At 46.8% G+C, this 144,179-nt stretch overlaps 1 protein-coding gene and 1 pseudogene across 1 annotated transcript; both read left to right on the forward strand.

Annotated features, from left to right (window-relative positions):
- Nucleotides 1-24,702: 24,702 nt before the first annotated feature.
- CAPN8 (calpain 8) lies at nucleotides 24,703-97,162 on the forward strand. The gene is made up of 21 exons (XM_030812489.1): nucleotides 24,703-24,988; nucleotides 33,937-34,006; nucleotides 58,351-58,469; nucleotides 58,986-59,119; nucleotides 59,964-60,132; nucleotides 61,235-61,318; nucleotides 64,174-64,259; nucleotides 66,790-66,864; nucleotides 67,621-67,781; nucleotides 70,893-71,068; nucleotides 74,782-74,793; nucleotides 77,667-77,878; nucleotides 80,702-80,738; nucleotides 84,919-84,987; nucleotides 87,794-87,851; nucleotides 89,427-89,491; nucleotides 93,479-93,547; nucleotides 93,929-94,007; nucleotides 94,596-94,712; nucleotides 95,621-95,679; nucleotides 96,919-97,162. Exons 1-21 carry the CDS (start codon nucleotides 24,752-24,754, stop codon nucleotides 96,940-96,942), a joined length of 2,112 nt encoding a protein of 703 aa, XP_030668349.1. The 5' UTR covers nucleotides 24,703-24,751; the 3' UTR covers nucleotides 96,943-97,162.
- On the forward strand, nucleotides 39,388-44,235 carry LOC105739702 (annotated as a pseudogene).
- Nucleotides 97,163-144,179: the final 47,017 nt, after the last annotated feature.

The raw sequence follows: 144,179 nt of genomic DNA on the forward strand, positions 1-144,179 counted from the left end.
TCTAGGGGGCAGCAGAGACCACCAGTTGCTGGAGCCATCATTTGATACCTTTAACGTGCGTTACCTCTGACTGTTGTCGCTGCGCAGTTTAATTTCAGCTGGCTAGAGTCCCAGCTGCTCTGAGAGGCCATATTCCCTTGCTGGCTGCAGTGAGGAGCTGGGGTTGTCTCTGGTGCCTCCTGGTCCTTGTTACCTGCTGCTGGAAGGTGAGGGAGTATCTCACCTGGGACTAGCAGAGGAACCCAGCAGTCCTGTGTTGGGGCTAAGGGGGAGATGTGGAGGGGAGAGTGGACTCTGTCTGTGACAAGAATGCAGACTCCACCAGTTCAACTCCCTGGGTGCATTCTACATAAAGTGATCGTTTGTCACTTTAAACAGCGTCAATATGGTATCTTGGATAAACATGTGGGCTTTTAGCTAACTCACTTGGGTTCCAATCCTACTCCTGCTACTGAGGAACTGTGGATGAAGCTCAGCTTTCTCACCTGTAGAATGTGGCTGGTGATAGTTGCTATTGCACGGCATTGTTGCAGAAGCAGGAGACAATGTGTGTAAAGGGGTCGGCCGGGGACCTGATGAGCAGGCGTGTGTGTGCACCTGTGTGGTGTCGGAGCAGGGAGCCCCTCACTGTTCCCTGGTGAGGCTTGGCCCAGCTCCCAGGCTGATGGCTGTGTTCAATGCCCAGCAGTCTTTCGCCTCCAGATAAGTGTAGCTAGACAGGGTGCACGGGAGGGCTGGGCTCCGGGCTCCCATGCCCTCTGTGTCAGATAAGCAAAGGAAGACCCAGTGTTAAAGTGACTTCTCAGGGGGTGGAGCCAAGATGGCCGAATAGGAACAGCTCCGGTCTCCAGCTCCCAGCCCCAGCGACACAGAAGACGGGTGATTTCTGCATTTCTGCTTGAGGTACTGGTTTCATCTCACTAGGGAGTGCCTAACAGTGGGTGCAGGACAGTCGGTGAAGCGCACTGTGCGCGAGCCGAAGCAGGGCGAGGCATTGACTCACTCGGGAAGCGCAAGGGGTCAGGGAGTTCCCTTTCCTAGTCAAAGAAAGGGGAAGCAGACGGCACCTGGAATATCGGGTCAGTCCCACCCTAACTGCGCTTTTCCAACGGGCCTGGAAAACGGCACACTAGGAGATTGTGTCCCGCACCTGGCTCGGAGGGTCCTATGCCCACGGAGTCTCGCTAATTGCTAGCACAGCAGTCTGAGATCAAGCTGCGAGGCGGCAGCGAGGCTGGGGGAGGGGCGCCCGCCATTGCCCAGGCTTGCTTAGGTAAACAAAGCAGCCAGGAAGCTCGAACTGGGTGGAGCCCACCACAGCTCAAGGAGGCCTCCCTGCCTCTGTAGGCTCCACCTCTGGGGGCAGGGCACAGACAAACAAAAACTCTGCAAGAACTTCCACAGACTTAAATGTCCCTGTCTGACTGACAGCTTTGAAGAGAGTAGTGGTTCTCCCAGCACGCAGCTGGAGATCTGAGAACGGTCAGACTGCCTCCTAAAGTGGGTCCCTCACCCCTGAGCAGCCTAACTGGGAGGCACCCCCCCAGTAGGGACAGACTGACACCTCATTCAACCCGGTACTTCTCTGAGACAAAACTTTCAGAGGAACTATCAGACAGCTGAATTTGTGGTCTCACGAAAATCTGCTGTTCTGCAGCCACCGCTGCTGACACCCAGCCAAACAGGGTCTGGAGTGCACCTCTAGTAAACTCCAACAGACCTGCAGCTGAGGGTCCTGTCTGGTAGAAGGAAAACTAACAAACAGAAAGGACATCCACACCAAAAACCCATCTGTACATCACCATCATCAAAGACAAAAAGTAGATAAAACCACAAAGATGGGGAAAAAACAGACCAAAAAAACCGGAAACTCTAAAAAACAGAGCACCTCTCCTCCTCCAAAGGAACGCAGTTCCTCACCAGCAACGGAACAAAGCTGGATGGAGGATGACTTTGATGAGTTGAGAGAAGAAGGCTTCAGACGATCAAACTACTCTGAGCTACGAGAGGAAATTCAAAACAACAGCAAAGAAGTTAAAAACTTTGAAAAAAAATTAGAAGAATGGATAACTAGAATAACCAATGGAGAGAAGGGCTTCAAGGAGCCGATGGAGCTGAAAGCCAAGTTTCGAGAACTACGCGAAGATTGCAGAAGCCTCAGTAGCAGATGCGATCAACTGGAAGAAAGGGTATCGCTGATGGAAGATGAAATGAATGAAATGAAAAGAGAAGGGAAGTTTAGAGAAAAAAGGATAAAAAGAAATGAACAAAGCCTCCAAGAAATTTGGGACTATGTGAAAAGACCAAACCTACGTCTGATTGGTGTACCTGAAAATGATGGGGAGAATGGAACCAAGTTGGAAAACACTCTGCAAGATATTATCCAGGAGAACTTCCCCAATCTAGCAAGGCAGGCCAGCATTCAGATTCAGGAAATACAGAGAACGCCACAAAGATACTCCTCGAGAAGGGCAACTCCAAGACACATTATTGTCAGATTCACCAAAGTTGAAATGAAAGAAAAAATGTTAAGGGCAGCCAGAGAGAAAGGTCGGGTTACCCACAAAGGGAAGCCCATCAGACTAACAGCTGATCTCTCAGCAGAAACTCTACAAGCCAGAAGAGAGTGGGGGCCGATATTCAACATTCTTAAAGAAAAGAATTTTAAACCCAGAATCTCCTATTCCGCCAAACTAAGCTTCATAAGTGAAGGAGAAATAAAACACTTTACAGACAAGCAAACGCTGAGTGATTTTGTCACCACCAGGCCTGCCCTAAAAGAGCTCCTGAAGGAAGCACTAAACATGGAAAGGAACAACCGGTACCAGCCACTGCAAAAACATGCCAAATTGTAAAGACCATCGAGACTAGGAAGAAACTATAGCAACTAAAGAGCAAAATAACCAACTAACATCATAATGACAGGATCAGATTCACACATAACAATATTAACATTAAATGTAAATGGGCTAAATGCTCCATTCAAAAGACACAGACTGGCAAACTGGATAAGGAGTCAGGACCCATCAGTGTGCTGTATTCAGGAAACCCATCTCACATGCAGAGACACACATAGACTCAAAATAAAGGGATGGAGGAAGATCTATCAAGCAACTGGAAAACAAAAAAAGGCAGGGGTTGCAATCCTAGTCTCTGATAAAATAGACTTTAAACCAACAAAGATCAAAAGAGACAAAGAAGGCCATTACATAATGGTAAAGGGATCAATTCATCAAGAAGAGCTAACTATCCTAAATATATATGCACCCAACACAGGAGCACCCAGATTCATAAAGCAAGTCCTGAGTGACCTACTAAGGGACTTAAACTCCCACACAATAATAATGGGAGATTTTAACACCCCACTGTCAGCATTAGACAGATCAACGAGACAGAAAGTTAACAAGGATATCCAGGAATTGAACTCAGCTCTACATAAAGTGGACCTAATAGACATCTACAGAACTCTCCACCCCAAGTCAACAGAATATACATTTTTTTCAGCACCACACCACACCTATTCCAAAATTGACCACATAGTTGGAAGTAAAGCTCTCCTCAGCAAATGTAAAAGAACAGAAATTATAACAAACTGTCTCTCAGACCACAGTGCAATCAAACTAGAACTCAGGATTAAGAAACTCACTCAAAACCGCTCTACTACATGGAAACTGAACAACCTGCTCCTGAATGACTATTGGGTACATAATGAAATGAAGGCAGAAATAAAGATGTTCTTTGAAACCAACGAGAACAAAGACACAACATACCAGAATCTCTGGGACACATTCAAAGCAGTGTGTAGAGGGAAATTTATAGCACTAAATGCCCACAAGAGAAAGCAGGAAAGATCCAAAATTGACTCCCTAACATCACAATTAAAAGAACTAGAAAAGCAAGAGCAAACACATTCAAAAGCTAGCAGAAGGCTAGAAATAACTAAAATCAGAGCAGAACTGAAGGAAATAGAGACACAAAAAACCCTTCAAAAAATTAATGAATCCAGGAGCTGGTTTTTTGAAAAGATCAACAAAATTGATGGACCGCTAGCAAGACTAATAAAGAAGAAAAGAGAGAAGAATCAAATAGATGCAATAAAAAACGAAAAAGGGGATATCACCACCGATCCCACAGAAATACAATCTACCATCAGAGAATACTACAAACACCTCTATGCAAATAAACTAGAAAATCTAGAAGAAATGGATAAATTCCTCGACAAATACACCCTCCCAAGACTAAACCAGGAAGAATTGAATCTCTGAATAGACCAATAACAGGTTCTGAAATTGTGGCAATAATCAATAGCTTACCAACCAAAAAGAGTCCAGGACCTGATGGATTCACAGCCGAATTCTACCAGAGGTACAAGGAGGAACTGGTACCATTCCTTCTGAAACTATTCCAATCGATAGAAAAAGAGGGAATCCTCCCTAACACATTTTATGAAGCCAGCATCGTCCTGATACCAAAACCTGGCAGAGACATAACCAAAAAAGAGAATTTCAGACCAATATCCTTGATGAACATTGATGCAAAAATCCTCAATAAAATACTGGCAAACCGAATCCAGCAGCACATCAAAAAGCTTATCCACCATGATCAAGTGGGCTTCATCCCTGGGATGCAAGGCTGGTTCAACATACGCAAATCAATAAATGTAATCCAACATATAAACAGAACCAAAGACAAAAACCACATGATTATCTCAATAGATGCAGAAAAGGCCTTTGATAAAATTCAACAACCCTTCATGCTAAAAACTCTCAATAAATTAGGTATTGATGGGACGTATCTCAAAATAATAAGAGCTATCTACGACAAACCCACAGCCAATATCATGCTGAATGGGCAAAAACTGGAAGCATTCCCTCTGAAAACTGGCACAAGACAGGGATGCCCTCTCTCACCGCTCCTGTTCAACGTAGTGCTGGAAGTTCTGGCCAGAGCAATCAGGCAGGAGAAGGAAATAAAAGGTATTCAATTAGGAAAAGAGGAAGTCAAATTGTCCCTGTTTGCAGATGACATGATTGTATATCTAGAAAACCCCATTGTCTCAGCCCAAAATCTCCTTAAGCTGATTAGCAACTTCAGCGAAGTCTCAGGATACAAAATTAATGTACAAAAATCACAAGCATTCTTGTACACCAATAACAGACAAACAGAGAGCCAAATCATGAGTGAACTCCCATTCACAATTGCTTCAAAGAGAATAAAATACCTAGGAATCCAACTTACAAGGGATGTGAAGGACCTCTTCAAGGAGAACTACAAACCACTGCTCAATGAAATAAAAGAGGATACAAACAAATGGAAGAACATTCCATGCTCATGGGTTGGAAGAATCAATATCGTGAAAATGGCCATACTGCCCAAGGTAATTTATAGATTCAATGCCATCCCCATCAAGCTACCAATGACTTTCTTCACAGAATTGGAAAAAACTACTTTAAAGTTCATATGGAACCAAAAAAGAGCCCGCATCGCCAAGTCAATCCTAAGCCAAAAGAACAAAGCTGGAGGCATCACGCTACCTGACTTTAAACTATACTACAAGGCTACAGTAACCAAAACAGCATGGTACTGGTACCACAACAGAGACATAGATCAATGGAACAGAACAGAGCCCTCAGAAATGATGCGCATAGCTACAACTATCTGATCTTTGACAAACCTGACAAAAACAAGAAATGGGGAAAGGATTCCCTATTTAATAAATGGTGCTGGGAAAACTGGCTAGCCATATGTAGAAAGCTGCAACTGGATCCCTTCCTTACACCTTATACAAAAATTAATTCAAGATGGATTAAAGACTTAAATGTTAGACCTAAAACCATTAAAATCCTACAAGAAAACCTAGGCAATACCATTCAGGACATAGGCGTGGGCAAGGACTTCATGTCTAAAACACCAAAAGCAATGGCAACAAAAGCCAAAATCGACAAATGGGATCTCATTAAACTAAGAGCTTCTGCACAGCAAAAGAAACTATCATCAGAATGAACAGGCAACCTACAGAATGGGAGAAAATTTTTGCAACCTACTCATCTGACAAAGGGCTAATATCCAGAATCTATAATGAACTCAAACAAATTTACAAGAAAAAAACAAACAACCCCATCAAAAAGTGGGCAGAGGACATGAACAGACACTTCTCAAAAGAAGACATTTATGCAGCCAGAAAACACATGAAGAAATGCTCATCATCACTGGCCATCAGAGAAATGCAAATCAAAACCACAGTGAGATACCATCTCACACCAGTTAGAATGGCCATCATTAAAAAATCAGGAAACAACAGGTGCTGGAGAGGATGTGGAGAAATAGGAACACTTTTACACTGTTGGTGGGACTGTAAACTAGTTCAACCATTGTGGAAGTCAGTGTGGCGATTCCTCAGGGATCTCGAACTAGAAATACCATTTGACCCAGCCATCCCATTACTGGGTATATACCCAAAGGACTATAAATCATGCTGCTATAAAGACACATGCACACGTATGTTTATTGCGGCACTATTCACAATAGCAAAGAGTTGGAACCAACCCAAATGTCCAACAACGATAGACTGGATTAAGAAAATGTGGCACATATACACCATGGAATACTATGCAGCCATAAAAAATGATGAGTTCGTGTCCTTTGTAGGGACATGGATGAAACTGGAAAACATCATTCTCAGTAAACTATCGCAAGGACAAAAAACCAAACACCGCATGTTCTCACTCATAGGTGGGAATTGAACAATGAGAACTCATGGACACAGGAAGGTGAACATCACACTCTGGGGACTGTTGTGGGGTGGGGGGAGGGGGGAGGGACAGCATTAGGAGATACACCTAATGCTAAATGACGAGTTAATGGGTGCAGGAAATCAACATGGCACATGGATACATATGTAACAAACCTGCACATTGTGCACATGTACCCTAAAACCCTAAAGTATAATAAAAAAAAAAAAAAAATAAAGTGACTTCTCCAGGTCACTCAAGAATGTGGTAGAGCAAAGGCTGGAATCTAGATTTGCAGACTCTCAGTCTTGAGCTTGTATTGGCTGCATCTAAGTTACTGTTTTCTCTGGATACTTCTAGTGCTTCTCAAAATCCTTAGGTTGTTTTGGTTTAAGTTGTAGTTGCAAACATTTTCAGAGACTCACACGTGAAATGAGCCCTCAGTATACATGTGTACTTTAATTCATACAATTATACTCCTCACGGGCTTAACTATACTCTGTCTCTTACCAGTCCAACAGTGTGAAATACAAAGTTTGAATATGACATATATTTAGCTAACTATTAATTCATCAAGCATGTATTGAACTCATATTATGTGCCAGGTACTAAGTCACAGAAAGAAATTTGAGATAGGCTGGGTGCAGTGGCTCATGCCTATAATCCTAGCACTTTGGGAGGCCGAGGCGGGTGGATGACCTGAGGTCAGGAGTTTGAGACCAGCCTTGCCCACATGGTGAAAACCCATTTCTACTAAAAATATGAAAATTAGCTGAGTGTGGTGGTGTGCACTTGTAATCCCTACCCAGGAGGCTGAGGTAGGAGAATGGCTCGCACCCGGGAGGTGGAGGTTGCAGCGAGCCAAGATTGTGCCATGCCACTGCACTCTAACCTGGGAGATGGAGCGAGACTGCATCTCAAAAAAAAAAAAAGAAATTTGAGATAAAGGGAATAGAGACATAAGGATGAAAAATACAGTCCCTGCACGCAAGGAATTTCAACTTTAATCGGAGTAGTGGAGAAGATATGGAATGGAGAAGCCAACCATTGATTACAATTCAGTGAGATGCACAGGCTAGCTTTTACCTTGAGAGACGTTCTGGAGGAGTGATATTTGAACTTAATCTAGAAAGGCGAGTCATGCCTAAGCAGGGAGAGACCAGAGTGACTGTCCTTGCAGCCAGAAAGAGCATAGAGGTGTGAAAAGGCATTGCGAGTTTGGGGGGCATTTCCAATGTTAGTGCTGCATGGAGGAGATATGGGCAGATAGGGTTGTGATGGTGACAGGGCTGGGACAGCCAGATGCTGAGGGTCACAGTGCTGTACCAAGGAGTTGGGCTGTCATCTTTAAGGCAAGGTGAGGAGCATTGAAGTACCTTAAGTGACAGGATCAGACTGTGGAGATTGGAGGGATTTGAGAAATTTGGAAGGCTATTGCTGTGCTGCAGGCTAGAAGGAATAAAGAATTGTACTTAAGTCATGGCTGTGGGGATGGAGAGGAAAGAAATGACTCAAGGGATGGTTACGAGAAAGATTGGACAGGACATGTGTTTAAACAGTGACCATGGGAAGGATCTGCAGCAGTGTTTTGGAACGAACCTTGAGAAATTGCTACCATCTGCCCAAGTTCCCACCTGGCTATTACAGGTTCAGCTTGAGGCATTTCTCTAAAATTCCTTGTAAATTGAAAGTCTGACAAGAACCTGTACTAACAAGAACCTGTTAACGTTTTATCTTCCTTTGCCTTCCCTTTGAAAACCCAGTGGAGAACTCAGTGTTCTCTTTGGTCTAGTGACTGTGGAGCTGGGGATGGGAAATGAGGCTCTTTCCAAGTGCAGCCTAGACCCTAACTGCAAGGGAGAGTGACTGAGGGGCTGCGGATACCACCTTCCTAGCTGATTTCACTGCCAGGCCTGCTGTGGGAACAGGCTTGTTAGATTTGAGGCTCCGTGGGCAGGATTCTTAACTCGTAAATATCTCCCTCTCTACCTGTTGTGGGGATTTCTTTTTTTACTGTCCATGTTCAAGATTGGATTAATTGTAATCCTTGATTCATAATACTCTCATTATTATTAGTCAACACATGGCTTTCTTTACTTTTATTTTTTTTTTTTTTTGAGACAGAGTCTCATTCTGTCACCAGGCTGGAGTGCAGTGGTGCGATCTCAGTTCACTGCAACCTCCGCCTCCCAGGTTCAAGCGATTCTCCTGCTTCAGCCTCCCGAGTAGCTGGGATTACAGGCATGCACCACCACGTCCGGTTAATTTTGTATTTTTAGTAGAGATGGGCTTTCACCATGTTAGCCAGGATGGTCTCGATCTCTTGACCTTATGATCTGTCAACCTTGGACTCCCAAAGTACGGGGATTACAGGTGTGAGCCACTGTGCCTGGCCAACACATGGCTTTCTTTAATTTCTTGAAGTTATTATTAGTAGTATGACGAACTGGGCACAATAGCTCATGCCTGTAGTTCCAGCTCTTTGGGAGGCCAAGATGGGAGGATCGCTTGAGCCCAGGAGTTTGAGATAAGCTTGGGCAACGTAGGGAGAGCCCCATCTCTACAAAAAATACAAAAAATTAGCCAGGCATGGTGGTGTGTGCCTATGGTTCCAGCTACGTGGGAGGCTGAGATGGGAGGATCAGCTGAGCTCAAGAGGTCAAGGCTGCAGTGAGCCATGATCACACCACCGCACTCCAGCCTAGGCAACACTGTGAGACTGTCTCATAAACAAAACAAAAAGTATGATGAATTCCTACGTATTCACCACCCCACCCGATAATTAAAAAATTACCTAAAACTTACATCTCTCTGTATGCTCCTCTCTCACTTCGTTTCCCACTCTTCATGGTGAAAGAGACCACTATTCTGATCTTTGTGTATATATTTTCTTTTTTTCATGAGTTTTATTTCATATGTTTGTATGCATATGTTATATTTTCCACATTCAAAATTTCTCCACTAAAGAGGGAAAAGAGAAAGACCCTTTACATGGAGAAGAGCTAATATGTACTCCTTGAAACTAGAGCCTGGCAGCTTTCTATATATAATTCTTATTAAAAATATTAAAAATTGGCTGAGTGAAGTGGTTCACGCCTATAATCCCAGCACTTTGGGAGGCTGAGGCGAGTAGATCACTTGAGGTCAGGAGTTCATCAGCCTGACCGACACGGTGAACACTCCCAATCTCTACTAAAAGTACAAAAATTAGGCAGGCGTGGTGGTGGGTGCCTGTAATCCCACCTATTCGGGAGGCTGAGACAGGAGAATCACTTGAACTTGGGCAGTGGAGGATGCAGTGAGCCAGGATCACGCCACTACACTCCAGCCTGGGTGACAGAGTGAGACTCCATCTCAAAAAAAAAAAAGAAAAAAGAAAAAACAAAGTTAAAAATTCCTCTTTCAAAAAAACAAAAAACTTTGAATAAAGTGAATAGTCCAAGAAAACATGTCACGTTGATGCTCCGGCATGTTACCAAGCACCCCAGGGGGCATATGTCCCCAGTTAGAGAGCCACTTCTGGCAAGGTGGGTCTGATAGGCTGAGAGAGGTACAGCCCTCTGGCCAAGGAAGTCAGGGGCTAGCTGCTGGGGGTGCAAGCACACCAGAGCTTGTGAGTTTGCAAACATACAGGGCCCCGAGGGGTGTGGGCATTGATGTTATGTGCCACAGCAACCAGTCCCCTAGCTTGGTCAGTGACATGGGACCTGTGTGATCTGGCTTAAGAAGGTACCAGGGCCAATTAGATTTTCTCTTTTGGCAATTTAGACAGAGAAACACAAAGGGATGACTTGCTAGTAAGTTGTGAGAGCTGTATTAGGCAAGTCATAAGACAGAGTTGGAGCTGGAGAGGCTGTGATAGGCCATGGGGAAGTCCAAGTTGTGCCGGAGCAAAAACAATGAGTAATCAGCTGGATGCGGTGGTTCACGCCTGTGATCCCAGCACTTTGGAAGCCAGGTGGGCAGATCACTTGAGGTCAGGAGTTTGAGACCAGCCTGACCAACATTGTGAAACCTTGTCTCTACCAAAAATACAAAAATTAGCTGGACGTGATGGCGGGTGCCTATAATCCCAGCTACTTGGGAGGCTGAGGCAGGAGAATCAGATGAACCCTGGAGGTGGAGGTTGCAGTGAGCTAAGATCATGCCACTGCACTCCAGCCTGGGCGACAGAGTGAGACTTCAATTCAAAACAAACAAACAAAAAACAGTGAGTAGTCCAACGAGGCCAGTGGACAGCAGGACTGAATTAGACGGGTGATCAGAGCCAAAGCTTGCTAATGGGGGTGCAGCAGCGTAAAGACCCACCGTTCTGGTGCTGAGCCTGCTGGAGCCATGTGCAGCCGACATTCAGCAGAATTCACCTGCTGATTTTGGGAGGCCTGGCACCATCAAGGCTCTGGTTCTTAGATTTCTTGCTCTCACATATTCATGACCTTACTTAATCCAACTTTCCATCTACCCCATGCCTGACCTGCGCCTGTACAGCTCAGTGTGACTGGAGTAAAGCACACAATCAAGGTATGGTAGTTAAAAAAATGCCCATAAATTATTTGGTATTCCTTACTTTAAGAGGTGGAGGTAAATTCCTCTTTTGAGAGTGGGCTGGACATAGCAATTTGCTTCTAATGAGTAGAATAAACCTGAAGTGAGTAGACAACTTCAGAGGTGAGATTGTAAAAAGCAGTTCCCTCTCTGATTTTTGTATCATTTGTTCTGGAGGAAGTCAGCTGCGGTGTCATGATGACAATGAAACAGCCTAAGGAGAGACCTATGTAATGAAGAACCGAGGTCTCCTGCCCAAGGCCATGCGAGTGAGCCATCCTGATAGGAGATCCTTCCACCACAGCTGAGCCATCAGTTGACTATAGCTGCAGTCAGTATCTCATGAAAGTCTTAGAGGTCAGAACCACACAGCTAAATTCCCAAATTCCCTATGCACCGAAATTGTAAGATAATAAATATTCAGTGTTCTAGATTGAATTTGGGAAAATTTGTCATCTGCAAAAAATAAAAAATATAAGTGTTGATCTGTCTTACATTAAATTGATAGTCACTAACTCAACTGGCCCTTAATGCCACCTGGCAGCATCATGTCTCTTATCCAATTTTCAAGATCACTTATTTTATTTTATTTTAAAAATCTTTTAAGACAGAGTTTCGCTCTTGTTGCCCAGGCTGGAGTGCAATGGCGTGATCTTGGCTCACTGCAACCTCCACCTCTCATGTTCAAGTGATTCTCCTGCCTCAGCCTCCCAAGTAGCTGGGATTACAGGCGTGCACTATCATGCCTGGCTAATTTTGTATTTTTAGTAGAGATAGGGTTTCACCATGTTGGTCAGGCTGGTCTCAAACTCTTGACCTCAGGTTATCCACCTGCCTTGGCCTCTCAAAGTCCTGGGATTACAGGCGTGAGCCACCGTGCCCGGCCAGATCACTTACTTTATACTTCCTCTCTCTCTCTCAAATCTCCAACACATCTGCCCCATTCTCACTCTCAGCTAATGACCTTCACTCCTATTTCCATGAGAAAGGTCAAAGCGCTGAAAACAGAACTTCCCAAGGTCCAACTGTGACATCTATCCTCACACTGTATCTGCCATCTCTCTGTGACAAGGGATGAACTATCTGTGTCCTAAGGCCAACCTCTCCCCTTGGGCTCTAGATTTGATTTCCTCTTGGCCACTCAAAAACATCCCTCCTGAAATTCATCCCCCTCTCTATTTCTAGGTGGAAACAGCATTGACCTGAGTCCAATTAGCTACTTACAGGTCAACTAAGAAGAGGACTGAGAGTTAACCATTGGATTGAGCAACATCAAGACCACCTGGATATTGGCCAATGGTTTTACCCTGAACATCTGCCTAGAGGGATGGTAAGAGAGAAAGGTGGGACAGAAATGAAGAGACAGTGAGAATACACACCACTTTCATGAAATTTTGTTGTGAAAATAAAGGAAGAGGCCTGGCGTGGTGGCTGACACCTGTAATCCCAGCACAATAGGAGGCCAAGGCGGGTGGATCACCTGAGGTCAGGAGTTTGAGACCAGCCTGGCCAACATGGCAAAACCCCGTTTCTACTAAAAATACAAAAATTAGCCAGGCATGGTGGTGTGGGCCTGTAATCCCAGCTACTCAGGAGGCTGAGGCAGGAGAATGGCTGGAACCTGGGGGGCAGAGGCTGCAGTGAGCCGAGATCGTGCCACTGCACTCCAGCCTGGGTGATACAGCAAGACTCCATCTCAAGAAAAAAAAAAAAAAAAAGAAAAGAAGAAACAGGACAAGGGCATGGAGTCAAGAGAGATTAAACACTTTCTTTTTTTTTAAGGCAGAAGAAACTATAGCAAACTTGTATGGGAAAGAAAACGACCCAGTAGAGACAGAGAAAACTGATGATGCAGGTGTATCTGTGGCCGCTTGGCAGCAGGAACTGAGGTCAGGGAAGCATGTGATATATTGATCTGCCCAGCAAGAACAACCTCAAAGTACACTCGTAAGTCCCCATATTGCATGTGGAGCTCTGTGAAAGGTTGCATGATGAACTTGAGATAGACACAGTTCCTACCTTCATGGCCTTGTTTTCTAAGACTAGGTCAGAGGACTCTGCACCTTTATGCCCTCTCTTTTCTATTGTATTTATTTATTTGAGACAGGGTCTCACTCGGTTACCTAGGCTGGAATGCAGTGCCTATTTATGGGCATGATCATAGCTCACTATAGTCTTGACCTCCTGGGCTCAAGCAGTCCTCCCAAGTCAGCTTCGCAAGTAGCTGGGACTACAGGCGTGTACCACTACACCCAGTGAATTTCTTATGTTTTGTAGAGACAGCAGTTTTGCCATGTTGCCATGGCTGGTCTTGAACTCCTGGGCTGAAGCTATCGTCCCACCTTGGCCTCCCAAAGTGCTGGGATTATAGGCATGAGCCACTGTGCCCAGCCTGTCCCTTTTCTAGCCAGTAGTTTTCTTTTGGAGGAAATCAAAATATCTCCCTATTTATGCTGAATATGAGTCCTGAACTGTTTCAGCTTCTGGGTTAGGGGAGGTTAGGGTCTCTGTCAAATGCCAGCATTCAGAGGCATATAAGAAGCACTCACTGTTTTCCTCCATTCACAACACATTTCTCTTCTGACACCAGATGTGTGGGTTTTTCCCCCACACTGAACAATTTTCCACCACCAGCTGGGTGTCCTACAATTTAACTTGATTCTGACACTAATTGCCTGGAGTTAGAACAAGTTAATGGCTCAGTCCTACAAGACCATCCCCACTTCAGAGTCCAATCATAAGTGGTGGTCACCAGGTCACCCACAACTTCTGTCTGACTTGGTTACAAATTGGAGGTTCCCACGACCTCCTCCTCATGTTCACTAATTTGCTAGAATAGTTCACAGAAAGCAGAAAGAAAAGTTACTAAGTTACAGGTTTATCATAAAATGATGCAACTTAGGAACAGCCAGATGGGAGAGATGCATAGGGCAATGTCATGGCTTGGCTGTGTCCCCACTCAAATCTCATCTTGAATTGTGGCTCCCACAATTCCCACATGTTGTGGGAGGTAATTGAATCATAAGGGTGGGTCTTTCCCATGCTATCTTCTTAATAGTGAATAAGTCTCATGAGATCTGATGGTTTTATAACGAGGAGTTCCCCTGCACATGTCCTATTCTTGCCTGCCACCATGTAAGATGTTCCTTGCTCTTCTGCCATGATTGTGAGGCCTCCCCAGCCACGTAGAACTGTGAGTCCATTTAACCTCTTTCCTTTATAAATTATGCAGTCTCAGATATGCCTTTATTAGCAGCATGAGAACAGATGAATACAGGCAAGGTATGGGGAAAGGGGTGCAGAGCTTCCATGCCCTCTCTGGGCACACCACCCTCCCAGCACCTCCATGAGTTCAGCAACCTGGAAGCTCTCTGAATTCTGTAGCTCAGGGATTTTTTTTTTTTTTTTAGCTGTGACCTTGCCTTTCTCTCTCTCTCTCTCTCTCTCTCTCTCTGTCTCTCTCTGTGTGTGTGTGTGTAGATTTCTTTCTTTATTATTATTTTTTAAACTTTTATTTTAGGTTCAGGGGTACATGTGCAAGTGCTGTGGTTTGGAGTTGTGTCTCCACCCAAATCTCACGTTGAACTGGAATTGCCAGTGTTGGAGGAGGGGCCTGGTGGGAGGTGACTGGATCATACGAAGAGTTTAATGGTTTAGCACCATCCCTCTAGTGCTGTTTTAAAAGTGTGTGGCACCCCCCCCCTTCCTCTTCCTCCCACTATGTAAGATGTGCTTGCTTCCCCTTTGCCTTCTGCAGTGATTATAAGTTTCCTGAGGCCTTGACAGAAGCAGAAGCCTATACAGCCTGCAGAACTGTGAGCCAATGAAACATCCTTTCTTTAAACATTACCCAGTTCCAGGTACTTCTTTATAGCAGTGTGAGAATGGACTAATAAAAAAAATTGGTACCAGATAAGTGGAGCATTGCTATAAAGATACTTGAAAATGTGGAAGTGACTTTGAAACTGGGTAATAGGCAGAGGTTGGAAAAGTTTGGAGGGCTCAGAAGACAGGAAAATGAGGGAAACTTTGGAACTTCCTACAAACTTGTTGAATTGTTGTTACCAAAATGCTGATAGTGATATGGACAATGAAGTCCAGGTTGAGGAGGTCTCAGATGGCGACCTCTCAGATGGAACTTATTGGAAACTGGGGTAAGATTACTCTTGCTATGTGTTGGCAAAGAGGCTGGCAGCATTATGCCCCTGTTCTAGACATCTGTGGAACTTGAACTTGAGAGAGATGACTTAGGGTATCTGGTGGGAGAAATTTCTAAGCAGCAAAACATTCAAGATGTGACTTGGCTGCTTGTAAAAACCTACAGTCATATGCATAAGGAAATAAATGATCTAAAACTAGAACTTTTATTTAAGAGAGAAGCAAAGTATGAAAGTTTGGAGAATTTGCAGCCTGGCCATGTAGTAGAGAAAAAAACCATTTTCATTAGAGGAATTCAAACCAGCTGCAGAAATTTGCATAAGTAAAGAGGAACTGAATGTTAATAGCTGAGACAATGGGGAAAATGCCTGGAAGGCATTTCAGCAAGCTTCATGGCAGCCTCTCCCTTCACAGGCCCAGAGGCCTAGGATAGAAGAATGGTTTTGTGGTCTGGACCCAGAGCCCCACTGCCCTGCACAACCTCGGGACAGTGCTCCCTGTGTCCTGGCAGCTCAAGCTCCAGATACGCCTCAGGCAGCTGCTCCAGAGGGTGCAAGCTGCAAGTGTTGGTGGCCTCCACATGGCATTAAGCCTGTGGGTGTGCAGAGGACAAGAGTTAAGACTTGGGAGCCTCTGCCTAGATTTCAGAAAATGTATGGAAATGACTGAATGTCTAGGCAGAAGTCTGCTGCAGGAGGGAGGCCTCATGGAAAACCTCTACTAGGGTAGTGCAGAGGGGAAATGTGGGGTTGAAACCCCCATGCAGAGTTTCCAGTGGGGCACTGCCTAGTGGAGCTGTGAGACGAGGACTGCCATCCTCCAGACCCCAGAATGGTAGATCCACAAACAGATTGCACTGTGCACCTGGAAAAGCCACAGGCACTCAACGCCCTTGAGAACAGCCATGGGAGCTAAGCCCTGCAGTGCCACAGGGACAGAGCTGCCCAAGGCCTTGGGAGCCCAGCCCTTGCATCAGTGTGGCCTGGATGTGAGACACAGAGTCAAAGGAGATTATTTCAGAGCTTTAAGATTTAATGACTGCCCTGCTGGGTTTTGGACCTAAATGGGGCCTATAGCTCCTTTGTTTTGGCCAATTTCCCCCTTCTGGAAAGGGAGTAATTATCCAATGCCTCTATCCCTATTGTATTTTGGAAGTAACTAACTTATTTTTGATTTTACAGGCTCATGGGTGGAAGGGACTTGTCTTGTCTCAGATGAGACTTTGGACTGGACTTTTGAGTTAATGCTGAAATGAGTTAAAACTTGGGGGACTGTTGAGATGGGATAATTGTATTTTGCAATGTGAGAAGGACACGAAATTTGGGATGGGCCAAGGACAGAATATGGTTTGGATTTGTGTCTTCATCCAAATCTCACGTCAATTTGTAATCCCCAGTGTTGGAGAAGCGGCCTGATGGGAGGTGATCAGATCATGGGGGTGGTTTAATGGTTTGGCACCATCCCCCTAGTGCTATCTTAAAAGTGTGTAGCACCTCCCCTCCGCTTCCTCCTGCTTCCACCATGTAAGATGTGCTTGCTTCACCTCTGTCTTCCACCATGATTGTAAGTTTTCTGAGGCCTCCTTAGAAGCAGAAGCCTGTATAGCCTGCAGAACCATAAGCCAATTAAACAACGTTTCTTTATAAATTACTCAGTTTTAGGTATTTCTTTATAGCAGTGTGAGAATGGACTAATACAGCAAGTCTGTTATATAGCTAAGCTCCTGTCATGGGGATTTGTTGTACAGATTATTTCATCACCCAAGTACTAAGCCTAGAACCAAGTAGTTATTTTTTTTTGTTCCTTTCCCTCCTCCCACCCTCTACCTGCAAGTAGCTCCAGTGTCTGTTGTTCCCTTCTTTGTGTTCATGAGTTCTCATCCCTTAGCTCCCACTTACAAGTGAGAACATGTGGTATTTGGTATTTTTGCCTTAGTTTGCTAAGGACAATAGCCTCTAGCTCCATCCGTGTTTCAGTAAAAGACATAATCTTGTTCTTTTTTATGGCTGCATAGTATCTCAGGGTGTATATGCACCACGTTTTCTTTATCCAATCTGTCATTGATGGGCATTTTGGTTGATTCCATGTCTTTGCTATTGTGAATAGTGCTGCAAGAAACACTTGCATGCGTGTATCTTTATTGCAGAATGATTTATATTCCTCTGGGTATATACCCAGTCATGGGATTGCTGGGTCAAATGATAGCTCTGTTGTTAGCTCTTTGTAGCTCAGGAATTTTTATGGAGGCTTTATCTCACAGGCATGATGGATTATCAACCTACTCACCAGCTCCTCTCCCCTGCCTGGAGGATGGGGAGTAGGGCTGAAAGTTCCAAGTCCGTCCGTCTTTCTTTCTTTCTTTCTTTCTTTCTTTCTTTCTTTCTTTCTTTCTTTCTTTCCTTCCTTCCTTCCTTCCTTCCTTCCTTCCTTCCTTCCTTCCTTTCTTCCTCTTTCTTGTTTCTGAGACAGGGTCTCTCTCTGTTGCCTAGGCTGGAGTACAGTGGCATGAACATGGCCCACTACAGCCTCAATCTCCGGGGCCCAAGTGATCCTCTTGCCTTGGTTTCCTGAGTAGCTGGGACTACAGGTGTGTACCACTATGTCCAGCTAGTTTATTATTTTTTATTTTCAGTACAGATGTCATCTCACTATTTTGCCCGGGCTGGCCCTGAACTCCTGGGCTGAAGCGATCCTTTTGCCTTGGTCTCTCAAAGTTCTGGGATTACAGTTGTGAGGCACCTTGCCTGGCTTTTTCCAAGCTTCTAATCATGGCTTGGTCTTTCTGGTGACTAGACCCCATTCAGGAGCCCACAAGAGTCACCTTATTAGAACAAAAGACTCTTCTATTCCCAGAAAATTCCAGGGATTTAGGAGCTCTGTGTCAGGAACTGGAGTCAAAGACCAAATATTACAACAAAAGATGCTCCTAGCACATTTATCACCCAGGCAATTACAAAGATTTTAGAAGCTTTGTGCCAGGAACTGAGGACAAAGACAAAATACATATTTCTTATTATATCACAAGATCACAAGAGGTATCCTGGCTGTGTCTTCCCTTCCTCCACACTCATCCCCAGCCTCTGGGACTCACAGAGGAGGGAAACTCCTTATCTACCCAGCCCCAGTGCCACTACCTGAATTAAGCCATCATCGATTCTTGCCTGTTTCACAGCAACTGCACCCTAACTATAGAGAAGAAGTCCCTACCCATTTAGGACGGCATTCAAGGCCCCCAGTGTCTTTTCCTCTTGTTTTTTGCCTCTTGCCTAACTCCAGGAGTGAGTGATCTAGATCTCATTCTAGATAATTAATATTCTCTTGGCACTGTGTGCAGAGCTGTTCCTTCTTGCCATTTTCTTGCTGTTCCCCTTGCCTCCAATGCCCTTTTTACACTGCCTTCTTTCAAAATCCTCATCATCCTTCAAGCACCTTATCCTACAGATCTAACTGGAAGGCCACCTCCTCCATGAAGCCTTCCTTATCACTCATCATCCTCAGAATCAACCACTTTTTCTTTGAGCATTGCCTGGTCTTTCCATTGCATGGAAGTTCTTTGTGGGCAGGCATGGTGTCTGTTTGTCTTTCGGTTTTTTCTTTTCTTTTCTTTTTTATTTTTCTCGAGACAAGGTCTTGCTCTGTCACCTAGGCTGGAGTGCAGTGGCGCAATCTCAGCTCTCTGAAACCTCCACCTCCTGGGTTCAAGAGATTCTCCTGCCTCAGCCTCTTGAGTAGCTGGTATTACAGTTGCCTGCCACCAAGCCTGGCTCATTTTTTGAATTTTTTGTAGAGATGGGGTTTCACCACGTTGCTCAGGCTGGTCTGGAACTCCTGGGCTCAAGTCATCTGCCTGCCTTGTCCTCCCAAAGTGCTGGGATTACAGGCCTGAGCAAATGCATCTGGCCTCTATTTGTCCTTTTGTCCTCCTACCAGCATCGACCCCTGCCCAGTGGAGTGTTGGCACAGAGATGGCTTGCAGTTGGAGGGCTGAGTGAATCATTGGATTTCTTCCTTTTAGGCATCACGTCTCACAGCCTACTGCCCAGATCGGGTCTCCCTGTTGGTGTGTGTGGGTAGCGTGCCTTAAAAAGAGCATGGGAATTAAAATCAGAAGACTTGGGCTCAAGTTTGCTACTTGAATGACCTTGGGGTAGCCTGACAATATGATCTTTCTTACAGACTTGTCGTGAATCTCTAGGCAGCCATGGCAGGAAAGTGCTATGTAGACCTTACATTCTGTTCAAATGTGAATTTTTGCAGCATTACTTAGTCATACCAGGTCAACAGGATCTGTAGCCCTCTAGGGGGCAGTCTCAGCTGGCCTCCCAACTGGCCTTGACTGAGCCCTTTCCTGCCAGGATGAAGGCCTGAGGTGTGACCCCTAAGATGCCATGAGCGATCCTGCAGACCTGGAGAGAGAATGAGCCCACACATCTCAACTCATCCAGCCTTCTGGTTAGGTAGGGTTTGCTCTTACAGCTCTAGAACTGTTTGCATGTGCTGGGCACTTGATATCCTGGGCAGATGGGAAGCCAATCTCTTCCTTAGAGACCACCTACCAATGCTTGTATCGTAGCCAGCCTTCCCCTCTGTAATACCTTTTTTTCTCCTTTTCAATGTTAAAATTGAGATATAACTCACATAACATAAACATCGCCAAAGTGTACATTTAAAGTGTGATATTTATTTATTTATTTGAGACAGGTCTCACTTGCTCATCCAGATGAGATTACAGTGGTACAGTCATCGCTCACGGCAGCCTCAACCTCCTGGGCTCAAGCGATGCTCCCAGCTCAGCTTGACAAAGTGCTGGGATTGCAGGTGTAAGCCACTGTGCCTGGCCTAAAGTGTGATTTTTAGTTGTGCAACCATCACCACCATCTCATTCCATAATAGTTTCATCACCCCCAAAATGAAACCTTGTAACTTAGAGTCAGCCCCACTTCCCAATCCCTGGCAACCATGACTCTGCTTTCTTTCCCTGTGGCTTTGCAATTCTAGGCATTTCATAAAACTGGAATCATACAATGTATGGCCTTTTGTCATTAGCTTCTTTTACTTTGCATGTCTCTAAGGTCCATCTATGTTGTAGCATGTAACAGTATTTCGCTCCTTTTATGGACTCCTTTTATGGCTGAATAATATTCCATCATATGCATATACCACATTTTGTTTATCCATTTGTCCATTGATGGGCGTTTAGGTTGTTTCCACTTTTTGGCTATTATGAATAATGCTCCTATGGGCATTTATATACACTTTTTGTGTAGACATATGTTTTCAATTCTCTTTCAATCCTTAAAGTGGGATGTTACCCAGAGTTACTGTGTAATTCTATGCTTAGCATTTTGAGGAACTGCTGGACTGCTTTCCAAAACAGCTGCACCATTTTACATTCCCACCAGCCATGTATGAGAACTCTGTAATCCTCTTGACACTGGATTCAACCCCTGCTTGCCTTAGCATTCTGAAACTGTCAGGCCCAGGAGAGAGAATTCTGCGGTTAGCTCGTGCCCATCTTTTCCCTGAAGTTATAGTTATGCAAGACAACAAGCTTTGCAAACTTTAATCATCTGAAAAGAACACTTGGACCCCTGGGTGCAACCAGGGTGATTTATCTTCCTTTCTAAGGGGATAATACAGCCTTGATCCTTTTGACTGAGAGGAGCCCTGTATAGATACAGCTCAGCATCCCCACTTGGCTGGTGTGCACAGAGAAGAGGCAGCATTCACCTGAGCTGTTTGCCGAGAAGAGTTCTTATTAAGGAGGTGCTGCCAGGTGTGTGTCAGGTGTGTCTGCACACCCTCATCAGCCTCTTAGTGGATCCTCAGGCTGCCTGGCAAGGAGCTGGCACTGGTTCCTGTGGTGCCTGGGGTGTGAGGCTGGAGAGACATCTGTCCAGGTGGACAGAGACAGTGGGTGCAGGCTGCTTCCTCCTGGGTACCTGGCTGGAGAACACGTAGACATTTGCTGTCTGCTCATGAGGCACGGGGGAGCAGAGACTTCTCAACTCCACTTGTTCTTTTTGTGCCTGGATACACGAAGGCTCTATTTTCGGTGGCTCAGACCTGCCAGCCTCGATGAGGAAGGGCTTGTTTGCACAGCATCTGGATGTGGAAGCGAGGTAATTCAGGCAGGTGGGGTAGGAAGGAGATTGCTAACCTCAAAAGAGTTCCCTTGTGCAGAAGGAAAATTACCAGCTGTGCTTATTCTGCGATTGGATGGAGGAAGGGCTTGTTCATTTTAGTCAGTCTAAGAGGAATGTTTCTGGGAGGTGTAGGGGAGAAAGAGGCAAGAAAAACAATCCCATAAGATCCTTGTTAATGAACTAATGACCCTGCCGGAAGGTGTCAGGTCCATTATACTTGGTGCACATTTATCCACAGCACATCTCCTACCTGTAGGTGTATATTCATGCAACAAATATTTATTGAGTCCCTACTATGTTCCAGGAGCTTTCTAGGGTTCAGGAATACAACAATGAATAAAACAAACAGGGCTAATTGTCCTCGTGGAGATCAGAGCCTTGGGGTGGAGAGGCATTAATTAAATGATTGCAGGAATTGGTGCGGGGCAGGGTCTTGCAGGTTGCTATGAGAGCGTATAAGAGGGGAAAGTGGCTTAGTATGATTGTGGAGTTGTCCAGAAAACCTTTCCTGGGGCACCCAGGTCTACTGGATGAACAGGGCTGGGGTGGGGAGAAGAACATTTCAGGTGGAGGGCACAGCAGGTGTCAAGCCCTGAAGCGGGACAGAACACAACATTCCAGGAATGGAAAGAAAGCCAGGAGGGGAGGATGGAGCAGGAGGAAAGGTAGGCAGGGCCAGCTGCTCAAGGTCTAATGGGCTGTGCAAAACCCCCCTTACTCTTCTCCCAGGAGCGGTGGGCAGCCATTGGGGGTTTTAAGCTTGGCAGTGACACGGCCAAGATTTGCAATGACCATTCTGTGTTGACTGAATGGAGTTGTGGTTCTGTTTTTAGGGGTGGTTGGGGCCACCCAGGTGAGACAGGGTCAACTGTGTGGGCTGGTGAAAATGTAACTGTGAACACTAGATGAGCTTAATAGTGGGAAGATGTGGACTCAAGGGGAAAGTGATGGTGAGGGAAGGAAGACGGGGTCCCCAAAAGGGCATGGACCACAGTCTTTCTGAGGCTAGCTTTAGCCTCTGAAGGCCATTTTGGCCTTGAATTTCTTTTTCTTTCTTTCTTTCTTTTTTTTTTTTTTTCCAGACAGGGTTTCATCACTCTGTCACCCAGGCTGGAGTGAGTGACTCACTGCAGCCTTGACCTGACCTCCTGGGCTCAAGCAATCCTCCTACCTCAGCCTCTTGAGTAGCTGGGACTACAGGCATGCACCACCATGCCCAGCTAATTTTTTCTTTTTTTTTTTTTTTTTTTTAGAGACTGGGTCTTGTTATGTTGCCCAGGCTGGTCTTGAACTCCTGGGCTCAGGCGATCCTCCTGCCTCAGCCTCCCAAAGTGCTGAGATTACAGATCTGAGCCACCATGCTTGGCCTGGCCTTGAGTTTCTGATGAAACCTGGGAAACCACATGTTTTTCTGAACACCTGGGAGCAACCCTTCTTTCTACTTGCTCAGACCTACCCACCTAGCTAAGTGCTTAACACATGGACTATCACTGGCTTAGGTCAGAGTTGGAGGCCTCAGAGGTCGGCTGGTCCAGAGCTTCTCAGAGGGCATCCCTGGATCCTTGTATTAGCATCATCTCTGGGGTACTGGTTTAAAAACTGCAGATTCCTGGGTCTTACTTCAGATCTCCTGAATTAGAACTCTTTTTTGGGAGGGAAGGGGGTGGAGGATTTGTGGTAGCACCTATTAGGGAATCAGCATTTCGAGAGAGTGCTCCGGGGGATTCTTCTGCACACTGTATTTGTTTCCTGTGTCTTCTGTAACAAATGACCACAAATGTGGTGGCTTAGACCAACATACATGTATTCTCTCACTGTTCTGGAGGCCAGAAGTCCCAAGGCTGTGAAGTCGAGGTGTCGGCAGGCCCACACCCCTCCAGCAGCTCTAGGGGAGAATCCATTCTTGCCCCTTCCAGCTCCTGTGGCTGCTGGTGTTCCCTGGAGTGGGGCAGGATCTCGCTAATCTCTGCCTTCCTCATCTCATCACCTCTCCTTTTTGTCTATTGTCAAATCTTCCTCTTCCTCCCTCTTATGAGGACACTTGTGTATTTAGGGTCAGGATAATCTTCCCATCTCGAGATCCTTAACTTAGTCACAGCAGCAAAAACACTTTTCCCAGATAAGGGACTATTTACAGGTTCTCAAGATGAGGACCTGGTATCCTTGGGGGACCATTTTCTAGTGTGCCACAAACACTGAAATTCAAAAAGCACTGGTGTGGTTGACATCCTTTGGGTAGACCAGATGTAGGAAACTGGAGCCAAGAGAGAAGTGACTAATCCAATGTCAGCTTGTAACTCAGTTCTGGGATTAGAATCAAGGCTCCTGATTCCAAGGCCTTTCTGGGAATCCTGGCTTCAAGGAATAGTGATACCTGACATTCACTGAATGTTACTTCCATACTGTTCTAAGCAGATGACATGTACTATCTCATCACTCTTCCGAACAACCCTTTGAGGTAGGCTCTCCTATGACTTTCCAGTTTACAGATAAAAAAACTTAGGAGAAAAGAGATTAAATAACTTGCCCAACATGACAGAGCCAATTACTGGGGGAGCTGGGATAGAAACAGAGGCAGTCAGAGGCCAAAGCCTTCACTCACAGGTGGAACCTCCTCCAGTCAGGCTTATTCCAAATCTGGCCTGTGAATCACCACTTTCTGATATTTTTTGCCTTCCTAGGAAATATGCACCCAAACTTTTGTGGCAGGAAAGGAGGCCCCTGTAACTACTTGCCTTCTTCCTGCTCAGAGCATGCCTCCACTTCCTTGATGAATATTTGCTTCAAGCTGCACAATAAGCCTTCTCATCTCAGTCAATGGGCTTGATGCAAGGCAAGCAGGTCTGGCAAAGAGGTGTGTGGAGGGAATGCTGGGGTCGGGTCAAGATCCTAATGGATTTCTTAGGCTAATGGCCTGGGATGGGCCCTGGAAGGTTCCCAGACCCCAAATTATTTGCAAAAGGCAGAAGAAGAAGGTGGGGCAGATTGGCCTGGACCTTGGGTACATATTTGTCCCTGGCCATGACTCACTTCTTTCTGGAACAGGGCCTCAGGTGAAATGTTTGTCTGCTCCACCTCCCTTAGTGCCTTATAGCTCCCCTCCCAGTGGAGCAGGTGTCTGAGAGTACAGTGCAGCCCTGCCCTTCTGTCCACCTTACAGAGCCCACAGCCATGGCAGCCCAGGCAGCTCGTGTATCTAGGCAGCGGGCAGCCACTCAAGGTCTTGGCTCCAACCAAAATGCTTTGAAGTACTTGGGCCAGGATTTCAAGACCCTGAGGCAACAGTGCTTGGACTCAGGGGTCCTATTTAAGGACCCCGAGTTCCCAGCATGTCCATCAGCTTTGGGTTACAAGGATCTTGGACCAGGCTCTCCACAAACTCAAGGCATCATCTGGAAGCGGCCCATGGTAAGGAAGCCTCGGTTATCAGTTAACCTTTGCTTAGTTTTTCTCCTTTCTTTGAAATCCTTAGAGACTTTACCTCCTTAACCACATAGCCCGTTCTTCCCCAAACTGTGTCTTCACCTGTCCTCGTGGTCTGTGGAAATGTGGTAATCGTAGACTAGATGTGCTGATTTGTGGCTGTCAACGGAGGAAGTAAAATTCAGAGCATGAGGCAGTGGAACCTGAGTAATGTGGAAGGTGCAATTGAAGGACTCCTATTTGGAGTTTTCAAGTGCGTGTTGAGTAAATAAATGTGTGTCAGAATTTAACCTCTCCATCCGTAATCATCAGTGAAAAATTATCACACAGCTGCTTTTGGGCAGGCTCATGCTCACATACCACAAGGGTACATTAGAGAATGCAGACTCATCCTGTAAGATCTTACAGGTTATTGAATAGACTCCTGAATCAGTAAAGATTCTGATCCTATCTCTATGAGGAACATGCATTGAATGCTGAGAAAATTAGCCTGTTCCTAAATGCTTCATTATTATTTTTTCCTCCCAAGAGGCCTTTCAGGGATTTGCAAAGAGATCGGGGTACCCAGAAATGTGGTGCATTGTAAGTTCATTTGTTGCATTTACTCATTTATTTTTAAATTGTGGTATGATACACATAACATAAAATTTACCATCTTAACCACTTCTAAATGCACAGTTCAGTGGCATTAAGTACATTCCCATTGCTATGCAACCATCACCACCCTCCATCACCAGAATTTTTTTTATCTTGCAAAACAGAAACTAAATACACATTTAAAAACTCCCTGTTCATTATTCCCCCAATTTCTTTTCTTTTTTCTTTTTCTTTTCTTTTCTTTTTTTTTTTTTTGAGATGGAGTCTCTCTCTGTTGCCCAGGCTGGAGTGCCGTGGTGCGATCTCGGCTCCCTGCAACCTCTGCCTTCCGAGTTCAAGCAATTCTCCTGTCTCAGCCTCCCTAGTAGCTGGGATTACAGGCACCCGCCATCAAGCCTGGCTAATTTTTTGTATTTTTAGTAGAGATGGGGTGTTGCCATATTGGCCAGGATGGTCTGGAACTCCTGACCTCAAGTGATCTGCCCACTTCGGCCTCCCAAAGTGCTGGGATTACAGGTGTGAGCCACTGCGCCTGGCCCTTCCCCCCAATTTCTGACAGCCACTGTTCTACTTTCTGTCTCTTTGAATTTGACTATGCTGGGTACCTCATATAAGTGGAATTAAACAGTATTTGTCCTTTTGTGACTGGCATAACTCACTTAGCATAATATCCTGAAGATTCATCCATGTTGTGGCATACGTCAGAATTTCCTTCCTTTTGAAGGTTGAATAGTATTCTGTGGTGTGTATAGACCACATTTTGTTTATTCATTCATCCATTGTTGATCTTGGGTTGCTTCCACCTTTTGGTTATCGTGAATCATGCTGCTACAAACGTGGGTATACAAACTTCTCTTTGAGACCCTGCTTCCAATTCTTTTTGTTATATACCCAAAAGATATGACCTATGACTGGATCATGTGGTTCAAGTCTTTGAGGAACTGCTGTACTGTTTTATATAGTGGTTGCACCATTTTGCATTCCCACCAGCAGTGCACAGGGTTCCTATTTCTCCACATCCTTGCCAATGTTTTTTATTTTCTTTCTTTCTTTCTTTTTTTTTCTTTTGAGATGGAGTTTCACTCTTGTCACCCACGCCAGAGTACAATGGCACGATCTTGGCTCACTGCAACCTCTGCCCCTCGGGTTCAAGTGATTCTCCTGCCTCAGACTCCCGAGTAGCTGGGATTACAGGCACTCGTAACAATGCCCAACAAATTTTTATATTTTTAGTAGAGGCAGGGTTTTGCCATGTTGGCCAGGCTGGTCTTGAACTCCTGACCTCAGGTGATCTGCCCTCCTTGGCCTCCCAGTGCTAGGATTACAGGTGTGAGCCACTGCACCCAGCCATTTTCTGTTTTTTGATAGTAGCCATTCTAATGGGTGAGGTGACATCTCATTGTGGTTTTGATTTGCGTTTCCCCAAAGATCAGTGATGGTGAGCATCTTTTCATGTGCTTATTGACCATTTGTAGATCATCTTTGGAGAAACATCTATCCAAGTTCTTTGCCTTTTTTTATTTTTATTTTTATTATTTTTTTTAAAGACTGGGTCTCACTCTGTTGCCTAGGCTGGACTGCAGTGGTGTGATCTTGGCTCACTGCAACCTCTGTCTCCCAGATTCAAGTGATTCTCGTGTCCCAGCTTCCCAAGTAGCTGTGACCACAGGCTCCTGCCACCACGTCAGGCTAATTTTTTGTATTTTTAGTAGAGATTGGGTTTTGCCATGTTGGCCAGGCTGGTCTCAAACTCCTGGTCTCAAGTGATCCACCTGCCTTGGCCTCCCAAAGTGTTGGGATTACAGGTGTGAGCTACTGCGCCCAGCCCCTTTGCCCATTTTTAATTGTGTCGTTTGCTTTTTTATTTCATTGCTGCTTTTGAGGGTGATTTTGTACTTCTTGAGTGTTGGGGGCTTTAAGTCCGCTGCCTAAATGTGACTCATATGATCCTGGTTCCCACACAGACATTAATTTCTACCGGCCTTTGGGGGAAAGCAGATGAGATGGGCTGAACATAGATGTACACATATTTTTGTCTTCTCAATAATAAAATAAAGCTTGATACTTAGATGTTTTCTGAAATCATGCCATTTGACATCCTGCCCCTGCTGGGTGTTTCTGCCTATTCATAAGCAATTGAGCAAATATTTGCTTGGGCTCTTGTCCCAAGGGTTTCAGGACAAGTTTGCCCAGAGGAAGGGCTCAAGGTCAAGCATGGGTTCTCAGGATGAACTTTTGGTTATTCACAATCCTGAGACAATTTAGGGTTGGGCAAGAACAATCCTACCGCAAACAGCATGGTTGGCTATGCGAGATCGGAGGGGGGTGTTCTTAGCCGGTAGATTTTTACCTCCTTATTTTCTGGCTTCCCCTCTGTGCTTGGTCAATGCCCAGCCCAGGTCCTGTGGTTTGAGGGATGCCCAGCATGAGTGCGCCCTGGTGCAGCGCAGTCAATGATATTCTTCCCTGAAGTGTCCACTTTTTGGCAATTAAGTGGTTTATCGATTTTAAGGAGAAATACAGCAAGACAGCAATGAGGTGATGTCAGCTGCATAGTAAGGACCCAATTTAAGACAAATGTCAAGGGGATGAATTGTTGGGAGGTTAGGATAAGGATAAGGGTGACAGGCTTCAGCTTGGAGCTTCCACTCTTTCTTCAGCTGCTACATCTGGAGTGAATCTGGAGTTTTCAGTGTAGCCATGATTTATTGTGTGCTGGTTGTGTTCAGGTGCTGGAGAGGAGTCTTTGTGGAGATTTGGCTCATCAGGGAGAGACATACTGACAAGTGGACAGCTGGCAGGCCACAGAGTGGTTAAGAGCATGAGATCGTGCGTCAGGTAGATCAGGTTTCTGGTCCCCTCTGGCCATTTGCTAGCTGGGGAACCATGGAGAAGTTACTAACCACCCCAAGACTCAGTTTTCTCATCCATAAAATGGGGATAATAATGTTACCCACTTCATTGTTTTTTGGGAGGCTTGGGTTATTGGGAGGCTTGAGTGAGGAAATCTAGCTATTATTACAAGACAGAATGTCCAGAGGGTGAAATAAATAGAAGTATGAACACGATGTATGGGAGTTCAGGGGAAAAAGCAGTTAAATTTGACAGTGAAATTGGGGCAGGTTAATTACCGGAGACATTTGAGTTGGGATTGTTGGTGGAAGAGAATCGGGAGAGAGACTGAAGAGAAGGCGCAGGTGTGGGTAAAGGTACTGGGTTGTGGAAGTGCATTGGGAGCAAGTGTATTCAGAGGAAGTGGGAGTCCATTGTGATGGGAGGAGAGTGATAATCACTCACTGTGGGAAACTGACAGACAAAGCTGGAAACATCCAGTGGGGCCAGATCACAGAGGGACGGAGATGCTGGGTCAACCAGTGTGGCTATACTTGAAGATGATGATGACGAAGATGGCAGCATCTCTGGGGGTTCTAAAAACCAGAGCTCCTAAAGTGCAAACCAAAGCTGTCAGACATGGTTAACGCTGTAGGAGAGCAGTGTGGCCAAGCAGCCATCATCATTGAGACAGTGTGGGTTTCAGTCACTTTCTGCCTTGGATTCTTGACTGATACCTGTATTTCCTTAGGCCTGGTCATCAGAGCTGATCCTAGGTTAGAGTAATTGGTATTTATGGAGTGTTTTGAGATCCTCGCTTGAGTAATAGAAAACAGTGTTACTAAAAAGACACGATTGTTATTAGGAAAGATAAAAAAAGAGTTCTAAGTGTGGGTAGATGGGAGGCTGCCTCTTCACAGAATGCTGCCTCTTCACAGAATTCTGCCTCTTTAAAACCTCTCTGACTGCCAATTACTTTGTATCTCTGATCTGTGCTTCAACAGGAACTTAGTAATGGAGAGAAGACTTGGGGTAAGTTCTTTGGGCATCGTAGTGAGATGGAATCTCCTTGCAAAGCTGGGGACTTTCTTTTTCTTTTTCTTTTTTGAGACAGAATTTCACTCCATCACCCAGGCTGGAGTGCGGTGGCCCTATCTTGGCTCACTGCAACCTCCGCCTCTTGGTTTCAAACAATTCTTATGCCTCAGCCTCCTAGGTAGCTGGGATTACAGGTGCACACCACCATGCCTGGCTAGTTTTTGCATTTTTATTTGTAAAGTTGGGATTTCACCATGTTGGCCGGGCTGGTCTCAAACTCCTGACCTCAAGTGATCAGCCCACCTTGGCCTCCCTAAGTGCTGGGATTACAGACATGAGCCACCATGCCCAGCCCAAAGCTGGGGACTTTCTGTGGTCCCTGAAAGATTCATGCAACATATTAGTCACGGCATTTCTTGGTGTGTGTGTATGTGTTTTTCTGGGGTGGGGGCATTTTTGAATTATACTGAGCACCACGTAGTAAAATAGACATTCCATCTACCTACAAACTACTTAGCACCATTCTGTATATTTCACTTTCAATTGTCTGTAGCCTTTGCCAATGACTCTTTCTTCCAACCCAAACTCAACATTTTAGCAGAACTTGGGAGGCCTATTAGATATGAATCTAATGAAATTCTATCTCATGAGCAATGTGACACAAGTAATTGAAGATACAGCTCAGGGAGTTATTTTGGAAGCATCAGCATATTCTGCAGTTAATAGTTGAAGCCATGGGGTTGAATGATGTCACTGAGAGAGAATACTTAGGGGTGTTACTGCTATATGAAATGGGATAATCTCAGAGGGTTGAGGACCAAGAGCCAGGGGTTCCTTGATACTTAGGGTTAAGCACAGTAGAGGAATGCATGAAGGAGACTGAGGAGAAATGCTCAGAGAGGCAAGGAGAAAATCAAGCGTGAGTAAGGGCATGGAAGTCAAGGGGGCAGAGCTTTCCGAGAGGGAATACCAACGGTACCAAATGCAAAGAGAAGTTAGTTATTATTGGTGACATGGGTGAGAGGAGTTTTATGAAGCTATGGATGTAGAAGTCAGATTTCAGTAGATTGATGGATGAATGGAGGATGAAGAACAAGAATCTATTTATCTATTTATTTATTTTTTGAGACAGAGTCTCACTCTGTTGCCCAGGCTAAAGTGCAGTGGTGCAATCTTGGCTCACTGCAACCTCTGCCTCCTGGGTTCAAGTGATTCTCTTGCTTCAGCCTCCTGAGTAGCTGGGACTACAGGCACCCACAACCACGCCTGGCTGATTTTTGTATTTTTAGTAGAGACAGGGTTTTGCCCTGTTGGCCAGGCTGGTCTCGAACTCCTGACCTCAGGTGATTCACCCACTTTGGCCTCTCGAAATGCTGGGATTACAGGTGTGAGCCACCATGCCCAGCCAAGAACCTATTTTAAGAGAGTTTTTAAGAAAAGAGATTCTTCCAAACCCCTATTGAGTGTGCTGTCTTTTCTTTCCTCTTAACGATACAACCTTTTCCTTTTTTTTTAAACATTTAAATTAAAATTTTTTTTCTCTTTCTTTTTACTTATTACTCTTTCAGATCTCTCTGCCTTTTATTTGCCAAGAAATGACTGCCTGGAGACTGGGAGCTCTTGAGGACCCGGGGTGAACATTTGCAGCTGCACACTTTTAGAACACCCAGATTGGCTGGTGCCACTTTTCTCTTTAAGTTGCCGCCAGAGATTGCAAAAGGCTGAAAGCCAATGAATAAACAAAAAACTAAAGGTCCATCACTAGAGAACATTTATTTACAAATAGATAAATAGCAACAAAACAAACTAGCTAAATAACTTGTGGTACTTTTAATGAAGTTATAAAGCTCTCTATGTCCTAAGACATATGTACAAGGCATATGTGATAAAAATGTGTGTATGTGGCTGGCTGCGGTGGCTCACGCCTATAATCCCAGCACTTTGGGAGGCTGAGGCGGGTGGATCGCGAGGTCAGGAGATGGAGACCATCCTGGTTAACACGGTGAAACCCCGTCTCTACTAAAAATGCAAAAAATTAGCCGGGCGTGGTGGCGGGTGCCTGTGGTCCCAGCTACTCGGGAGGCTGAGGCAGGAGAATGGCATGAACCCGGGAGGCGGAGCTTGCAGTGAGCCGAGATTGCGGCACTGCACTCTGGCCTGAGCGAAAGAGTGAGACTCCGTCTCAAAAAAAATAAAAATAAAATAAAAATAAAAAAGTGTGTATGTATATAAATGTGCTTTTATATCAGAAGACAGTTTCTGGAGGGACACTTAAGAAATGTTACCAGTGCGGACTCTGAGGCGGAAGGGATTTTGTGTTTTACACCATTATTTACTGTTGGTTTTTTCTCATGTTCATGTATTAGTTTTTCAATGAAAAACAGGTAAATAAATTTTTGTTGTTGTTGTTGTTTTTGAGACGGAGTTTAGTTCTTGTTGCCCAAGCTGGAGTGCAATGGTGTGATCTTGGCTTACTGTAACCTCCGCCTCCTGGGTTCTCCTGCCTCAGCCTCCCGAGTAGCTGGGATTACTGGGGCGCACCACCATGCCTGGCTAATTTTTGTATTTTTAGTAGAGAGGGGGTTTCACCATGTTAGCTAGGATGGTTTCGAACTCCTGACCTCAGGTGATCAGCCTACCTCGGCCTCCCAAAGTGCTGGGATTACAGGCATGAGCCACTGCACCCAGCATAATTATTTTTAATATTTGAAAAAAAAAAAAAGTCAGCCCAGAGGAGCTGTTTCTGCCATTTCAGCAGAAGCCGGCACCTTATAGAGGCTATGGGGCTGCCACCTGGAAGGCTCCACCTCACACAACAGAATCCCAGAATCCCCATTGTCAGCTTCATCCAGACCCCATGCGTCTGCCCTCAGCCCACCCTCCTGCTTCCTGGTCCTTTCTGATCTGCCCTTTCTTCACCTCTATGAAATAAGAACGAAATGATTCTCTCTCTCTGGCCAGTCTTTGATGTAGTGCAGCCCAGGACGCCTCCAGTTAAATGTAGGCTGACTTCTGTTTTGTCCCTCGAGGTCCTGCCCTTTTTCCCTAGCAGTTTGCCTGGTGAACAGGTAGACTCATCTCTTCTTTAGGATCCAGTACATAGACTGCTCCTGCATCCTACCTTTCCAGTGGACAGGCATCACCTCCCACCCACTAAGTCTTGCAACCATCATCCCTATTGGGCCCTTCTCATTTTTCTCTCTTTGTGTTTTTTCTCCCTTTGTGGATATAGCCTACATTCTATTATTAGGCACTAGCCTTTTTTTCTCTGACTTTTTCATAATGTCAATCTTGGTTTGCTATATACACCAAAAGCATCTTGAGGCCAAGAACTATGTGGTTTATTTCTTTTCTTTCTTCATTTCACCTTGTTTCCCTCTTTCCCCTGCCTGCCATGGTTCAAAGGGTACTGGATACAGAAGGGGCACTCAAAAAATCCTTGCTGGGTAAACAAAGAAAGGATGACTAAAGCATGTGTCATTGTGCCCCAACAGAGTGCCAGGGCCATGAGATTGCTTGTAGGCAGATGCCAGTTGAGATAGGTGAGTGGAGGAAGTGCAGGTCAGATATGTGAATGTATCAGAGATGAGTTCTCGTCTCAGGATACATGGTACGTCTGACACCTCAGTGTGTCCATCAGCACATGGCATGGTCATTATCACTTAGTCAAGACTTTAACGAGTGCCCACAGGGTGCACAGCATTTTGCTAAATATTCTTCTAATCTTCTCTTTATGTAAATAGGGGTGTTGTCTGAATGGGTGAGACCATTTTTCATCACATATTATCTCAGCCTTTGCCTTTCTCCTACCTCCCTGCTCCTCACCACCTTTTCACACCCACACACCCACACCACACATATAGTATTAAAACACTAGTCCTGTCTGGGCGCTGTGGCTCATGCTTGTAATCCCAGCACTTTGGGAGGCCGAGGCAGATGGATCACTTGAGGTCAGGAGTTCGAGACCAGCCTGGCCAACATGGTGAAACCCCATCTCTACTAAAAATACAAAAAAAAAAAAAAATTAGCCAGGTGTGGTGGCACGCACCTGTAATCCCTGCTATGTGGTAGGCTGAGGCAGGAGAGTCACTTGAATCCAGGAGGCGGAGGTTGCAGTGAGCTGAGATCATGCCACTGCCCTCCAGGCTGGGCAACAAAGAGAGACACTATCTCAAAAAAATAAAATAAAATAAAATAAATAAAAAATAAATAAAAAATGAAAACGCTAGTCCTGGCAGGGGCTCTGGACTCCAGCTCCCGCTCTGTTCACCCCCGGCTGTGTGACTGTGGGCAGGGCTCATCCCCTCTCTGGGCTTCAGAGTCCTCAACAATAAAACCGTGTAATGGGCAGTAGACAATCCTGGGTTTCTTCCAGCTCTGTAACCTGGAACTCTGATGTTCCTTTCCCCAGGCTGCCACATCACTGAGCACCTTGTGATTTGTGTTTTGTTCCAAATTACTTTCAGGAGTTGTGTCCCAGCCCTCAGTTTATCGTTGGTGGAGCCACGTGCACAGACATTTGTCAGGGTGGTCTAGGTGAGTAACTGGGGAGAGTCTTATTTGTTTTGGGAGAGGGCGGGTGTGTATGTGTCATGAGTAAACATCAGATGAAGCTGTGAGACTTCACCGAGTGAATTAGGTACCTGATGTGTCCGTCTGGGTTTGTGTTTTTGAGACTGCATTCTTCACTGTGAGTCCAAATGCTGGAACTTCACTGTAGGTCCAAATGCTGGAACTACCTCTTGGCTCCCCCTAATGAGAGATTTTGTCAGTTCATTTAACCACTTTAATGCTAGAGCAAGGAGCCAGGATTACAGGTGTAGAGTAGATATCCGTGCTATACTGTGTTTTGGTTGTAGTTACCTTTAACTAGACATAATTTGTCCTTTGGAATGGCCTTATCTAAGTAATTATGGGCTGTCATAATAAGTGCTTTTATAATTAGTAAGAAAACAGGAATCTTATTTTTCTAGCCAGGCATTCTTTCATAGGCCTGGGATCCTGTAATCAAAACCTTCATTTCTGAACTTAACATATTCCTTTTAAATTAGGGGCAGTTGAGTTTAAGAAATGATTTCATTTGGTTTTGTAAGTTCTAGCCTCCATTGTCAGAAACTGAGGCGCTCCTTGGTAGCAGATGAGCTTTATCGATCTCATAAGCCCTCCTGATACCAAGGCCTCACAGATGGGAGCTTCTGCGTTGAATTGGACAACCCTTACATTTTATGGACAACATGGCTCTGAATTGAATTTGAGGGGCTTCCAAACCACCATCAAGTGACAGCTGCAAAATACAGAACTGGAAATGACGGCGAAAAAGAAACAAATCCTGCTTACTGAAAATCAGCAAAACAAACAGAAACCTCAGCATCACATGGACCCCATCACCCCCCAACCCTTTTTTTCAGGAGGTTTTCTCTTTGTCTCATTCTTTCTTATTGCAACCAAGAAAGCCCTTTCTCTTCAGCCTGCTGGAAATGTTCATGATTTTGAAAATCACAAGGCATTTTATTTTAAATGCTTCCAATGTTCTCTCCTTTAATGAATATAGCAAATGTACCTTAGAAAGAGCTCACAGAGCGTGACGATCAAGCAGCGGGAAGGATTCGGGGTGCCGCACACAAGGGCATGCCCCATTCCCTGAAAACCACAGCCTCCATTTCCCGAGCTTCCGTGTGAGAGCTCACAGAGGGGTAGTGTTCTGACCTTTTCTTGTTCTGGGTAAGTGTGGTGCCTTTTTACTTCCAGCTCCATGTTTAACCTAATTATGCATGCGTCTCAGGGACACACGACTTCGAAGGCGCCTCAAACAGCTCCTTGTTGGAGATGTTTTAACTTTGGGAAAGGTATTTAATAAGTACCTTTTCCTTGATGGGCTGGAATGGAGTTTTCTTTGAATAGTTTTAAGCAAGGAGAAGTGAGGGTTTCCAAAAATCGGCCTGAGCGTTACCATGGTGAGTGCGTGCTGCCAGTGGAGACGGAGGCTGGAAGCACAGGAAATGAACCAAACCAGCTCTCCGAATCCAGCTCACATCAGAACAAATGCGGAAGCCTCTGTGGTGGCTGCTCCGGGGAGCGCAGCCGCTGCGGTGGTGGTTTTTAATGAACACAGCGGAAAGGGGCTGGGGAGTCCAACCTCCTGAAAGGAGCCAGGTGCAGACTGAGCCTCTGTCAGTAGAAGAGGAGATTCACAGCGCCAAGGCTATAACCCAGAGAGTCAGGGTGGGGAGCTGGGGGCTGAGTTGCAACAGCTTCTGTGGCCTGAGGGATCTGAGTCAGGGCTGGTCCTGAACAGTGGGTGAATTGTGAGAGATTAAGAGGAGAGATTCCCCACTTGACATACCGTGTGTGTTCCCAAAGAACAAGAGAGCAGCACACAGCACTTGTTGAGCTGGGGCCTGATATGGATTAACGTTTGTTAAATGTTCTGTTGGCTTTTCAGGGTACAACACAGCACAGTGTGATCTGCTGTAAGGGTTTCTAAAAAAAGATGTTTATATATATATATACATATATATATATTTAGACAGGACCTGGCTGTGTCTCCCAGGCTGGAGTGCAGTGGCCCGATGTCGGCTCACTGCAACCTCCTTCTCCTGGGCTCAAGTGATCCTCCCTGCTCAACCTCCTGAGCAGCTGGGACAACAGGCGTGCACCACCACACCCAGCTAATTTTTTTGTATTTTTTGTAGAGACAGGGTTTTGCCATGTTGTCCAGGCTGGGATTTTTTAAAACAGTTGATTTGTATAATGAAAATGATGTCTTTTTCATAGAGTTCTGTGTTATTATTTCATCATTATTTTGAATACACACAATATAAAAATTAAAGCAACTGAAAGGCACCTGGTGAAGTCTGTTTCCCACTGTCTCCAGTTGACTCCACTGACTCCATTGCTCACTGCCTTGCAGCCATGCAAAAAATTCCCTCCGTGTTTCTTTATGCAAATTCAAGCAAATCTAAGTATATATTCTAAATATCCCTTCTTGTATTGAAGGCAGCACACTATCAACACTGTTTGGCACCTTGCCATTATTTGGTGTTATTTCGCTTAATAAAGTATTTGGGAGATCTTTCCATAACAGTCTATAAAGAACTTCGCTCTCTGTGAACCATTCCAAGTGTTGCACTCTGTCGTGTGTATGCACTATAGTGGATTGATCCTGCCTCCAAAGGATGGACATTTGAGTTATTTTCTCTCTTGCACTCGTATAAAACACATGGCAGTGGATCTCCTTGTTTGCACTTCATATTGGGTGTGTGAGGCTATTTGCCAGCAGATCCAAAGTCTGGCTGCTTCTGTCAGGGTGGGCTGTGTGTTGTCCCTTCCTCCCTACTGTCCTTGCTAAGCCAGATTTTCATCCTAAATGTATGAGTCTCTTGGCTAACATCAGAGCTTATGCTTACATAGAGCCCTGGAGCTGGCTTTCCTTGAAGACATATTTTAGGAAAATAAAGATTGAGGAAGCTGACTGCCAAGGATCCAATTGTTTCAAGTAATTTTTCCTGTAGAATATGACTTTTCTTTGGGCAGCTCAGTCCCTGAAGGAGGACAGTATGATTTTACCTCCATTTAAGTAATTAAATGAGTAAATCCCTTGTTGAAACAGCCCTCAAACGAAAGCCCTCCCACGACGCTCAGGCCTCCTGGCACACTGAGAAGGAGAGTTCTTCTTCAAAGTTGCTGTTCCTGGCAATTCCAGCCTTTCCTTGCTCTGTCTTCTCAGTGGAACCCGTTCTCACCAGGTCTAGCAAGGGCCACCCACACTCAGTGTCCTACTGGAGTGGAAGGCAGTCTCAGGGTCGCCCCATGTGGTGATGGAATAAGCTATAATGTGCGGTCCCCTGTGGGTGCTTTTTCCAGTGGACACTCAAGGGTGCACATCACTCAGGAAACTGCAGGGACTCAGCCAGTCCCTCCACTGCTTGTTCCAGTACAGTCTCTCTCCCTTGCATTTTGGCCTATGCACATCTCAGAGCATCTCGTGGTCTCTGTGGCCACTGAAATAGACTTTGTCCAATGAATACAGTACCCATTTCTGGCTTTGTGCACCCCCTTATAGTAAGTCATACCCATATATCAACCAGAACTCCTTTGGTAACTGGCTTTCAAAGTCCAACCCAACTATTAATAGCTTAAGGAAAAGGAGAATTTATTGGCTCATCCAACTAGATCATGGAAGGGGAACGGCATTGTTGGCCTCGGAGCCTGGTTCCAGGGATCTAAATGTTCCTGGCACACTCTCTGCCCATCTCTCTTCTCTGTTGGTATCTACAGGTTGGCTTCATTCTCTTCCATGGCAGACAGGATCCATCTGGCAGGAAACAGGACCATTAATGATTCCAGACTTTCCCTCAGTATAATTGTAAACCAGCTTTGGTTTTACAGATCTCAGAAAAGGACTGTGATGTTATGGTTTGGGTCTTCTCTCACTCCTTGAGCCAGTTACTGCAGCCAGAGCAGTGGGCCCAGCCTGGGTCAGGGGCCCACTCTTGCTGTTGGGAGCCTCTTGTGACTGGGAACCTCCTCTAAAACCACAGGGAGAACTATCCAAAGGAAGGGGGCATGGCCATGGCTCTGGGCAGAAAGAATAAGGCAGGTACACCCCAACATGTAAATGGAGGGGGATCCCAGGTCTGGTCCAGCCTGCACTCTCCCTCTCCAAGTCCACCTCTGCCCTCTGAGCCCTATGGCCCTGGCATCTTTCCCCGTCTTCTAAATCCATCACTCTGCAATGCTCCTGGAAATGCCTTTGCCAAGGGCTCCTCCTGTCTCTCTCGATCTACCACTAGCAGTGCCTAATTCAGCATGCACAGGTAGTCTTCTTGGTGCACCTCTGGCCTCTCCACCTCAGTTTTTACAGCTGTAAAGTGGGGATATAATCAAAGACAGCTGGTCAGGTGGTTGTGATGGGGAGAGAGTTGACACTTGGTTCCTTGTCCTCTAGGAAGTGGGGGCTACCATGGGTGGAGGGGGATGTTAATAACTCTGGGAGTCTTGACTGTGTGCTCCATGAGACTGTCTTACACATCGATATATCCACGGTGCCTGGTGCCTAGCAGGGCTCCATAAATGTTTGTTGCACTTTTGATCTGTTGGTGTAAACCCCTGCCTGTCATCGTTATTAAATCATTTGAAAACACAGCCTAAATCCAAGGCTTTTTGTATTTTTCATTTTCCTTTGCCAGTATCACTTTTGGCCATTAGGATGGATCAGGCATTTAGAGTAAAAATTCCATCCTGAGGTTGCCTATGTGTCTCTATTTTCAAAAGATTTCAGAGTTTCATGCAAACCAGCTTGTCTGCATGTCTGTTGCCAGCTTGCTGACACTGCTGGGTGGGTACATTAAGGGGGTTGGAGGTGCTAACTGATCCTTGACAGTGGAAGGATGTCCTGGGAACAGGTCATGAAGGAGACTGTCCCCAGCTCCTGCTGGTGGCTGTGAATAAAGGAACACAGTGCTCACTGCATCTTGGGGACCCCAGCAGGACTCTCAGAGTTAGCCGGTCTCTCACAGGCTCAGCAGTAACTGCTAACTCTACCTGCCATGCAAGTTCCATCCAGTTCTTACCTGAGTGCATCCACAGGCAGGGAAACACTAAGGTGTGGTATCATTTGTGCCTACGGTTGTGAAAATGCAACAGGACTTGAATCCTCTCTATGTGTTAATAGGCCCAGAGTCCACATGAGCGATGCTACTGTATAAAAGTAGAAGACCTTGGTCTCTAAAAAATGAAATTTGATGCTTGCTGCTTTCAGGAATGGGGAGCAAGAGACTTTCTTCTTTCCTAAATGAGGACCAGAGACTTCCAGAATGTAGAAAGAAATTAGAGTGCTTTTTGAATAACACATGCTACTAGGTTTATCCAAACTTTGAATCTAGTGGGTGGCTTATTTTCCATTGGGAGCAGGATTCATGAGTGAGATGAGCTTTGCCTTAAGGGTTTGGTAAGTGCTGGGGTTTCTTTCTCTGTCTCCTGCCTTCCCCATCTATTTTTCACTCTGTTTTATACTCCGTGTGTTTGTGCCTGTGTGTGCTTTTCTCTTCTAACCCCCTTTTCTCTATTGACCTGATTTTTCTCTTCACCTCTATGAAATGGATGTCTTTTTCATTTTTGTTGCATTTATTGAGTTTTATATTCTGTATTTCTGTTTTGTAAAGAGAATGACTGGACCTTTTCATATATCTCTAAAGGCAAACAAGGAACCAACAGCAACAACCTAAATCCAGTTGCCTTCTCTTCTGCAACCTGCACATTGATTTTCCTCTGTGAGTCCACGCTCCCCCACGGAACGAGGCCTGGACTCCTGGAACAGGGGCCTGGCATGCACACCGCTAGTCAGTAACTGGGTAGTGTCAGCATCTTTAAGATCACTTTCCTGGACACCTTTTGATCTGCAGCATCCTTCGAGGACTGTGGCAAAGTAAATCAATTCACTAGGACTGAGCAGATACTTTTAATGAGCAATCAGGGAAGCCTCAGGGAACGTAAAGGGCCAAATCCACTCATTGATTCTGGAGAGCACAGGGTCAGGCCTCCGGGAGGTGGGAAAAACTGCAGGTGACAGCTCCATGCGGCCCAGAGGGCTTAACTGTGATTCGGGGAAGTTCACTTTGCTACCCGTGGTGGCTCCTCTACTCCACGGCACATCGTTTCCCTCAATTTTGGGTCCTGGTGCTCATCGCCCTCTGGTTTTGTTCCACTAACACCACTCTCCTTTCTACTCTGAACAAAGGGTCCCCAGGGCAACCCCTTCCACTTTAACGAGAGTTTGAGGCCGTGGATTACAGGAGGATTTGCATATTGCGCATTATTTCAGGAGCACGAAAGAATTCTGCTTTGCGTGGAGAGTTCCACGAATCCTCACTAACTTAGCTCCTTTCCGTATGACTGCAGGAGATGAAGTACAGTCATGGAAATCAGGGGTGATTTTCATATCACATGACAGTTGCTACAAATATCCAAAACCCCACGTCGGCTCACTGCCATTTCATAATTGTGTTGTCTATCAGGCCCCTCTCCAAATCTTTTGTTCAAGACATTAGTAGAAAAGCACAGCATTATTATAATTTTTAAAAAACATTTTGATAACTTTCAGTATAACTGTTTTTTTATGGCGCTATTTTTCGTCTGAAGCATTTGCCAAAGGGGTCTTTCCTGTAAACCAAAAAGTGACCTCAGCAGGTCTCTATCAATTCGAGGTTTTATTTTGCTAGGGTTGAGGACACATCTGGGAAAAAGAAACACAAGTAGCAGTGGAATCTGTGACCTGTTCTTTTTCCAAAGAGGGTTTTGGGAACTTCAATATTTAAAGAGGAAAGAGCAAGCAGGAGGGAAGAAAAAAAAGGAGAGGGTAGGCAATAAGACAAGTGGTTACATTCTTGTGAGGCTCTGATTAGTGCTCAGTGAATCTACATTTTACATGTGAAAAGAAGTGGGTAGAGGAAAAATCATTTATGCATTTTTCTTGTGCTTAGTAAATCTGCATTTTACATAGGATAAAGCAAGCCTGTGAAATTACAACTATCTGTTTGGGAACAAAAGAAAGGTAGTTTTTGGGCGACTCAATTCCCAAGCTTAACTTTTCCTTTAGCATAATGAGTTTGGGGTCCCAAGATTCTACTTTTCTTTCACAATGCACAGGAAAGGTTAAGAATCCTGCCTTACAGGAATGCTGGGTTCCTTCTGCCAGGGGAGACTTCTTTTTGCCAGAAGAGAATTTTGTCAGTGTTCTCCAGTTTCACCTACTCAGAGCTGACCTGACCATTCCTCACTTTGTAAGAAAAGTGCAAAATTGCCGGTGAGCCTGAGTCCCCAGGAAGACACCCCCTGAACCTTGTGAGAGGTGGCAGGTGGTCCCAGGCCAGGGGGTGCTCTCTGAGCTCCAGCTTGGCTGAGCTGCCTGAGGTTTGGGTCTGAAGATCAAGTCCTAGAGTGTTGCTAATTCCTACTCAGAGGGTTGCTTGTTAAAATGAATCTGTTCTGCATTCTAGGGGATGATTATTTTAACACCTTTCACAGACCCCAGTGTTAGGACTTGACTTCACACCTACCAGCTCCGCTCTCTGCCTGTGGCTTCAGTTTTGCAGACATCATTCCAGGGCCTAAGCACAATTTCTCTATCACAGACTGGCCGTGAGTCTTGGGCTTCTTCAGCTCTCTCTGACTTACTAGGGGTACCCTGCTGTCCCGCCTCAGCCGTTAGTTCCAGCACATGTGGATGGTTCTTAAAGAGCATAACTAAAAGAGATCTGAAGACAATGCAGTTGATCAAGCATCAGTAATGCAATGTCCCAGTCCCCAAGGCTCTAGGGAGCCTATGCGTGCTCTCTCGGGGATGTGGTTGAAGAGAAAAAGGTGGAGGCAGGCTGGCGCAGAAGCAGGAAGGGTGAGGTTACAGGCTGTGTTAAGGCCTCCGTCACATTCAGGGCAGCTCTGGGCATTTACTGGAAGCCCTGGCAGCAGCATCTGGGACTGGCTGGGAGATGTACACCCTCAGTTCTTCAGTAGGCTGGCTCCCGCCATCCAGGGAATACAGCAGGATGCTCCCAGAAAAGGCTGGTCCTTCTGGAAGCAAATCCACACCACCTGCTCATGGGAGAAAGGACAGGTGACGCCCTTCTTCTAAGAGGCCATGAACCTGAGGAATGGAAACAAGTCCCATCTAACAAGTCCTTTGCAGACACTGTTCTCTCTCTAGTGCTTTCTCTCGGCCCTGTGGTTGCTGTGTCACCTCCCTCTTGTTGTCTCAGCTGTTCTTGCTGACTTCCGGCTGGGCAATCCCTCACCAGCTGGCAGAAGTGGATTGGATCTTCCCTGTACAGAGAGTGGTCTGTTTTCCCCACAGTGCTCCCTGTATCCCCATAGTCACCTCGTAAAGTTACAGGTGGCATTTCTTGCTGGCTTAGGGAATGGAATGAGGCCACTCCATACCTTGTCCCAAACCTGCTCCTTGAAAGTGGAGCAGTTTGGTTTACTCTCTCCCTTTACTTTGCACTTCAGTTTACCCTCTCCCTTCTGCTCCAGGAGGCCTCTTTGTGCCTCCCTCAGGGGTCCTGTAGGGTAGCTGAGCAGCCCTGGGATGTGTTCCCAGGCTTCATGACCCAGTACCTGGTTACTTTGGTCTGCATTCTTGCTCAACCTTGGTCCCTGATGCACTGCCACCTGGAACCCCCAGCCTTGTGCCCTATAGTGGGAGAGAGATCTGGGGATCGTTCCCCAGTTGCATCTGGAGCCCCTTCTGTACACGTATTCAGGACTCAAAAACTGTGTTTCTCCATCATTTAACAGGGCAGTGCCTAGAGTGTTCCCCCCACCCCCTTCAGACTTGGCTTAGGCTCGTATTTCCTCAAATCCCATTCGCTCTGACTTGTTTTGCGTGTCTGCTTGGGAGCAGTGTCTCCTTTCTCTGCTGGATCCTGGGTATCCGGAGTTGGAGGGCATGATGGTTAATATTGAGTGTCAACTTGATTGGATTGAAGGATACAAAATATTGTTCCTGGGTGTGTCTGTGAGGATGTTGCCAAAGGAGATTAACATTTGAGTCAGTGGGCTGGGAGAGGCAGACCCACGCTCAATCTGGGTGGGCACAATATAATCAGCTGCCAGCGTGGCCAGGATAAAAGCAGGCCGAGGAATATGGAAGGACTAGACTTGCCAAGTCTTCCGGCCTTCATCTTTCTCCTGCGCTGGATGCTTCCTGCCCTTGAACATCAGGCTCCAAGTTCTTCAGCTTTTGGACTCTTGGACTTACACCAGTGGTTTGCCAGGGGCTCTCAGACCTTCAGCCACAGACTGAAGGCTGCACTGTTGGCTTCCCTGCTTTTGGGGTTTTGGGACTCGGACTGGCTTCCTTGCTCCTCAGCTTGTAGATGGCTTATTGTGGAATTTCACCTTGTGACCATGTGAGTCAATACTCCTTAATAAACTCCCTTTCATATATACATCTATCCTATTAGTCCTGTCCCTCTAGAGAACCCTGACCGATACAGAGGGATCTAGGGAAGGATTAACTCTGGGGGCCACAACTCCGATGCCTACAGAGGCCACATAAATGAGTAAAGTAGGCCAGGAGGAGGTAACGAGAGAGTAGTGGGGACTGTGGCAAACCAGAGAGCCTGCCCTGTGTGAGGAGGAGGCCATCTAGCTCGAGCTGGATGCTGCCATGCAGGAGCCGGGAGACCTTCCCAGACTGCCTTGCGTTTCCTAGCGCTCCCCTAGAAACTCTCATTCCCCTCACCCTGCTCTGGTTTCTTTACAGGATTTACCACCACCTGTCACATGCGTTTATTTATTGTTTGTCTTTCTCACTAGCATGTATACTCCATAACATCAAGGATTTTATTTTTCCCCACTGTTGTATCCTTAGGGCCTGGAATACTTGGCACAGAGTGAATGCTCAGTAAATATTTGTAGAATAAGTAGAGAGAGAAATTTTGGCCAGATTTTGCAGTTTTTATAAGAAATCAGAATCTAGGAAATTCTGTCAGGGTGTACCGTGGTCAGGGCCAGAAAGTGCAGAAGGCTATGACGGAGCCCATCAACCTCATCTTCAGATTCTTACAAAATAGATCCCAGATTCACGTATGGCTCTATAAGCAGGGAATATGTGGATAGAAGGCTGTATCATTGGTTTTGATGAGTATGTGAACCTTGTATTAGTTGATGCAGAAGAGATTTATTCTAAAACAAAGTTAAAACAACTGGGTTGGATCATGCTAAAAGGAGATAATATTACTCAGCTACATAGTGTCTCCAACTAGAAATGATCAATGAAGTGAGAAATTGTTGAGAGGGATATAGTTTGTTTTTAGGTGTCCTTTGTCCAATATGAATATTTATTCATATTGTTTTGATTACCCTTATGTTATTACAAGATGACAATAAGTACTGTGGGATTGTTTGTATGAAAAAAATTTTTTTAAAAAGGAAATCAGAAGTCTAGATTTTCTAGAAATCTAAAAATCACTATGCTGGCCAGTACTGTATGCGCTGGACAGACTAGATCTGCAAGCAGGTTAGGACGGGTTTATCGCCTTCAGTCTACATCAAGCCCCCACCGGGCCTGAATGATGGTGCGGACCCTGGGGACTTTCTGCATTCCAGTTGGCTTTCACCTGTGATGTGCGTTGAGCTACTGCTAGCTGTCCTCACTTTGGTGTTTGGAGAAACTCTGTGCTTCTGTAGATGCGCTCCAGGCTTCTGTGCAGTCAGTGGCTTCTGATTGAAAGGCTTTCTCTGCAGTTGTCCTGCCCACCAGCCTGGCCAGGTTCCCCTCTACTATTCCCTTTAAGGGTTTTGCTTCCTTTCTATCTCCTTTCACGTATTTTTGCTCTTGGGCATTGTACTCAGCATATTTTCCTGGCCTCAAAGTATCTTGTTTTCTGCTCACAACATCCCACTGGGTTCCTTGGCATTTTAACATTTGAGTTCAGTTCACCTCATCTCAGTATATTTGAGCCTGGAAGACCACCCTCATCTTGCTAGGAGATGCCATCATCCTCTGTTTAATATTCGATGCACTTTAAAGATCTATGTATATTTGGAAACCTCAGGATACCTAGCCCAGAGTTGGAACTGCTGGGCCATTTAGGATCATTTTCGGAGGGGACACTTGACAGTGTGCCAGGGCTGTCCCTAGCAATAACGGCGATGTGCCATTTTTGTATCTCATCCCGTGTATTTCAGCCACGCCTGGAGCTAACAATTGCATCTCAGTGCTCATCTTTTCATTTCTTTCCCTGTTACACCTGGCTTCTAGCATTTTTGTCTTATTTTTGAAACCAAAGAGCATTATAATTAAACTCAGTAAGCAAGCTGCTTTCCCTTGAAACACACTCTGAGATGTGTTTACATAAGCCTCAAATATATTTACTCAGTGGGTTTTTTCCCCCTCTGGTGAATCAATTCCACTTTCATAATTTACTAAGAAAAATGTTTCCCTCTAGGTAGCATTAAAGGTCTGATTTAAAGCTGGAGGTGAGGCAGAAAGTCCTGAAGCTGTTTCATGCCATTGAGTCTTATTCCTTCCGCAATCACAGAAACGAGATGGATGAGAATTGGCCTGGTGGGCTTCATAAGCACCTAGGAGCAACTCTGAAATAATATGACCAAGTTTCTTCAACTGTGAAGAGTTTGCCTTTTTTTTCTTTTTCTTTTTCCTTTTCCTCTCCACTGAAAACTTAGAAGGTAAGGCAAAAATGGCTTCTGATTCAAAGATGACCTGCCAGCCTTTCCTGTTCTTTCCTCTGTTTTGAAGTACATTAACTCTCTGGGGTGCTCTGTAGCTCCTGGAAGCTGAAGACCCCCCTGGCCCAGAATTGTCCTTGGCCAAATGTAGTGATGTGTGATAGCTGCCCCTCCCTGAGGAGCTGCCCACACGCTGCTATCAGGTCTGAGAGGCCCCTTCTGGGTCGTCATGGGAACCAGGAGTGGAGGTGCCGGAAACCTACGGGGGGCAGCAGAAGTGGATTAGTGTGCCTTATGATATGCAGCATGACTCCAAAGAGTTATTTTGAGGCTATAAAAATTATAGTTGCCATAAATGAGTCACGTTACCATTGTTCAGAAAAACACCAGTGCTTGGAGCTAATCTTTGAAACTCTTTGTTTCAGAAAAATACCAGACTTGGGACTAATCTTTGAAACTCTTAATGACTTTTTTCCTTGGGTGACCCCAATACCCCACCGTCTGCTGAGAACACAGCACCTGGGGCCTTTTGAGTTTTCTGGGTATCTGTCATGCCCAGGATTGATGTTCTCTATAATCTTGCTTCTAGAACACTGGTCGCTTGCTATTATCCACTCTAAAAGGAGGACGATGTTCTAGTAAGGTGTGCCAGGTTCTTAATTTACAAGTACAGTAGGAGGTGGGCTCACGGTGATGAATGGTGGTGGATTGAAGTACCGTTGGTTGTGGATGCTTACAGGAGTGAGGGAACATGTGGCTTATCTAACATACTCATTTGTCAGAGTCAGGAAGAACTTTCACAGCCTATTTACTCATTTAAATATTTACCAAGTGTCTTCTTCATGCCAGGAAACAGCGGAAAACAAATAGGCACTCTTTCCTCTCCTGGGAAAGAAGGCGGGGAAGAGGGTTCCAGGCTGCAGGAAGGAGATGAATAAAGGTCCTTCGGCTAGGAAGTGCATAGCACTGGGGCGGGGGACTTGCAAAGTAGTGGTAGGACTGGTGCAAACATGGAGCAGTTAGTGCAAAGGCTGAGAGTGGAGAAGGAGGCAGTGGCCAGATCACGCAGGGCTCTGGCACTGTGTGAAGAATTCTGGACTTTATTCCTAAGGGCAATGGAGAATCATGTAAGATTTTAAAGCAGGGCTGTTTATAGCCAGATTCACTGCAGTGTGGAGAGTGCAGACACCAGGAAGAGACAATTGCAAGACAGGAAACCCTCATTATTTGCAGATAACTGATATTGGAAAGGGACCACTGAAAGTAAAATGGAGGTCCACATTTCTTAGTAAACATTTTTTTTTTTAAAAGGCTTTATTAGTATTTTACTTTGAAAGATAATACAAAAAATTATGAAAAAGTTTTCATGTGACTTTGTATTTCGTGATATTTATGTAATAATTGCAGTTTTGTGCTAGCTCTTAGAACAAGGAATCAATCAGTTGTTGACTTTTTGAGGGGAGAACTCACGCTGAAAAGAAGACAAGACAGCAGGATGCAACACTTTTTGCTTCCCGCTTGAGTTTTGAGGAAGAATCATGAAAACTTTCAAAGAGTTCATTAGTTTCTCCAAAGCCCTCCTTCAATACATTGACACTCAAACCATTACCTTTTCAAGGACCAATCCTGCCTTGAACCTCAGCAGTTTTCCTTCCTCAGCTGCAACTGCTTTAACTCTGCCAACTTCTTGGTCAGTGGCACCGAAGCAGATCTCCAGTATCACTTTCATCAACTTCATGAAATCCAGCAAATTGAGCTAAATGTTCAGTGTCACTTTGCAACCACCTTGCATTGTATCTGCATGTGAGGTTGGCATGGTTGGTAGTTTTAGTGTTTCTAGTGTTAGGTGGGGAGGGATGGTTGGGTGAAAACTCATGAATATTTTCACATCATGACAATTTTGCTTCTTTTTGCAACCTCCTAATTACTGCTCCTGAATGATGACTATTTGGAGAAAGAGGGTCCTTTATAGTCTTACTGGGAGTGGAGGCGATGGCAGTAATGTTAGGGAGGAGGATGGGATTTGAGACCTATTTAGGAATAAAATCAAAAGCACTTGGGAAGCAATTGGATATGAATGGAGTGAGGAAAAGGAATCAGAACGGCTCCTGGGCTTCAGCAACTGACAAACTAGTGGTTCTGATGCCTGAGATGGGAAACCTGGACAGGAAGGCAGGTGGTGGGAGATAGCAGTCCTGCATCCTATACCAAACATAGGGGTGGATAGGGAAGGACACAAGCAACTTCCTGGTATCATTTCAGTTTTTGTTTTCCTATAGGCAGTAGACACTCCATAAACATTTGTTGATTCACTTGTTTGGGTTCCCTGGTGTTTGGGTTAATTGTATGTTGGGAGATAACAGTGAATAATAAGGAGGTTTATTGAGGGTTTTCTATGTGGCAGGCACTAAGCTAGGCACCTTGTGTATCTTATCTCATTTTTATCTTTATAAGAACTCTAAGAAGTCAGGCTGTTTTATGTTATTGCAATGTAAGGAGATGCTATTTTATGAGGTAGGTCAGAGGGTGAACCAAATGCTAGCAAGGGGTGGGGAGAGAGGGTGGTTGGTGGCAATTGGAAAGTGAGGATGAAAAGGGGCTGATGAGAAGCTATGTGTAGGTTGACAGGAGGAGGGACTGTTCCTGAAGTTTCTTGCTTCCCTTGTACAGAGACCTAGGGCATTCATTTCAAATGATGTGAATGTATTTACTTCAGCTTCCATGTGGCACTGCAAGATTTGGGAAGTCAGAAAACTCATCGTCTTGCTAGAACTAGTCCTGGCTCTGACACTGTCTGGCCTTGGGGTTCACTTGAGCTCAGGGCCTCAGCTTTACTTGTCTGGCAGATGGGCATTAAATAGCCACTTTGTCTTGTGCAAAGCACAGGCAGATTCAAATACAGGAAGTGTTAAAGGAAAAACTTTAGACAAAATAAATGTGATGAAGTTTATTTGAGCAAAGAAGGATTCATGATTTGGGCAGCTCTCAAAACCAGAAGAGGTTCAGAGAGCTCTGCTGCAGCAGCGTGGGCTTTTAGAGGCTGAATGTGGAAGTAAGACAAATACAACACATTTGATTGATTACAGTGGAAAGACTGGTTTTAGAGGTTAGTTGGTGGTTTCTGATCATTAAAGTCTCTAGTTTCATTTTACTGTTTGCATCGGGCTTTGGCTTGCTTAGGTAAAACCTTAAAGTGGTGTAGCTGCCCCAGCCTAATGGCTTCCCAATTAAAATGATTCTAACAGAAGGCACTCTCCTTGTGCAGTACACTGATGAGGGTGTGGCTTATGTGATTTCAACTCTTGGAGGGTGAAGGGTTGAGCCTATAGTACATTTTTTTCTTATCTGCATTTTCTAAGAACTTACCCTGTCCAAAAGCCATCTTATTAATCTACTTTATTTTATATATTTTTTTATTTTTTGAGACAGAATCTTGCTCTGTGACCCAGGCTGGAGTCCAGGGGCACTATCTTGGCTCACTGCAACCTCTGCCTCTCAGGTTCAAGCAATTCTGTTGCCTCAGCCTCCCAAGTAGCTGAGACTACAGGTGCAGGCCACCATGTCCAGCTAATTTTTGTATTTTTAGTAGAGACAGGGTTTTACCATGTTGGCCAGGCTGGTCTCAAACTCCTGACCTCAGGTGATCCACCCGCCTTGGCCTCCCAAAGTGTTGGGATTACAGGCGTGAGCCACCTCACCTGGCCAGATTAACCTACTTTAATTCTACATTAGCAGGATTTATTGTGGGCAACTTCCAGATGTGCAAGATCCATTAGGCTGAAGTACATTTGCAGGTTCAAAGAAGGTGCAGAGAACGAGTGCTTTAAATCTGACTCAGAGCAGTCAGGCGGTAACTGGGTGAATGGATTAGGACAGAGCAGGGCCCCCGCATAGGGACTCATGTTTCTAATTGTGCATGTGAGCTTCTGCCCGAGATTATTCCCTTTGGTTCTATGTTGTTTGTTTGAGGAAGAGTAGGGACCACAGAGCCTGGGGTGTCAGCAGAAGCCCCTGCCTACGTTTCCCGGAGGCACTGAAGGTCCTGTTTTGTCCTGAATATGGAAAGGCCAGGGAATCATTCCTTATGAGCAAAGAAGCAGTTGCTTATTGGGAGAGATTATTCTCAGTCGGGGAGAGAGAAGCTGGCTTACCCATGGGGGAACATTAATCAAGATACTCCAGAGGCACTCTAAAAATATCATACCTGCTGCTACATATATACTCATGTGTATCTTTGATATCTTTTATGTCCTGATGTCCTCTCTAGCCAACTGGAGAGCACACACACACAAACACACACACACGCACACACCATACAGTCTTCCCTCGGTATCTGTGGGGTACTGGTTCCAGGATCCCCGTGAATACCAAAATCCCAGATGCTCAAGTCCCTGATATGAATGATGTAGTATTTGCATATAGCCCATGCATATCCTCCCATATACTTTAAATCACCTCTGGATTACTTATAATACTTAATACAGTGTAAATGTTATGTAAATAGTTGTTATATGGTATCATTTAGGGAATCATGATAAGAAAAAAGTCTGTACATGTTCAGTACAGAAAAAGCCATCCATTTTTTTCAAATATTTTCAACCTGCAGTTGGTTGAACCCATGTATATGGTACCCATGGATACAGAAGGCCAACTGGAGATATATACAGATATCCCTAAACATTTCGCTTGTTACAAGTAAGTCCTTTTTGCTCAGTATCAGATGATCTTGCACAATAAACTGTGAGGTCCAAACTCATTTTACAGATTAGAAAACTGAGAATCCTAGGAGTCAAGTGATTGCTGCCGGTCACTCAGCAGGCAAGTAAGGGTCCGGGGCTCTGAACACAGGATTTCCGAGTCCAAAACCTGTGCTATTTCTACTCTTCTAAGTTTGTAGCTTTCTCAAGGGCAGAGACGGTGTTCTTTAGGTCTCTCTTGTCTCAGTGTCCTGCAGATGGCCCCGCACATGGTTATGCTTGCTAAGCGCTGGTGAGTGATGATGGCATACAGGAGCTACCCCTTAAGCTGGAAAGGAGAGGAACACCAGGAGGGTTGGAGGCTGGTGCACGATGGGGGAGATTTGCTAAGTGATTCTAAGGGACGGGAACTTAAACAGAGGATCCTGCTCAGGATGCCCAGGAGTAGGAACATGGCTGACTCATTCACTCCGCAGCCCCATGTGCCACCTGGCCAGCCTGCCCAGGTGCTGCTGCTGGATGGTGATGGGAATCAGGGGAGCAGGTGACAGGAGCAAACAGGAGTACTGAGGATGCTAAGAAGTCCTGGCAGAGCTGGAGCCAGACGTTACCAGGGCTGGCAGGCATCTGTGCTCCAGGGCTAGGCTGGGGGAAAGGGCAGAGGTGGAGTGTGGCTACAGATAGTGCTAGGGCTGCAGGGTGAATACCAAATCCACACTGGGCACTGGAGACCCAGTCAAGCTGGTGTCTGCCAGGTTCAGAAAAGTCTAGGTTTACCTCTGGTCACAGTGGGTTGGCATCTGTATCATTTGGAGGGAATGAAGAATGGTATAATTATATGGCTTGCGGGAGGTCAAAAAGTCAGTCTCTCAAATCCAGGTAGACCTGCGTCTAACCATTATATACGCGGAGCCTTCAGAGAGGTGAGTGTCAGAAGGTGGGGGAGATGAGGCTGTACTTGAGGCATGGGGAACAAGCTTGAGAAGCAAGTCAGAGCCTTCCTTTGAATGCCAAAATTTGCGTTTAGCCAGAGAAGGCAGAAGTGAGAGAAAAAGGGGGGGAAGCTGAAAGTGGGTCCCAGAAAGCTTTACTAGTGACAGGCTACTTAAGGTCTGAATTTTCAAATAACTTTGATACAATTACACTGAGGTGAATTCAGTCAGTAAGCATTTTATGCTGGGGTCTGTGAGAACCACCAGGCCCACTGTCTGCCTCCAGGCAGCTTCCAAGTCTAGCCAGAGAGATGGGAATTATCAACAAAGCAAATAGAGTCAAAAGTCAACGTGTGGGTCGACTCTGGGCACACTGCCTATGAATTAGCCCTGCTCCACAAGGAGTGGTTAAAAAAAAAAGTCAGTGTGTGTATGTGTGTGTTTGTGTGTGTGTGTGTTTTAAGGTAGTCAAAATGGCATGAATCAAACGCCAAGGGCTTCAAAAGGCGTGTTCACCAAGTGGGGGAAGGGAGGCTCTGTGACTGCTTCGTGGTAATGTACAGAGCTGAAATAGCTCCCTGTGTATAAAAACATTTAGAGCAGCGTTCTGCGGAAGAGTAGGCTAAGGATGCCTCAGCTGTGATAAAATATTGAAGACGGATTTTTAAAAAACAAGCATATATTAGCAGGGTCAAAATCTTTGCATTACACTCAGATGTGCAATCAGCACAGCATTCATTATTTTGCTCAACCATTCTTAGCTTGCTGAGGAGCCCCAGTTTCCATGGACCATGAGTGGGAGGGAAACATAAACTAGCCAATTAAAGGTATTATGCCTCTGCCTGTTTCAAGTTCTTACCTCTCTTGGGTAAATATTGCTTTCAATTACTCTATTTGAGTGGTACTATAGACTGAATGTTTGTGTCTGTCCCCCCTCCCACCACTCATATGTTGCAATCCTAACATCCAATATGATGGTATTAGGAGGTAGGGCCTTTGGGAGGTGATTAGGTCATGAGGACAAAGCCCTCGTCAATGGGATTAGTGCTTTCATAAAAGAGGCCCTAGAGAGCTCCCTCGCCCCTTCTGCCATTTGAGGACAAAACTGGAAGACAGCCATTTATGAACAAGGAAGTGGGCTCCTGCCACATATCAACTCTGCTGGTGCTTTGATCTTGGACGTCGCAGCCTCCAGAGTTGTGTTGTTGTTTGTAAGGCATCAAGTGTATGGTATTTTGTTATAGCAGCACATATGGACTAAAACAGGTGGTTTCTCACTTTGTAAAGTCCGGTTCCTCCCCCACCATCCTAGGATGGCACCTGGATATAAGGAAGGCCAAACAATGTCCTCCCACCAATGAGAGAAGCCTGCTAGTCCTTACGTACCCTAGTGCTGACTTCTGGGTCCTTGCTGGCTTCCTGGAGATGTGACTGGCATGTTGTATGGTCTCTTCTAATTTCCTCAGGGTCCAGTGGACCTTCCCTGGCTGACTCAGCCCCACCTGAGTGCTCCTTACTGCTGCAGACAGGACGCATCACAGCCTCCTTCCAGTGCCTGACCCAGAGGTCCACCCCACAGCCTCTGCAATAGGATTGAGCTGACTTTTTCCTCCCTGCCCTCAGCTCAATCTTACATAATACCCAAGGGAGACTTGGGGGCACTTTCATTGTCTCTCATCTTCTGTGGAAGTTTTCTATGATGCCATCTTTACTCTGCTCCTGGATTCCTGAATGGGCAGCGGGGCATACGCGTTCCCTGCTTTAGCTTCTGCTTCATACTACCTGAGGCTTTACTCTTGTTTCCACTTCAGCCATTGTTCAACCTCAAGGTAATGTAGGGGCTACGGTAGGGTTTCCGATGTCTGACCTTTCTTCTTTCCTTCCTCTTTCTTTCTACCTGCAGTCCAGAAGCATCTCCATTTCTTCCCTTGGTGTTTGAGAAATTCCATTAAGCTATAGCTCGAGTTCTTGCTACCTACAATTTATAATAACATTAGACATCCAGACCTTTAAGCTTTGATTTTAATGTGTAAAGGGAATTTTTGAATTAAGGGATTCTTTTTTTAACAATGTCTGATTCAGGATTATTATCTCCTGGTGGATTTTAATTTTTTTTTTTCTTTTTGAGGCAGCGTCTTTCTCTGCTGCCCAGGCTGGAGTGCAGTGGTGTGATCTTGGCTCACTGCAACCTCTGCCTCCTGGGCTCAAGTGATTCTCTTGCCTCAGCCTCCTGAGTAGCTGGTACTACAGGCGCCTGCCACCATGCCTGGCTAATTTTTGCATTTTTGGTAGAGACGGGGTTTCACCATGTTGACCAGGCTGGTCTTGAACTCCTGACCTCAAGTGATCCGCCTGCCTCGGCCTCTCAAAAACCTTTTTTTTTTTTTTTAAGAGAGCATTTGTTATAGTCTCCTTTTCAGGACCAGACACAGGCATTCCCATCCAGGTCTTCCAGTCTCCCTAGAATAGATTCAACCCAGTGCATGGGACAATGTGTGTATTTGAAAGGCTATTCCCAACTTCATTTTGGAATTCCTTTTGTGAAATTCTTTTTTCAGAGCCAATTTATGGGGCATACCAAATCACTCTGTAGTCATGCTTCTAATATCAGTTAGAAAAACCTTTGGCTACAAGTAGCATAAATAGGGGGCAAGTTCTTCTTTTATAATAAGAAAACTAGAGGTAGATAGCCCGGGGCTAGTGTAACTTTAGTAATGCCCTTGGAGAGCTAGACACACACTGTGCTCTGCTCTGCACTCTCCTGTGCTGACCTTCATCTTGCACCTGCAGCCTTGGGATTGCAAGCTGGCTCTGCACCTCCAAGCGCAGTGTGGACTTTCCAGATGGGAAGAAGGAGGAAGGGCAATGGGCAAAAAAGACTCTGCCAGCCAAGCCTGCCCCACTTCATCAGGACATGGAAACCTTCCCTAAATTCCCATGGAGTGCACCTCTGCTTAAAGCACATGAGTGAGCACTAACTCCTGAGCAGCCCTTGCTGGAAGGTGGCCGGATGGAGGGACTTGTCTATCAAGGTATTTCCCAGTGTTTTTGTCTGCCTTATTCACTACCTAACTAGTATGTCAAAGCCTCCTGACTGCTTTTGAAAATTAAAAAATTGAAAATTAGTCAGGTGTGGTAGCTCGTGCTTGTAATCCCAGCACTTAGAGAGGCCAAGGTGGGAGGACTGCTTGAGGTCAAGAGTTCAGGAACAGCATGGGCAACATAGTGAGACCCCATCTCTGTATTTTAAAAAAATAGCTAGGCATGGTGGCACATGACTGTAGTCCCAGCAATTTGGGAGGCCGAGGTGGGAGGACTGCTGGAGCCCAGGAGGTCAAGGCTGCAGTGAGCCATGGTTGCACTACTGCACTCATCTGGGCAACAGAGTGAGACCTTGTCTCAAACAAAACAAAACAAAACAAACAAAACAAAACCTATGCTCCAAGATCAAAGCTGTTTTTCTGCTGGCAGGTCCCCAAACAAGTTTCTGAAATGTGAACAACAGAGTAAATGTCCATCTTCCAGAGGACTCTGAAGGGAAGCACATTTGGATATATTCCTTTGAAAACGCATTCTCGTCCTGACAATCCATTCACACTTCATGCAGTAGCTGGCAAGGATCCAAAAGCCTACAAACCCACGGCATCCCTTCGAGCCTCTGTGCTTGCTTGCAAGAGCCGGGTAGACCCTGTGAAATGTCAGGAGTGAGGTAGATGAAGAGAAAATTAAACTCTCCTCCAGCTGGGCTGCCTTGTTTGATGTCAGCAATGGAGGGACATTTTGTTGCTGTGACTTGAATTGTAATATCTAAGAAGTGCTCTGGGTGGGCTGTCGGAAGAAGCTTAGACCGGGAGCCAGAACCTTCACATCAGAAGGGAACCAGGACCACGCCCAGTAATGAGGGCTGTGTGGCTGCTCCAATCTCTTTGAGAAGCCACTTGCTTTAGAGGTGTTGCAGAGCAGTCGCCCCCTTCACTCCCCAGAGGACTGGGCTTCTGTGCTTGCCTTACCTTGTTTATCTCCCTCTGCCTGATGCTGGTGAAAGTGAAATCTGTCAGGTTTGATGCAGATTCTTGTTGAATGCCACTTCCCCACAGACTTGGGAGGTTGAGGTGCAAATATATGTAAGATGCTGTTGGAGATTTGCAGAACAAAATATGATTCATTGATTCATGTGGTCATCTGCTTATTTGTTTTTATTCATCAAACATCCATTGGGCTGTTTCTATGTGTCAGCCACCTGCTGGGGACGCTGAGGTGAGTGAATCCACATTGCTGCTTTGCAAGAAGAGGTCAGAGAGGGATGGGGGAGAGAGAAAAACAGATGTAATCAAGTGGCCTTAGAACTTGCTGGGGAGGTCTGAGGAGGAAGGGCTTGGCGCTGGTAAGACAGGCCAGGGGTAGGGGTAAGGAAAGCTCTGCCAAGGAGTTGATGCATGATTGGAGTTTTGAGGCCAGTCTGGGTGCGAATCGTGATCTGAGGCAGCTTGTGGTAACTCTGCAAGAGAAGCGTAAATAAGGTCTTTAGGACACATACCAAAAAAGAGGTGACTTCTGGCTGGAGGGTAGGAGGTATCAGAGAAAGCTTCATGGAGAAGGGGTAAGATTCAGCAAGAAGTTTGCAAGCAGAGGGAACAAACAAGGACGATCACATCGGTGAAAAAGACCAGGGTATGTTTTGTACATATCCAAGTTTGATTGGGAGATTAGATTCATAGTGGGGAGTGTAACAGGAAAAAGACTGGAGAAGCAGGTTGGAGTCATTTTGTGAACGGTGTTGATGCCCTGTTAGGTTGTATTTCATTGGTGAGCAATGGAGGACAGTCGCAAGATTTCGAGCAGGGGAGTGACATGATCACAGGTGTTCAGAGAAGAAAAATGGGCTGAGAGGAGCTGGCGGGAGGAGGACACTGTGTTATTTTGCTCAATCTTTGGAAGTTGCCTTTTAATGAGATACTGCCCTGCTTGAGGCTTCTTTGGTGAGAAGCAACATAACTCATGCCAGCCCATCCACATCAACTCTGTTTCCCTCGACTACCAGGTCTAGTCTCATCTAGGAGCCCTGTTACCATTAGGAAGATAGTGTTTGTCTGTGAAGCAGAGCCTGGTGAGAGAGTGAGGCAGGAAGCAGGTTGCCTCCTGGATCAGAAAAGCTCTTCAGAAAGTAATATGGCCAGGCATGGTGGCTTACACCTGTAATCCCAGCACTTTGGGAGGCTAAGATGGGAGGATCACTTGAGTCTAGGAATTCAAGACCAGTGTGGGCAACATAGTAGGATCCTGTCTCTATGAAAAAATTAAAAAAAAAATTAACCAGGCATGATGGCATGCACCCGTAGTTCCAGTGACTCAGGAGGCTGAGGTGGGAGAATTGCTTGAGACTAGGAGGTTGGGGCTGCAGCGAGCCATGATGGTGCTACTGTACTCTAGCCTGGGCAACAGAGCAAGACCCTGTCTCTTGAAAGAAAAAGAAAGCAAATGAGTATGTGTATGTGTGAGACAGAGAGAGAGAGAGAGAGCGAGCGAGTGAGAGAGAGAGACACAGCAAAAGCGAGCGAGTGAGAGAGAGAGAGACAGACAGACAGAGAGGGAGAGAGAGAGAGAGAGGAATTAATTAATTTGGGTTCAGATCATGAACGACTTTTTGGGAAAGATCCAGGCAGACAGAGGCCAGGGCTTTCTCGGATGACCTGGTGATGGAGCAATTCTGAGTGATGATGGAGATGATGGCTCCTCAGATGTGGGTTCCTGGCCTACTGCTTGCTCAGGCAACAGGTTTTCTGAGAAAACCATAATGTGTTCACACCTAGAATATGTATATAGCTCTGGCCACAGTGTTAAAAGAAAACTTAGAGTGAGACAAGGTCCACAGATGGTCTCTAAAAGGTTGAAGGGCCTTCCATCTGAACACACATTGAAAAGATTCAGATCGTTTATATGGAAAAGATAAAGGCTAAGATGCACAGGCAGGATTTTGGAGCTGTTTGAATGGAATGAATAGGAGAAACAGGGACTTGTTCACCAAATCTTAGACTCCTAGAGCTAGGGATCTACAGTGAAGGTGGAAAAAAGTAGTAACGGTCCAGAAAGATGCAATAGCCTTTCACATGATGAAAAGCACCCTTGAGGACACTGAGACCTCAGCAGCTGGTGTGGAATAAGAAAATAAGTAGAGGTGAGCAAAGTTACATCACTTCCAGGATGATAGATTCGCCATAGGATGCTAAGGTAGGCAGCGGTGCCTGGGGCCCGTGCTGCTTCTTTTGAAGTTGACACTGCAAGGGACAACGATGCCTCCCAGGGAAGCGCCACTCAGTGGCATCAGTGTGGTGGGTCCCAACTTGCACAGAAAGGGGTTTTCTGTTTTCTTCTGCATTTCCTTGAGTCTCCAATGTGACCAACACCAAAACCCAGGATTTGTAACCCCTCTTACTTTTATTTCTTCTGCCTCAAATTATGATGATTTAATGCTAAGCAGTATCTCAAGGGAGCTTTAGCAATGAGGCATCAAGGCTCTCCTGGTGAACTCTGAAACAAGAAAAGGCAATACTGTAAACAGACCACACAGAGCCAGCTCTCCATTATCCAAGGTCAGGAGGGGCAAGGAACACACACACACACACACACACACACACACACCCTCTTACATGTACACATCATAGATTGGATTAACAGCTTCAATGTTTCCCTCAAGCAACTTTATCAGAGCTGCTAATAGGGGACCAAAGGCACCAATTTTCTTTCCTTTTCTTTTCTTTTCTTTTTTTTTTTCTTTTCCACTCCACTGGCTGAGTGTGTAGGAGTGGGGAAATGATCAGCATGTGGGGGAGGGGGCAGCCACAGGGAGGAGCAGAGGATCCACTCTGGAGTAAAGAAATCCCAAGGAGGGAGGGGAAGCTGATGGCTGGGGGTGCATTTCCAGCACTGGAGGAGGAGAGTCTACCTGACTTAGAAGGGAATGTGGCGATGGGGACTCTGGGTCGAATGGGACAGGGTCAGAGAAAGCAGGGCCCCTGCAGGCTGGGCCTGACCAATCTGTGTCCCCCGTGACACTGCGCAGGTGACTGCTGGCTTCTGGCTGCCATTGCCTCCCTGACCCTGAATGAAGAGCTGCTTTACCGGGTGGTCCCCAGGGACCAGGACTTCCAGGAGAACTATGCAGGAATCTTTCACTTTCAGGTACTGTGCTCTGCTCCGGTCCTTTGTCGCTTCTTTCCGTACTCTTAGGGCTCACCGCAGATCCACTGCGTCAGAAATTCTGGGTTTGGGGCACAGTGACCTATGTCTTAACAATCCCTCTAGGTGACTGTGATGCACACTTCAGTCTGAGAACCTCTGCTTTAATGCATCCATCCAGATATCCACACATCCATTCTCTTCCCAGCTTCCCCAGGCCACGTGGCCTTGCGGAAAGCACTGTGGACTGAGGGTCAGGTGTGGGTCTGAATCACTTCCTGCTGCCACTGGGTGGCGCTGGGCAAGTTCTCTGATGCACAAACGCAGACCCTGGACTAGATGTTCCCGGGTTCATCTGGCATCTCCTGTGTGCACAGATAAGGTGGACACATGTCCTGCTCCTACGGAGCCAAGACTCGAACACTGATGGCACAGAGTCCCCACGTGAGGTCCCCTGGAGGGACTCCCTTTACACATCTGCTTATTCATGTGAGCTGCCGCTGTGTCCCCCCTCCCCAGTTCTGGCAGTACGGAGAGTGGGTGGAGGTGGTCATTGATGACAGGCTGCCGACCAAGGACGGACAGCTGCTCTTCCTACACTCGGAACAAGGCAATGAATTCTGGAGTGCCCTGCTGGAGAAAGCCTATGCCAAGTAAGTGGGAAAAGCCAGGAGCTGGGAGATGCCAGAGCCTCCCTGAAAGCTGTCCCTCCCATGTCTGCCTCCCCACCCCAAACTCAGGGCGTCATGGCCAAGTCTTTCCCAGCATCCAGACCCCCATGAGCTGGAGCGAGAGCATTTTTCAGTAACTAAGAGAAACAAATCTGGGCGGGGAGTTTAGCATCTCAGCTCTGCCTTGGGTGAATGTGTATGTGGTGGGGCCAGCCTCCCTGCCCCTCTGGGCCTGAGCTTTTCCTCTTTCAAATCCCAAGGTAGGTTCCTGGGGCAATGTAAATGTTTAAAAGAATGATGAAGAATAATAAAACAAATGCACTAGATACCAAACTCAACAAAGCGTCTGCTCTTTCCTCAGGAGTTCTTCTCACCAGCGTTTGATGTTCAGAACCTTCTTTGGGGTTCTTTTAATTACTTTTGTTTACTGATACCCTTTTCTGCAACCCCAGTTCCTTTCCAGTCCTATTTCCCAGCAAGCCTCAGCAGATGCGTCTCAGCCTTGAGGGAAAGTTCTCCTCCTCCCCATCTGTGCCTCCAGCCCCAGAAACCCAAGCAGCTGGGGCCAGCTCTGGAGGGGTTGCCCTTGGCTTTGTAAAGGAGGTGGTGGCTGGAGAGAGGTTGGCTGAGGTCAGTTCCTAGTGAAGTGCTGACCTGGGCACACAAAACAGTGGCCTAAGCAGCTTCCTGGCCCATAGGCAAAACTGGCAAACAGCCCTTCTTTATCTTCCAGGCCACAGTATGTCCTAGCACTGTCCCGGTCCCCAGTCCCCGGGTCTCCTTGCTGGGGGTGCTAATGGAGCATGTGTTCTTTCTTTTCCAATAGGCTCAATGGTTGTTATGAGGCTCTCGCTGGAGGTTCCACGGTGGAGGGGTTTGAGGATTTCACAGGTGGCATCTCTGAGTTTTATGACCTGAAGAAACCACCAGCCAATCTATATCAGATCATCCGGAAGGCCCTCCGTGCGGGGTCTCTGCTAGGCTGCTCCATTGATGTGAGGCATATGGCTTCTCTACTGCCCCACCTCCCCCCACTGCTACCCCTTGTGTGGTAGGGAAGGGATGAGACAGTGGGACAGAGGCCTAGGAAGGCTTTGGGTCAGAGCAGAGTCTGAGGCTTAGTGGGCAAGTCTGGTAACACACAGGCCTGCACATGAAGGGCTGGTGAAGACCTAATTAGTGGGTAGGAACCGGGGTTAGTTGCATTGCAGGAGCCCCAGTTTCCCTCTCGTTGTTAGAGCCCCTTCAGTACTGCTGGAATGGCCCTAAGAACATAGCCTAGGATCCCTGGATCCTAGGCCCCCCATTTGCTACCCGCTTTTTGCTAAATAATCTTGAGGTTTTGGAAAACAAATGTGATGACTGATGATACCTGATGGATCTTGAGATGCCTGAAGGAAAGAGAAGTTCTGAAACCAGAGGTTGTGGCTGGACAGGAGGCTGAGCTGTGTGGATTTCCAAGGTGGCTGTGGAAACCAGAGGCTGGAGGCCCCCAGCCCTGAGGTCCCGTCACCACCTCGGGCTCCTGTGACCAGCTGCCCTCTGGCTGCCCTGTCTTCCTCTCTTGTCCTTACCTGGTGATTTTAGAAATGTGATCCACAAAGTGAGAAGATCCTCCCTTTTTCCTCTCTCTGCAAACCCCAGCAGGAGATGTGGTTTTTGGTGAAGGGGTGGTACGGGGCATGAGAGAGGGGGTGCTGAGGAAATGGGAAGGGTAATAAGGAGTCCACTCAGGGAGAACCTTGGAGGACTAGGACCTGTCCAGAGCCATCAGCATGGAGAATTAGCCTTCTTCAGGCAGCTGGGGGTCACTCTCAGAGAATAAACGACTTCCCAGTTTCTTGGTGGCATTTTGAAGGCTGGTAAATTGTCTTCCAGGCTTGGCAGGCACCTCCACTGGCCTGGAACTGCAGGCCTAATTAAAGAGGGAGTCTGGATGGAGATGACTCTATTTACCTGAGATTCATTGCCACGCTGCACCCCAGTCCCACACCGAAGCCCCCAGTGGCTGTGTAGTGTGTCCTTGGAAAGCATTCTAAGGCTGGCCCCTGAGAGGTCAGGGTCAGCCACTCTGAGTGGACTTTCTCCTCTACCCAGGTCTCCAGTGCAGCCGAAGCCGAAGCCATCACCAGCCAGAAGCTGGTTAAGAGTCATGCGTACTCTGTCACTGGAGTTGAAGAGGTAAAATTGTGTGTGTGTGGGGGAAGGTAACGTGATAATATTTCCATGAATCCAAGGGAGGAAAGAGGTGATTAATACTAGAAGGTTCGGAATTGGCTTTTGAGCTTCACTGCCATGTTGGGGTGCACTCGCCTGCACAGAACACCTGACACCACAGATGAGCACTAGCTCTTGCTCATTAGAACAGCTCTTCTGGCCAGGTGCAGTGGCTCACACCTGTAATCCCAGCACTTTGGGAGGCCAAAGCGGGAAGATTACTTGAGGCCAGGAGTTCAGGACCATTCCTGGGCAACATAGTAAGACCTCATCGCTACGAAAAAATTAAAATTTTTTTTTCTAAAACAACAACAATAAAAGAAGGATTCTTCTGACTCTTACTCACTTGAAGATGGACAATGTAACCTCTCTGAGCTTTTGCTCAATAGGTTCTAACTAAATGCAAGCGCTCTTCTTAGATGCGGCCAGGAAAGCTGTAGAGATTGTCAGTTGGATTCTACAGACCTTCCAAAAAATATGTTTGTGTGGGCAAAACAGTGGGAACTCACAAAATCCCAAAAAGGGAAAAGGGGCAGTAGTCCCAGCTTTTAGGGTGGGGTAGAGTCATGGAAAGGCATGCAAGTACTCCTCAGTCTCCAACCCAAGGAAAAAACTTGGGCTATACTATTCATTATTTTTATTTCCTACATTGTGTCTTCTTTCAAAAAGGATTTAAGGTGGCTTACAATGATTTTATTTATTTATTTATGTATTTATTTAGAGACAAGGTCTTGCTCCATTGCCCAGGCGGGACTGCAGTTGCATGATCTTGGCTCACTGTAGCCTCGACTTCCTGGGCTCAAGTGACCCTCCTGCTTCAGCCTCCCAAGTAGCTGGCACTATAGGCAAGTGCCATCATGCCTGGCTAATTATTAATTTTTAAAAATTTCATAGAGACAGAGTGTCTCTATATTGCCCAGGCTGGTCTTGAATTCCTGGGTTCAAGCCATGCTCCTGCCTCGGCCTCCCGAAGTGCTGAAATTACAGGTGTGAGCCACCATGCCCAGCTGGTGGTTTACCATTAAAAGAACAGACATGATAAAACCACACAACTACAGTAAAACACATCAATCCAGGCTGAAGACAGTGCTATAATTGAGAAATTAATTTTGCTTTGGGCTTCCCAATGGCCAAGGCAGAAAGGGAAATGCAATGAATGTCCCACCTCTTGTTATTTATTTAAGTGAAATAGGCCAGGCGTGTTAGGGTGTGCCTGTAGTTCCAACTACTCGGGAGGCTGAGGTGGGAGGATCACTTGAGCCTGGGTGGGTGGTTGAGCCTGCAGTGATCACACCACTTCACTCCTGCCTGGGTGGCAGAGACAGGCCCTCTCTCAAAAATAAATAAATAAATAGAGTTAAATGAAACAGATGTTCTTTACATGTGTTTGTGTTTCATAAATATGCTTTTCCTTTTTCTTTTCTTTTTTTTTTTTTTTTTTTTTAGATGGAGTCTTGCTCTATCGCCAGGCTGGAGTGCAGTGGCACGATCTCGGCTCACTGCAACCTCCGACTCCCTGGTTCAAGTGATTCTCCTGCCTCAGCCTCCCGAGTAGCTGGGATTACAGGCATGCGCCACCAGGCCCGGCTAATTATTTTTTTTGAATTTTTAGCAGAGATGGGGTTTCACCATGTTGGCTAGGATGGTCTCGATCTCCTGACCTCATGATCTGCCCAACTTGGCCTCCCAAAGTGCTGGGATCACAGGCGTGAGCCACCGTGCCCGGCCCAAATATGCTCTTTAATGAAGTTAATCTCATAAATGGGAATTGAACATATACATGCAAACACTGGGCTAGGCGAGTTGGCAGATACACAGGAAATGAAGACAATGAGGACCTAACAGCCTATGCAGTTGGCATGTGCATATGTGAATGCCAGTGTGTGTGCAGGGTCCCAAGGGGTTTATGCTTGAGTGTTCAATAAATAGGGGAAAGCAGGCCGGGCGCGGTGGCTCACGCTTGTAATCCCAGCACTTTGGGAGGCCGAGGCGGGCGGATCACGAGGTCAGGAGATCGAGACCACGGTGAAACCCCGTCTCTACTAAAAATACGAAAAATTAGCCGGGTGTGGTGGCGGGCGCCTGTAGTCCCAGCTACTTGGAGAGGCTGAGGCAGGAGAATGGCGTGAACCCGGGAGGCGGAGCTTGCAGTGAGCCGAGATCGCGCCACTGCACTTCAGCCTGGGTGACAGGGCGAGACTCCGTCTCCAAAAAAAAAAAAAAAAAAAAAAAAAATATGGGCTTTGGAGACAGCCTGCCTGGGTTCCCGGCCTGCGTTCACCAGTTACTAACTAGATAATCTTGGATAACGTAACTTCTTTAAGTCTCAGATTTTTGAGCTATGAAATGAAGATAATTCTTTATCTTCTCAGGATTGTCGTGAGTGTTAAATGAGGCAATAAAGCATCTAAAATGCTTAGCACAACACCTCGTCTATAGTACCTGCTCAATAAATGTTAATTGCTGTGCTTTGGTGTTTGTTTGGAGGGCGTTTATTATCATTAGGTCTCATGTATTAAGAGCTCAGTCAATCTTAGTCAACTATAAAATCTAAATCTGAGTTAAAGCAGACATAAGCTTGTTTTTGGGCTAGACTCACTCTTCATTTATTCAAACAAATTATGAAAAATACTTCATTTATTCAAACAAATTATGAAGGTACTTGGCCCAAGCCTGAAAAGATGCATTAAAGGAAAATAAAAGTGTGGTCCTTTAGGGACATCTGAAAAATTTAATGCAGATCCTCTCAGGTGCAGACGTGCCTGCAAGGCAACAGGAGCATAGTAATTCAGTCACTTTTCTGTGTGTGGAATTTGCAGGTCGACTTCCAGGGCCATCCAGAGAAGCTGATCAGACTCAGGAATCCATGGGGTGAAGTGGAGTGGTCGGGAGCCTGGAGCGATGAGTAGGTTTCTTTCCCCCACTTCTCCAATCATCTCTCCCTCTGTGGAAAGGTGTCGTGTAAAACACACAATAATGAGATTGATGTCACAGTGAGTTCAGCAGCACGTCCTGTCTGCAGATCACACAGTGTGTTCAGAAAAGAGTATTAAATGGATCCAGGCTGGGAAAAGCAAAATAAAAACCACCGGGCCGTAGTCTTCGATTCTGGCTTTCTGCTTTGGCATTTGAAAGTTTGGCGGCTCTGTGGAATTTTGCTTTGCGCTGAAAGGTTTTTGTGTTTTTTACCTGACACGCCGTGCTGGTCCAAAGGTCAAATCGATCACTCACAGTCTGTTTCTTTTCACTCCACAAACACTGGACACTCTGACAAAGGCCAAACCCCTCAGAATCAAGAAGAAACAAGGATGCCGAGAAAATGAAATTTGACCCTAGGAGCCCTGGGCCCCGGCAGCAGTGATGAACGAGGCAGCGGCACTTGCTCCTGCCCTGGGCACGTTTGATCACTGATTGGAGAGACTCCTCTTGGGCAGGCCTCTCTGCTGATGAGGGAAAGTCGGTCAGAGGTGGTGATGTCCCAGGACAGCTGTGCCCTGGAATCCATGTCCCCATGATGCAGGAGGGTGGAAAGCATGGGGTAGTTTCTGTCCAGTGAGCACAGCTGGCCTGGGGGAGGCAGGTTAGTGTGGGAGAGGAATTAGAATTAGCCAGTCTCAGCTGGATACAGTGGCTCACGCCTGTAATCCTAACACTTTGGGGGGCCTAGGCGGGTGGATCACTTGAGTTCAGGAGTTCGAGACCAGCCTGACCAACATGGTGAAACCCCGTCTCTATTAAAAGTACAAAAATTAGCTGGAAATCGCTTGAACCCAGGAGGTGGAGGTTGCAGTGAGCCGAGATTGGGCCACTGCATTCCAGCTTGGGCAACAGAGCGAGACTCCATTAAACAAACAAAAAAAATAATTAGTCAGTCTCATGGACAAAGAACCACCAGAAATGAAAATGGTCACAATAATGCTCCCTTCCAATACATCCTTAATCCTCAAGTGCTGTCGGTACTCTGTGATGCCACCAGGGCTTTTGAAGGGGACATCGCCACATTTAATCACAGCATCATGACTGCTCATGACTGCGCAGAACGGCAGTAACTCCCTTCAGGGTTGTGTCACGAAGAAACACGTGTCTCTAGGGCCACGCATGAGCCTCCTGTAGGAAGGATTTTTCATTCTACTGCCTAAGATTGAGCCAAACCAAAAACCTTAGTTCTGCCAACTTCCCTAAAAGGATGACAGGGCCACGTGAAATTGAAACCCTGAATTTGGGCCATTCTTACCAAAAGCCACTACCGAGCTGTCCAAACGGCTTGACTTTCTCACCTTTCCCTGAGCACGCGCTCCCTGGCAGGTGGGAGGTGGTGACTGTCAAGTCCTAGAGGCCCTACCAGCTGGAGATGCAACCTGGGATAGTTATATATATCAGCTGTTGGAGAAGGAGGGTGCCGAATCTCTGAGGCAACATCCCTAAGCTCAGCCCAGGGATTAGTGAGATTTTACTTAAAAAAAAAAAAAATTGGAGCAGTAGGTCAGATCTAGAATTTTCCAACTCCTGCCCTAATCTTTGTTTGTAACAAGCACATTCTGAGATTTGGTTTTAATCAAATTAATGTTTCAATGAATTGAAGAGGCCCTGGGAACTGTCGTGCTGACCCCTGGGGTCTTAAAGCCTAGCTTGGAGGGAGAGGCTGGGCTGGAGTGTGCCCCAGCTCTTATGCTGGGGAGAGAAGGTGCTTAGGTTTTGCTGAAGGTATTCAGGCAGGGATTTTTTTTTTTTTTTAAAGATGGATCTTGATACTGCTCTGTTACTTAGGTGTCACACACATATTTCAGGAAAACCTAACTTTGTAAAGGTCAGGAAGCTGGAGATGGCATTCAAACAAAGCGCATAGATATTGCCCTTGAAAGGCCACCAGCAGGAGGTCTCACAGGGTGACGTTACTTCTGGGAAATTGCCATAAAACTGGGCTGGATGATCATTCTCGCAGGTATGACGAATTGAACCATGTCCATGTCCCCAGAGCTGGTTAGACTCTGTCAGCATATTCACCCCAGACTGCTGGATAAGCCAGAGTGATAAGTGACTAATGGGTACTGGAGTGCCTGCCTTTCTAGTGACAAGAACTCATCCACGTCCTCTCCTGGGCCTTCCCATTCCTGCGAACAGGGGCCTGGGAGTCTTAATTAGAAATGTCAAATTTGCCCTACAGAGTAAAAATTAGAGCATAATGTTTGAGCCATAATGTTCCTGTCGCATGTCCAAGGCCACCCTGCTAGTGCCCTTGGAGTCCATGTCCTGGGTCTGTGTCCCTTCCCCAGACAGTGTGCTCGCCCCACACTGTCCATTCTGCCTTTCTGTCTGCCTGCAGTGCTTTTGGTATTTTGTTTCTGGCTCTTAGGGGGAAGCTTAGCTGCAGTGAACTGCTTGCCCTGTGTGTAGAACCTCTCAGGAGCGAGCACCTCTGCTTGTTTTCCCCTCAGTGCACCAGAGTGGAATCACATAGACCCCCGGCGGAAGGAAGAACTGGACAAGAAAGTTGAGGATGGAGAATTCTGGTGAGAGAGTTTTCTGCTGAAGCGCTGTCCCATTGGTGATGGGTCCATTTTCAGTTCTGATGTGAACTCTAGGTGTCTGGGTCTTCTAGGAAGGTGACATGGTTCCTGACCATGGTGAATTCATTCTTCTCCTCCTTTTGTCCTGGTATAATTTCACCTCTATACCAGCATGTCTAAAGCACTGAAACCATGATATCTGGGCCCTCAACCTGGCTTAGCTATCAGCCTGTCTTTCTCAGTTCTATTATCTTTCCAATGAACTGAGAGCACTGCTTCTATCTCTTTAAGCTAAGATTTACCTACCATCAATATGGGAGAACTTCCTTTGCTAGTGAGCTAAGGAAGATAATAAGGATACTCCTTGAATATGGTACGGCTTAGCTGGACATCACTCAGAATTAAACAAAAAGAAACCTCTTGTGAGCTTAGACTTAACCCAATCTAGAGGCAGAGGCTTTGCTGAGATGACCTCCTGCGGTCTTTTGCAGTTTACAGTTCAGATCCTTTGCTTGGTTGTTAAGATATGTGGCGGCGGGGGGGGGGGGGGGGGGGTGCCCTATAAGAGCCAAGAAGCTAGCGCTAGTGAAGAATGTGGACTGTTGTCTCTGCGTGTTTGTATCAGTGTGCTGTAGCAAAGATTAAGCTAGCCCACGGCCTCTAGGGCCTGTGCCACGGCTCCTTCCCGTGCCCGGTATGCGTGCCTTTAATCACAACCCAGCCCTCTTCACTGAGAGCCCTCTGGTGCCTCTGCCCCAGGATGTCACTTTCAGATTTCGTGAGGCAGTTCTCTCGGTTGGAGATCTGCAACCTGTCCCCGGACTCTCTGAGTAGCGAGGAGCTGCACAAATGGAACCTGGTCCTGTTCAACGGCCGCTGGACCCGGGGCTCCACAGCTGGGGGCTGCCAGAACTACCCAGGTAAGATGAAGGGCTGCCTCGGCCCAACCTCCTCCAGCTTATCCTCCCTGAGCTGGGTCACTTTATGTAATTTTTTGTTGCCATTTTATGTGCTTTTTTGAGACAGGGCCTTGCTTTGTTGCCCAGGTTGGAGTGTAGTGGCACGATCTCTGCTCATCACAACCTCCGCCTCCTGGGCTCAAGTGATCCTCTCACCTCAGCCTTCTTAGTAGCTGGGACCACAGGCATGCACCACCATGCCTGGCTAATTTTTAAAAAATTTTTTTGTAGAGACAGGGTCTCACCATGTTGCCCAGCTGGTCTCGAACTCCTAGGCTCAAGTGATCCACCCACCTCAGCCTCCCAAAGTTCTGAGATTACAGTTGTGAGCCACCGTGCCCAGCCCTATATGTTAATCTTTGGATAAGGCCTTTGGACTTTGACTTCTGGGCACCCTCGGGAGGCCCTGCTTCTCCCTAGGGCTTGGAGCCCAGGGTTGTGAGGGTGGGCAGTGGCTCTGCAGCCACTCAGCTGCAGCCTGAACCGTGTGTTCAAACCATCCCTGCTTCACCCACCCGCCCTGCCCCCAAAGGACGTGCTTTCCACACTAACCCTGCTCTTGGCACCTTACGCTAAGGCCTCCTGTTCTTCCCTTGGGCTTTTGCCCCTTCCTCCCCACTCCCCTTCCCCGACCCAGCTGGCTAACCGTCATCCCGCTGACCTCTGGGACAGGGTGGCTGATGGTGCGCTAGGGGAACACAGGTACAACATCTGCTATTTCAATAGACTGCATCCATTACAGCTGCTGTTTCACTGTGTGTTTGTGCCTGAGTTGGAGGTGGAGGGGCAAAGACAGTGTGGGCCGTGATGGCCACACACAGGGCACGCATGTCATGGCGACTCAGTCCCTGGTGGAGATAGTATGGTGCAAAGCATGGCCTCCGCACTAACCCTGGGTCCTCACCTGGTGAAAGGTGGGAAGCCTTCCTGGCTCGCAGAAGATCACTAATGTGTCCCTGTGTAGGCTCCTCCTAGGTTGAATCAGCTGAGGCAGCACCTGATGAAGAAACTCAGGAAAACAGCCCCACATCTCTAAGGAGAAATGAAGAAAAGCAAATCCTGCTCTCTCTACTTTTCACCTCCTGCTCCCCACGCTCCCTGCCCGGTTTGCTGTTGATCTGTTGATTGACTTAGACTGTAAGCGCATGGGGCAGGGCCAGTCACTTTCTTCTCACGACAGAGCTCACTGCAGGACTGTGTTCAGTGCTAGGGAAGCAGCATTGGAATAAAACCCCACCTGGGTGCGGTGCTGGCTCTTGACAAGTTCTCTCTTCTTTCATCGCCCATCCAACCCAAAGCTCCCAGTTCAGGCAGCTATGACCAGAGTGCTGAACAGAGAGGAAGGAAAGGGGTCCATATCCTGCCATTGTTGCTTGATTTAGACCCTGGGAAGGGCATTTCCCTCTTCTGAGCTTCAGTTTCCTAGTCCTCCAGATGGGGTTCGACCTTCCAACCTTACTGGGCCACTGCGAGCCTTGGAACACAGAGTGTGTAGGGAAGCATTTTGTAAACTGTGTAGCATTATATAAATGGGAGTATTATTTTTATGGCCCATTCTCTTCCTCCAGTACTGTTAAGGAGTAAACAAAAAATGTATGGATTGCAGTAATGTTGCATTTGGGAGAAATTAAAATATGCTCACCATTAGCAAGCTCTTAGAAAACGTGGAGGAAATTTGCATGGATCATTTTGGGAGCTCAGAACTGTAGGGGGTGCCCAAGGTATCTGCATGCACCAAGTCACAATCCCATCCGTGCTGCCAACTAGCTGTCAGGAAGACATGGATAGTTACTGCCCTTTGGTAGTGATGGAAGTATAGGCGATCACAGATTTTTTTTTCTGTCTCCTATGGGATCCACAGATATCTGGCTTTAAAATCCATAAACTTGAGCCCTAAAACAAACAAACAAACAAACAAACAAAAAACGCAATAAAAAAACAAAACAAAGCAAACAAAAAACCCCCCCAAAACTGGAAGTGGGGATTCTGAGAAGGTGGAATTGAGTAAGTAATCCTACTGTAAAGTGAGAATCAATGGCTCTTGGTCACCTGTGAATGCCTTGTTATTTTCCAGGTTAGACTCTTCTTTAAAGGATGTAAGGAAAAATCCCATGCCCTTCCACTTCTTTTTTCCTCCAGGGCAAATCATTTTTGAAATTGTTGAGGCCCTAGAGTGGAGACGCCTGTCGGGCATGTCTTCTGCAATTATGCTCTGCCACTGGACTCTGTCATAGACTTGCTGCATATCCTTGGATGATCCTTTTAACCTCTCTATGCCTTGGCTTGTGTACTTACTATTCTGAGAGATTTTAAAAAAGCCATCTTTGAAATGAAGGAGTCTTTTTCAATATCCATACGTGGTGTGGCAGGACTGCTTCTTAATTGCCAATTGTGATTCCTCATGCATAAGAAAGTGTGTCTCTTCAGCGGGCTGCAACACTGAAGCCATCCTGTGAGGCCCCTGGGGTGATGGACAGCAGATTAGTTCTCAGGGGTGCCGCAGGCTGTGCTCTGCAGCTGGGGCCCTCTCAGAGGGAGAATAGGTGTCAATCAGATGGCAAGAGCAGTTGTCTTAATAGTGCCAGGGAGAGACCTTTCTGGTAGCTAATCTCTTCAGGGACTTTCTCCTCTACTGTCCTGGGAACATGCTTTTTACCCAGAGATCTCCCTTCCTCCAGAAGGTGGGTTTGCCTTCACAGGTCAAGTGCTGAGAACAAGGTGATGTTAAGTCTTTCCCTAGAAAGACTTGGAGGCAGTGCTGCCCAGTGTAGCTCTTGGATCGTGGGATCCTGAATATTCCCAATCAAGCACTTCTGGGCTCCTGGTTGATCAAATGGACAAGCACACATTTCCAAATGCGATACGATATGTCTGTGTGTGTGGATGTGTAGGAAGGTAGGAGGAAATGCCTGACCACCTTGTAAAGAACACTTTCTGAGGCCTGCTTACTAGGCACAGTTTGGACAGAGCTGTGCATTCATTAGGATGATCAAGTTTCTTCCCTTTTACTTTATTCTTCTTCATCTCCTCACCCGCTACGTGGGGAACCACCATCACCTGGGTGACTTCCAGCCACTTACTGGACCAATCCCCAGTTCAAAATCCATTTGGATGAAGTGGATGAGGACCAGGAGGAGAGCATCGGTGAACCCTGCTGTACAGTGCTGCTGGGTCTGATGCAGAAAAATTGCAGGCGACGGAAGCGGATAGGACAGGGCATGCTTAGCATCGGTTATGCCGTCTACCAGGTACTGCTCTGCTGGGTTTGTCCTTCATTATACACTTGATGTTTTTGGGCTGAATATCTTGGCCAGTCATTGTAGCACATCTTTCCTATTGCTGGAGTATTCCTAATCGAGAAGTGTCCTTGCTCCTCTATATACCTCTCCCAGTGGCCTTACTGAGGCCTGAATTCCACAATTAGAGATTCATTCCTATGGCTTAAGTCTCTGCTGTTAACATTGAGATGTGTGATGCGTCAACCTTTGCCTGCCATTGAGGGCTCAGGGTACATGTGTTCATTAGACTCTTTTCCAAGTACAGGCTTCCCCAGGGACAAGAGCCAAGAACATGGGGGCATAAGGCACTTGAGGTGGCACAAGGAGGGTGAGGGGCATCACTGGGTCAGGGAAGGAGGCTGGATATGGGAGCCAAAGACAACTATTCCCTGGGAGGCCTTGAGACACTTAGAGCACACAGGGCATGAGCTGGGGTGATGGAAACCATGTGCCCATTTTCAGTTCTGGTGTCTCTGAACTCTGGAATACAGCTGGCTCTGGGCTCACGCTGCAGTCCCTGACTAATATGCCAGTTTTCCTGGCAGCCACCCCTCTACAGACTTAACAGCCTCACAGATATGTTAAAGCAAGATCTTTGCCTCTTGACAAGTCTAGCCAGAAACAAATTGGAATCCACTTTTTTATACAGGCAAAGACTCCTTATAGCAAATTCCAGCGGGGCTGATGGTGGTCATTTTTAAACCAATTTTGTTAAAAGAATTTCTTGGGAAAAATACAATTCTAATCAGGAAGACCAAGAACTGTCTGGAGGCCCAATATCTCAGTATAAATTAATGTATGAAAAAATATTGTAATAAGAAACCAGTAAGGAAATAGTGCAATTGTCGAGATCCTATCTGCACCCCACACTTTATTTCTCATATTCTGGAATTTAGGGCTTTAGAGTTTAGGGTGTATAAGTGTATGTGTGCACATGCACGAGCATGCGAGTATATTTTATGTTGAAGAATGGGAGTCGGAAAATAATTGCTAATTGATGGCAGGAGAAAGGAATTGCAAATAAATAAGCTCCAATTCTACTCCAGCTTGGCTCTTTCATTTCCACCTAGAATGTAAGTAGCACAAATCCGGACTCTGTCTGAAGAGATAAAAACCTGATTAGGCACTTAGTGTATGCGCATCAATTCAACAAACTGTAATGAGCATCTATTATGTGCCGGGTGCTGTGCTGAAAGCTGAGGACATGGAGGAATATCACATAGTTACTGCCCTCAAGGTGCTCACAATCTGAAGTGGAAAGTGAGATGCACACTCCACTGGCAACAGAGCAGGTCAGATCTGCTGTGATGGGGACCAGACACAATGGGTTGGGTTCACCTCAGCTTCATGGAGGAGGAGATTTTGATGAGAACCTTGAAAGATGAGCTGGATTTCAAGGGAGAATATTCCAGCCAGAAGTACATTTCTTGGCAGCTTGAAAGTTAACTGATGGTTTTGGAGAGTCGACAGTAGGTGGGCATGGCTGCAGGGTGGGCTACTCAGTTCTTTATCCATCAGGCCTACCTGGTTTTTTTTTTTTTTTTTTTGAGACGGAGTCTCACTATGTTGCCCAGGCTGGAGTGCAGTGTTGTGAACTCGGCTCACTGCAACCTCCGTCTCCCAGGTTCGAGCAATTCTCCTGCCTCAGCCTCTTGAGTAGCTGGGATTACAGGTGCACCCTACCACATCTGGCTAATTTTTGTATTTTTAGTAGAGATGGGGTTTCACCCATGTTGGCCAGGCTGGTCTCAAATTCCTGACCTCAGGTGATCCACCCACTTCGGCCTCCCAAAGTGCTGGGATTACAGGTGTGAGCCACTGCACTCAGCCAGGCCTACCTTATATAACCAGACCAGCAAAGCATTCTTTCAAAGGGACTGAAATAGCTTTGTGTGGCATGACATTTGCACTCATAAATAATATATGAAGCATATCAGTTTTTTAGTCATCAAATTACAGTTTCTTATAAAATATTCCAGTGTATGTGATCTGTGGTCCTATATCTGGCCACAGGTGTATAATTTAGAGCATGACATCCATAAGTGAAAACAGTTTAAAAGTCAGGTTAAAAGGGTATCAGGAGTAGCTGGGGTTAAGGGAGTAGCTGGGGTTGCAGGGAGTGGGTGCCATATTCTTATTCCTGTATCTCCCTCCTCTTGCTTTAACTGGAGTTTGGATTGAGGATGAAAACCTGCTGCTAACTGAGAAGCAGCCAGGTGCCTCCAAAGGCTAAAGAGCCCTCCTTTTCTGGCCTCCTTTCTCTCCCATTTATCTTCCTGCAGTGATGCCAGGCCAGCCTGTCACTTGCAGTCAGGATCCTGCATTTCAAAGATGGCTCTTTCTTTCCATCCACCCATGGGCAGTGGTTAAGGTCTGCTCCCTTACCTCACTGCTCTGGATTTGTGCCACCAAGAGGCCCCACTTGCCTGGCTCAGTTTTTGCTGGGTGATTCTTGGCAGGGTGGATCTGGAGCGTATTGATGGCAGCAGAGGTGGTCAAGTTGTTTGCGGAAAGATGGCCCACGTGGTTGGGAAAGCCCCGCCAAGAGTGTGTAAAGGCTATTAGGCCAGGAGCTGAGAGGAAGATACTTGTGAGGCCTCTGCATGGGTGATTTTGGTTTTACACTCAAAATTAGAGGAATGACGGTGACCCTGGACTCTTCTACTTCTGCTGCCAATGACCCATGGGGGCTCCAGAAGTGAGCATGCCAGCTGATACACATTTTCCTTAACATCGTTGTTTCTCAGAGTTATAGGCAGTTAACCATAGACCTAAGCCACAAATAATGGCTGGTGTTCTGGTCAAAAGGGCCTATGTGTCAGGGACAAAGAATGGAAAGGGACAAATTATGGGGCTTGAATCCTCTCCTCTAGCCTGGCATAGGAACCCCAGGCATGGGGAAGTTTCTACTCTGGATCTGAGAGCTACTCTCTTGTGGGAGTCACAGTTGCATATAATAGAGCCTAACTCGAGCTAGGCTAGTGAAAAGAGTGTACCAGCTCATGAAACCAAAGCAAGGGAAGGAGATGGAGGCTTGGGACAAGGGACTTGGATACTACCAGGATTCTTTCTCTCCACATCTCCTCTCTAGTGCTGATGACATTGTGCTAGTCTAGATTTCTTCATTCCCTAATATCACTAGCATTAAGAAAGGAGCCCCTTCTGTTAGTTCCAGTACAGAAATCCCAGAGAAGTAAGTCTCTGATGGGCTCAGCTTGGGTCACGTGCCTATTCTTGAAGCATTTCACCATAGCCAAGGGCAGAATAAACTATGGCTCAGGTTGAGTGAGATTCCCCCACTCGAGTCAAGCTCTTGATCTTGGACACCAGGTCCGTAGGTCTGAAGAAGAGATTAGCTCTCATTGAAACCCCAAGGCTTTTACTCCTGAAGAATTTGAGATCTTGGTAGATTCTACAACTAGAAAAGTAAGAAAGTAGAACCTAGAAATCTGGTGGGCCCCGACCAGATTTCTAGGATTCTGTTTACAGATGGCCTCGAAATTCATCAATAATGTTCCAGTTTCAGAAATGCTGATTGGCTTCTCACTTTAGCACAAATGTCTTCCTCAGTGGCCCCAGGACTGCACAGTCTGTTTGCAAGACATAGGGAGGGAGGGAAGAAAAGGAGCAGAAGGAGGACCTTGGAGCTCTCAGGTGACCTGCTCTTTTCTTTTGCCCCACAGGTTCCCAAGGAGGTATGTGAGTGCTGACAGAGATTCCTTCCTTTGGTGAGAAATAGCTTGGCTGTCTTCAGGATGGGCAGCCAGCAGCATCTGTTTCCTGTGTAGAAGCTGGTTGTTCCACAGCTCTCACATGATCCAGTCATGGATCAAACCACATGAGTAGGCTGGTAGCTCTGAGAGTGGGTGAGGACCATTGCAAGTCCCATCTGTCAGGCCCTCATGGAAGGAACGGTGGTGACCTTTTCCCCCATACCCTTGGTGGTGTGAACAAGGTGATTCCAATGGGCAGCGAAGGTTGAGAACCAGTGTTCTATCTGGGCTTCCTCCAGCTGGAGTCAGTTGCACTAATTACATAGAGGTGTATCCACCCTGCTGCAGCTTTACCCCAGTTCTTCTGGGTTTTCAAGCTTGGCTAGCCATGAAGCATGTGCCAACAAGGCTCATTCATCAGCTCTAGTGTATGCCTTGGTCCAAGGCTGCAGATTACTGGTCCACCTGCCCTTGGCTCACAAAGTGCATGTTATTGATTACAGAGGGAACAGACAAGGAAGTGAATGGTTTAGAGCGAATACCTCTTACTGATGCAGGGCAGGTGAGCCCTCAAACTGGGGCTTAGCCTGGAAGGGTTCTTGGCTTCACCCAGGAAAAAATTCAAGGACCAGCCAGTGGTGTTAGCAACTTTTATGAAGTGGCAGGGTAGAGCAGCAGCCAAGTCCTTGCAGAGCAGGGCTACCTCATAGTCAGTGAGCCCAGAGTAGCAGTTGACAGGCAGTTCCACACTCATATTTATACCAACTTTTAATTATATGCAAATTAAGGGGCAGATTATGCAGAAATTTCTAGAAAAAGAGTGTTAACATCTGGGTTGTCAGGTTGTTGCCATGGAAAGGGGCAGTAACTTCTGGATGTTGCCAAGGCAACAATAAACTGATAGGGCACACTGGTGGGTATGTCTTATGGAGAGGTGCTTTCACCTTTTCCCTGTTTCAGCTAGTGCTCCATTTGGTCCAGCGTCCTGCTGGGAGTTGAGTCCTACCTCCTACCTCATTACTACTAGAAAATAAGTAAAACCAAAGCTGATTTAAGTCTGGTTGATGGTGATTCCCATCAGAAATGCCCCATTTATATGAGAGAGGTGACGTGCACACACAATGGAGCTTTCTCCAGCAGCACCTCACAGTGCCCTCCATGTGTCACCCTGGATCCTGTGCTCTGCGAGTGCCGGGGGGCCTTCAGGACAACAGTTGTCAAACTTAGAATGTGCTTCTGAATCCCCTAGAGGGCTTGTTGAAGCACAGACTATTGGGCCCTGCTCCTGGAGTTTCTGATGCTTTCAGTCTAGGGTGGGGCCTGAGAATTTGCATTCTAACAAGTTACCCTGGGCTGCTCCTGCTGATCCCGATCCCACATTGAGAACCACCCTTAGTTAAACCTGCCCAACCTCCATCCTGTCACTTTGAGCTGAGCTGTGTCAAGGGCAGATGTGGGGGACAGGGACCTTGTGGCATCTGCTTATTTGGGGTCCCTAGTAGGACAGAGTCTTACCTAGATCTTGCCTCAGTGTCCTCCAATTCCCACTTTGGCCTCCCAAATAGGACTTCTCTAACCTGCTCCACCCCTGGATTCTTGCTGGAACTCAGTTTGCCCCCTTCCCAACCCAAGCCAAATTAGAGTATCTTCCCTACTTCAACTCTCCTGAGTGCTTTCTCCTGCCAGTGCCCGTCTCCTCCCTTTGCTACCATCAGGTATGGCAAAAATGACCTTTAACTCATGACATGTAGGCCTTGGTCACATCCTCACTGGCCACACCGCCAGCATTCTCCTGCCCAGAATGTAAGCATTTTTAGGGAGAACCTCAAGGACTGTGGGCACTCTAGTGGCTGGGTCAGTGGGGACTGTCTGGGGGCTCTATGTGGAGTCCTGACTAGGGTAGTGGAGGCAGGTGGCCTGCTTCCTTCTTCGCTTAGCAGATCTGTAATCCAAAGAGGGTCTGATGACCAAGAGTGAACACTGTCCACTCTGGGGTGGACATTTCAGCCCTGGGTCACACAGAAGTTACAGCCCTTGCAGTGTATCAGCACCTGGCCTCTGTCACAGGCATCTTGATGAAGACTGATCATAAAGACACAGTGCTACGGAGAGGCTTAATTACAGCAATAATAACATCGGCACCTGTGTTTTGGAAGCACTCTGCAGTCCCTAATTAGCCTGTGTCATGCACCAACAGCCTCCCACCTCCCTGCAACAAGTAAGTGGGTCCTGGAGAGCATCATCGCCTGTTGAGGAGAATCGAGGCCCTGGGGAGGCTGGGGGGACCCCAGACTAGGCCGAGCTGTGGCCGCCCCCTCTGCCTGTCTCTTTTAGAGCTGCCTCCCTGGGCTCCCAGACTGACCATCCTAGTCTCTTTGCAGAGCAGTTTTCACAGATAGTCAAAGGTGAACAAGTTTTTATGGCAGCTTTTGCTTGAGGGCTAGGATTTAAGCTCTTTTCTCCAGCCTTGGGCCTGTACTGGGAAGGTCAATGCCACACTCCCAGAGACAGCTGCAGAATAAAAGAGCCTATTGGATTAGAGAGGAAAAATATCCAGAGAAGCTGAGCGCACACTAGAGACCCTGCTGCCCAACCTTCGTTTAACTGGGGAGGCTCGGAGGTCAAGGTCACACAGTCAAGATCAATGCCTCAAACCCGGCCTGGCACCCAGAAGGCACTCAAAGTACACTTGATGATTGACATACAGTGAGTTCACAACAGAATCCGCGGCCTCCTGATTCTTGGTGCAGTGGTAAAAATCAATAATTCCTAAATCAGCACAATAAAGCTGAACTCTCGGGCTCTCATCTTCCAGGATTTAACAAGAAATTGACTCTGCTTATTGTTTTGTGCAGCTGGAGAGTCACACGGATGCACACTTGGGCCGGGATTTCTTCCTGGCCTACCAGCCCTCAGCCCGCACCAGCACCTACGTCAACCTGCGGGAGGTCTCTGGCCGGGCCCGGCTGCCCCCTGGGGAGTACCTGGTGGTGCCATCCACGTTTGAGCCCTTCAAAGACGGCGAGTTCTGCTTGAGAGTGTTCTCAGAGAAGAAGGCCCAGGCCCTGTGCGTCTCCTTCCCTCCGTGGTGGGGAACAGTTGTCTGTGGGCCCACTAAGGGAAATGGCCCCATGCAGGTTCAGGACCCACCCAAGCTCCCAGTACATGTTCCCAGAAGAAGCCTCTAAGAAACTACAAGGCCAAAGGACCCTTCACTGGGTGTCCCCCTCCTACCACTCTACCTTGCTCTATAGGTCACAGAGAGAAAGGGAAACAGGAGACCAGCAGTGGCCTGGACTGGGGCTCCTACCTATGCAGGAGGAGCATGTGAGGCCCCGAGAGCGGGACCTGGACCAGAGTACCCCTCCTCCCCTCACACACACACCCATATACACACCACATATACACACATACACACCACATGCCACACACATACACACCATGTATCACACACATACACCACACACATACATACCACACACACATGCCACACACATACACACCACATGCCACACAAACATGCACCACATACCACACACATACATCCACACAGACACCACACACCACACACCACACACACATACACAACACACACATGCACTACATACATACATACCACATGCCACATATACACACCACACACATATACACAACACACATGCTCTCCACACACATGCATATATACCACATACATGCTCCACTCACACACATCATGTATATACCACACACATATACACATCACATGTACCACCTACACACACATACATACCACATACCACACACACACTCCACTCACACATAACACATATACACCACACACACCACACACACACTCCACTCACACATAACACATATACACCACGCACACCATGCACACACTCCACTCACACATAACACATATACACCACACACACCAGCACACACACTCCACTCACACATAACACATATACACCACACACACCATGCACACACACTCCACTCACACATAACACATATACACCACACACACCATGCACACACACACCACACATACACATAACACATATACACCACACACACCATGCACACACACTCCACTCACACATAACACATATACACCACGCACACCATGCACACACTCCACTCACACATAACACATATACACCACACACACCATGCACACACACCACACATACACATAACACATATACACCACACACACCACACACACACTCCACTCACACATAACACATATACACCACACACACCATGCACACACACTCCACTCACACATAACACATATACACCACACACACCACACACACACCCACTCACACATAACACATATACACCACACACACCACACACACACTCCACTCACACATAACACATATACACCACACACACCAGCACACACTCCACTCACACATAACACATATACACCACACACACCACACACACACTCCACTCACACATAACACATATACACCACACACACCACACACACACTCCACTCACACATAACACATATACACCACACATACCACACACACACCACACCACTCACACATAACACATATACACCACACACACCACACACACACTCCACTCACACATAACACATATACACCACACACACCACACACACACTCCACTCACACATAACACATATACACCACACACACCATGCACACACACTCCACTCACACATAACACATATACACCACACACACCATGCACACACACTCCACTCACACATAACACATATACACCACACACACCATGCACACACACACTCCACTCACACATAACACATATACACCACACACACCATGCACACACACTCCACTCACACATAACACATATACACCACACACAACATGCACACACACCACACATACACACCACACACACACCACACATACACAACACACACATGGCAGGTATACACCACATGTACACACAATGTACATACAACATACCATGATACACATACGCCATGTACACACACATACACACACTATGCACTAGTCATACACTACACACTATATACCACATACATCTCCCACACATATACTATACACATGCTACTCACACTTACATACACCACATACACACCATGCACACATATACACCACACCACACACATGAACATCATGTATTGCATATCACACATATCACATACGACACACAGTATACACACTACACATACACACCACACATATATATCACACACATTTATACCACACACACAGCACACATACTACAAGCACATGCACACCACATATTACATACCACACACACCAAACACACCACACACTGTATGTACACACCGCACACATCACACATCATACAGTACACACACAGTACACCACTCACACACACCATGTACATACTGCACACACTCCACACAATCACACAGCACACACTCATACCACATACACACTATATACATACCATTTGCACACACCACATACATGTGACACACACACACACCACAGAACACACAACATCTATGCACGCCTGCAAGGGCTGTGGGCTTGCTGGCTCAGCCCCCAGAGGACATTTCAACAGGGATCACCCTTCTCGGGAATTCTTTCCCTACCTTACCCCAGTTACCACTCTTGTCCCTGGGAGTGATCCATCAGAGTAAACATTCTAGAATCCTTGAAGGGCCAATGGCACTGGGAAGCTCTCGTCTCTGATGAAAAATCAGGGTGGGGTGGAGGGTGAGGAGGCGAGGGAGAGGAATCCTGGTTAAAGATTCTGTTTATGCAGTTTTTAGTAGCAAATGAAGTCTGGGGTGCGAGGCCAGTCTCTCAGGAGGGTCGAAATCTTCCTAAAACAACCCAGCCATTAGCTGTACTTTTTACTTACTCATGTTTGGTTTATTTCTTTCTTTGCATTTCAGAGAAATTGGGGATGTGGTAGCTGGAAACCCATATGAGGTATGCAATCTTTTTGAATGCCAAACTCTGACACTGTTGCATAGCAGTCATTCCAGGTTTCTTATTGAATCATCAGAATCTTTATGTATTAAGGATGGTAACTTCTTATTAGTTAGGGCCACAACATTTTCTAGTCCCTGTCTCTTCCTGATGAAGATGAGACAGAAGTAGCCCTGGAACCCAGGTTTTGTAATATATCCCTATCCCCTGGGGGAGGTCTTAGCCATTGTCTTCCACGTTTGATAAGCAGGACCCACAGATAGAGCACCCACTGTGCCTAAGCTGTTCTGTGCGGGATAGAGAAGTCCTTGGGAGAATAGATCCAGTGTCCTGCTCTTGGATTGACCTCCAGTCTTTTGGAGGACAAGTGATGAAAGTATATGTGAAAGATAAAGAAAGGAACACACCAGAAAACCCATCTAAACTTGAGTATGTGTAGTCTGAGGGGTGCTGGGGGAGTGCCTAGTCTGGGAAGGCCCCATAGAGGAGGTGAGTTCTGAGCCAACTTTGGAGGAAGAAATATGTAAGGTTTCAAGTGTGGGTTCACCACCTCACTCCCTTTATCCCTCACTGTGTCCTCAAGGTACTGTCCTTGTCCTCAGATGGTGGGTGTGGCAGATGATGGCTATGTTGGGTGCTGCTGATCCCTGAGAGCCATGCTGTGTCTGTGGCCAGTGGGCACTGGCCTGGGGTGGGGCAGGACCACCTTCATGGGGGCACAGGCCCAGCTTCCACCCCTCCGTCCAACACTGACATGTCTCTGGCTGCAGATGCCACACGGAGCACTCTCAGCTGCTGGGCTTGGCGTCTTCGGCTGAATGGGGGTGGGGGCAGACATATTCTGTGATTTGACATGTGTCGAATTTACAAGCTCATGTTTCTGCCGATCCATGAGATGGTGCCAAATAAGGATCCATCTTGCCCTGGGGGTCTGTGTTGTGAGTTTATCAGATAGAAAATGCTGCCCCATGTCTGTTTTTTCTTATTCCAGTTAGTTTCTGAACTGGTGTGACTGCTTCCCTGTGCACTGTAGTTCAGCCAGTGGTCAATAGCGCCCCCTGCCTCTAGTTGGTGGCAATACCTGGCGCCAGAGGCGTTTTCTGCGCTTGTGACTCTGGGTGATCTGAGCTGGGCAGAATTTTCCCTCCTACTCCTCGCCTCAGTTGCCGATGCCAGCTCAGCCTTCTCACTGCCCCCAGGAGGACTTATTGCTCACGGTGGCATCTCTTACTGTGGGTCCAAGGCATATTAGAAAGGCTGCGGTTTACCAGTGTAGAGTATGGAGCTGAGCCTGAATTCAGGTGCTAAGAATTATCTTCTCTCCTTTTTTGGGTGGGAAAGGGAGGGTTCTGCTAAATCAACTTATACTGATTCTAAGCCCCTCTTGCACCAGATTGGCAGGAGTTCAATCCTAGTCACTACTGGGGCCTCCCATCTCCACATCCCATGGTACTGGGGTTTTCTAAAGCCCCCAAGCAACAGGAAGTCTCTTCTGGTCATGGGTCCACATTGGTTACCCCTGTGGTCAGCTCACAGGTTTCTTTATGACTGACAGCTCTTGGGCTTCTGTGCTCAGCATGGGGCCTAGAATCTTTGGTGAACTGGGAGTCCTCAGGCCAATGGTCCAGCCTCCCCTTCTGAGGTACCAGGACATGGCTATGGAGCCATTCAAGGGTTCCCATATCCCCAAGATCCTGTGAACTTTCAACATCTTCTTGGTCTCAGGGAAACCCTGCTTTTTCTCTTTAGGGCACCACTGTGCTGTGACTGACACACACACACACACACACACACCCCCCAGAATACACAGATAATGTCCTCAGGGGACTCAGGGCTTTACAGGAGACAGGAAGGGCTATTGCCTTCAGGAACTTCTGTTTTATTCCCTGCAGAAATCTTCAAGTCACGGATAGTTGGACATTCAAAGAGCATAATCACCTGCTCTGAATGAGGGAAGGAAAAATTACAGGGTGAACAAACGCACTCTTGGAATTTAGCCGTGTTCACTTTAAGCAGGGTTGTAAAGACATTCCTAACATGTGATATAATGAATAACAAGAAAATAATTCCTTGCTTTTGCCATGCTGCCATACCATTTGCAAAGCCTTTTCATATAGAATGTGTCAGGGAGATAGAAAATTCCACTATAATAAGTTCCTTGAGAACAAAAACTATGCCTTGTTCACCATTGCATTCAGACGCAGGTTCTGAACAGTTCCCAGCATGCACCAGGTGTTCAGTAAATCTTTTTTTGAATGAACAAATGTGAAGTACCACAGTTGCAACCACGTACACACGTTTTCCTCATTCCCAGTGTCCAAAAATTCCCTTGTGTCCAATGATATCCCCTAGTGACGGGGCGCCTGCTATGTGCCCGTGCGTATCCATATCCATATACTGTTTTGTTGTTAGTTTTTATATGCAATTTTATGTTTTCCCCTAGAATAATAGAATATTACTCCATGTCTGGAATTTATGGACATCCAAGATTTTGGTATACTGTATTACATGAATGATATAATGTTGGTTTTTTTTCCTATAAAATCACTTTAAAATCATATATATGTGTGATGAGATATGATGTGTTTATCATGTTTTCTTCTAAAAATATAGATGTATTTTTGGATTAGCACATCTTCTATGTAAACAGCATGGTAGGCCTTAATATCCTCATTCTGCAGGTGAGGAAACAGCCCCAGAGAGGCTGAGAGTAGTCAGATGCAGGGAGCATCTTCTCTGATGATCATTCCAGAGGGTGGTAGAGAAGCGCATGGGCTGGAGTTTAATCCTGGCTTCACTGTTTACTAGCTGTGTGATCTTGGCCTGTTACATAACATTTAAAATGAAGTAACATTTAAAATTCCAGTTTGTCCATTGGTGAAGTGAGGACAGTAATGAGACGAACCGCACAGGACTGTGGTGAATATTAAATGAAATAATCCATGCAAAGTACCTGACAGGTAGTAAGTACTCAGCAAAGACAAGTATTATTACTACAGTGGTTATCCTTATGAGTACAGTGTCATTCAAGCTATATTGGGCCTTTTGTACTCATCTTAGTGATAGTTTTGGAAGAAATTGACCCGGCTTTCTAGAAGTTTCGTGTCATCTGGGAAGCTGTCACTTTTCCATTCTGTCTTGTGGTGACAGCTGGGCATTGTTCTATTTTGGGCAGAGCCCATTGTCACATCAGAAAGTCTCTGGACAGAAGTGTTCATATAATGGTTTGTAATTTCCAAAGGACTTTGACCCACATTAGCTCTCATTTGATTCCTAAAATGGCCCCATGAAAATGGTCTGGTTAAATCAATATCAGAGTGGAGGCCATGGATGTTCAGAGCCCTGAGATAGTGTCCAATAAGGGGCCAATCTGCTATTTGAACTCCAGTCTCCTGGGTTCTAGTTCTACTCTTTCTACTAGGCTGTATTCTCAACACTTTTGAAATCATGTTGCTCTTTGTGAATCTGATGAAAGTTAAGAAAGTGTTTTTTTCTGATACAGGTCTCACTCTATCACCCAGGCTGGAGTACAGTGGCACAATCTTGGCTCACTGCGGCCTCAGCCCCCCAGGTAGTTGGGACTACAGGTGTGCACCACTACACCCAGCTAATTTTTGAATTTTTGTAGAAATGGGGTTTCACTGTGTTGCCCAGGCTTGTCTCGAACTCCCGGGCTCACGTGACCTGCCCGCCTCAGCCTCCCAAAGTATTAGGATTTCAGGTGTGAGCCACTGTGCCCAGCCAAAAATGCATTTAAGTATGACCCCATGTTTTCACGCAATTTCTGGAGTTCAGACTCCCTGGAAAATTATCAATTGTTCCCTTAGGACTCCACAGATTCACACCAAGATTTTCTGCTGTTGGTGTCATTTTCTGAAAGTGGTTCAGGTTGTAATCAGAAATTCAGGGTTGGTGGGGCTCACTTCCCCAAATCACTTAGAGAGAAAAGTGCTAGGCCCCAGCGCTGCCTCCGTGCTCATCCCTGCTGGCCTGTAAGCTCCCCCGAGTCAGGACCTTGGCTGTCTCTTGGTTTACCACCATGTGCCCCCACTTAGCCCAAAGCCTGGCACACAGTAGGTGCATCATAGACACTAACGCATGAAGGAATGAATTTTAAATCTTCGTCTTTCATTCTCCTTGACGATTCCCATTTTAACTTTGCAAATGTCCTTCTTTTTAGCCACATCCCAGTGAAGTGGATCAGGAAGATGGCCAGTTCAAGAGCCTGTTTGAGAAGCTGGCAGGGAAGGTGAGTGGAGGGCAAACACGGCTTCCCAGGCGGGCAGGAGAATATTCAGGAATGCTCAGGTCACTTCAATCTTTACTCCCTGAGGTCTCCAGGCGTAAAAAGGGTGAGACTCAGGTCTCAGGGGCCCGCAGCTTCTGTGCCTGTCACCATCCTGTCTTAAGATCGAGGACCTTCCCTGCATCGCTTGGGAATTGGTCCTGAGGCTGCTTATCTTGCTGCGTTGTCTGACTCTTGAGAAAATAGAAAAGCCAGATCTCCAGGTCCTGCCAAAAGCCTTTCTGTTTGCAAATTGGCCCTGTCAGATTGGGGCCTCTGAGTAAAAAGCTGGGATGGCAAAACCTCTCCAAATTGATACCCTTCAGAGTGGGGACTGCCCAGCCGAAGTGGAAGGCAGCTCAGCTAACCTGGCTTGGGATTAGTGTGCAGGACTAGCCCTGTTCACTGTCACTGTCCTGCAGCCCTGCCTGCCCTCTGGGAGACCAGCAGCCTGAGGAATCCAAGCTTTCCCTGACATGAATGCAATTTGGGCACTTGGAGCAGAGAAAGAAGCGCCCCCTGATCCTTCTCCCCTGCCCTGGCTTCCATTCACTTTGGTAGCAGCCCGGTGGGGGCCATAAGTCAAAGCATAACTGGGACTCGAAATGTCAAAACCAGCCCCATAAATACAGTGAATGTGTCACTCTTTGGAAGATAATAAAGTGTGTGAAAAGGGCCCTGAAGAGGAAAAAAACAATGGTCTCCCCGCCAACCCCGGGAAGCTCAGGGCGACTTTCTAGACTTAAGGATAAAATAGAAGAAAAGACATCAGAATCCCTCCCAGGAAATAAAACCTGGGAACAGTTCCTTTATTGAATAAAACTCTTGCAAAGATGAGCCAATTTATGTTTTAGATGGATTTACAGATCAGTATTTTTGCTAACAAAACCTTGTTTCCTTAGCTGCCAAGTGACCATATTTTACTAAGAACATCAAGAATGATGAAAGGAAAAGCTCATATTTGCATAGTTCTTCATGCACCTAATCTTACTTTTCTCTTTGGCTGCATGGGGCAGTATTGGTCACTCTCCTTGCTCTGCTTGTAAAGTGACCTTCACAGAGAGGTTAAGGAGCTGGCTGAGGGTACAAGACCTCATGAGAGATGGAGTCAAGGTCCAAATGTAGACTCTTGACATCCCATTTCTTTCCTGGCAGGCTAATGGGGGTGGTCTTCTAGCCCCAGAGGCTTTTTAAAGGGGCCTCAAGTCTTTTTTTTTTTTGAGATGGACTTTTGCTCTGTGACCCAGGCTGGAGTGCAGTGGCGCGATCTTGGCTCACCACAACCTCTGCTTCCCGGGTTCAAGTGATTCTCGTGCCTCAGCCTCCTGAATAGCTGGGACTGCAGATGCCAGCCACCATGCCTGGATAATTTTTGCATTTTTAGTAGAGACAGGGTTTCACCATGTTGGCTAGGCTGGTCTCGAACTCTTGACCTCAGGTGATCCACCCGCCTCGGCCTCCCAAAGTGCTGGGATTACAGGCATGAGCCACCGTGCCCGGCCCAGGTCCTCAGGTCTTCTTATTGGGACTGACCACTCTGTGCTGGGGTGAGGCCAGTTGTCCTCAGAGGAGACACTGCTTTGTGCAGCTCTTGCCTCTCTCATTTCCAGTAGAATTGCCAGGGCCTGGCTAGTGGAGGATGGGAAGATAGAAAGTGACTTGGCTAAAGTCACGTAGTGAATAAGGGGCTGAGTTCAGACTGGGACCCAGACATCAGCCCAGCACCCCTTCTCAGCATTTCATCAGTCATTCTGCCTGAGATCTGTTCTCCATCTGAGAGTTAAGGGATGACTCTTCCCTCTGGCTCAGTGTTTATCCCAGATGCACACAGAATATCCTATTCTCTCAGTCTCTGCCCCCAGTTTGAGATGGGCTCCTGTGTGAAATACCAACTCTTGCAGGTGTGGTGGGGAAAGCTGGCACTTTGGGGTGAACCAACCTTATCCAGACATGGTGGCAGTCCAGCTCTGCCTCTTGGTAGCTACAAACCACAAGCAATTACATCACATGAAAATGACAAATGATGTTGTATGTATACAGTGTTCAGCAGTTTACAAAATCACGACTTCCTTAACTTGAAAATGGCTGTGGAATTGTTCTGAGGATTTAAGGATCTTCCACACTGGCTCTGGCACATCTGGTTCAATCCTATCACTGCTGTTCCTGTTACTTTATCCCTGTTCAAGCAAGCCCTGTGAAAGGCAGCAGGACCCTGGTGTGGCAGCCTTCTGCCACGGTGTGTACCACACTCATGGCACTAACACACCTCTGGCCAGGCTACTGGGATCCCCAAAAGAAGAGGAGAATTTGAGTTTTTAAAGATGCCACCTGCTTTTAAAATCACAGGGCCAGACAGGCACGGTGGCTCATGCCTGTAATCCCAGCACTCTGGGAGGCCGAGGTGGGCTGATCACGATGTCAGGAGTTCAAGATCATCCTGGCCAACATGGTGAAACCCCCTCTCTACTAAAAATACAAAAATTAGCCAGGCATGGTGGCGCGCGTCTGTAGTCCCAGCTACTTAGGAGGCTGAGGCAGGAGAATCGCTTGAGCCTGGGAGATGGAGGTTGCAGTGAGCAGAGATTGCACCACTACACTCCAGCTTGAGTGACAGAGTAAGACTGTCTCAAAAAAAAAACAAAAAACAAAAAAAAACCTCACAGGGCCAGTGGGCCTGGTGTCTGACTGTGAGGAAGCACTGCATTAATTCACTGTCTTGAAACAACTTGTCAGGGCCTGACATGATTTGCATTTGGGTTCCTCTTTCTAGGATTCTGAGATTACTGCCAATGCACTCAAGATGCTTTTGAATGAGGCGTTTTCCAAGCGTAAGTTCCTTCTTGCAGTCTTTCAGAAAGTCTGTAGGAGATGCTGGGGCAGGGTGAGGGATGGGCAGGCAGGCACTGGGCTGGGAGCACCACAGGTGGGAGAAAGGGCATTGGTGTCTGACCCCAGGAGTCCTGATTCAGTCCAGCAAGACAAGAGGGGAAGAAGAAGAGGCAGGTGACGGGGAGGTGAGGGGGGAGATGAGGGTGGAGGTGAAGGCGGGGCTGGTGCTGGCAACCAGCCAGCGCCTGCAGGAACAAAGCTCCATAGTGTCAAAAGAAATTGCAGGCTGAGTCCCAGGAGAAAAAGAGCTGGGCTGGGATTGACTTAAGTGAAATTTTTTCACAAAATTAATAACTTGGATACTGTAGCACATCTTGAGGGAAGGAGGAAGGAAGGGATGATTCTGACTCTCCTAGACTCTCCTCAGTTCCCCATCTTCAGATTTTTGCAAGCCTCAGAGCTGTCAGAGGGTCAAACTGCACTCAGGAGGAAAGATTTACATCTCCCCTCTGAGCCCCAGCTCATAGGAGGCCACAGGGAGCTGGTTTCTCTCCAGGTCCCGGGATGGGCCAGGTTAAGTCTTCAGTGAGTGACGGGCTCTCATTCACTCACTGCAGCAGGACTGGGCTTGAGAATGCAGGAAGCAGGGGCTTGGCCCAGGAGCCAAGTCATACCCTTCCCAGGGACGAACCCAGGGCTGAGCAGATGGATCTCCAGGGCTCAGAGCACCGGCCCATCTCCTCTCCACACCACTCTTGCTCCTGCAGTTGTTGAAGAGTGGAGAGAAAGAGAGGGGGTTGCAGGGTCTTTGGCACCTGTCTTGGCTCCTAGGTATATGGAAGGTGAGGGTGGAGGCCAGAGATGGAGCTCCAGTGACATGCCTGCAATTTAGTAAGGAAGGATAGCTGCTGTCATTGAGTGGCTGTGTGTTGTGATTAAAAGTTCAGGCTGTGGAGCTGGCTGGCCTGCATTTAACTCCTAGCTTTGCCCCCTACTGGTTGTGACCTTGAGCAAATCATACAACCTCTCTGGGACACAGTTTCCCGATCTATAAAATGGGTATAATGATAGCATCTACCACACGGAGTTATTTTGAAGAATAGATGTGCAGTGCTTATAACAATACCTAGCCATATAAAGTTAGCTGTTTTATTAAGAACTTATCATATATCAAGCCTGGGCTAAAACTTCACTTTCATTATCTCAATTAATACCCAACCAGTCTTTGGGGCAAGTATGGTCATTGTTACTATCATGATTATTCCCATTTGATGGAGGAGGAAATTAAAGCTCAAAGATATTAATTTGCTGAAGTCTGTGGCTTGTGGGGAGCCAAGCCAAGGTTCAGACGCTGTACTTGGATGCTGGTGCTTGTCTGTCCTATCTCCCAGGGCACCAAGGAGGCTCAGGCGTATCTGCCCACAAGCCTGCCATTACGCTCTCCCCTTTTGGCAGAGACCAAGTTCGGCTCCACACTCTTGGATGGTATCTTTGGAGGTCTTCTACTGTGGAGGTTCTTTCCCTCACCTTCAAATGATCTGATTCCCACTCCCCTTTTCTATTTAAATCTTTAGGCACAGACATAAAATTCGATGGATTCAACATCAACACTTGCAGGGAAATGATCAGTCTGTTGGATGTATCCTTTAAATGTTGCATTTTTTTTTTTTACTTTCGTCCTGTTTTTAAAGACTCCTCCACCTTTTCCAGTTAGAAGGAAGGGAAGGGTAAAAAATGAGAAGGGGAATGAGCAGGCATAGAGCATATGTCAGGGATTGTACTTGAAGCCTCAAAGGAAAAATGTATCATATCATGGATGTGTCTCAAAAAGCTTGAGATCATCTCCTTTTCACAGGTGAAGAAAACGAGGTGTGCAGTGTTTAGGTGACTCATTTAAAATAATGTAATGTGGAGGTAGCAAGCATGGGGCATTTGCGCACCTCCTCCCTCCACACGCTGTTCATCTCTTCGTCTTCCTCCTCCCCTTCATTTCTACCCATCCCCACCCCCATCCTCTATCGCTCCCTGCTTCCCAAGCTCTCCCCATCACTATCTGATATTTGCTTCAGAATCTTAACATGGCTTATGGACAGCCACTACTGATAGTTTAGAATTATCACACAAGATAAAACCTATTCTCCCTGATCTAGTTTAACCCTCACTTGATATTGAAGTATGGTATGTTAGGCTGTTCTGGCTGCTATAACAGGAGACCATAAACGGGGTGGCTTATAAACAACAGAAGTTTATTTCTTACTGTTCTGGAGGTTGAGAAGGCCAAGATCAAGGTGCTGGTAGATTTTGTGGTGGATGAGGGCCAGTTTCCTAGTTCATAGATGGCATCTTCTTGTTATAACTTCACATGGTAGATGGGGTGAGGGAGTTTCCTGGGGTTCCTTTTATAAGGGCAGTAATTTCATTTCTGAGGGTTCCACCCTCATGACCTAATTACCTCCCAAAGGCCCATCTCCTAATACCCTCGCATGAGGATTGGGTTTCAGCATACGACTTTCGGAGGACAAAAACACTCAGTCTATAGCAAATGGGCAGTAGTTTTTGGGAGGAATGGAGAAGGTTAGGGCATTCTAGGTGGAAGGAACCTTCTAGGTGTGAAGGCACAGAAGGTGAGTGGTGTAACGTCACTTCCTTAGAGCTTTGCCTACAGCAGGTCCAGGTTGCCATTTATCACAGTGCTGCTGTTGAAGGTGATTTCTTTAAAAATTGGAGGCTTGGAAGGTTCTTCTCAGTTCCTTGGGGCCTCATCCATGATGAGCTCTGTCTGTTCATCCATGATGATCTTTACTGTGGGCTCTTTCATTAACTGCGGGATGGGAGGAAGGATTTTCCTTTGCGTGGTTGTCATGCAGAGTGGTCCTGGATGACAGAGCATGTGTGCCCACCTCTGCGTGGCTGATCCTCCATGGAGGGCTGGTGCTATCTTTTGGCCTCTGAGCTTCAGTCAGCCACTCGCTGCATGAGGCTGGGGCTCTTTAGCCCTTGTGTCTTTTCTCCATGCTTGACAATTTAATTTGTGGACTGCGAGGAACTGTTAAGTATTGATTCACTTTACTGCAAATAGTTCCTTGGTTTCTGAATCATTCTCATCAAACCTCACCTGTTGACTTCAGTTTAGATTTGAGAGTTGCCTTGTAATTGACCCACCCGTTATTCCCAATGGTATTTGTGTCTCTCACGGTTCCAAGAGGAGTGTGACTCTCTGCCACTCTTCAGGAGTTTCTGTTCCACAGTTTAAGTGGTGTGGGGCGGTGGTTCTGAATCAGCAGAAATACCCATGGAATCCTTAAAAAAATAACAGCTCTATTGAGATATCATTTACATACCATACAGCGTACTCATTTAAAGTATATCAGTCAATGGCTTTTGTGTATTCAGAGTTGCGCAACCATCATCGCATAATTTAGAACATTGTCATCACCCTAAAAAGAAACCCTGTACTCCTATTACCAGTCACTCTCCACTTCCCCCAACCCCCACCCCCATCCCTAGGCAAGCACTAATCTTCTTTCTGTCTTTATAAACTTGCCTATTGTGGACATTTCATATAATGAAATTATACAATATGTGGTCCTTTGTAATTGACTTTTTTTACTGAACATGATGTTTCAATTACTATAGCATGTATCAGTACTTCATCACCCATGGGGTGTTAAAATTACAGTTTAAAAATACAGTCTTTCACATGTCCTACAAAGTAATAGAAAAAATTTTAAAAATTGGCTGGGTGCAGTGGCTGACGCCTGTCATCTCAGCACTTTGGGTGGCATTGGCAGGCAGATCACTTAAGGCCAGGAGTTCGAGACCAGCCTGGAACATAGTGAAACCCTGTCTCTACTAAAAATACAAAAATTAGCTGGGTGTGGTGGCACACGTCTGTAATCCCAGCTACTCGGGAGGTTGAGGCACGAGAATCGCTTGAGCCTGCCTGGGAGGTGGAGTTTGCAGTGAGCGGAGATCACGCCACTACACTGCAGCCTGGGTGAGAGAGTGAGACTCTGTCTGAAACAACAACAACAACACCACAAACAAACAAACAAAAACCCCTTATTCCTGGACATCCTTGTTCCATAGATGTGGTCTCTGCAAGCAATTTTATCTGGAATTGAAGACCACTGGTGTTCTGGGACAAAGGTGTTGAAACAGACAGGGGTCCAAATTCTGGCTTTACCACTTATTGAGGTGTATAAACTTGAGGAAGTTACTAAATGCTCTGAACTTCAGTTTCTCCTGGAAAATGGGATAATGATATCGAGCTTGTGTGGCTATTGTTAGGATGAAATGAGATACAAGTATGTAGAGTACCTAGACCTGAGTGTTAGCTTCCTTTGCACGCTACTGTTCTGAGATGTGTTGGTTGAATTGTTAGTAAGGATTTGAAGGTTATGATGCATTGAATACTCAGTGCGGATTATAGATCCAAGAACACAGACTTTCTTAAAGGATGAGGCTTACGAGACTTTTTGTTTGGCTAGCTAAAGGAGGTGAGAGTGATAGTCTGTTTTAGAATTCTAGTTATTTATTCAGAGGTGGGGTCTTGTTATGTTGCCCAGGCTGGAGTGCAGTGGCTATTCACAGGCACAATCTGAGCTCACTGCAGCCTCAAACTCCTGGGCTCAAGCAATCCCCCTGCCTCAGCCTCTCGAGTAGCTGGGGCTGTTTCAAAACTTTAACATTGGTGCTGTAACGTACATGCTGTTTACTGATTAGTTGTGATTGGTGAGAAAATTGTAGAGTCTCTAAGAGACTTAACTTTAGGAGCATAAGTGCAGTTCATAACTAAATCCCTATTGACTAGCACAGTGTTAAAAAATAGTTGTGGCACTTTGGGAGGCTGAGGCAGGGAGATCATTTGAGGTCAGGAGTTCAAGACCAGCCTGGCCAACATGGTGAAACCATCTCTACTAAAAAAAAAAAAAAATAATAATTAGTGGATTGTGGTGGTGGGCGCCTGTAATCTCTGCTACTCGGGAGGCTGAGGCAGAGAATCACTTGAACCCTGGAGGTGGTGGTTGCAGTGAGCTGAGATCACACGACTGTACTCCAGCCTGGGCAACAGAGCGAGACTCCGTCTCAAAAAAAAAAAAAAAGTTGTGGAGTGAATGTAAATTGGACACAGAAAATCCCTCATGATATCCTCCTGTTTGGTTGTATAGTGGCCTAAGAGCAGATCCTGTGGCTTAGACTCCCAGTCCCATGGTTCCTGGCTCCTGATGTCTTTTCCCCTAACATTTTGACATTCCAACAAACTCTAATTAGCTGAATGATCAATCACAGAAATGTAAATGTAGAAGCGAATTTACAGATCATACAGCTCCACCCTGTAAATAAACCAGATCATTAGGGTATTCACGATATTGCATATTGGCCAGCTCATGACTTGCCCTTTGTTCCTAGCTCTGTGCCTGGCCTCAGAGGAGGGTCTTGGTGCACCTTTGACTTTTTAATCTTTATTTGAACCTGTTACACACTGTCACCCCCACTGCTCTGCTTGCCACAGACATGGAAGGTTCACTAAGGCCTTAAGGCACTCATGCAAGCTCACAAGAGAAAGAAATCTGTAAGGCATGTAGAATTTGGACTCAATCACGTTGGCCTTTAACGTGCCTAGAGCAATGGAACGGGTACTTTGGGGCCGATAGAATTCAAGACACTCTGGCTGAAGATTCAGAAGTATCTGGTAACTCTTCTCTTCCTTCTGGGCATCCTCTCCTCTGTTCTAATCCTCCCTTACAGTCACTCCTGGTCCATTGTAGTCTGACCACATCCTTAATCACAGTCAAAACTCTTGAGACCTGGGCACATTGGTCACAAAGGAACAAGAAGGCAATGAGAGACTCTCATGCCAACCACTGCCCTGAAAGCCCTGCTGTTCAGACAGCAAAGGGGCCAGCACTGGCCAAGCTCTTAGGCTTGCTCTGAAACCTTCTTGGGAGGAGCCAATAGGATCTCTTTTTCAAAGTGTCCTTGGCCTTTTGAGGAAGCAGTGCGGTGGAGGGAGATGGTTCTGGCAGGGGAAGTGAATGGTTGTTTTCTACTTGGAATTTCTTTCCTGCTTTAGGAGATCTATCGGGAAACTGATTATAACCACTCAGGCACCATCGATGCCCACGAGATGAGGACAGCCCTCAGGAAGGCAGGTGAGGACACATCCTGTAGACAGGGTCTTGGGATCCAGGTGTGCACATTGTAAATATTTATTCTCATGATGATGATTGCTAATGATCATCATTTGTAGCTTTCTTATATGGGATATCAAGGCAACAACAGAGCTTTGTTGAGTACCTTCCCTGTCCAGGAAGGGGAGAATATTGCTGGATTCCATATAGCATAATATTTTAGAATTTTTCCAAGATCTCTGCCTGTTACTGGGAAGGTGACAGCAATTACAGAGGATGGGGCTATGAAGGAGACAGACAGGAACTGGCCAGACAGGCAGCCCCCTCACCTTCTCTGCTTTTGCTTGCTGATGTGACCCATGGCTGAGTTGGTGCTGGTACTAGTGCTGGACCTGGAATTAGGCTGATCTTGATGAGGAGTAGCTACAAGGAGAGGGATGGATGGCAGGACACCTTCTGGGATCCCCTGGGGAAGGCAGAGTCAGGCCTGGTTTGCAGATTGATACAGAACCACAGAGAGGCCCCTGCGATGTCAGCTCCTTGAGTGTTTATGGGAGACAGTGCTGAGTCCTCCACTCTACCTGTGACCCAGGGCCCCTCTGCTCTCAGGTTTCACCCTCAACAGCCAGGTGCAGCAGACCATTGCCCTGCGGTATACATGCAGCAAGCTCGGCATCAACTTTGACAGCTTTGTGGCTTGTATGATCCGCCTGGAGACCCTCTTCAGTGAGTCACTCTGTCCTCCAGCCCCATCCTATTAATCCCAAGGTGCAAGGCGGGGGGCAGGGGCAGGGGCAGGGCCAAGGGGCAGAACCAGACATTGCCTTTAGGAGGCCAGGGGCCCAGAAAATGATAGACAGGGCTTCTGGAATGCTGGCACCTTGGGGGTGAGGGGCAGCTGGACCCAAAGGGGCTGAGGAAGTCCAGGCTGGCCAGATCCAGGATGGAGGATGCCTTTTTTGGAGACTTAACAAAGCTGCCATCCAGACTATCGCCCATCTACAGTGTGCAGTCGCTAGGCCAAGATGAATGAGTCCCAGTAACTGTTCTTAGATGGTGTTTAGTGTCTATTTATATTTGTTTTTCAATAGGGATCATATTGAGAACATGTGCCACCTTCCAGTGAAAGGATGGGGGGTGCCCTCTGGAAGGCAATAGGCGTTTTCCTGCCATCTTGGGTCTTGAGATTAGATATCTTATTAGGAAGGGATTTTTCCTTCCACTGAGGTTTGGTAGATGTTACTTTCTAGTGGATCAAGGTCAGTTAGCCAGAGACAAAGCTAAGGGACTGGATTACCCACAAGCAAGACAACCACAATCTGTTTGACCTTGATAAAGTAATTGCACATTTCTGATATAAAGCTTCTGAGGATGGAGATACCAAAGGGACCATCTCTGCTGGCAACGGGGTTTGTCTGTTTCGGCAGGGGGGCATCTGATCCCCCAAAAGCTCATCATGTGCCCTGGATCTAGCTTTTCGAGGTCCCTGGGCCTAGGTGGAGGCTGGAGGGGAGGGGGTGGTAGGGGAAAGGGGAGTTCCGCAGGTGGGAATGGAGTAGACAGAGGCAGCTCTCTGATTGTTCCAAAGTCCAGGAACAGCCTTATCTAATTTCACTCCTTCTCTGGTGTTTTAGAACTATTCAGCCTTCTGGACAAAGACAAGGATGGCATGGTGCAGCTCTCTCTGGCTGAGGTGAGTGTCCTGGGGTTTGATGAATTGCTGGCTGATGGTACTCTGAAATTCTTGGACCGTGTAGCTGCTGAGTGATGCTTATTCTTGTTGGCTGTCTTAGTTCCATGTGAATACCACGCATGTTCTGTGGCAGGCACTGGGGGTAGGAAGGCAACTGTTATACAGTTTTCCAAACATTTTTGTTTATTATTATTATCATCGTAAAGATAAAGCTACAGCTACATTTCAGATAATTTCAGAGATGCAAGCCTTTGTTAATTTGGATGAAGTTGTGGGTGGTGGGCACAATATAAAGTGTCTGGCTTCTAGGACCAGCTGTCTTAGATGGACCTATGGAAGGATGTAGGAAACAAAAATGAAATTGCAACGGGTAGAATGAAGATGCAAAATGAATGAGTGTTTTTACAGTGTACAAGTCACATAATGTTTTTGCAGAAAAAATCAGAGTACTTCCCCTGTGGACACTACACCCCTGTATGACAGAGGCCTTTACTGGCCAGAGGAGACAGCAGGAAGTGTGGAGATGTCTCCAAGGGTCCAGGCAGGGGAAGGCATTGGCCTTTGACTTGCTTCTGAGGTGGTGGAACTAGGGCACCAGGTTATTGCTGGCTGTGCCCCATTGTCTGTGCTCATCCACTTTCTTTTCTTCTCTAAAGTGGGAATGCCATTGACCTCTTTCCTGTAGCCCAGGAAAGGCCTTCCTAGAAACAGACCTGTGGATTCTCACAGATACCTGGACAATAGTTTGGAACCTAAAATGGAGTGTGGTTGTGTGGGTGCATAAAATATACATATATATGCACACACAAATATACACATATAGGAATATATATACACATATAGAAACAAATACATATATAGAAAAAGATATATACACATATATAGGAATCTATAGGGATATATATACACACACATATATTGTGTATATATATGTGTGTATATAATAGTATACTCTATTGTGTATATATGTATGTGTGTCTGTATGAATATACATGCACATACCTATTTTTGGAGTTCCCTTTGGGTCTAGAGCTTTTTCTGAGTCACATTTCTGTAGTGCCCTGGTTCAGGAGTTAGTGATTTAGTGAAAGCTTTCCTCGCTTCCCGTGTTTGAGCAAGGCACTTACTGGAGAATGGAGATAAAAAGATTGCACCCATGTGAGGCAGGAGAGCATTGATGGTGAAAGCACACCAGCCCCTGAGAAGCCAAGAACTCAATCTTGTCCCTCTCCTTTGCAGTGGCTGTGCTGCGTGTTGGTCTGACCCAGGGTTTCGGACATCAGTGACACTCCCTGCCCCACTGCTTGCCTCTTGTCACCCCTTCTCCACAATTTTGTGAACATTTATGCTCCAGTGGCATTCACTGGTTGTTCATACCTTTCGTGCCCTGGGTCTCTTTCAGCAGCACTGAGCTATGAGCTATGTAAGCTGACCTGGTGGGTCTGGTGGAGGGAAAGCAATCAATTAAAGTTGTGAGCCAGAATGGTTTCTGCCTTTCTCTCATGATATGCTATCTGGGCTGTATCCTGGGATTTTTATGCTTTAGGAAAGAAGATGTTCTCTGGGAAATGGCACAACGCAAAACTGCTGAAAGATAAAAAATGTAGGTTAATTTCTCAGAGGAGAAGTCTTCTGTGGACCAAGATGCATCCGGAGGCCACCTTCAGGAAAGAAGCCCAGGAAGGGGGCAGGGATGGGATGCTGGAAGAACAGGGCTTTCTTCCTTATTTGCAGACACAGAAGGCTGCTAGACTGTACTGATGAGAATTCTTACCTGGCAAATAGCTAGAGGGGAAAGGCAGATCAGGTTAGCTTTGCTCACAGCTGAATGCTGGCATCTCTGTTGTTGGTAAGAAAATAGATGGCACAGCCATGGTGTCCTAAGGGAGTAATGGGGACAGGGCTGGTTGTTCTAAGCAGCTTCTATGTCTGCATAGCTGGTTGTTCTATGCAGACATGAAATATCAAGGAGAACACACACACACACACACACACACACCCTTTGGCCCTGGATCAGTCTGATTGATTGTGGATTAATTTTCTCTTTCCGGAAGTAGATCTAGATGAATGTTCCTTGTAGGAATATGACTCCTAAGTACGGCAAGCACCAGTTGGCTCCAGTGCTGCCTTTGAGTCTCCCAAGACCCAGTTGGGAGGAAGGGGCAGGCCCTTAACTGAAGAGAGGAGGTAAAAGCTCTGGGCCCTCACTGCTCAGGGAGGGACTCTGCCATCACACCACTGTAGGGAGGGCTGTGTTAATCTGATGGGAGAGAAAGAGGTATAGTTGTTTTAGCAGCCTGTGGGTCCCAGAAGAAAAGGGGTCCTTCCTCGTCCAGTCAGGGATAAGAAGGAGAAGCTTCATTAGCAGGACTCAGCAGGTGTGTGCCCGACCACGCTCCGACTGCCTGCAGAGGCCATGCAGCCTGCTCCTGTGCCCAGCTGGTGTGATACTCATGCCCATCGAAATGCCGACCAGGTACAAGTCTTCACCCTATTCACTGTAGAGGACCAAAACCAATTCTCCCTAAATAGAAAGTGCTATGTTATAATCAACTTGCAACGGGTAGTTTCATTTTGAAGCCCTGCAGGGTTCAACTACTTGAGGGAATAGTCTGGTAATAAATAAAATACTATCTCATTACAAAACATCCTTTGCTTTCAGGGTCCTGGGTCCGAGGTAAAGACTGTGCTGGGGACTCCTTACCAATACAGCCCAAGAAGCAGGTTAAAGATCCTAGCACTACACTTTCCCTCTCAAACACCTGAGAATGTGCCCTTTGCTTCCTTCTCCCCCAAGATGAAGGCAGTGGGAGATGATGCTTTTAGTCATGACCTCGTCCTTCCCCCTAGATGTGGCTGCATCTCAGGAGAGCTCAGTGTCTCCTGGAATCCACTGCTCCCACAGCGCTCTGCACGTCCCCTCTGGGAGCCAGCACCACACCTTACTGCATTAATATGTTGACTTGCTTGTCTTCCCCGCTCCAGTTGGATAGTCTGTGGACACAGAGATGGAGTTTTCCTTGTTCCCTCAAAGCCTAGAACAATGCCTGGTGCAAAGTAGATGCTTAATGAATGTGAACTCTGTCTTTCCCTTTACAGAAGAGGAGGCTTTGTAGACTGTAGAGCAGGTGCCTCTCTGTGTTTTCCTAGCAGAGAGGATGTGTTTGCACTGGTCCCTCACAGATGACACAGCAGCCCCTGGCAGCAGAAGCCCTAGTGGGGACTGCCGTTGAGGTGCAGATTCATCAAAGCTGGGTCTCTGTTGGCAGGGAGGTGCTGGGGGTTGAAAGGCTGTGGAGCTCTGGGAGGAGATGTGGCCCCTGTAGGGTCTCCTGCTGAGCCGGTTCCTCCCCAATCTTCTCCCCACCCTGACAACACCAGGAGCAGAGAAAGCCATGGCTGCCTCCCATGTCATGGGGTCTTTGATTTGTGCAGAGAACCCCAGGGAGCTCTGATTCCCCCAGTGGGAGTAGGGGTGGGGTGAAGTCAGCCTGGAGTCACGGGGGTCTTCCTCTTCCTCTGTTGCACTCCCACCCTCCCTAGCCTTCAGAGTCAATTCATGTCACCTCTTAAAGGCACAGCTGGTTTCCTTATTAGTAAATAGGAAGAAACACAAGACACCATGCAAGTCCCAGACTCATCTGAGACCTTCTGGAACACGGAAGCTGACATTTCGGTGAGAGGTGTTTGGGGCGTCCTAAATATTCTAGGTAATTCCACCACAACAAGACCATCTTCAGTGAGCTCCCGTTTCCTGCCGAGAGTCATGGATTAGCTTTCTCCTCACATCCACCTGCCCAGGCAGGGCTTTTTGTAATTATGCACAATCACAGAAGCAGCTTGGAGCAGGGCTGGGAGAGCCAGGCAGACAGCCCATCCGCAGGCAACAGGAGGCTCTTCCTGGCCAAGGTCCTGACAACAGCCGTGTCTCAGCAGCCCGGCTCTGCGGGGTAACGCACAAGGGCCCATCACAACTGGCAGACAGGCTCCCTGCCCGCCTGGGTGGTCTCTGTCTGGCTCATTGACTGGCTTTTCTCTCATACCAGCTGTTATTCTGAGTTGGGGGAGGCTCAGCCTGCCAGCTTCTTCAATGTCCAGCATCTCTGCAGTCTTGGATGTTCTAATTCCCTCTGAGCCCCAACCCTGTCATTGCTTCTAGCTCTGGCTCTGGGATGTGGCAGTTCCACCACACCCTAGCCTACCTCTTCTCTGCTCTCCTCTCAGTCTCCCAGCCATGTCTTCCATCCATATGTTAACCCTTTCCTTCAATTTATGTATGAGGTTGGCTGACCTTGAGAGTTGACATCATTGATGGTAAATAACCAAGATGCCCACTGACCTCTCCACTTCAGAAAAGATAGCATCAGAAAGAATCCACTTAGAAGTGGACCCCTCTGCCACCTTTTCACTTTCTCTTTCTCTTTTTTTTTTTTTTTGAGACAGTCTCTCGCTTTGTCACCCAGGCTGTAGTGCAGTGGCACGATCCTAGCTCATTGCAGTCTCTACCTCCTGGGATCAAGTGATTCTCCTGCCTCAGCCTCCTGAGTAGCTGGGACTGCAGGCACGCACCACCACACCCAGCTAATTTTTTGTATTTTTGGTAGAGATGGGGTTTCACCACGTTACCCACGCTGGTCTTGAACTCTGGGATTCAAGCAATCCACCCACCTCAGCCTCCCAAAGAGCTGAGATTACAGGTATGAGCTGCCATGCCTGGGTTAGGTTATAAGTGGTGTGACTATGGAGGCCATCTACGTATTATAATAAGTGCTATGGCCTGAAGGTTTGTGCCCCCAGTCCTGACTTCATACTTTAAATTCTAACCCCCACTGTGAGGATGTTTGGAGGTGGGGTCTTTGGGAGGTGATTAGGTCATGAGAGTGGAGTCCTTATGAATGGGATTAGTGCCCTTCTTGAAGGCACAGGAGAGCTTCCTAGTCCCTTCCACCCTTCCAGGACACAGTGAGAAGATGGCCCTCTAGGAACCAGGAAGGGGGCCCTCACAAACACCAGATCTGCCAGTGCTTTGATCTTGGATTTCTCAGCCTTTGAAACAATGAGAAATAAATTTCTGTTGTTTATATGGCACCCAGTTTACAGTATTTTGTTGCAGCAGCCAGACGGACTAAGACAACAAGGATGAAGTGAAGTGTCCTGGATATCCTCTGCCTGTAATCTGGTCTGATGTGCGGCACTCCATGTCCGAGCTTATCCATTTGATTTTGGTCTTTGGAAAAGACAACGTTAGTCACTTACTAGTGGCAGTTGCATGGAGAAGGAGGGCTCACTAATGGGGGACAGGGTGATCATTTGGAGTTTGCAAGCTGTGAAGACAGATGTTGGCTCTTCACAATTTTGGAAGGGTTCACTAGTTAAGTGTAGGACCTTATAGGGGATGGAAATAAGGCAGAGGCATGGTTCTGGCCACTGAGTTCCTTAAGGTCTGCTGAAGGCTGCCAATGCATCTCTCACTCCCTCGTTATGCTCTGGAGCAGAGCCAGGGGCTGGAGGAATGTGGGAAGATCCTTTCATTAACCACCATCTGTTGACATTTTTCTTTGTGAAAACATTTATATTCTATTTATATCTTTATATTTAACATGTTTATTTCTATATAAATTATTTTGTTTATTATGTACTTATCAAATTATATTCAAATTTATATATTTATTTATGTTTTTAGATATTATTTATTTATTTGTGACAAGGTCTTGCTCTGTTGCCCAGAGCTGGAGTGCAGTGTTGTGAACTCAGCTCACTGCAGCTTAGACCTTCTGGGCTCAAGCGATCCTCCCATCTCAGCCTCCCAAGTAGCTGGGACTGACTACAGGCATGTGCCATCACACCCGACTATTTAAGAAATTGTAAAGACACGGTCTTGCTATGTTACCCAGGCTAGTTTCCAACTCTTGGCCTCAAGCGATCCTCCTTCCTTGGCTTCTCAAAGTGCTAGGATTACAGGTGTGAGCCCCTGTGTCTGGCCCAGATATTACTTATATTATATACATCTAATATAAGTTGAAGTAAAAGAAGAGTATATTGAAGCCACATCATTATGAATTAGGACAGAGTGAGACTCCATCTCAAAAAAAAAAAGATTTTAATATTTTATCATACCTATTTTGTCATTTTTTGCTGAAGTAAATCGCAGATACCATGACATTTTACCCTCCATTATGGATGTCTAGGAAAGGACATTTGATGACACCACCACAGCACCATTCTCCAACCAAACAGAATTCACAAGAATTCTTTAATCACATCTAATAACCAATCTATATTCAAATTTCCTTGATTGGCTTCAAAATATACTCTTGCAGTTGGTTTATTTGGATGAGGACTCAGAGAAGACCCCTAGCTTGCACCTTTTAATCTAGAGCAATCTTCCCCTTTCTTCATGCCGTTGAGTGATTAACAAATAATTGGACTTTTAAAAAAGGGCTCTGGCAATATGAATGTGCTTTACATGTTTCTCAGTCTAATTAAACCTCACGTGGAGTTCCCATTCTACCCAGCTTCCTTCCTCTCCCCAGGGCTACACAGAATGATTTACAGGGACAGCAAAATGGGAAAAGGGTGTCTAATTTTCACTCCACCGTGGTTGCTGTCGAAGCCTGCTTGTCCTTGGAGGTGACATCTCCTGCTCCAGCCCCGTGGGCTCCAACACTAACTGGGCTGGGAGCCACTGCCTGGGTGTGGGAACAAGTCTCTGCTGTGGCCATCTTTTTCCTGGCCTATAGGAATCCCCCCTTCCTCTGAATCTTTCCTCCCCCGACTACTCTTGACTCCCTCCCAGAGCTTCAGCTTTGAGAGAAGAAAAATCCCAAAGGCATTCTCCTCGGGCTGCCTCTCTTGGTCACAGTTGTCCCCTGAGGCCAGAGAGCATCCAGCTTGACCACCCCCTGACCTGACCACAGAGGGAAGGAAGCTTGAGTCCTTAGTGAATTATCCTGCCCGTTAAAGAAGCAGCTCACTGGTGGAGAGAGGAGAAGAAAAGAGAAAGTTTACACTCCCTGAAAGGGGTCCCCTAAGCTGAAATTTCATTTCATTCATTCATTCACTATTAAAACATTTGATCACTACTGCCGCCCCCTTCAAAAAGATGTCTACAGATTTCCTCGACTGTCATCTTACTTTCCCGTTGCCTCAGTTTCCTTACTGGTAAAATGAGATAGTAATAGATATATACCTTATACGATTATTGTTAGAATCAGTGAGACACTGTACAAAGGCATGCAGAAAGTGCCCATTCCCCAGGAGACTCGCCATAAATCTCAGTGATTGTTATTGCTTCTCTAGTTATTGTTAGAAGCAGAGTTCAGGTCTCTCTAGCATCTGTTGAGCCTTGTCTGCTGGGCTTCCCTTTGGTCCTGATCAATTTTCAATACAAGATAGAGGATCCTGAGGTCCAGCGATATTCTCAGAGTTGTTTTATCAAGTGTTCCTGTTGGCCAGTGGGGGCAGGGCTGTGCTAATCCTGGCCTGTCTGAGGCTCTGAGGATTCCAGGCTCAGGGGAAGGGCATTGCCAAAGAGAATCAGCTTCTCAGTTTCCATGGAAGGGAATAGCTCTGTTAGTAAAAACAGAGGAAAGCAGATGGAAACTCGCCGGGATTTTAGAAGGTTCTGCGGTTCTGTGTGTATTATAAGCCTTCAATTTAGGCGTGTTGAATTGAATTCAGTTCAACAAGGAAGAGAGGATTAGGAGATGAGAGGCATGATCTGGTGATGAAATTCAAGCCAAAAATCATCCCGCAGTCAAAATTATCCTGTGTATGCTCTGGAAGGGATTGCCAGGGAGTCTGTTCCAGAACTTCATGGATACTAATGAGTGGATTTGCACAGTGGATTTACCCAGCAGGCATGGGCTGATCGTGTTTGGCTCTTCAGCTTCTCCTGGCTACCTGAAATGGGAACCCCCACCATCCCAAGGGGAGCGGGCAGTCTCTCAGGGGATGGAGTCACTGTCTTTAATTCTGCTCAATAATTCAGTCAATAAACATTTCTTAAGCACCAACTACATGTCAGGCTCAGTGTTTGCACGGGGAGTTGCTGAGAAGAGATGCAAAGATGAACAAGACAAGTCCTTGCCCCCAGTAAGCTTGCCAATGAATGGAGGAGACAGGCCCATATACAGGTAGTAGTAATTTGAAACAGCATAACGTAAGTGCTGTAGGAGATGTACAGAAAAATCAAGCCAGCCAAGAGGAGAGAGAGGTTAATGCTGACTCAGGAAACGAAGCAGGCTTCATGCAAGACGGGTAGAAATTTGACAGGTAGAATTTCACTCATTCATCCAGTAAATATTTATTAAGCATCAGCTATAGTCTAGGTACTGTGTGAGGCCCTGGTAAAGGAGAGGGAAAGGTATTCCAGACAGAGGGAAGAGCATGAGAGAAGGCAAGGGGATAGGATAAACTGGAGCCTGCGTGGGGAAGCCCACAATCTTCTGGAGGAGATTGAGCTTCACCTTGTCTTTGAGGCCATCACTGCAGCCCCAACAGGATAGCCCGGGCCAGGAAGCAGTTGTCTTCCTTGCTTAGTCCTGTCTTCTGTTCCGTGATCCTGTCTATGTTACCAATGTGGTAATTTTCCTTTCTATGTCAGAGAGAAATAATTTCAGGCTACTCCCCAAATCGAGAAAAATCTCTGGACTCCCCAAGATTCAGGTTGCATGGTAACATCTACCCCATCCATTTCCTGGGATGGAAAGGCTCTGAGAGCTCTTTGGGCAGCAAGAGACACCTTCTACGGCTGCTGCCTAGCAGTGGGTCAGAGCACCTTGATATGCAGCCAGCTTGGGGCCTTTGTAGCTATATCCTCACAGCTGAGGGTGAAGAAGGGAGTGCCAACCCTCAGAACCACAGAGGCCAGGTGGTGTCCTTTATGGCGGATGTCCCTGGGTGAGCCCAGAGATGTTCCCCTGGAGCTGGAAAGCAATCCAGATGCATGGCTGATGGAGCGCAGTCGGCTCCCACTTCCACCTGCATTCTTGAAACATTTACTACTAATTAATTTCTGAATTACACAACAATGCACTTCCTAATTACACAGGGGAAGCACCAGCAGCTATAACAGGGTCGTTATCTATTGCACAAGTGATTCTATTAGATGCTCTACCAGAAAGGAGAGGAGGGAGGAAGGGAGGGGAAAGGAAGAGAGGGAAGAAGAGAGAGAGAGAGAGAGAGAGAGAGAGATGAACAGATTGACATTGAGAAGAAAAGCTTGACTGATAATGCTTTCTAGTCTCAGGAGAGGTTGGCTGTCTTGGGACCTCAGCATCCCTTCCAAGAGATGTGCAGCCATCTCTGGGCTCAGAGAGAAAAGGCTTCCTCAAAAACTCTGACAACTGTGCAAATATCAACATAGAAATATAAATAATAACATGCAGACTTCATGAAAATATAATTAAAGCCCAACATTATGAGGAAAGAGACTCACTGGAGACTGGCCATATTTCTTTTTATCTGAAGGTTTGGTTTTGCATGGGGGTGATTAAAGCAAAGACTCTAGTTTCTTTCTGTCTCTCTCTTTTTCCTTTCTTTTTTTTTTGTTTTTACTGCCACGTGGATTTTTTTTTTTTGTATTTATATTAGGTTGGACTGTTCATTAAAATGAGTGGCTTTCACATCCTGTTGAAATATCTGGGTTGTCAAATGTTTATTAGGCTCATTGAATATTACTGAGCAGCTACTATGAGTGGGGCAAGGGTGAAGTATGCAAGGCAGTAGGGCTACAGATATGAATAACATATGGCCTTGCCTTTGGATGTGTCGCCAGTCTGAAGAAGGGGACAAGTGTAAAAACAAGCAGCTTCAAAATGAGATGATAGGAGCAATGGTGGGGACAGTTGTAGGGAGTGGTGAGGGTACAGAGAAGCACGAGCTTCATGTCAGGGTTCAGAGGAAGGTCTGTGGAATAGAGGAGAGTGTGAAACAGGAGTTGCCTCCAAGGGAAGCTGAGTTGGGAGGGCCAGGGAGCCCTTGCCCACTCTCTGCACCTGGGTTACAGGTATGAGGCCAGGCAGGAAGGCTGTAGGTGCAGGTGGTAATCCTGAGTGGTGTCTTGTATTTGCCATGTCCATCCATTGGGAGACTAAAACTGCACCAGTTATTTGGACAGAAAGAATTTAATGCAACAAATTGTCAAGAAAGTATAAAGTTAAAACTAGTAACTGAATGGATAAAAAGAGTACCTCAGGCTGGGCGCAATGGCACATGCTTTTAATCCCAGCACTTTGGAAAGCCGAGGCAGGCAGATCACTTGAGGCCAGGAGCTTGAGACCAGCCTGGTGGTCTCCTGGTGGAGACCAACATGGTGAACCCCATCTCTACTAAAAATACAAAGATTAGTCAGATGTGGTGGCATGCGCCTCAGGAGGCTGAGGCAGGAGGATCGCTTAAACCCAGGAGATAGAGGTTGTAGTGAGCCAAGGTCGCACCACTACACTCCAGCCTGGGTGACAGAGCAAGACTCTGTCTCAAAAAAAAAAAAAAAAAAAAAGCACTTCAGGGTGTCACGGCGTTAGCAACTGCAGAAAGAAGCCACTGTCTGTGGGGCTGAGTGAACAAAGGGATGAGGTTGGAATTATTAAAACTTTAAAACGAGACCCGGTTGAGCTGAAGCTCAGACCTCTGATGATTCGGTGTCTTGGGGAGGACAAAGCTATGCCATGAGGAGAAGGCTGATTCTACAAATACAGGAGAAACTGCAAAGTGGATTCAACTGCTGCTCGCGCCCTCTATTGGCAGACCCCGGCATGGAACGAGGGGCAAACTCATCACAGCTGACATAGAAGGTGGCATCATCCCATAGGCTGCAGTCAGTCATTCTACATAGATGTTTGAGCACCCACAAGGTGTCAGGCACTTTGCTAGTCCTTGGAACACACTGGTGAACAAAACAGACAAATATCCTTGTCTTTAGGGACTAACATCCTAGTTTAGGGAAACAGAAAATAATCAAATAAATGGGCAAATTATGTAGTATCGACAGCATCTTATCAGAAGAGAAATAAAGCAGAGGGTGGGGAGAAGATAAGGAAAGGAGGTGTGTGTGTATAGAAGGGGTAAGCATTCAATTGTAAATTGAAAGGTCTGAAAAGGCGTCTCTGAGGATATGGCCTTTGAGTAAAGACCTGAAAAACGTGGGGAAATGTGCTGGGCAGATATTCAGGAGAACAGGTAGGGAAAGGAAGCACAGGAACACAGACATGGAAAGTTTAGAAACAGCTGGGGGAGAGATGGAGGGAGAGAGCAGGAGCTGGGTTATGTCCGGCCTTTAGGCCATTGGAACAACTTTGGATTTTACTTTAGTGAGATGGGAAGTTGCTGTGGTTTGAATGATGGTGTCCCCTCTAAAATTCATGTTGAAACTTACTCCCCATTGTGATAGTATTAAGAGATGGGGCCTTTTTGGAAAGTGATTAAGTGATGGGGGCTCTGCCTGCATGAATGGATTAGTGCCTATAAGATGACTGGAAGGAACTAGCTTAGGTGTCCTTTCTGCCCTTCTGCTATGTGAGGACACAGCAAGAGGGCCCTGACAAGACAACAAACCTGTCCAGGGCCTTGATTTTGGATTTCCCAGCCTCCAGAACTGTGAGAAGTAAATTTCCATTATTTATAAAATACCATCTTAGGTATTTTGTTATAGCAGAACAAACAGACTAAGACAAAACTCACTGAGAGTTTGAACTAAAGAGTGACAAGGCCCTGCCTGCATTTTATTAAGATCTTTCTGGCTGTTGAATGGAGAAGTGATTTTTAGGAGCAGCAGTGAAACTACCAGGAGGCTGTGGCCACACACAGGTAAGAGGGGACAGAGGTGTGGACCTGTCTGGCTGCAGCAGAGGTCATGAGGAAGAGTTTCATTCTGGACACATTTTGCAAAGAGTTTATAAGCTCTGTGGTTCTGTTAAATATGCAGTAGAAACAGAAGGAGGAGTTGATAATGATGACAATGTTTTTGGCTGGAGCCAATGAAGGATGGAGGTGACATTAATGGGAGTTTTTATTTCTTTATAATATTTCAATCATCTGTGAACCCCAAATATGTGATACAGGTCTAAGTCAATTTAGAAAGTTTATTTTGCCAAAGTTAAGGATGGATGCCCATGGCACAGCCTCAGGAGATCCTGACGACATGTGCCCAAGGTGGTCGGGGCACAGCTTGGTTTTACACATTTTAGGGAGACATGAGGCATCAATCAATACATGTCAGATGTTGGTTTGGTCCAGAAAGGCAGAACAACTTGAAGTGGGTAGGGGAGCTTCTAGGTCATAGGTAGATGAAAGGTGAACAGTTGCATTCTTTTGAGTTTCTGATTAGTCTTTCAAAGGAGGCAATCAGATATGCACTTACCTCAGTGAGCAGAGGGATGATTTTGAGTTCTGTCTTTCCTTTGTCCACAAGGAAATTCCTTGTTAGGTAGGTATATAGCTTTTTTATCTTAGGAGCTATCTTTTTAGGGAATAGAATGAGAGGCAGGTTTGCCCTTCCCAGCTTGACTTTTCCCTTTGGCTTAGTGATTTTGGGGTCCCAAGATTTATTTTCCTTTCACATATCTATGATTATAAAGTGATGAAAAAAGATTTTGTTTTATTTCATTAAGAGAGGATTAATCTGAAGAGAGCAAAGTCATAATAATCTGAGGTATATAAATCTTTCTGAATAACTCAGAAGAGTCTACAGTCATACCATCTTGAATGCATCTTTTTTTCTTTCTTTCTTTCTTTTTTTTTGAGACAGGATCTCACTCTGTCACCCAGGCTGGAGTGCAGAGGAACAATCTCTCTCTGAACTGGAAACTCCGCCTCCTAGTTTCAAGCAATTCTTGTGCCTCAGCCTCCCGAGTAGCTGGGATTACAGATGTGTGACACCTCACCTGGCTAATTTTTTGCATTTTTTTAAAAGTAGCAATGGGCTTTCGCCATGTTGGCCAAGCTGGTCTCAAACTCCTGACCTCAAGTGATCCAACTGCCTTGGTCTCCCAAAGTGCTGGGATTACAGGCATGAGCATCTGATCTTTTCTGAATAATTCAGAATATTCGCATGTTGTTTTTCTCAGCACTTCTATGGCTCTCACAGAAATAGAAATTCTTATTTCCCACATAGGCCCTGGGAGTTGAAGCAACTTTGTGTACTCTGGGGCTCACTTTCTCCTTGTCCCATCCCTCCTAGATTTCTTTTTTTTGACTCTGATTACCTATGGGTGGCTTCGCCATCTTTAGCTATCAAGGACTTGTCTGTGCTCTCTGTCATCAGCTCTGCATTCCCTTGGGTTTCCTTCTCAGTCTCCTTCTCAGGCTCCCTGATGCTGTTCACTTGCAAATCCCCACCTCTTCTTGAGCTCAAATATCTCTGACTTGGTCTTGAGTTTCCATCTGTCTTCTGGGGATTTCCACAAGGTTGTCTTCAGGATATCTGAGTTCTCCATGTCCCCAACTGAACTCACTCTTCTTTATTTATACTGCTTTTTTCTCTGCAGGTCCTTGATGCCACTTAATGTTACCATACAGCTATCTGGGCTACAAAACTCATTCTTTTTTTACTTCTTCCTCTTCCTCATCCTCATGGCTAATCCATTACTGATTCTTGTAAGTTCTCTTTTTACTCTGTTCTGGCTTCCTCTATCCTCCCCACAACTGGAATTCAGGCTGTTGCTCTGTCTCTCCTGACCTGCTCATGTGCAGAGGCCTCCTAACAAATCCTTCTCTTTTCAAACTCTTGCTTCTCTGTCTCCCATGTTAGAAGTTACTCCCTACAGCTTCATTTCAAGGTGCATCATTTCTTCTCTTCTCAAAACCTTCAGTGGTGTCCTGTTGCCAACAGAATGAACATCAGACTCCTTAGGAGAGTGCTCAAGACCCCTCTTGAATGGGTCCGAAGCCATTTTTCCAGACTGTTCTCCAGCTTCATTGCTGTGTTTTAATTGCCCAGGATTAAAACTTGGTATTAACAAAAGTCACAAATGTGCTGCTATGGTTTGAATGTGTCCCCCAAATTCACGTGTTGGAAACTTAATCCCCAATGCAACAGTGTTGGGAGGTGGCTCCTAATGGGAGGTGTTAATGGCAGAGCCCTCATAAATGGATTTGTTACTCAAAGAACTGGGGTCCGTTTGCCTGGCAAGTACCAAATGACTCTCCACGAGAACGCAGGTTTTGATCAATAGGAATTTAATTATTTGTCACAGGTAGGAAGAGGATTCTCCAAAACAGTGCTCCCGAGGGAAAGTGACAGGAAGGTTTAATGGGGCAATGGACAGGGGAGAAGATGCATCATCGTATGTAGAGGAGGGTCTCACTGGCATAGGTGCAGTGAGTCGTCATGCTGGCATTAGGCCATATGTTATGATAATGAAGCTATACATCCTACTGAGGTGTAGACTTTAGTATGGTAATGAAGAAAGTTTACTCTGATTCATCTGTCAGTTGCTGGTCTCTGTCAGGAGCTGGTTTCAGCTGACTAGGAGACCACATTCCACACAGGGCTTGAAAACATCAGGCTATAAGATAGGAAGCTGTAAAGCAGGTGGGTTGCTCAAACTAGATGGATTTCTATGGTCCCTGAAGACCCTCCCTATCTGCTTACAGATTGTCATTATCTTGGGGGTGAGTTTGTTACAAAAATGAGGTAAGCCTCCTCTTGCCCTGGCATACTCTCTCACCATGTGATGTCTTCTGCCATATTATGACACAACATGGCAAGAAGGTTCTAACCAGACGCGGATGCTTGATCTTGGACTTCTCAGCCTCCAGAACCATAAGAAATAAATCTCTCTTCTTTACAAATTATCCAGTATTTTGTTATAGCAGCACAAAATGGACTAAGACATGTACCCACACCCTTCCTGGGGCTACTTCTTCAACCTGTGACCTCCTTTCCTCCTTCTTCATCCTCTACAAATTATCTACCCACACTGCCAACATCCCCTTTGTAGCAGAGCAGAATATGCCATCCCAAAATATGCCTCTGGCACTAGGATTATTTTAAGATTCAGCAGCCACAGGAGAAGCCCTGAAAACAGAGTAAAAGTTATTCTTTTGTAAGAAACATTTATATCTATAAAGAAAATCTCCATTTGTAAGGGTGTCTCCCTCTCTGTTGCAGAAAGAAAAAAATGCTATTAAATCACTAGAGACTCTTATCAATGGAGAAGGTACCACCTTAAATCTGCATAACAAACTTCAGGCTTGTTTACCCTGCTTTTCCTGGTTACCTCCCTCCATCACTGCCCCCTCCATATCCTTCTTTCTTTGTGTCAGCTGAAGATGATATTTAAATCTGAATTCAAAGCCACTTCTTGGAGATTTCCTGTTTTCCCTGGTTATCTACCAGGTATACATGTTAATAAACTTCTGTTTGTTTTTCTCTTGTTAATCTGTCTTTTGTTACAGGGTTTTAAGGGTAGAGAAAAAATTATTTCCTCCTCTATACCTCCCACACCCACTACAGAAGGGAAAAGGAAGAGTTTCTTTACTTCTTTCCAACATGCTAAAACCCCAATTATGTCCTATTCAGTCTGAGCCTCCCAGTCTGGAAGAGAGAGAAGACCAGGGCCCTGGACCAGAGAGGAAGAGCCTGCAGGGCCATGGACTTGAGCCAGTGAAGACCCATCTGCCCATCCCAGGCAGAACTTCAGTCCCAACTGGAAAGATGGTTTTTCTATCCTGTCTCTTACCCTCTCTGGAGAAGGAGGCATTTCCCTGAAGTCTGCAATGGGCAGGCCTTTGCATGGAATTAATCAATAAGTTCCTTGTATTCAGCCAAATATCTGCAAAGCCAAGCCACTGCAGACTGCAGGGTGTGTCTTCCAGGCTGGCTGTGACCTCAGTTTTTGTTTTCAAGAAGGAGAAGAGCCTCTACTGAGTTCTTGGTGTCCCCAGGTCCCCAGTCCAGCCTCTCTTTAGCACATCTCTGAGGCCAGCTTCTCTGGATCTCTTTTGCCAGCTGGGGCAGGGCGCAGCCCAGCCTTGTGTTCCTCTGTCATCTCTGCTCCTACTGGGGCCCCAAAGGAGAGAGCTGCCTCCTCCCAGACCCCCAGTCCTGGCTGTTCTTTCCCCAGCCAGGGCTGTGGCTGCTTCATTGGCTTTTTTCCCCATTTGCACTTCAGTGGATATTTTTATTTCTCTCCCTCCCCCTGCCTCACTTCCTATCACGCCAGACCAAGCAGAGCAGGATTAGGGCCTATGCGCCCCAGGGACATGCTCCCAGGGACCACCCAGGATGTGTCCATACAGCCCCAGCACCTACTGTCCTTGAGACTGGCTGCTCCTGGCCTCTGGGTTTTCCAAGGAGAAACAGATTTGAGCCAATACGGGAGGCTTAGTGGCTATCCTGAGGCTCCTCCTGTCCAGCTAGGGAGGAAAGTGTGCTTCAGTAGGGCCTTGAGGCAGCTTCACACTGAAGATGGCAACAATTTGTAGAGCTGGGAGTTAGGAGATGTGGATCGTTGTCCAGGCTCTGTTGTTGACTGTTCAGTGATCTTAGGGAAGTCCCTTCACCTCTCTGGGCCTCAGTGCCCATGAAGGCTGCTCTCGGAGAACTTGTGTCATGGACCTGTGTTCTAGTTCTGGGTGGGCTTTGTGGAGAGCTTCCTCTGGTGGCTCCTGTAGCAGCTCCGGGGTCATGCTGGCCACCGAGGTGATTGGCTCCCTCCATCATAAAGACCTGCCTGCCTGTACACTGAGAGAGGCTGCATCCCAACCCCTGTCCTCCCTTCCTTGAAGCCTGGGGCTCTGTTCTGCATTTCAAGAGTGTTGATTATTAAGTTTAAATTCAGTGCCCACATTATTTTATTTTGTTTCACATACTGAGTCTTTGGAGACCAACATGCAAATTTATGGAAAGCAACATGCAAATAAGAGTGTAGGATTTCTAGCATGCTGTAGAGAAAAAAACTCTGAACTGTCAGGGAACTCAGGCTCCCTGCCAGGCTCTGTTCTCACTTGCTCAGGGAATTTTCCAGGTCTCAGTTTCCTCATCTGTAATGTGAGGGGAGTTGGGTTAGATGGTCATTCAGCATCCTTTCCAGCTCTCCAAAACTAATAATCTGTGTTTGGGAAAATTACTAGTGTCTATGAAGGAAGCACCTTCTGAAATGGGATTCAAGACTATGACCTCTTTCAACAGGGATGTCTTGGGCAAAAGTGGGAAGCCCGTAAAGCTAGGAGCCTAGGGTGTAATGAGATAGGGATTTGGCAGAACTTGTTTCTCAAGGCTCAGGTCACAAAGACTCCAGCTGATAAAACAGAATGCAGTGAAGAAGCCAGCTGAGACCAGCCAGAATCAAGATGGTGATGAAAGCGACCTCTGGTTCTCCTCACTGCTCATTATATGCTAATTATAATGCATTAGCATGCTGAAGGAAACTCCCACCAGCACCAAGACCGTTTACAAATGCCATGGCAACGTCTGGAAGTTATCATACATGGTCTAAAAGGGGGAGGACTCTGGGAACTTTCCATCCCTTTCCTGGAAAACTCATGAATAGTTCACCACATAGTTAGCACATAATCAAGAAGTAACCATAAACATTGCCAGCCAACAGTCCGTGTGCTGCTACTCTGAGTGCACTGCCTATGGGTTAACCCCACTCCACAGGGAGCAGCCACCGTACACTGCTGCTTCTCCAGTCAACCTGCTTTCTTCTACCGCCAGCTTGCTCTTGAATGCTTTCCTGAGAGAAGCCAAGAGCCCTTCTGGGCCAAGCCCAAAAATGAGGCTCACCTGCCCTGCATCATCAAGGTCTCTTCCAATCAAAAACTTGTGTGTTTTTACCTCTGTTTGGCTTTGTCTCCATCCTACTATTTTTATTATGCATAATTAGCCACAATAATAGCTAACAATTATTGAGTTTTCCTAAGTGCCAGAATGTCTACTAAATGTTTTATGCATTATCTCATTTAATCCACAAAGTTTAACAGCTAGGAGCAGGGTTGTAAAGGTGACCATCTAGCTTCAGAGTCTATCTCTGCCATTCACTGGCTGTGTGGCCATGGGCCAACTGGCTATTTTTGACCTTCCTGTCTGTAAGTTTTCTCATATGAAAATGAGAATAGTTATTGTACCTACCTCATAGAGTTATGGTTAAGATTAAGCGAATTGGTCTATGTGTTCAGAACAGTGTCCAGAATATGGTAAATATGCCTTTAAAATGTAGCCACTGGTCAGGCATGGTGGGTCATTCCTGTAATCCCAGCACTTTGGGAGGCTAAAATGAGCAGGTCGCTGGGCTCAACTCAAGTGTGAGCCCAGGAGTTAAGACAAGTCTGGGCAACATAGTGAGACCCTATCTCTGTTTTTTTTTTTTTTTTTAATTAGCTATCAACACTGCAAACAATAGTCCTCACAATAATCCTATGAGGTAGATACCATCATTCCCACTGACTGCTGAGGAAGTTGAGGCTTAGTGAGGTTAAAGTGAGGTGCCCAAGATGCATGCCTCCCCTTCTCCCCTTCCCTCAGACCTCCGGCTCTTCTTTGAGATTCTGAAATAGAGAAGAAAGCAATTGATAGCTCATTCACATGATTTTCTCATGGAACCCAAGAAGGAGGCAAAGGACAAAGCCAACTAGTGACAAGGCTGTTCATAGGCTGCTACAACCTTCAAGGGTAATGCCTAGAGTTGAGGGGTGCCAGACTTGGGAGATGTCACAAATGGGCCAACGGCCATGCTGCCCAACTGCAGACTGGAGCCTCCTGGATGCACTTGGGCTCCCTGGCACATGTGTCAGGGAGGAAGAGCTCGTCTATATACCCAGTGCACACACAACCACTTCAGTTTCTCTACAGGACTAATGAATTCTGCCAATGTGATAATCAGTAGGAATGGAGGAGTCAACCAGAGCTAATTCGAAAGAGTGCAAGGTAATTAATTTGAAATGACTTATTTAGTAAAATGGTAATGATGAGGCTAATGTTATTGCCCCAGATGACAAGTCTATTAGTTGTATGCTGCCTTTGGGGTGGAGCAGGGAGCAGGGCCGTCACACAGAAGTGTGGGTGTCTGGAAGGACCTCCCCTTTATCTCTCCCTCCCTTGGCCCTGCCTTAACTGAAGGTTGATTGGTTTCTGCTCTGACTAGGACAGAGCAGCCACAGCAGCCCATTTCCCTCACTGCCACTGCCATTGCCACTATCCACAATCCCAGGAGAGACAAGCCCATTGCATTGTCCAGGTGATGCCATGGTGGCTGGAGAAGAGCCATGGCAGCTGATGGATACCTCTCATTCAGGAGGAAGTTCTGGTCCTAAAAGAACATTGGACATGTGCCCCTGGGACAGAGCTCAGGAGAGCCTAAATATTAATACAAGACTTCGAAGGTGCCTTCGGAGACTGGGTGCCGTGGTGCATGCCTGCAATCCTAGCACTTTAGGAGGCTGAGGAGGGAGGATTGCTTGAGGCCAGGAGCTCAAGACCAGCCTGGACAACATAGCAAGATCCGCCTCTACCAAAACAAACAAACAAACAAAACCCAAAAAACAGTGCCTTCTGTCTGGGTAGGCCTAGATTTAAGTCTCATCTGCCACTTCTCAGCTGTGCGACCCTGGGCAAACCCCTCAGCCTCTGGCCTACTTCTTCACCTGTAAAGCAGAAATGGTAATACCTGCCTTCCGGCACCGCTCAGGCTCCCCTTCCCTTCTTGGCTCCAAGGGGATATCAGAGACAAAGTTATAGCCACACACAGCGAAGAATTTATGTAGCACATTTTGCTCTTTAATTTTAGTTTATGTGCCCTGTTATTTCTCTTTCTTCTTTTGCTTCTGCTTTTAATTCATGCTAAGTTGGTCTTTTATGTAGTCTCATGAGGCTTCTTAACCCATTTCTGGAATAAAGTGGAGGATAAATAAATTACAAGCCGTTGTGAGGATTAAGTGATAATTGCCAAGTGTCTAGCACTTTATGGATGCTCCTTCCGGCTCTTTCCAGCGGGATTCCATTGTTGGCTCCCTGCTCTAGATGGGAAGGGCCTGTGGATGGCTGCACAGCTGTGGGGGTACCCTGTGAGGCCGGGGTGCGGGGGAGACAATGAGCAAACAGTGGAAACGGAGTCTGAGGGGGCCAGGGCCTGAGCTGAATAGATGGTCACCACATAGTCAGATGGAAAAGGCAGAACCCAGGAGTGATGTGAAGAGCGAAGTTTAACGGGAGCTGGTGATATGGAGAGTCAAAGTGGGATGTGTGGGGAAGGGCGACAGACCGCGGCGGTTCCTGTGCTGATGTGCTGGCAACTGTGGCAGCTTTATCTGCGGTATGTGGAGTACTTAAAAGGGTGGGGGGCTCAAAGTAGGGGGGTCCGCTAGGGCCCCATTTGGTAACTACTGGGCATGGATGATCTGGGAGGTTTCCGTGTGCCCAGAAAGGATGAGAAAAGGGTGTTCTGGGGGACCCAGGGCACTGACTAAGCCCAGAGGGGCGACCTGTCTGCTGTAGGCCAGGGAAGGACTCTCTGCACACAGAATCCCAGGAGAGCAGCCTAATTAAAGTTTAGCAAGTGCTTCTCAGTCTCACTGTTGGACGAACAAAAAAGTGTTAGAATAGGCCTCTCGAGAAAGCACAACAAGGATGGTTAGACTGCCACAGGCCTTTGATCCTGATGCCATTCAGCAACAAGGCTGGGGTGCTTAGGACTCTGACATACCTTGGCAGAGAAACCAATTTCTGGAAGTTTGCACTTTGACTCAAGAAGTAAAGGAGTATCGGAAATGACAGAAAAGTCTTTCTTTGTCTGAGCAGAAGTTCAGTTTCCTTAAGCCTGGAAAAAATGAAGTATTAGAGGCAGCAGAAATAGAGAAATTGTAGACAAAATTCCAGAAAAGTCAGGATACGACTGAGCATGGTGGCTCATGCCTGTAATGCCAGAACTTTGGGAGGCCAAGGTGGGTGGATCTCTTGAGTCCAGGAGTTTGAGACCAGCCTGGGCAACATGGTGAAACCCTGTCTCTACAAAAAAACAAGACAAAACAAAACAACAACAACAACAACAACAAAAAAACCCCACAAAAATTAACTGGATGTGGTGGTATGTGCATGTAGTCCCAGCTACTGGGGAGGCTGAAATGGGAGGATTACTTGAGCCCAGGAGGCAGAGTTTGCAGTGAGCCGAGATAGCGCCACTGCACTCCAGCCTGAGCAACAGAGCCAGACCCTGTCTCAAACAAAAATGAAAAAGAAAGAAGTCAGGATGTGTAGTGGCTAAAACTCAGGCTATGAGTCAGACAAATTTTGGATACCCATTTACTAGCCATGGGACCTTGGATGAGTGACTTAATCTCATCAACCCTCAGTTTCTTCATCTGTAAAATGGGGTAGTTGGTAGTGGCTCCTGCTGGCCTAAGTTACTGTGAGATTTCAATGAATTAATGCACATCCAGCACTGAGTTCAGGGACAAGCACTGGACACACACTCCATAAGCATCAGTTCTTCTTGGTTTTAGTATTAAAAGCAAACATCACATGAAAAAATTTAGATTTTTTTTTTTTTTTTTTTTTGAGACGGAGTCTGTGTCTGTCACCAGGCTGGAGTGCAGTGGCACAATCTCAGCTCACTGCAACCTCCGCCTCCTGGGTTCAAGTGATTCTCCTACCTCAGCCTCCCGAGTAGCTGGGACTACAGGCGTGTGCCACCACGCCCAGCTAATTTTTGCATTTTTAGTAGAGATGGGGTTTCACCATTTTGGTCAGGAAGGTCTCAGTCTCTTGGCCTCATGATCCGCCCACCTCAGCCTCCCAAAGTGTTGGGATTACAGGCGTGAGCCACTACGCTCAGCCTAGAAATGCTTTTGTTCTTTAAAAATACATTTTCTTTCTCTTTTTGACATTAGAAGGCACTTAGTCCAGAAAAATATAACTTTCTTTGTCATGGTAATGTTGATGACTCTTCTACTCTCTGATTTTTTTTTCATTTTTCTCAGAACCTGATAAAAGCTAAGAGATGCTAGACTGCTGAAGAATTAAGAATTCAATTGCCTAGAGCTCCACTAGAAATGAAAATTTAAAACATCTTAAAGTGAATTCTATTACATTTAAAAAATATTGTGTGGAGGGGCTCGTTTACATCTAATTCACCAAATATAATCATTGTAAATGCAAACAAGCTAGACACAATCTATTCCTCAATTCCCTAACACCTATAGAAGATTTTAAAAATATGACTTGTGCTGGGCATGGTGCCTTGTGTCTGTAATCCTAGAGACTCGGGAGGCTGAGGCAGGAAGATCGCTTGAGGCTAGGAATTTGAGACCAGGTTGGGCAACATAGTAAGATCCCATCTCCATAAAAAATTTAAAATGTAGCTGGGTGTGGTGGCACATGTCTGTAGTCCCAGCTTCTTGGGAGGCTGGGGTAAGAGAATTGCTTGGTTCCAGGAGGCTGAGGCTGCAGTGAGCTATGATAGCACCACTACAGTCAGCCTAGTGACAGAGTGAGGCCCTATCTCCTAAAAGAAAAAGAAGTACAGCTTGCATGAGGAACAGGGGCTCATACTGGGGCCAATAGTGCTCAGTGAAGGGGAGCCTGGGCCTGAGCTCCGGTCTTCTGGGAGGTGGGGGTGCTTCACAGCAGGCTTTTGCACAAGTTCCTTCTTCCAAAGGTACACATGGAGGAAGGGGGCTTTGGGGTGTCAGGCTGGATGTTGGCTTTGGGAAAGAAGGTGCTGGCCTCACACTTGTCCCCTTCCTTGGCCCAGTGGTGGAAACAGAGAGTTGCCCTTAGGAGGGACAGTGTGGCAAAGGCACAGGGAGTGTGATGTCAAGAAGTGGAGGGCCTTCTCTCTCCCAGAGATGGCTCAGTGAGGATGGAAAAGAACGGGGTATCGTCTCGACCTCTTGAGTTGTCATGGCTTTGGGAGCACCTGGAAAGAGTAGAGTAAAGGGCCTCCCAGCTTTCTCATGGGAGACACGGGACAGAGTGAGCCACATCCACAGGGAGAAGCTGCCTTCAAGTGACTCTTGGGCAGTGGTCATCCAAAGGGACAGTGTCTAGGGTAGCAGGATGGGAAATAACTGTCTGTGGGTCCCTGTGATACATGGCCTGAGGATGGCCAGATTCGTTTTTCTCACGACTGCTTAGAAGGTAGTTACTACCTGTCCATCTTTTTTCCAGCTTCCTTTTTTTTTTAAATTTGGAAAAAATCCCTTACTGTAGTTTTAGTCAGGTTTAGTGAAGGAAGAATATTAGATACATGTGTTCAATCCACTACCTTTTTTTTTTTTTTTGAGATGGTGACTCACTCTGTCACCCAGGTCAGGGTGCAGTGGTGCAATCATGGTTCACTGCAACCTCAACCTCCCTGGGCTCAGTTGATCCTCCCACCTCAGCCTCCCAAGTAGCTGGAACTACTTGGGCATGCACCACCATGCCCAGCTAACTTTTTTGGTTTGTTTTTTGTAGAGATGGGGTTTCACCATGTTGCCCAGGCAGGGCTCGAATTCCATGCCAACATCTACTGTTTTCTGATTTTTTTTATGGCCATTCTTGCAGGAGTGAGGTGGTATTGCATGGTGGTTTTGATTTGCATTTCCCTGATCATTAGTGATGCTGAGCATTTTTTCATATGTTTGTTGGTCATGTGTATATCTTCTTTTGAGAATTGTCTATTCATGTCCTTAGCCCACTTTTTGATGGGACTGTTGTTTTTTTCTTACTGATTTGTTTGAGTTCGTTGTAGATTCTGGATATTAGTCCTTTGTCAGATGTATAGATTATAAAGATTTTCTCCCACTCTGTGGGTTGTCTGTTTACTCTGCTGACTGTTCCTTTTGCCATGCAAAAGCTCTTTAGTTTAATTAGGTCTCAGCTATTTATCTTTGTTTTTATTGCATTTGTTTTTGGGTTCTTGGTCATGAAATCCTTGCCTAAGCCAATGTCTGGAAGGGTTTTCCAATGTTATCTTCTAGAATTTTTATAGTTTCAGGTCTTAGGCTTAAGTCCTTAATCCATCTTGAGTTGATTTTTGTGTAAGGTGAGATATGAGGATCCAGTTTCAGTCTCCTACCTGTGGCTAGCCAATTATGCCAGCACCATTTGTTGAAAAGGGTGTCCTTTCCCCACTTTGCATTTTCGTTTGCTTTGTCAAAGATCAGTTGGCTATAAGTATTTGGGTTTATTTCTGGATTCTCTATTCTGTTCCATTGGTCTACACACCTATTTTTATACCAGTACCATGCTGTTTTGGTGACTATGGCCTTATAAGATAGTTTGAAAACAGGTAGTGTGATACCTCCAGATGTGTTCTTTTTGCTTAGTCTTGCTTTGGCTAAGCAGGATCTTTTTTGGTTCTAAGTGAATTTTAGAATTGTTTTTTCCAATTCTGTGAAGAACAGTGGTGGTATTTTGATGGGGATTGCATTGAATTTGTAGATTGCTTTTGGCAGTATGGTCATTTTCACAATATTGATTCTACCCATCCATGAGCATGGGATATATTTCCATTTGTTTGTGTCATCTATGATTTCTTTCAGCAGTGTTTTGTAGTTTTCCTTGTAGAGGTCTTTTGACTCCTTGGTTAGGTATATTCCTAAGTATTTTATTTTATTTTATTTTATTTTATTATTTTTGCAGCTATTGTGAAGGATTGAATTCTTGATTTGATTCTCTGCTTGGTCGCCATTGGTGTGTAGAAGAGCTACTGATTTGTGTACATTAATCTTGTATCCAGAAACTTTGCTGAATTCTTTTATCAGTTCTAGGAGCTTTCTGGAGGAGTCTTTAGGTCTCAAACTCCTGAGCTCCAGCGATCCACCTGCTTTGGCCTCCCAAAGTGCTGGGATTACAGGTGTGAGCCAAGGTGCTTGGCCTTGTTTGGCCTTTAAAAGCTGCCTTTGTGTTAAATAAATTGTCTAATGAATACAAACACCATGCTATTAGCAGAAGGATTACTCCCCTTTAGAAGCCTCTATAGATGTGGAGTGAGTACGAAAACTAGCAAACACGGATAAGATTGAAAAATAATAGTTTTGTTTTAGTCTCTCACACTCTTCAAAGAATCAAAGGCAGTAATCAGTGCGATCTGTGTCACCATAAGTTCCCCACATCAGGGCTGTTGCAATATTTTAAGTGGATTTCATTGCTGGTGATTTAAAAAACACATAAATGGCCGGGTGTGGTGGCTCACGCCTGTAATCCCAGCACTTTGGGAGGCTGAGGCAGTCGGATCACGAGGTCAGGAGATCGAGACCATCCTGGCTAGCATGATGAAATCCCATCTCTACTAAAAATACAAAAAATTAGCTGGGCGTGGTGGCGGGTGCCTGTAGTCCCAGCTACTCGGGAGGCTGAGGCAGGAGAATGGCGTGAACCCAGGAGGCAGAGCTTGCAGTGAGCAGAGATCACGCCACTGCACTCCAGCCTAGGTGACTGAGCAAACCTCTGTCTCAAAACACACACACACACACACACACACACATAAACACATCTCCTGTGGTCTGCATGTGGCAATGGGGAGATCAAGAACAGGGACAGGTCTCTGCTGACATTTAATTCTCAGTACACTGCAGGTGCCTCCCTACTGGAGACCTGCTTTCCTGGCATAGATATGTGTGTCTCTGCCACCAGAGATAATTTTTTCTGCCATCGATAGCATTTTATATATGTGACAATCACTTACACGAGGAGTTATTTATGTGGCACTTTGCAAAGTGCTTTAAAAATACAATTGCTATTCAGTTATTCCTTACCAACCTCTTCTGAGGCAGACCATGTCTCCACATCAAGCTTTAGAGCATCCGGAGGCATAATGCTTCGTGCTTACGTCCCATCAGAAGTTGCAAGTAGGAATCTGGGTTGCCACCCCAGGGCTGCCCACAGGCTCTGGATGTCTCTATTTGTGCTGGAAGCTTTCTCTGCAGGAGTCATTTCCAATTCAAATGAGGGATTTGCAGAGAATGGAAGGGCCTAGAAGTCGGGTAGCTGGTGTTTGGTCAGGGCATAGTGCTTAGGACATCCCAAGGCCCTCCCCACCTGTGCCTGGAGTCCAGGAGAGCTGTGGGGCAGAACAGCTGGTCGCTATGAACAATGATTTTCCTGAAGACATTCTTCCAGAATGGTCCATGGGGCTATTGTTCTCATTTAGATAATCACTGACTACCCAGAACCCAGACAAGGATGGGTCCTGTCCAGCCCCTCCCGGGAGTAGGCATGAGGGAAGTAGGGAGGGTGTCCCTGGCCCATGAGGGCCAGCTTTGCTCCTGACATGTGGTTGAGCCTGGGAACAGGCCCAGGGGCCCCCATGAGGGCAGGCCAGGGTGGGATTGGAAGGAAGTGGCTGGAGGCATGAGCCCCAGCCTTTACAGCAGCAGCTGCCATCTTTCCCGTGGCTCTGGGACTTGGCCTCTCTATGGGGACAAAGAACAGATGGCTCTGAGAAAGCAGGAGAGGGAGGAGCTGTGCATCCTCAGAGGGCTCAGCCCCACACTGGCCAGGGCGGCCACACTCCCGTGTGGGGAATCCCGGGAGTGGGTCCCCTGCCTGCCTGGTCTCCCTGAGCCGACAGCCTCTAAGTTGGGTGGAGAGAGAGGATACTGTCCACACAGTGAGGATGCCCAGCCAGCTGCTGTCCCCAGGAGCCCCAAGGCAGTGTGGGGAGGTGGTGGGGGAGGAAGCTGGTCAGAAACTTCCCGCTCCGGGATGCACCACCCCTGCACGCCTCATCTTGTCTGATGCTCACAGCAGCCTTGTGCAGCCAACGTTATTAACTCCATTTTACAGACGAAGAAACCAATATTCAAAGTGGTTATCAACTTGTCCAATATGATACAACTAATTAGGAGTGGAGAGTGGGCTCATTAGCTTCTCCAATGAGCCAAAGTACCTGTGTGTCTCCCTCTGGGGCTTCAGTTTCCTCAGGTATTAAATGAGTATCTTTTGTATTTCTTCCGGCTCCAGTGGCCTGTGGCTTCCTGGGAGGCACCCGGCATTCACCTCAGAATTATCTGTGGCAAAGCCCCTTTCTGATTTCCGCGCTTGATATGATCTCTAGTGAAGCCTTTGCTTTTTCTCTGGTTTCCTGGAAGAGGCTGAGTGTACAGACAGAATGCTGGTAAGAGGCCGCGGGGCCACTGAGATCAGTGAGTTTTTATCACAACTGCAAGTTGAAGAAGCTGTGACATTTCAGTGAGTCCCCAGCTACATCTTGAGGAAAAGGGAGTGTCCTGGCCCACAGGTCCCTGCTGGGTATGGGGCTCTCCAAACATCTGGCAGAGTTTGTCTCTGAACTACTATTCTCTTCTCTTGAAAGCCATTTGGTTTTAGCTCCTCTAAAGGGCCCCGTGTGAAGCATCTGTTTTAACTCAAGAGTGTTCTCCTCAATTTCCTTGGGAACATGAACAAGACCCTTCTATTTCCAGATCCGAGGTCAAGAATAGCAAAGGCTCTCATCTCTGCGGCGACAGCTTTGCTCCTGGCAGTGGCTCTTCTCCTGCGGGGGTCTTCAGGTTTCCACTGCCAGGAAAGTCAGTCTCCTGTGTGACTTGAGAACAAGATAACAACAAAACCTGGAAAAGGCTCCCTTACTCGTGGTATGGGCTGGCCTGACCAGCCACCTCCTGGACAAGAGGTGGGCAAACGGGGACTGGTTCTTGGTGCCTGTGTAGGAGGCTTCTATATCAAAGTTGGAAATACCCATTAGGAAATTGAGATTGATTGAGTGAGCACTCTTGGATGTTTTATTTCTTAGCTTGTGTTTGCTGAGCACCTGCTGTGCCAGAGCCTTGGCCTATGGCTTTAGAAGAGAGCAGGGTCAGGGTGTTGTGGCAGATATGCTTGGTTTCTGAACCAACAATGTTTCCCAACCTCTTTCTTCCCTTCTGGCTGAGAAATTCACTCTCAAGATAGAAGCAGCTGCAAACGCCATCTCACTTTCCAGGCTTTCTCAAAGCCGTGGAGTGCACGTCAAACCCAATGTTGACTAAGGAACCAGCAAGGGAAGCCTTCTAGAGAACTACTAGGGAGGATTTTCTCTCTGACAACAGGAGAAATGTAAAAGAGAGGCTGTCCTCCCTTCCTTCTGATGGGCTTGTGTGAGGGCCAGTAGTCAGTGGCCATCCAGCCACCTTGAGGGGACCAGATGACACTGAGGATGGCAGAGTGCAAAGGGAGGAGGCAGCAGGTGCCTGACAACTTCATCACACAGAATTAACCAAGCCTAGAACTTCCTGTTTCCAGACAGCTCGACCTGTGAGATAATAAATGTCCTTATTGTTTAAGCCGTTTCAGTTGAAATATTCTGTACTCACAGCCAAAAGCATCCTAGGTGATACATACAGAGAACAGAGTCTTCCCATGCAGGAGATTAACACCCAGGGGAGAGAGGAAATGCACCCATCAGGCATCTGAAGAGCATTTACCAACCCACACTGTTCCCATAATTTACAGCTGGGTCTTATTTTAGAAAAGAGATGCATTCATAGAAACAGTGTGTGATACAAATTATAATTCTCCATTAATTTCATAAATGTTTCTGAGACGCAGTTTCTACAGTCTTAATTGATCTTTAAAAATAGCTCCTAACACTTTGGAGTTTCTTTCTTCTGGTTTGACAAGTGGTAAATATCTGGAAATCTCTACCATTAAAGTAAAATTGTTTTGTAAACAAGGTATCCTTTTTACCAAATGAGTATTCATTCTTTAATTTACCCTTCTGGTAATTTCAGATTTTGGAAATAACGGTCCTCAGGAAAGCCTCATCTGAATACCAGGCTCTGTGACCATGTCTATTATTCTCAAAGACCAGACAAGGGTAAAGCATGTAATTGTGTCTGCATCTTATTATTCCAAGTGTTTATTGTAGCCTTAGCTGTGATTGGTGTAATGAGATGATAAAATGGTGCTTGTGGCTGAAACTCCTGGGTAATACATCATTCAGAGGAATAGGGAGATTTTTTTGTAGAATTTACCATGGAACACTCCACGATCCCATCACATACATCTCAAACCCCTCATCCTTAGTGAGGACCTCAAAGGCTTTGGAGTTGAAAATCAGGAAGTGGATTTTCAGAGAGTCCTGGTGAGCCCCATGTGGGACTGGTTCACCTCCTCCGCCTCTCTCCTGTTCGGAAGACTGTTTCTGGACTCCCTTGTTTGCAGAGTGTTGGGTATGGTTTAACTCTGCCAACAAGTGCCTTGAAGCTAGATTAGGAAGCCGGAGTGGAGGCTGAGCCATTCTTCCTCTTCCAGTATGGTGGCAGGTGTATTAACTCTGGCCAACATGAGTTCTTCCAGTGCATTTTTTTTCCCAGCCACTCTTTTGCCTTAGGGCTGCTGGGCAGCTGTAAACATCAGCAGCAGTTTCTGCAATTTTTTGACTCCCAACTGCAAAGTTAGAGGGGACAGCCCCCCTGACTGCCCTCACTCTGGCACCAATAGCAAATTCAGGAGTTTCCAAAAATCCCTGAAATTATTTTCTAGAAGGCCTCGCAGAACTCATAGAAAGCTGTTAGACACTCAGTTATGATTTATTACAGGAAAAGGATACAGATTAAAATTGATCAACAGAAGAATCCAGAAACATTCCAAATGCAGAGCTTCTGTTCTCTTCTTCCCAAGGTCAGGATGCATTAGTCTTCTGGCATCCATGCGTGACAATATCTATGGAGTATTGCCAACCTGAGAAGGTTCTACCGTTTCATCTTTTTAAATTAAAGTGACAAGCTGGGTGTGTGCCTGTAGTCCCAGCTACTAGGGAGGCTGATACGAGCCCAGGAGTTCGAGGCTGTAATGAGCCATGATTGTGCCACTGCACTCCAACCTGGGTGACAGAGATAGACTCTGTGTCTAAAAATTAAACAAAACAAGTGGGTTCTATTTTCCTATAGGATAAGGCATGGGAAATACATCCTTCTTCTCCTCAAGTCAAGATGGAAAAATTTGAAATAGATCATCCAGAAAGTTCAATATGGTTTCCCTGCAGTTTGGAGGAAACATTTGACCAGGGTCTGAGTCTCCTTGAAGCACAAGTTTTTGCCACCAGGAACGGCCTGTACTCCAGGGGTCCGCCAGGTCAAAGGATGTGGAACCTTGGGCTCTGTGTGAGAGAAGGTCAGTGTGGTTCCATCTTAGGTCTTGCCCAAGGGGGCCGCCTGGAGGGACAGACAGATCTCAGCTGCAGGGAGCTGGAGTAATTGCTGATGACTAAGAGGCTGGGGAAAGAGTGAAGAACCAACCCAATGGAGATGCTTTCATTTACATCAAGGGATCTGATGGCATGAGACCCCCAGCTTTAGGGTGTCTCCAGAAAAGCCATGAAAATGCATATGAGACAAAAAGTCTCTTTAGCTTCAGAGGGAGTCATAGCTTGTTGTTGTCATTGCTTTTTGAGACAGGGCCTTGCTCTTTCTCCCAGGCTAGAGAGCAGTGGTGCAATCATGGCTCACCACAGCCTTGACCTCCTGGGCTCAAGCAATCCTCCTGCCTCAGCCACCTGAGTAGCTGGGGTACCAGTGCACGTCATCACACTTGGCTTTTTTATTTTTTGTAGAGATGGGATCTCACTATGTTGCCCAGGCTGGTCACGAACTTCTGAGCTCAAGCAATCCTCCTGCCTCAGCCTCCCAAAGTGCTGGGATTACAGGTGTGAGCCATGGCACCCAGTGAGTCACAGATCCTTTGGGTTGTAAGACACGTATCAGTCAGCTATTGCCATAGTAATTTTGCTTAACAAACTACTCAAAACTTAGCAACCTAAAACAATAAGCATTTATTTCTGACTCCTCTGTCTGCAGGTTGGCTGGGTTCAGCTGCTCCAGTTTAGCTGGGCTTGAGTGTAGACTGTGGTCCATGCGTCTCTCATCCTCTTTGTGGTGGTGGACTCCCAGGGCATGTTCTTTCCATGTTCAAAGGCAGGCACACAAGATGGCAAGCCCAACTACTTCCATTGGCCTAAGTAAGTAACACAGGCAAGCCAAGAGGCAAGATGTGGTGAGGTGCACGCTGCTCACCCTAAAGCCACAGTCAAGCATGGATGGCTAATACTACAAGAGGGGAGTACAGATTTGGGGCCAGTCATTCGATTGACTTCAGTACCATTTAAAATTTTAAATCCAAACTTAAAGATAAGTCATCCTCTTTCTGTGATCTGGGTTCTCAGCCAAGCAGGAGGGAGTGGGCTGGGGCTGCCACTGGGGACTGATAGTCACTGGGGACACTGGGACACTAGACTTGGCACCAAGAGTTCCTAGCTTCACCCTGCTGAATGAGCCAGAAGAAAAGTGACGTGAGACACCTGAATGCTCTGGGCTGGGACTCTTGTCTGCAAAATGAGAGGGCCTCAGCCTATCCCACTGAAACTAGTGCTGGTAAGGTCCCACGGGCAGGCCGACCTCATGAGTTCATGACCTGTGCACAGAGGAAGCTCTGGGCTTGGTTTAATGCTCTGGTGTTGCTGTCTTGGGATTCCGAATAGTTTTTAGACAACAGGGTCCCACATTTTCACTTTGTACCAGTCTCCAAATTTTATGTAGTTGGACCTGCCCATGGGAGTGCAGGTTTCCTGAAGATTTACTCATGTAATCAGTAAATCCAGCCCCAGAGGGTCTGCTGCTCACTGTCACCTCATTCATTCTGCAATACTAATGAAGATTACAGCCACCATTTATCCAGTGTCCACTAGGGGCCAGGCACTGTGCTAATTAGGGCTTTACAAACAGCATTCTAAACCTCTACATTAGTCCATTTTTGTGTCGCTATAAAGGAATACCTGAGGCTGAGTAATTTATAAAGAAAAGAAATTTAATTGGCTCATGGTTCTGCAGGCTGTACAGGGATCATGGTGCCAGCATCTGCTCAGCTTCTGGTGAGGCCTCAGGGAGCTTTTACTCATAGCAGAAGAGGAAGTGGGAGAAGGCACACCACATGGTGAGAGAGGGTGCAAGAAGTGGGGGCAACGTGCCACACACTTTTAAACAACCAGTGACATGGTTTGGCTGTATCCCCACCCAAATCTCATCTCGAACTGTAATCTGAATTGTTACCCCCATGTGTTGAGGGAGGGCCCTGGTGGGAGGTGATTGGATCATGGGGGCAATTTCCCCCATGCTGTTCTTGTGATAGTGGATGAGTTCTCACGAGATCTGATCATTTTAAAGTGTTTGGCATTCCCCCCACTCTCCTGCCACCTTGTGAAGAAGATGCTTGCTTCTCCTTCCCCTTCTGCCATGATTGTAAGTTTCCCGAGGCCTCCCCAGCCATGTGGAACTGTGAGTCAATTAAACCTCTTTTCCTTATAAATTATCCAGTCTCAGGTAGTGTCTTTAAAGCAGTGTGAAAACAGACTAATACAAGCAGATCTCATGTGAACTCAGACCAAGAACTCACTCATTATCACGGGGACAGCACGGAGCCATTCATGAAGGATCTGCCCCCATGACCCAAAGGCCATGATACCTCCCCCCAGGCCCTGTCTAACATTAGGGATTACATTTCAACATGAAATTTAGAGGGGACAAATATTTAAACCATATCAACCTCACATCAACCTGTACGCTTTTCAGATAATGAGACAGCTTCATTGTTAACATGTAGCCTACCCAATAGCACACAGCCAGGATTTGAATCCAATTTTGTTTCCCTCCCAAGCCTTTCCAGTAGACAACTTTGCTGCTATATGCTAGGAACTGTGTGTACATCTGGGAATGAAGAGTACAGTCGCTGCCCTCAAAGGGTTAGCATCCTGCTAACAATATTAGCAAACACGTGCATGGCACTTCCTGTGTGTCAGACCCTGTTCTCAGCAATTTACATATATTAATTCACTTAATCCGTGCATTACCAACCCATTGTAGTAGGTACTAATATTGGCTTAAGTGACTTGGCCACAGTCACGTGGTTGAAGGGCAGCAGGGTCAGGCTTCAAGCCCAGGGTCTAGAGCCCCACAGCTTAAGCACTTGCTGTACCACCTCTCCCCTGGGCTGCTATGGTTACTTTGGCCCAGTGAGTCTTCTGCCTGCTTTGGTGATGAGGATAAGAAAGTAAATGAACTACTGAGCTTTTCCCAGGAGTTCCTACACTGGATTCTGGGGACTCAGATTCTGGAGATCAACTGAGAACAGGACACGGCCCCTGCCCTCATGGAGCTCACCCTGCAGAGGGAGAGGCAGATGAAGAGAGTGTGAGAGCTATGAAGTGGCCCTCGTGGGGCTTTCAGTGAGTCCTGAGGGGTGGAAGTGAGCCTAAACTCAGGAGGGGAGAGGGAAGGCTGCCTGGGGAATCTGAAAGGGTGAGAAGGAATTAGCCAGGTAGGGGGCAGGGAAGGAGCAGTGTGGACAGGGATGAGTGTTTGGGGGATGCACTTTCTTCAGAATGGCTGGAGGGAAATGCCTGAGGGGCCCTGGCACCAGATGACTGGAGAGTTTATATCTTATCTGGAAGAAACTAGAGCCTTAGAGAGGTACCCTGGCAAGGTGGGGTCTGCTTTTTGGAATGCTCACCGTGAGAGTGGAACAGAGACCAAATTGAAGGTGAGACAGGGAGCAGAGAGGCTGGGGCGGAGACCCAGATGTGACAGGTAGGGGGTGGCCCAGGGTGCAGGTACTACTGGGTTCATCCCATGACACGAGTTAGCAGGCTCTGTGCACTCAGCTGAGGGAAGCTGCCATGTGACTGAGATCCTGAGCCGTCTGCTCCAAACATGTTCGCTGCTCTTTCTTTCTTGTGTCTAAGTCCAAGGGGATTTATTTTCTCACCTCTCTTCTCAGCAGATGGTCTGAATATACTGCTCACTTTCAAGAGACAATTTCTGCATCCAACTGGATCCTGGGTCTGTTGGTGCTATTTGTTCCTCCCCAGGAAAACTAGACCCGAGGAAGAACATAGCTGGGTAGAGCTGGCTCCATGACCCACCTGTGACAGGGTACTCAGTTCGAGGGGTGTGCCACTTGGCCCCCATCTATCCCCACAAAACACCTAGCTCATACCAGGGCCGTGCTCGCAGAATGAAGTTCATTTTAATAGTGACCTAACAAAGGCAGCTGTGAGTGGAGATTATAAAACCATTGCCAACACATTCCAGAGAGCAAGGCCTATGGTTTTGGAGTCCTGACTACTGCCTCCCATCTCGGCACAGGTAACTGAGAGCTGATGGGCATATCTTTACTGTTGCCTAGGGAGTTAGGGTCTACTTGGAATGAGAAACCAAACTTGGCTTAGGAGAGCCTGCATATTAGAAGGGGCTGAGGAAGGGAATGAAAGCAGAGACCAGGTGACAGGAGGGAGGGGAGGGCTGGAGCAGAGGAGAGGGGTGGGGAACGTGAATGGAAGCCCCAGCCTGTAGCTCCATGCAGATGTTTTGAGGCTGGACAGACATGTTCAGAGGAGGGATGGGGTCCTCTCTAAATAGTCCTAGAAACCCAGAAGGCCCTGGAGTTGAGCTCTTTGAGAAAGATTACACCCCATGATGAAATCCCCCATGCAGATCTGTGTTGCTGGCTGGGCCTAAGACGGAGCCAACTCCAGAGAGTTTCTGGGCTGGAGTTTCCAGTGGGCTGTGAGCTAACCCTCCTGGATGTGGCAGAAGCCCTCTCCTTCCCCAAATCTCTGACCATCCCTAGCTCCCAGGCACCATCTCCAGACATCTCCATGCAGAGAAAGGGTGCCCTCCTTCACATGGCGGTAGGCTGGTCTCTTCCCTGCCTCCTGTGCCGGCACCCAAGGCCCCTGATGGCTGGGGGCTGTCTCTCCTTCCAGATGGCCTGCCTCTCAGCCTGGGAGCAGGAGACAGAGACAAAGGGGAAGGGGAGACAGACACAACTGAAATAATTTTCCCTCTGTACATTTCTCCCTTTGGATAAAGATTGAGGCAAAATCAATGAAACACAAAAGTCAGTATGGTTGGGTTGAGAAATTAAACAGAAAATCAGACTACGCAAGCATTACGTTTCTTGTAGGAATATTAATTCAAGTTAGTGGTGGTATTTGGGCCTGGTAGTGGGTCTGATAATTTGGAGCCCTGCAAGATTGCTTATTTATAGTGCAATCTCCATCATTTCCTATCTCAGGCATTTATAAAACAGTTTCTGAGTCTTCTTGCCCAGGTCACTATTGTAAATGAGAAGTTATTCCCAAAGGATCTTATCTAGTACAATAAATGGATAAAATTATTGAATTTATTAACATCTAAATTAAAAAGTCTGAAAAATTGAGTTCTAATTAATCAGTTTGCAAACAGCTACCCCCAAGGATAAGATAACAGACCCTTTAGCAACGGCTCATGATTTGAGACATATTATTTTTTTAAACAATAATAATATTTTCACAGCAGCTCATATCCAAGGAGTTCAAAGCCATTCCACAAACGTTAATTATTTGAAGACTTTCTGAAACCGAAGCAGATAATTACTATTTTCTCGGGCCCTGTAATGAGGAAATGGCACTGAGGGGGAAGGGTGAGTGCCTTTGCCCAAGGTTGTAGTCCAGCTTATCAGAAAGAGAGAGGAGCAGGACGCAGGCAGTTTTCTGACCTTGGTCCTGCTCTGGTCTCAAGCCCTCTGGTTTTTTAGTTCCTGCTCTGAACTCCATGACCAGCCTCCTTCCAACCCATCCATCGCCATCCTCCATCTTCTTCCCAGCACAGCTCTGTCTTCACACCTGGGACCCTGTCTTGGGACTGTGCTGTCTCGGACGGCACCACCGCTGAGCCTGGAGCCTGCCTTGTGTTCCCCAGCCTCCCAGGGACTTGTCCCTGCCTCCCAGGTCCCCTGGTACTGCAGCAGGCGGGGATCCCAGGTGCCCAGGTCAGCTGGCCCCTGCATGGTCTCTTAGCTGCCAGGAAACCTGCCAAGAGTCCTGGGCTGGCTTGCAGCCTCTTCCCACAGGCCCAGAGCCTCCCAGCCTTTGACCATCTCTGGCTTATGTGACTGGTCTTCAGAGAGGCTTCCCCTCTCTGCTCCAGCCTGGTTTATCATCTCTAGGGGCTGACATCCTGGTCTTCTGGGCTGCCTTCCTGGGGCCAGTTTCTTCCCTGCAAGGGCACAGGGGCAGGCCTGTCACCTCTCTTGACGTTTGCCAAGAGCTGGGGGTGCCTCCCTGACTGTCAGGGAGAGACGGGAGTATAAGGCTGGGGATCTCACTGTCCTTCCTGCTTTGGAGCTGACTAGTGAAATCATCACGCAGGGCCCTCAGTCATTCATACACATGAGAGGTCAGCCAACGCTGAGAGGTCCACCTTGTACTTTCCCTGAAGCATGGCGGGGAAGCTGTGCTCCCTATAAATAATGGGTCACAGAGCACTTTCATACTGGATACATACCTCTGTTCACTGGCATCCAGGCCCTGGGAGGTAGGAAGAGGCAGGCAAGATTAATCCTATTTTATAGATAGAGAAGGGAAAATTTTTTTTGAGTAATATTGTGTTGGATAGTTTTATATATGCTGTCTTACTGAGTTCTTTCAACATTAGTTTTACCCTTCTTTTTTTTTTTTTTGAGACGGAGTCTCACTCTGTCGACAGGCTGGAGGACAGTGGCACAGTCTCGGCTCACTGCTACCTCCACCTCCTGAGTTCAAGCAATTCTCGTGCCTCAGCCTCCCGAGTAGCTGGGATTACAGGCACGTGCCACCACACCCAGCTAATTTTTTGTATTTTTATTAGTGACGAGGTTTCACCATGTTGGCCAGGATGGTCTCCACTTCCTAACCTCGTGATCCACCCGCCTTGGCCTCTGAAAGTACTGGGATTACAGGTGTGAGCCACTGCATCTGGCCCTTTTTTTTTTTTTTTTTTAAAATAAGAAAACTTAACCTCTGCTCAGAGGTTAAGAAATGTAGCCAACGTCACACAGCTAGTAAATGAAAAGCCAAGATTTGAGCCTAGACTGTCTTCCTCCAAACCTGGGCCCTCCCTGGTGCCTTCCGTAGATGGGGTGTCCTGAGACCTTAGAAAGGGCAAATAGGTCTCTCATAGTATCAGGTCAATGAATCACGGAGAGTGGGTGCGGTGGCTCACACCTATAATCCCGGTGCTTTGGGAGGCTGAGGTGGGAAGATCACTTGAGGCCAGGAGTTTGAGACCAACCTGGGCAAAACAGCGAGACCCTGTCTCTACAAAAATTAAAAACAAGCAAACAAAAAATAGCCTGGCATGATAGTGCATACCTGTAGTCCTAGCTACTTGGGAGGCCGAGGCAGGGTGGGGTGGGGGCAGGGGGTCCCTCGAGCCCAGGAGTTCGAGGCTGCAGTGAGCTGTTATCATGCCACAGAACTCCAGCCTGAGCGAAAGAGTGAGGCCCTGTCTCTATTTAGAAAAAATAAATAAAAAATAGGATTGAGGACAAGAAGCCCAGGGCCTTGAGGGCCAACTCAGCCTTCTGTCCTCTACCCACTCCTGAGGGTGAGGTAGGAACCCATATGAAGATGGCTGACGGTCGCCATGTAATCCAGCTAACAGTGGGTGGGGTGGTTCAGGAGCAACTTCAAGGGAGGCTCCTTTAATCCCTGTCTGGGTGGTGGTTCTGGCCCCTGGGGGAATGAGAGGCCCCTAGCCTCCTACCTGCGCAGGTGCAGAAGGACAGAACTTTCTGGGGCCTGCTCAGCCTTTATGCCAAGTCATCAACTTCCTGCAGTGGGAGTAATCAGGCTCCTGCTCTGTGTGCTGTGAACTAATTAACTCTCCTCCCCTGGAGCCGTTCCCAGAGCCCTTCGTCATCTAAAGAGCTACAGCTCTGCATTGGGGGTTGTGCCCATGGTGGGAGGACATGACGCATGAGCAATCAGAATGATTTCCTCCTCCAGATGAGTTGGAGAAGGGGCTGGGGCCCAGGCCCACTCAGGGCCACAGACCTCTGCTTCAGGGATCGGACTGTGCAAGATGGGGATTAAAAGGACTTCCTATTTCTGCTGATCACACATGCTTTCTTTTTTTTAATTTTTTAATTTTTTTTTATTTTTTGAGACGGAGTCTCGCTCTGTCGCCCAGGCTGGAGTGCAGTGGTGCAATCTGGGCTCACTGCAAGCTCTGCCTCCCGGGTTCACGTCATTCTCCTGCCTCAGCCTCTCCAAGTAGCTGGGACTACAGGCGCCCGCCACCACGCCCGGCTAATTTTTTTGTATTTTTAGTAGAGACGGGGTTTCACCGTGGTCTTGATCTCCTGACCTCGTGATCCGCCCGCCTCGGCCTCCCAAAGTGCTGGGATTACAAGCATGAGCCACCGTGCCCAGCCCACACATGCTTTCTTAGTGCCCATTCATTCTCTCCTTCATTCGCTTACTTGCTGTGTGAACGTGATGCATTACTTGACTGTGTCTTAGTTTCCTCATCTTTAAAATGGGAACTCTGTTAGTATGACCTCAGAGGGTGGTCGTGGTGATTAAATGGGATGATGTGTTACACTGTTTAGACAGTGCCTGGCACATAATCAATGGTCAGTGAAAGTTAGCAATCATGGATATTATTATTGTCAATACTGTTAACAACCTCTCAGAACTTCCATTTCCTCAGCTGTAAAATATAGACACCCCTATGCACAGGGCTGTTGAGGAAGTGAGATATAATGTAAGTAAAGCACCTAGAAGAGCATTTGGCCAAACCTGAGTAGATAGAATGGCTTTCATTATTTTCCTTCATTCAGGTGCATTCATTAACTGCTTGTTTAAAATCTTGGGGACACAGAAGTAAGACAAGGTGTCTGGAGACAGGGCAGTAGCTGTTATCTATCACCTGAAGCATGCTCTGTGAAGCAAAGGATGGTTTATGCTGCATCCACAGATACTTTTTAATTCTGCAGATGAATAGGGCCTTGTACCAGGCATAGACCAAGATGAAAATCCCTCTAATGTGGGGCGTGCCCTTTAATTTATAAGTCATTTTCTTATCTATTTTCACATTTGACTTTTACATTAACCCAAGTAGTATGTAGACATAATTATGTCCCCTTTATCAATAAGGAAACCATGGCCTGGGACACAGAGTCATTTCCATTTAGTCCTGAGTTGAGGGTGGCTATTACCAGCATCACTTTGTGGGGGGTTTTTTGGTTTGTTTTTGTTTTTTTGGGACAAAGTTTTGCTCTGTCACCCAGGCTGGAGTGCAGTGGCACAATCTCAGCTCACTGCAACCTCTGCCTCCAGGGCTCAAGCTATCCTCCCACCTTAGCCTCCTAAGTAGCTGGGACTATAGGCGTGCACCACCACATGAGGCTAATGTTTGTATTTTTTGTAAAGATGGGTTTTTGTCATGTTGCCCAGGCTGGTCTCGAATTCCTGAGCTCAAGGAATCTGTCCACCTTGGCTTTCCAAAGTGCTGGGATTATAGGCGTGAACCACCACACCCAGCCCATTTTGTTATCTATAAAAATATTATGCACCCTACCCCACCCTCCAGCTGGGTGGCAGAACCACCACAAGTTGCCTGTGATGGGCAGGGGAACGGAGAGAAAGGGCTCTGATTCATTCATTCATTCTTTCATTCTCTCAACAACTAATTGTTGAGGACCAATATGTTGCAAGCTCTCTGAGGTCCCCTGGGCCAGCTCGTGTCTCTCAAGTGGTTCCAGGCATGAGAAATAAGGCTGGGGCTTAAATTTGCTGGTAGAAAGAACTAGGCAGGTAGAAGTTAGTGTTTGGGGGCTTTCAAAATTTCCATCTTCCTCCTGAGGGACCTGGGCCCCTTTATGCCCAATGAGTCACATATTCCTTCACCGAGAAAGGAACCACAGTAGACTTTTTTATAAAAATGAGTGGTATAATGACTTTCAGGCCAGGCACAGTGCTTAATTATACCTGTAATCCCAGCAGTTTCAGAGGTGGAGGCAGGAGGATCACTTGAGGCCAGGAGTTCAAGACTAGCCTGGGTGGCAAAGTGAGACTTTGTTTCTAAGGAAAAAAAAAAAAAAGAACAAAATTAGCTGGGCATGGTGGCACATGCCTGTAGTCTTAGTTACTTGGGAGGCTGAATCAGGAGGATTGCTTGAGCCTGGGAGGTTAAGACTGCAGTGAGCCGTGATAGTGCCACTACACTACAGCCTGGGTGACAGAGCAAGATCCTGTCTCTAAAATATATATATACTATGCACACACATACACACATAATGGCTTTCATTATTTTCTACCAAATATCAACAGAGAGAGGTGTGTGGGTTAAGATGGGGTGATAGAGGGCAGGCTGATAGGAAAAAGGGGCCGTCTGTGGACACATGTGATGCTGAGAGAAGAGATCTCACTTGATCCCAACTCTGGGCCTTCACTCCAGCCCCTTCCCCATTCCCCTGAAAGTCCTTCCTCCTTTTTGTCTATCTAAATGCTTTCCTTTCAACTTGACATCCTTCAATAAAATAAAGAAAGAAAGAAATGCCTTCCTTCCCCCCTTGGTTAACACTCACCTCTCTCCCTCATGTGACTTCTTAGACTTATCTTACCCACACTTGATTTTTCCTTTCTCTGAAATTTTATTTCAGTTGGACTCAAGGCTACCCCCTCTAAGTTGATTGCCTTTGAATGGGTTGCTGTCTACAGCTCATATTTCCCCAGGTTACAAGCTCCTTGTGGGCAGGGCCGTGTCCTAAACCCTGTGGTATGTTCACAGCATTGAGCTGTGAAGAATCTCATCTTCATTCCCAGGAGCCTGCCCTAATGCAGGCTCTCATTGTCTCTTCCCTGGGCCAGGGCAGCGCTGGCTCCTGGGACATCACTTAGCAGAAAGCACACCTCCCTGCTTTTCAAATCCTCCCTCAGCTCCTCTCTCCTGCAGACTGACATTCAAGCACGTCTTCTGACTGCCACGCCTCTCACTGGCCACGGCCTCCATCGAGCGCCAGGGGCCCAAAAAAGCAGGCACATTGGCGCCTCTCTGTCCAGCACATTCCTGTTCTTCCATGAGTCTTTCTAGAAAAATACTACTAATTTTTTGAGGCTGAGCAAAAATGTCACATTGTCATTTCAGAACGCATGCCCCAGGCAGAGTTAATTCCCTCCTTCACATTGATTCCATAGCACATTTTCTTTTTTTTTTTTTTTTTTTTTTTTTTTTTTTTTTTTTTTTTGAGATAGAGTCTCACTCTGTTGCCTAGGCTGGAGTACACTGGCATGATCTCGGCTCACTGCAACCTCCATCTCCCAGGTTCAAGCCATCCTCCTGTCTCAGCCCCCACTAGTAGCTGGGATTATAGGCACGCACCACTATGCCCAGCTAATTTTTGTATTTTTAGCAGAGACAGGGTTTCGCCATGTTGGCCAGGTTGGTCTCGAACTCCTGATCTCTGGTGATCCATCCACCTCAGCCTCCCAAAATGTTGTGATTACAGGCGTGAGCCACCACGTCTGGCCACGTTTTCTGTTTTTAAAGCAGCCCATTTCTAGGCTCATTGGAAGGGGTCATGGAGCTCCGTGTCCCGGCTCAGTAGGTCCTCTGGGAGCGTCAGTCCCATGACCCCCCAGTCCTTCCCTACTTTGGCACTGAACCCCACATAAGTCTCTTTATAGCTCTTGCCCCTCAGCCTGCCCTCACCATTTTACTATTTGTGTCAAGTCTTCACCTTACAGAGATGCTGCCAAGACAAATGAGATAATATGTAAAAGTGCCTTAAGCTCCAGAAGATGGACTGTGTTATTATGGCTGTAAAGCTCTCTGCTGGGGAGGTCAAACTTGATGACAGTGAATCGGGAAGGGTGAGATGAAGGAAGAGGAGGAGGGGAAAGAGGAGGAGGAGAAGGAGGAGTAGGAGGGAAAGAAGGAGGGAAAGGAAGAGGAGGAGGGTGAGGAGGAGAAGGAGGAGGAGGGGGAGGAAGAGAAGGAGGAGGAGGGGGAGGAAGAGAAGGAGGAGGAGGGGGAGGAGGACAAGGGGGAGGAGGAAGGGCAGGAGGGAGAGGAGGAGGCGGGAGAGTCGCATGAGCAGAAGGGCTGAATTGACCAAACCAAGACTTTTCTCCCAAACTCATCAACCAGAGGAGTCTTCTTCTGGGGGTGAGAGGGTGTTGGGCAGAGTGGGGCCAGGGACCTGGCATGGGGCAGGATGCTCCCGGCCAACAGAAGGTCCATTGCCACCCGTTGGATGACTTGGCCAGCTAGCACTTGAAATCCCGCCTGCGGAGGTACAGATGACAAATGTAAGCAGCTAGGCCTCTTTAATGGGGCTCCTGGAGGACAGAGCCTGTTCCAGGAAGCATGGGTGGGCGTGTTTACCTGAAGGCAGTGTTCCCTGGTTTCTCTGGAAACCACACGCCTTAGAAACAAAGGCTTTCGCACACGGCGTGATTCATGGCCAGCGTTTGTTCCTCTCTGCCCCCTCCTGCAGTGGCTCCACTCATGGAGGGTGCCAAGGATATGCTCTTGGTTGCATGAGTAACTTGTTTTCCCCTCCAAGAGAGCTTTCATTTTCTCCCAGTCAGACTTAGTCATTACTTATTTGGTGAATTCTTAGGTGGGCGACTGAGTGGACCGTCCAGGCCTTGGAGGAGGGGGCTCTTTCTTCCCTGTAGCTTGCACAGCTGGCAGCAGGACCCTGGAAAAATGAGAGGAGGGCGCAGAGTGCGTGTAAGAGGCCTTTGTGGATTTTTCTCCTGACATGAGCACCCACTTCCTGCCCCCAACTCCCTTCTAATGCTCTCGTTGAGAAGCTCCCAGCAATTTCTTCAATTCAGCCAGGGACCGCCTCCTCTGGGAAGCTTTCTCAGATAACCCTGATGCCCCCTGCCCATCATTCCCCCCAATCCCCAATTCCCATGGCACAAGATTGGTGTATCTGTCAGCCTTTCCCACAGGATCCAGGGAGGGCAGGAACTCTCACTCCTCTTTGTATCCCCGGGGCCTGAGGCAGACCTGGAAATGCCTGTTTGTTGGCTGACTGTCAGAGCCCAGGCAGGCACAGGCTTAGACTTGTCTGGAAACCTGGGAGAGGTGGCAGGGTCCCTAACCCCTCTGGGTGCCCAGGGCTGGTTCTGGCTCTCCATTGCTTTCCCCTTCCCTGCCAGCCTTTACAGACCGTTTGCCCTGCACCTCAGGCCCCTCTGAAAGGGTGGCAAGCCTGGCCCCAGCGGCTGCTTCAGATGCTACTCATGAGGGCTCCTTGAGCCATGCCCTTTTGGGCCACTCCAGTACAGTCACACATCACAGCCATCTTGTCTTTGGCAGATTATGTTCTTTTGTTTTCTTTTCCTCTCTTTAATCATGGTAAAATACACATAACACAAAATTGACCATCTTAACCATTTTTAAGTGTACAGTTCACTTATACTGATTATATTCACATTGTTGTCCAATCATGACTTCCCTTCATTTCCAGAACTTTTTCATTTTTACTAAAGTGAAACCCGTTAAACACCAATTCCCTGTTTCCCCCTCCCTCCAGCCCCTGGCAACCACTGTGGTGCTTTCTGTCACTATGAATTTGTGGCTACTTCTTTTAACGGTACAAAAGTACTTAAGCACAGTGTGAGCCTGGGTCGGGGTACAGACCACCCGTACTACCTGGAGATTCCTTGGCACCAAGCCCTGTTCTGCTTAAGATGTGAGCTTGATTTTGACACTTCTCTTGTGGATGGCAGAGCCCAGAGGAGAACCCAGGTTCATTTCATTCTAAAGCCACGTCCAAAACTTCAAAAAGTCAATCTTGAATAGGGGTTGAATTAGTCTGTTTGTGTTGCTATAAAGGAATACCTAAGACTGGGTAATTTTTAAAGAAAATAGTTTTATTTGGCTCACAGTTCTGCAGGCTGTGCAGGCATGGCTTCAGCATCTGCTTGGCTTCTGGTGAAGCCTCAGAAAGCTTTTACTCATGGTGACGACAAAGAGGGAGCAGGTGTGGCATATGGTGAGCGAGGGAGCAAGAGAGGGGAGGAGGCGCCAGGCTCTTTAAACAACTAGCTCTTGCCTGAACTAATAGAGCGAGAACTCACTCATTATTGAGAAGAGGGCACCAAGACATAGAACGGAGAGTCCAAGCACCTCCCATGAGGCTCCACCTCTATCATTTCAACATGAGGCCCAGGGAGAGCAAGTGGCTGGCCCTGGGACATACTTTCTGTAAGTGATAGAGGCAGGATCCTGACCCTGCCTGTCTCATCCCAGTTACCGGCTTACCCCAGTCTTACCAACACCAAAGGCATTTCAGGAACCTTGTCAGAAGAGAGCAGGGGGCTTGGGGCAAGCTGTGACTTTAGAAAGTTGTGAGCTTTGGAGTCCCTCAAATCATTCACACTTGACAGCTTATTCATGAGACGGGTTGTGTCCATGGACACACAGGTTTCACATTTTTCTTTCCTCCTTGCTGAGGGTTTACATTCATTCATTACAAATGAATGTTGAGAGTGAGCTCTCCCAGGGGTGGTGCAGTTAATACCGTTACAGCCTGAGGCCACTAGGGTCTCCATTCAGCCTTGCCTCTTGGGGGAATGATAACCATACTAGCTGACTTTTACTAAGCACCTTCCATATGCCAGGCACTGGTTGACTCTTGTAATCGCATCTAATCTTCACAAATGTCTTAGGTTGGGTTTTTTAGAAGCAGATTTGAGATGAAGATTCTCACGCAAGTGGCCTGCTGAGTGAGTAAGTGAGTGAGTGAATGCTAACAGGAGAAATTGACATGAAAGTGAGGGAAGCTGGAAAGAACCGGCGAGGAGGCCAGGCACAGAGGAGCCCCGTCTGGAGTCTCACCTCAGCCCCAACCGACCGGGCAACCTGCAGCCTGGGTGATACCTCGGAGTTGCCCTGCCTTGAGGCAAGGGCTTTGGTTCCTCTTATCAGTCAGTGGGTGGGAGGGTGGGGTGGATGGGCAGGGTGTAAGGCTGGGGGTTTAGCTTCTCAGGAATCCCCAGGTGACTTGGCTTAAGGGGGCAAAGGCAATTTTCCGGAGAAGGGTGCAGCTGAGGGCTGTTAGCAGCCCAGACTGAGAAAGTGTGTCTTGATGGGCCTTCACTGGCATCTTCTAGAACATTCTTCTGATATATGCTCTAATACTATCTCCACATTATAGAGGAAGACTGAGGCCCAGGGAGGGCAAGTACCTGGCCCTAGGACATACTTTCTGTAAATGGTAGAGGCGGGATCCTGACCCTCCCTGTCTCACCCCAGTCACCAGCTTACCCGAGTCTTAGCCCAGGCTCACCCCAGTCACCAGCTCCTACACTGCTAGAGACAGGAGGCTTCATTCCAGGAGTGGTGGCTGATTCTGGGAGTAATTCTGTCTTGCCTGGCTCTGGCTTTTTGCACTGCATGAGTAGCGGATAAACCCACAAATCCCCAGGGCCTAACACAATACGAGTTTCTTTTTTGTTCACATGAAAGTCCAATTAGTGTTAGGGGAGGAGGTGGTGTCCTACAGTCATTCAGGGCCCCAGGCTGGTGGGGTCTGCCCTCCTCTCAGCACACCCCCATGGAAGCCCTGGGTATTAATATCCAGCTGGCAGGTGAGGCAAATGAGAGCGTGGAGGACTGTGCAGGAGGCTCTAAGGGCCAAACAAGGAAGTGAGGAACACCACTTCTACCTTCATTCCATAGTTCAGAACCCGGTCACTGCCTCCTCTGAGATGCAAAGGGGACTTGGAAACGTGGACCCCAGCCGGGGAGCCTCAACTCTGCAGAGTGGAGGGAGATCCTCAAACAGATGGTCCACAGCTCTCAACTTGGCTTCATGTTGGCCTCCCAACTTGGCCCCACTTCTGAAGCAGCATCATTGTCTGAGGTAATATCTGAGGTTTGTCTTCTCATGTCAAGAGACGTGGTCTCTTGCAAGAGAGAGGGGCGCCCGAATGGGACTTCTGGCTGGTGGTGGAGTGCACTGGATTTTATAGACAGGCTTGAGGAAGCGGTGTCTGATTCACGTGGGGCCCACAGATTGGTTGGACCAGGTGTGACTTTACATAGCATGCGGTGAAGGTGGCCACCCCACCCTGATCTTATTATGCAAATGGGCTTGCCACTTGGCTGGCGCCATGTTATCTGCTCCTTATTGTACACATGGCTGGCAAAGAGAAGGGATGATGGAGCTAGCCTCAGGTAGCCCCTTTCCTACTGGCACAACTGCCGGCATTCATGGGTGCAAGCTTCTAACTTGCTTGTCTATATCTGCAGCTCGATTTTACCGGCTGCTCTTTGTTAGAAAAGAAAATGATTTGGGGGCTGCTTTTCATTAAAAGAAAAACCTTACTGAGGACTTCCTTACCCTCACTACCTGCCTCAATAATTTCTTTGTAACTCCTTTATCACTTCCTTGGTCCTGGGTGGTCAGCTTGGGCTGACATCGTCATTCCTTATCTCTAGCCCCATCCCCAAGCAGCTGAGTGTTCTTTTACTAGCAGTTGCCTGGGGTATATCTTCAGGGCTGTTCTCAGGGTGGCACCTGGTCCCTGGAGCATTGTTTTTGTCCATTCCTGGGAGGTGGGTGGGGTGTGGGTGAGGACGAGGCTGCTGGGGGCTGGGAAGCCTGGCTGACTTCAGCATCAGCACTTTTTCGAGGAAGCCAAGTCAGACCCAGACAGAATGAAGATTTGGGGAAGGATTCTAACATCCTAACACTAAACAGAGTCCGCATCTCAGTAATCCAGTGGAAGTCCTTGGACCTACTTAGTGCCTCTAAATGCATGTCCTAAGCCAGGCCCAGGTGATACAGAGGTTAGAGCCCCCACAGTGGAACTCATGGTCCAGTAGGAGAGACAGAAATGACCATCCACAGTGATATCACAGCACAAGCAGCCTCATCACAGGAGGAGACCCCTGGGGCAGTGGGAGCTCCTACCTGAGGCTGGAGGAGTCTGGGATGGCTTCCCAGAGGAGGTGAGGCCAAGGCCCATATTGAGGGCTGACTAGGAGCTGTCTAGTGAGATTTTGAGAATGGGGTGGGTAGTGGGTGGGTGCCTGTTGAGCACAGGGAATGGATAGGATCCACAGTTGCACGGCTGGCTGATGGAGGAGAAAGAAGCAGGCCGCTCATGGGAGGCCTCGAAGGCTATTCTGGATGTAGGCTTTCTCCTGAGGGCTGTGGGGAATCACTGAAGGATTGCTCAGGAAGAAACCTACCCAAGTCTGTGTTCCGACTGTCAGGTGGAGGATGGTGAGGAAGGTGCTGCATTACTTTACGTGAGAAATAAGCACCTGAATTTAGGTAGTGGCTGTAGGGACAGAGTGCAGGGGGTGGACTGCAGAGATATTTAGGGTAGAATGGGTGAGGAGGGAGGAGTGGGGGTGGCCCCCAGTTTTCTGGCTTGGGGGCTGGTAAATGGGGCCATTCACTGAAAGGGACCAAAGCCATAACTCCTGGGGCGGCAGGGAGGCACTCAGTGCAGCGGGGAAGACACTGGGATGCAGCGCCAAGGCCTAGCTTCTAGTCCCCGGTTTCTCTTTAGAAGCCAAATGGCTTTAGGTGAGCCATTAAGCTTTCAGTGTCTCAGTTTACTCATCCGCAAAATGGCACCCATACCTGCTTTCCCCCAGGGAAATGTGAGGATCAAATAAAATATGTGAGTGAGAGTGTCTTGAAAACCACAAGGAGTTCATGAATATAGGGAGTTAATGCAAAGAGAAGTGGCCACAGGAGAGGCCACAGATCCGACAGCCAAGAAGTCGCTGGAGATCCCTGGCTTGGGGCACAATCTGAGAAACACCTGAGCCAGCCCTGCTCTCAGAGCTCCCCAAAGAACCTTCCGGCATGCTGAGGCCTGAGCACAGAGGCCTCACTGGGATATGGATCACTGGAACCATCCTACTGTTGTTGCTGCTTGCAGGCACGTCCCACGTGGTACTTCTGGGTGGGAGGTGGGATGACCTTTTCTCTAATAGCCTCCATGGGCTTTGCAGGCCCCAGCGGCTTGTCAATTAGTGGGTTCTGAAGGCAGCGATGTTGCAGCCTCCGCAATGAGCTGCAGCCCTCTGGCTGCCCGGAGAAACTTGCAGGGCTCAGCCAAGGGCTCTCGGACCACGACCCTCTGGATTCAGATTCCCGTGAGCACATTCCTCCCTTGCCTTTGAGAAGTGTCTGTTTGCAGAGGCCTGTAGCTCCCCCTCCTTTGCTCTACAAAAAATGTTAAGCAAACATTTAGGGAATAAGGGCTTTATAATGATGAGAGTAAACATTGAAGAATACCAGCTATTATAAGACATAAGTGTTTAAAAAAATGAGAAAAGGAAAAATAAATGGAAAAATTCTGCTTTCCCTGAGCAGGCCAGTGTGTGGAAGAAGGGTAGAAGTTCAGCCTTGATCTCACCTTCTTATTTTGGGCCATAGCTCCAAGACTCAGGCTTGCAAGGCTCTTGAAGAGCTCCAGTGCCCAGGGTGTTTTCAGTTCAAATGAGGATGTTATCTGCCTGGAATCTTAGAAAAGTAGGATGGATAGAACACCAAGACCAGAGAAGACGAGCTCTGCCGAGTTCTAAATGGAGTGGAGCTTCAGGCTGCACACACCCTGAGAAAGAGATAAGGAGGGAAGGTCCAGGAGAAGGAGACAGGGCCACACTTGGGCAGCCTCCTGAGACTCCACCATGCAATCCAAAGTCTGGTAAGATGTGAAGGATTGGCCAGGCGCTCAGCACTTTGGGAGGCTGAGGCAGAAAGATCACTTGTGCCCAGGAGTTCGAGACCAACC

The sequence above is a fragment of the Nomascus leucogenys genome, chromosome 5 (genome assembly GCF_006542625.1).
Source record: "Nomascus leucogenys isolate Asia chromosome 5, Asia_NLE_v1, whole genome shotgun sequence".
NCBI lineage: Eukaryota > Metazoa > Chordata > Mammalia > Primates > Hylobatidae > Nomascus > Nomascus leucogenys.

Bases quoted from the DNA above. Each gene is read 5' to 3' on its own strand.
- CAPN8 (XM_030812489.1), top strand. From the start codon at position 24,752: ATGGCAGCCCAGGCAGCTCGTGTATCTAGGCAGCGGGCAGCCACTCAA. The intron at 24,989-33,936 runs GTAAGGAAGCCT...AATTACTTTCAG, and splicing joins TCATCTGGAAGCGGCCCATG to GAGTTGTGTCCCAGCCCTCA. The intron at 87,852-89,426 runs GTAAGTTCCTTC...TTAAATCTTTAG, and splicing joins GAATGAGGCGTTTTCCAAGC to GCACAGACATAAAATTCGAT.